Here is a 144,179-nt window from a genome sequence, read left to right as displayed (position 1 = left end):
TTCATCCATCTCTCCAGCACAGACTGATGCACAGAAAAATCAAATTCTCATTTGCTTGCTGAGGGAGGGAGAAAGAGAGAGAGAGAGAGAGAGAGAGAGAGAGAGAGAGAGAAAGGAGGGGTACCTGGGCAGACTGACCTCCTGGTGAACCCGCAGCCGCTCTCTGTTTAGTCATTCATCTGCAGTGGAGACAGCGAGCAGGCCTGATTGGAAACCGCTGGGCTGACATTTTTCTAGGCTTGCAGATGGAGGAGTGTGTGTGTGAGTGAGTGTGCTTGTGTGTGCCTGATTTGCTCTGCCCGTTGCGACGTGCCATGCGGCTCTTTATACTCAGCAGACAGCAGAAGGCCAATGTAACGGAGATGGCATCTCATTTTGGAGTTTCAGATCCACAGTGCATATCCTTTAAGGTATCCCATCATACAATGCTTAATGATGAAAATGTGGCTATCTAGCCTGAACCTTATAAGTACCTTATAACCAATCTAATTATGTGATATTAGAATATCTCAAAGTGCTTGACCTTGACTGGTTTCACCATTTAATTTCATCTGATGCCATCCTAAGTCAGGAAATGCTAAATTAGAGCACAAAAGAGAAATTACAAACACAGGCCCAACGGACTTTTTCATTTTGTGTGTGTTTGCTTCTTTGTGAAAGAGGCTGTGTGTAGCCTTAAGAAGTATACATCCAACTAGAACTCTGTGAACAGAGGTTTATTTATATATATTTTTCCCCTTTCTTCATTTCATTTTAAATAATTTTGAAGCTGTTGGTTTTTAAACATGATTGTACAATGTACCTATTTTCCTCTTCAAATTGGTTCAGCTAGAACAGCAGAGGTACAAAGTACTTGTGATTTCTATTGTGTTTATATTTCCAACAGTGATTTAATTGCCCACTGCAGCACCTTTCTTTCACTACATCCCACCTCGCCTGAGTGCATTGTATAAGGACTATACACTATATTCTGCTTTACTTCTCTTTGTCTCCTGTTCCAAATTAACACTCGTATGCACTTTATTTCATTTTGATGCAAATCTGTGGATACATTTGCATCTTCTGTCTCTTTGCAGACATTTTTCTCTGTTTTATTAGCTATGTTCATTTGATGATTGATCTTTGTCATCCACTTGATCCACTTATGACAGCTACTTGAAGAGTGTGTGGCTTAGAACTTTTTTTTCAGTCTTTTCCATCTCTTTCAGAAAGCCATATGTGAAATCTCCCAAAGTGTTCGAGCACACTGTTCCACAGTAAGATGGCTGGACAACAGTTAAAAGCATTCCCATGAAAGTTTATAGTTTGTCCATTATTTAGCTGGGTTTGCAATTGAGAAAACCATTTTCCAAAATTGAGGCACAGCTTCACATATCAAGTCCAATTTACTCTCTAATCTATTCCTATAATACTAAGCTGCAAGCTTTATTTGTAATAAAATGCAGAATATATATAAAGTAATATCATACTATAATATAATAATATCAGAATCATATATGTATTGATAGATTATTTTTTTTTTATTAATACCAATAATTATTCATTTACAGGTGCATGTGATTTACTGATCCATTCAACATTAACAGGATGTGTTTTTTTGTTTTTGTTTTGTTTGTTTGTTTGTTTGTTTTGTACTAAAGACAGATAATGATATAAAACTATGACTTTGTCTGTGACATTATTTGACCAATTAGCCAGTGTGATATTTATTTATTTATTTATTTATTTATTTATTTATTTATTTATTTTAAAGTTTGGTCTGTGAACCAAAAAAAATATATGTATAATGTATAAATAATTACTCTTGATTCAAATACAAGTGGATTTACACTAGTAAAAATTTCTAAATCTTTAAAAATTGTTTCTTCATCATGGTCAGAAATTCACATAAATATTTAATTTAGAATTTTGCTGCATCTCTAACTGATATAATACAGAATTCTCATGACTGAAATGATCCATCATTATGGCTGTAGGCAAACAACATACAGTACAGAAACCGGGGAACAAAAGGATTAAATCATGAGCTAATATGATTGGAATTTTTGGTAAATAGTAACAGTAAAACAAATAAATAAATAAAAACATATTTTTGTACATTTCCTAAAAAAATTGTTCTGTTTTATAGATCTGTGTGGTCTCAGTGTAGGGTTCAGGGAAAACCAGGGGATTACCGGGTTTTTAATTTTGTCCCATTATCAAAATTATAAATAAGATCAAATTAGTAAATATTTTACTATAGATGAGCAACACACACACACATGCACACACATACATTGATTTTAAACTGTTTCGAAGCAGTTGAGTTGATGTTAAACTTTAGTCAAAATGAACACTTTAGTTTCTCCTTTTCAGTATAAATTTATTTATGTGAAAAAAACATTAGATTCAAATATTATTATATTATATTCACTAACATTTTTTTTGCAGTGTTTTAAATGCAGCACTGCAGTTTTGCTGGAAGTTTTACCTTAGGGCTGGGAAATATGACAATATAATATGGATATTATGATAAATGATGCTATTCTACAGACTGATTGTATTTGATTCAATGTTAAAGCATTATTCTTTTAAGTATTATTTTTACAGATGAAAATGTATTTGTATACACATTTGTACACATTGTGCCATTTTTAAATAACATTTTAAAATTGTTATTTATTTATTTGTTTGTTTGTTTGTTTACTTATTTATATTTTAATGCGCCACTACAACATTGTTGCCAGTTTGAAAGCAAACCTATATATTTTGTGTTATAGAAATGCCTTTAAGTATCGTGCTATGATATCACCCACTGTCATTTTGTCCAGCTCTACTCATGATGTAGAATATTCTGCAGGAGGCAAAATATGAAGGAATTAAGAGCAATATCCCAACATGTATCCCAAAAACTAAATAAAACATTTACGCCAGTGGGAAGGCCAGTGAGAAAAGAAGGAACAGAACAGAGGCGGAAAAACAAAGCTTGATAAGATTTACAGAGTGGGTGCAAATGAAGACCAGTAAGGCTACACAGTAAAGAGCAAGGGTCTCTGAGAGGAGAGGGGGAGAGTGGAGAGTAACGAGAGAAGGAGCGTAGGTGTCAATAACAGTGGCCTATCTGTGCCTGCAAGGCGCTGTTTGAACTTTTGAACCTGAGTCACGTTGAGCGCTGGACAACGAGACTAACCTTGTCTCTCTACTCTTTTCTTTCCGTTCATTAAGACCAGGGTACAAGAACAGAGACAGCAATTGCAGGAGAGAGACATACAGAGGAAGCGAGGGGGTGAAACAAGAGGGCAACAGCAGAATAAACACAAGATCATTTGCCTCCTTTCATGTGCTTGAGCAAATGAATGGTACCTTTGTATTATGATTATTGGATCTAAACACAAATATACTCATCTGAATACTAATCTCTTCCCTATCTCTATCTTTTTAGCTTCTCTGATAGAACAAATTAAGTGTTAATTAAGAGAAGAGCACAGAAACAAAACAAAAAATATAAATAAATAAACATTGAGGAAGCTGTGAATTCATTACTCAGCATTTTATAATTGGCCCTTTTCTGTCAAGATTATTGTTTATAAGCCTTTGTCTTTGTGGCCTGAGTGATTCTTAATGATTACTCATAATTTCCTCTGAGTATGAAGCACCCCCCCCCCACACACACACACACACCCACACACACACACACCCACACACAATGCATGTGTACAAGCTTAATTAAGCCCTCTAATTAATTCAGAATTATTCATGAAATTATATGCAAATATGCCTAGTCCATTAGCCAACTGGAAGATCTTTAAAATATTAATATGATGAATGAAAAATTGAGACAAAAACACATCATTCACAATGACTTATTTAATCTCCAATATATAAGAAAGCATGAAACATGAGCTGTTTATTTTTTTCATACGTGATCATGACATTTTACTTGTTTTTTTCTCTCTTTTTCTTTCTTTATTCTTTGTACTGTATATGTTTCTACACTGAATGTTGCTTTGGGAAAATATTCAATAAGAAGATGCACATTTTTACACTTTTTTTGACAGCTACCTTTTTGCACAAACTGTTCCCACTGGTTCAAGACGCTTTTCTTTTGTACTATAGTAATGCAATCAAATGCTCAGTGTCTCAATGTTTTTTAACTTGTTTGACTGTCCAAATGATACATTCATGGATCTTGACTCCAGTGTAACCTAATGAAGCACACATCTGTTCGGGCACTATGCAGTGAAACACTAGCAAATTTTCCCCTTCAATTTTCATTCCTTCTGGCCAAAAAAAAAAAAAAAGAAAAAGAAAAAGAAAAATGCAGTAAGAACATCAGTGCCAAACTTCTGTGTGAAATCTGTACATTCTCTTCTTTACAAAGAGACCCTCTCCTCCTCCTCCTCCTCCTCCTCTGTACAGACACCCTATAGCATACTTTTGTAGACATTATGGCTCACTACATGTAGAAATCTCTTTCATTTGTAGAGTAGTTGGGATTCTCTCTGAATTGGCTTTCAATAAACATCACAGCATTTTATCATAAACCCACTGAAGCTATTTTCTCCTTAAAACTTAAGCTAAGAAACATCCTTCAGAAAAACACCTGATTCAGCTCTTAAACACTTGAATATCACCCCCCCTTTCTCTGTCCCCCTCTCTTGCTCTCTCTCTCTCTGTGTTTGTGTCATGGGTCTGTGTGTAAAATCAGGTATAATTCAAGGCTACTCATATTACTTCAAAATTGTTTTAGTGTTATTTCATATATGTGAATATTTATTTTATATATATTATTACACATGTGAGTAATGTGCATCACTCCTTTCTTCTTTGAAAGCTTTGTAGTGAGTTGCATTCTAGTCTTCCTAAAAATATTTACAATTTTGTTCCCCTGTCAGTTGGCCAACATACAGTTCTGCAGCATGTATTTCTGTTGTCTCATTTAACTGATGAATCCTCTGTGTGAATGTCTTTTGATAAGACGTGTGCTGTCACAGGAAAATAATGAATGATTGAATGTCAAGAGTAGGGCTGTTACCCTCTGAAGTTTATTTATTTCTAATAAAAGCGTTTTATTTCTCTTTTACTACAGCAATTTGCCGTACACATTTTTATTTAGAGATATGTTTAATGTTGTGGCATGTTCAGGAAATAAGTTAATCACTTTTATCATCAGTGGTGTCATCAATGATCTCACCTCACCTCTTTTTTTGTCTTTCTCTCACTCTGTGAAAAAATACAGCAGCTTGACCTGTTAACATGAAACATTAAAGCCCAAATCCAGAAGACTTTCATGGGTCTGACATTGTTTCTCCAGTGACACTTTCAGAAAAGGGATGAATAAATCTACATCAACTTAAAACTTACAGAAATCTTCAATGTCAACTATACACTTTTGTGTATGTGAAGAGTCTGCCATAAAAGTATCTTTGTAAGTTATTACTATAGAAATAATATTGTATTTTAAAAAGCCCACTTACTGTAAACCTTGAAAAAGCTGCTATAAGAGGAAATGAATCAACACCTTCTGAGCAGTCAGAGTCAACAGCGTTGATTTATTAGCATTCAATATAATGGCATTAAAATGTGATAATGGAAATGTTTTTTTTTTTTTTTTTAAACAAATATAATATGTTGCATCTTCTTTATTATGTCTGCAGTATTCTGTCTTTCTCCCTCTCCCTTACACACTGAATTAATCTGTGAGCAGCTGTTCTAAGAAAAAAAAAACATTTTCTGCCAATCCAAGATACACTGCAATTTTAATATAATAATATAATAAGCAGTCAGTAAATGCAGAAATGAATGATTTTCATACTTTCTTAATGGAGCATGTTGTTTGTGCCGCTCTGAAATGTCTTGTATGTCTTTCCAACAGTAGGCTACGACGTCTGGAAAATAGACGAACCGCACATTTATCAAGCACGAAGCACAAATAAGACTTTATATGGATAGATTTACTGATTAATAGATTCGACAATAAAAAACAGCACCCCGGTCACCCACGGGAGCTCGTAAGTGTCGTAACACAACATATTTTAACAGACCTTACATCTTTTTTCCCCCCACACTCTGTGCACTCCAACTAATGGCCCTCTTGCGCGAGCTAGCGACTCCAATTACAAATGTGCATGCTGGACAATGTCCAGCCAAAGGCAAATAAATAAAAGCTGAACGTTGGTGTTGGGTGAGTATGCTGCTAGAAACCGAGCAGGCCTGTGCTCTGAGGTACAGATGTCCGGTTTGTCTCCTGCCTGTCTTTTTATCAGGAAGAAATAGTGCAGGTTGTCCTAATGGTCTGCCTGAGTAGATTTTTGTCTGTATTGAGCAGCAAATCAGTGTGTCATGTCCAGACTGAATGTACCTCCTGAGTAGGATGAGCTGCCAATATTTACACTTGTACCTTATGTCTGTGTTTTGGATGTCTATCTTTGTGAGAGGGGTTAATCTGGTCATCAAGAAGCTGAGTGCTCAACAGCCATAACCTGAGCAAATTAAGCAATATGATTAGAGTAACACCTGTTAATATGGACAAGCATTAACAAGGATGAGACAGCAGTGGTAATGTGGAATGTATTCAGGTGTGAACGCACTGTTAGACATTCAGACGGAGGAATTATAAATGAAGTAGAAATTCATATTATAATGCAAAGGATGGGTTACTTCTATTTGTTTTTTTAATGGAGTTTTAATTAAAATATTAATTTGTAGCAATATTTAAAGTATTTTTTCTGCATCCTCACATTCAGCAGTTACACAGATTGTTGCAACAAAGATTTGTTGCATATGAAAAATACGTTTTAATTGAGCTGAACAGAAAAGCATCTCAGAATGCACAACATGGTCAAAATCTTTGAGATCACTTTATTCTCCATTCTAATGTTTCATGTGAACCTTAATGAAATCCTTTGATGTGTGTCTATATTTTTTATATATGTTTTGTTTATAACTGAATGCATTGCAACTTATTATTATTAGTAGTATTATTAGTATTATTAGTATTATTAGTATTATTATTATTGTAACTGACTGTAATTTCTTACATGTGTGTGTAATTATTATATTATTTTTACTGTACAATGTTATTTATTAAGAAAATGTTACAATTGCACAAAGATTGAACAAAGGTTGCTTAACAGTTTAGATTGTGAGCTTAAAAAAGTTCAGACCTACAGGTCAAAACAAAGAAAACTGAAACTAGCTTTAAATGATGGGAATTTGGGGGGTTGAGGGCCTATGACACTTGAGCCAATATCCGCTTAAATTTAGACCTAAATTGCTCATGTTCATAAGTCAAACCTACCATTTGTTGAGTGAGTGTGAACTGAAACTTCTAGCGTGTCAGTTTTCTAGTCATAACAGCCAGTGTTAAGAGAAAGCTGTAATGCACCTCTGACAGACCTGTGTTCGTGCATGTGTGTGTCTGTGTGTGAGAGAGAGAGACAGAGAATATATATTTGTGAATCCATGCTTCTGTATCTCCTGTGTATTGCACTAGCGATAGAGGTGGCACACAAACACACACAGACACACACACACATACACACACACACACACACACACACACACACACACACACACACACACACACACACACACACACACACACACACAGAGACTAGGGGTGGGTTTGGCCCCAGATTGCCCTATAATCCCTCATCACCTTAAAGGCAGCACTCTGAAGTCTATTAACACAATCCCGGGACAATGAGTGAGGCAGGACACATGTTTCCATCCTTTTCTCTCCTTCTCTTTTTGTTTTGCTGTCTTAACTTCTATTCATATTTTGACTGTTTAATTTTATTTCCTTTCTCTCTTTTTCTTGTTAATTTGCTTATCATATTATTGGCAGGTCCGCAAAAAAAGTGCAGAGTGATGCCATGCAAGCTACGTCGAATGTAATGCAATATTATAAACTAGAAATAAAATGAATAATATAAAACAAAACATTACAAATACAAAATATGGCAGTATTATTTTATGTTTAAAAAAGGTTTTAAATTACTGATTTTATTTCTAGCTTTATTCATGCTATTGTTTTCCTGCAGGCTCATTTATTTATTTATTTATTTATTTATTTAATTTATTTATCTGATTAGAATTTTTTTTTTTAAACATTGTTTAGGCAAAATGGTTATTCTTTGCAGAATTGAAGAATACACACTTTTTGGTCATTATGGTATGATTTGTTTGTTCATCTAAACAAAATATCAAATCAAAGAAATTCTCAGAATAGAATAATGACATATTTTGTCATCTGATTTGAAACGTGTTACATTTCCATTCTTTCTCCAAATGAGAGGAAAGTGAACGTGTCGACAGAAAGGCAATGTGGAGCTCAGGGAAGAGAGTGTGAGAGGGAAACGAGCGAGAGCCATAGGAATTCCCCTAGCCAAACCTGTCTCTCACTCTCCACTCACTGTGACCTCTGTGCTTATGGTGTCATGGCAACAAGGTCAGCCATGCAGACAGGTCACACCAGCCAGAGGTCAGACAGGTCAGGTCATAACCCTGGTCAAGAGTTCAGCAGCAGGACTAGTTCTCCAGTGCTCTTACTTGATGCTGTTAACTGCATGGAAATTACATTTGAAAGCTATGCAGTATGACCTGATTAAACTACAGAGACTTGCATCATTTACTAAAGTCTCGGTGGACAGTGGATGGTGCCCAAATAACGAAAATAAGTCAGATATAAAAATACTGACAAAAATCATTGAATCACAACAAACAATAATTACGTCAGGATTCTTACTGTAATTCTTTTTTTTTTTTTTAATTTCAGTGAATAAAATTCACTCCGGTTTCCTCCCCCGGTCCAAAGACATGCATGGTAGGTTGATTGGCATCTCTGGAAAATTGTCTGTAGTGCGTGAGTGCGTGAGTGAATGAGAGTGTGTGTGTGCCCTGCGATGGGTTGGCACTCCGTCCAGGGTGTATCCTGCCTTGATGCCCGATGACGCCTGGTCCCCGTGACCCGAGGTAGTTCGGATAAGCGGTAGAAAATGAGTGAGTGAGTGAATATAATTCAAAACAATTCATTTCTTTCCTTTTTTTTTTTTAAATAAAACCCTTCTCCATTATGCTATTAATGCAATGCCTTTATTAATGAATTAAATATTTTCAAAACAATGTTCTTATTTTTCAATTTTATTTTTTGTAAAAAAAAAATTATTAGCATGGTTTTTAAATAAATTACAAATATTGCAAATAATTAGATGTTATTGCATGACATATGTAACTATTAATTTAGAAATAATAAAATAAATATTATTACTAATATGGCAGTAATCTAGTAAAATTATTATTTGTGCAGATAAAATTGAGTGTCAATACAAAATTGTTTGATAAGTTATAACATCTATTAAATCATTATAATTTAATCTTCATCAATTATTTAGATTTGTTAGTAAGCCTTTAAAAAAATAATAATAAAATGCTTTATCTTTGAATTTACAAAATTATTTGGTAGTGTAGATATTTGACCCAGTATTGTACAATTGGAAGACAGAAAGTAGACATTTAGCAGAAAATGCATGAAATAGGGCAAATCATCTGTCATAAAAAGCAGAAAAAGGAAATAATCTGAAAGTGTAGATCTTTAAACACAGTTTGTACATTAAGTACAACATTTTTTGAGCTTTTATTATTCTTATTCTTATTCTTATTATTATTATTCTTCTTCTTCTTCTTCTTCTTCTTCTTCTTATTATTCTTATTCTTATTATTATTATTATTATTATTATTATTATTATTATTATTATTATTATTATTATTATTATTATACCATCTTTTACAGTTTAGATTCAATTTAAAAAATACACAGGATACAATAAAGAATTTAATCATAATGTCACACAATATTTGTCTCATATTGTATGTGCATTCAAGCCACTGTATAAACTGTATATTTGCTATTTCTAGTTATACTTCTTGTAGATGCTCTTGCTGGCTATTATGCATTCCATGTACAGTAATTCACCATTCACCATTTTTTTCCCCAACATGGGAGAGGATTATGGTTTTCAAAAGCACTAACTGAGCAGTGATACAGTGAAAGGATATGATGACCACTAAACTGACTACATTAAATGATTATAGATGACACTGTGGATTGATGGCTTGATTTCGAGAAGTGACGTGTTAAATCTTTAAAAAGAAAAACTAGTGATCAGAAAATGGACAATACTATTGGGCTTTTGAGAAGGCGATTAATCCTGAATAATGTCTGTGTTTGTATCTGGCTTCACTCTTATCAAAATGTAATAGAACTTTTCTGACCATTAGTTTTGTGTGATTTAATATTTAAAAAAATGGCAACCAGAGCAGGAAAGTCAGAAGGTATGCATATCAATTATATATTACAATTAATTGATGATACTATGCGAATTTGATCTCTGTGCATGTAATTTTATTATAGATTTCTTTTGTATCATTTTATATCTGATCAGTTTATGTGTTCTTGCTATATTATAATGTTTGATCTTCTGACCATTTCCATACTCTCCCACAATCACAGATAAATTCCATCTCTGAACTGCTGCTGTTTCACTGTGAATAACCATATTGTGAGCATCTTGAGAAGGTATAAGTCTTGAGAAGGTATAAATCTTATGGATCAAAAAGTTGCTTATCAATGCATATTATACTTAAAGGGTTCATGTAGAATATAATTTATTTGATCTTATTGAAATTTGCTATATTTATCAGCAGCTACATTTGTAAATTCTGTTGCAAACTTCAGTTATACTGGATTGACAAAAGCACCCATGGCTTACCTTGTGATATTAGTGATGATGGAGAGCTGTGCAATGGCTTCTTTTTACCGTTCTCTGGACAACTTGCTCTGCGGCCAGCTGTATTTCCCACTCCGCTCCAGCTTTTCACATAGATCATACTCACAAACCAGATTACTAGCAGTGCAATTTTAGTGTCTGTAAATAGATGTTATAACTATCTTACCTGAATAGTATGATATCATTAACAACCACTTTGTATAACAATACAAAAATGTAGGACCACGCATTTTCAACGTCTCTGTTGAAGCATATTACCAGTCTAAAGAACAAACTGATTTATTATATGATATATAATTAAAGCCCCATTTCTTTGTGTATGTTTATTGCGTGACATGACAGTTCTGGTTCATACAATGAATTTTATCATAACTATAATAATGAGCAAAACAAAAGTGAGTCTGATTTGTCGTTAGTTATGAACTTGAATTATAAACCCAATTTGCTGCAAGGTCTAACCTCACCTTACCTTTCACGCTTAGTGTGTTTCTAAACAGCAGTCCACCAATGTCACCACTTGGGGGAAACAATACACCTTGGCTTAATAACCTGTACATGCAGCCAGACTGTCACACAGTCCAAAACATAAACCCCAGAATCCTACATTCACTGTTAACAAATCAACACAGCAATCTCTCTTTCACATCCACCAGTGGCTAACGAACCAATTGGTTGTCCTCTTCAAGCCCATTGTGCACTTGGCATGTCTGTAGTTTACCTTTGACATGTGTGATGTGTGGGAGGGAGTGTGTGAAGGTACCCCCTACCATACAGCCCCATTTATACATTTGGCACGCTTTTTTTTAAAGCCATCTCTTTTCTCCAGCGGACTTTTTGTCATCCCAATACACTGCCTCCAGTTTTAACCTCCATTTGTTTCTGAGGAAATGCGTCTGTGTGAGGAGAAGAGCTTCCAAGTCCTTTGCAATCCTTCATACCTCATATATGGGTAAATTTCCCGATACACACCAGGGATCTCTGTGTGTAATCCCTTATCGTAATCTTACATAAGCGATATCATACAGTATATATGAACACACACCTGCAGCGTGATAAGTGGCATGTGTGTGCTTGTATACTGAGGCATGTTGTCTAAATCCCAGCGTGAGTGTGATGGTCAGGTCAGTGATGGTGGGGTGCAGGTGAATTGGAGTTCACATTAGCATACGGCGCCGTGCGCTACAGGCCTCGCCTCCGAGCCACAATGGCGGCTCCATCTGTTCCCGTCGCCTGTTACAAATCTGGTGTCACTCGGCTGGGTGGAGCCGATGCTACTGCACCATTATTATGGCTGATAAAATGGCCGTCGCTTCTTTGGATTGACAGCACAAAGCACACACATGCTGGTTATAAGGTGTGCTGTACCTTTACACTGATGTCCTAGCTGTCATTAATCATAATAGCCTCACTGCACTGAAAAAGTGTATCTGTATATATAATCTGAGTACTGGATTAGTGATGTGCAGGATGAAATTTTGTGAACCCATGAACTGCGTTTTCTCTCCATCACCAACTTTTCATCTTCTCATAAATGAGTCGATATGTCACCACATTCTCAATGGTGCGATAAAATAATTTCATTCTTTGGATGATTAGTTTTGTGTTTTTTTCTGCTCTTTGTTATAGCAGAGTTGGGTAATTTGATTTAAAATCTATTTATTGAACAAAATGTTGAGAGCTAAGCATTCAGATTTTATTTAAAACAATAGTTTTTGTGAAAATATTGTTTAGTGCACTTAAATAATAGATGTTTAGTAGCAATAATATTTGTTTTATTATGTACAATATTGCATGTTATGTTATTACATTTCATATTATGTACATTTGTTTCCAAAAGTTAACAATAACATGCAAATAATCAGTCTTATTAATATTTAAGATGGGTCTTTAGTAAGTACTTAGATTTTGCAGAATGGATGATTGCATGTGATGCTACGAGTGTCCCTTTTTGCAGAATGATTTTTTTTTTAAGTATGATGTGTCAGTTACAATTTTGAATGAATTTTTTGAATGAACTGATGAACTGAACTTGAACTGGCCAGGTCACCATTCGACAATCAAAGCCAGGTCAACAGCACTCACATTCATGCATGCAAGCACACTACCTCTTTACCATCGCAATCTCTGTGCAACTCTTTACCATGCCCCCTGGATCATACTTTAGAAAAAAAGGTAGATTTTTAACCTTGTAGCAGTGCTTATCATTGTATGGGATTGTTGGATTGGGTGTAGCAGAACAGAACTGATCCCATGATGGAGTCATTATCGTGTTTTGTTGTCAGATTCATATTCTATTTAAGGTTTCTCTGTTCATTTCTAACTTGAGGGATTTTTCCTCCTCGACCCCTTCTGTGTCTCCTTGTGTATAGGCTGTAATGAGACACCTTGGGTTGGGGGTTAAACACAGTGGATCAGTCATTTGCTGAGGGTGGTGAACAACAAATGAACTCTGAACTTTGTTTGCCCTTTGTGGAAGAGAGTGTGTTTGATTGGGGGCGGTAGGCATCCTAATGATGCTATCTTTCCTGCATGCTTTTTTTTTGTGAATTGGATTGAATTTACTTGGAGGAGGGAAATGAGAAAGAGATGGGAGGGAGAGAGGAAGAGAGAGAAAAAAGCTGGAATAAGGATATGTTGCAAGACTCGGACGTCAGGTGGCAGTATAAGGATAGTTTGGGTGTTGGCCACCACTGCGGAAAACAAACCTGTGTATCTGTGTGTTTGTTGGAGGTGGGGCTGGGGTGGGGTGCTACATCTCCGCCTTTGCAACAGACGTCAACGCAAATGTGATAAGCACTGTGATTGGCTAACAACCCACCTCGCGGGCTATCACTTCAACAACGCTGAGTCTGATGGTCCAATGGCAACTTGAGGAATCTGAACTCCTTTTGAACTAGCACAGAAATTCACATGCGTGTGCACATGCATCAATACACCCACCCTTGTTTCCTCCATGTCACCTTCCTTTAACGTGCATCACGCACGTACAAACTCATTCAAACAAGCAGCGTATACAGGTTAAACAGTTGAGCACAAAGCACCTTTGTTACCTTGGGCCCTGCTCAAACAGATTGTTGGAGGTGGAGGTGTTGAGTTTGGTGACTATTCGCTGGCATGTTTTGATGTTGCATCAGCCAGTGTGTTCAAACTGCACTCAAGTTGAGCTCTGACCTCTTTAACAGTCGTAGCAGTTTTAATGAGATTGAAAACATTTGGAGTGTCATTTTACAAAAGAAGATTCTATTTTCTTTTAGGATAGTTTAATTTTCTACACTACATTATTTTTCTGAGAGCCAACACTCTTTGGGCTACTCCACCTATTATTCTTGGTAACTTTTGTACTTTTAATTATGTATCATTCATATGGAATATTGTAAATACTGTACCTTAATGGTACAACATTGGAGTAGTTACCTTTTATAGTAAAGCTAAATAAAAGATACATACTAAACCTATGAAAGTGTACTCTTGAGGAAAACACCTCAGTGACAAGGGATGGTAAAGTTTAATGTGCTTTTTTAACTGCTATGTGGTGATTCATTGAAAGAGGAAAATTTAATATTTAGGACAAAATAAATCTTATTATGTTGTGAATTCCCAGTGTCATGTTTTGATTAGCACGATTGAGGATGATGAAGCATAATAGATGATATCGCGCTTTCCCTCTAAAGCTGTCTCTTACTGCCTTGTTTTTACCTCATTTTAACTAGCCATGAACACAGTTCATCAGTCACATGAAAATCAAAAGTTTATTATACATGGCTTGTGGGAAATGTTTTAAAACAAGATGTTTAGGGAAATTAGTGGTTTTATGATTCTGGCCAGGTGCCAAGCAGGGCTGTGAGCCATGTAAAGGAAGTGGAAGTGAAAACAATAGATTTCAGAGGCAGGTGTTATAATGTGTGAGATAGAAACGGTGGACACACCTATCCTGAAGGCCTGTGAGTGCCCACCTGGACCTTGGGACATCCATATGCAGTTTCTGTTAAAGGTGTATCAGTATCCTGAAGGGCAGAGGTCGATGGTCAAAAAGCTCAAAGCAGAGTTCCCATATCAAGATGACACAAGATGCTGTCAGATATAGTAGAATGATGGTTGGGAATATAGCCTAAAGTTGTTGAAGACATGGATACTGTAAAGCTTGAAACCAGCTAGCTTAAGATACATGTTAGTCTTAGACTAGAGAAGACAAAATGCAGTTTGTACACCAGTCTTCCTCTACAAGAGAGTTACAGTGTAAACCGGATCCAGCTAATAAACATGACCTAAAGCTTGGTCAGGAAGATTACAAGCCATTTTCCTTTCTTTTTCACAAAACAATAACTTACATGCCTATAAGAACTATCCTGTGCTCTGAGGGTGCCAAGTTTGAGTGAAAGTCTTCTGTTAGAATAGATGGCTAAACAGCAGACAACCATCATCATGCCAATGTGTCACTCTCCTCCTAAGTGGAATGCCTTGTCCGTCACGCTGACTTCAATCTCTCCTGCAGAGCCGAGAAATGAATGAGCTGGCTGTTTTAGCCCTGCACACATTGTTCACTTATTCACACTCTCGTACTTTTGTGTCACACCTTGTTTTTGCGGTGGACGTATTCGCTTTTAATCTGTCTCTTGGGTTTCAAGATTAAATTCCATCTTCGTATCCACTGTCACCTGCCGTGTTGTTCTGTTTGTGTGTGTCATTCTGTCAGTATTTGGCTGCACTATAATGGGACCTAAAAAAAAATCAAAAATAAATTATTAATTGTGCTCATTAAAATTGCATTTGTTCAAATAATTAAAGATTAAATGGTCATAAATGATAAGGGGTAATATAAAGATGAATGATAGGATAGATCACATACTGCACATACCGTTATTATATAATATTGTACAAGGATTAGTCATTTGATATCAGCGCTAAGAAATTATATTGCTGTATATCCATAGAGTCAGCTTCATTATAAATATAAATATAAATATAAAGATTTAATTAAAGAAACAATAAAATAACCTTTCCCTGCTCGGTTAAACAAATCAGCTCATGCTTCATCTTGTTTATTTATGTAACTTCTACAGTGACAGCTTTCCTAGTGCTGAAGACACAGTCTGCCAGCTTTGCATGTCAGAAGCCTAGCTCATGTTCTAGATACATTTACTTAGATTAGCCTCTAATAAAGCTTAATTGCGGGTTCGGATCTCAGCAGAACTCTAGTAATGCGCTCTTCGCTGACATGCGATCCCTGAGCCATGAGAGCAGAATGGGCATGTGAATGATAAGTGCAGGGGTCACTGGTGCAGTGCAAGCTTCCATCGAGTTTTCAGCATGTAAAATGTCTAACATTTTTGAAGCCCAGTCATGTTGATGTCATGTTCATGACTCTTTTGATTGTCAGCCACTTTTGATATCAGAATATCTGTAGGTATTTAATGGCTTCTAGTTTGTTTTTCTGTGTAAACTCAGTGTACAGTCATTCATGTCACTCTAAAAATGTAAATACTATCTGACTTGAGGTATGGAATATGCTGCTTCAAGAAGTATCCAAGGAAAGGAGAGATGGTGTTTCTTATTTCTTGAGCCACTAGAGAGAGCTCTATCAAAAAGTAATCTCTCTCTCTCTCTCTCTCTCTCTCTCTCTCTCTCTCTCTCTCTCTCTCTCTCTCTTCTGTGTGTGTGTACACGTGTGTGTGTACACGTGTGTGTGTACAACTGTGTGTGCTCTACAAAGAGAGGGTGTGGGAAAGTTACCTGAAACACTCGGTGGATCAGTCATGTCACAAATAGATCCAGGTGTGTGTCTCTGTATATACATGTGTGAATGGACAGGGCCAGTTTGACAGCTTGAGGGCTTTAGTCTCAGGAGAAAGGAGAGCTGACTTCACTTCAGGTACTGAAGAAACCAAATCTTCTCCACTTTAGATGGCTAGGACTTAGATTCTAGAAAGATACACATACAGAGTGAACAAGGATTCCTCATAGACCTACCATCTGGCATACCACATGGCTTGCAATTTGTAAAATTTAAACAAATTACATGCAGTGACTTTTAATATGATCTGATAAATTGAGACCTCGTTTGAACCATCAGCTTTATTTAAATTGGAACAAGGTTGAATCCTTTCTAGCTTGTCCATCTATTTATGTTGAATCAAACAGTTATACAAAATGGTGCAAATTGTGAGATTTTGAATATGAATAAACCACATTGCTATGATCTCAATGACTTAAAGTAAGATATATATGGAGTTATGTATTTTTAATATGCATGCAGCTTATAATCACCCACACTTTTGGTTAGAGATATGCTGCGTAAAGTAGGAAACACATAAAACATGTTTGTGTCTGGGTATTATTTATAGATGTGTGTGTAGAAAGGGAGAAAAGCAGATCTTGTAATATATAAAGTCAGGGATCCACAATATAACAAAGACCTGTTATACTGAAAAAAGGATAAGGTGAAATATCTGTGCTGTGAAGCCATACACAAGGGGACAAAAGGACCTTCAAAATGGTTGAGGGTGCTTTTACCACAGCTGGACTCTAGGGGCAGCAGATCATCAAATTCCTGATTTCAGAAGTCAGCTAAACCAGCAGAGAAATGATTTCTGAATCTGCAGATGAAATAAGACAGAAATGTAACTGTGTTCCAGAAAAACAGTAGAGTATTATAAACATGAGGTCTAATACATGGATTTCTTGACCTGAGTTGACCAAGATCAAATCAGCTGCTTTCCAGTTTTTGTTTTGTTGACATTTGTGAGGTCCGTGAAAGGATTTGAGCTCCAACTGCAACTGACAGCAGCTTGTGGGAGCTATTTTCCCCTGTCAGAGTCAACACTGATTCCTATGTGTTTTTCTCCTTGCTAAAAAAAAACTACACAAGCAGAAATGGTAGAATAAATGCATGTGAGGAATGAGTTGAAAAAAAAATAAAATGAAATCAAGAAGATTAGTGTTCCTAATTAAGCTACATTTTCACATTTTAGTCTTAGTGCACTTATAAACATCCCATTTTCCTCTGATATATTTATTTATTTTATTTGTTTATTTTTAGAACTTTTTTTAATTTTTGCCTTTTTTTGTTGGCAAGACATGTTACATGTTGTGAACTTGTGCTAGTCAATATCCATCAAAGCTTTCAGTTCAGGGTTTTCAGCATGCTCATTTACATCTCCAGGCTGTATTTTTTTTAACCCACTCAGCCATGTTGTAAACAGCATTAATTATGCAATTAAAATTAATCGTTGGAATAAACAAGCCTTCTGTCTTGAGCGTGAGCACGATAAAAAGCCCCAGTCGCTGTCTTCAGCTGCGATTTCAATGACACCATTCAGAGTTTTGGCCACTGGGAGCACATTGCATGTTTTTAAAACAAACATGCTCGTTTCTGAGAGGTGAAGTTTTGCTTCCAGTCTATAAACCTCAATCCCAGACATTTATGAACGTATGTAGAAATGAGTGGGGAATGTAGGGAGGGAAGGAATGAAGCAAGGAATGAAGTGGGAGAGAAAGAGAAGCTTAGCTGTTATGATGAATACTTTGCTTTATCATTGGGTTTCGTCTTTGTTTTTTTTAATTTGCCTGTTGGCATTTTATGTAAGTGATCGAGAACATGTTGAAATGAAGAAAGCATGTAAAAACTGAAACAAGGACAATGACATTCTTTCATAGGCCTCCCACTGCAAAGCCAGGTTTGAAGTTTGGTTTATATTTGGCTCAGTGTGATTTAAGAGGCTTCTATCACAGCCGAGACACTCCTTTTTAGATTTACTTTCATGTTCGCTGACATTCATGTATACAGAGCAGATACACACTCTTCTCTTTCCCAGCTCAACTGAATTTAATCCATGTGTCTTATTTAAATAGAAAATTAACCTCTTGCTAGATGTAATTAACTGCAGTGGCTTCTAAACTTGAGTATTTGTTGTAAACAACACCAGACTCATTATGTTTGGGTTGGTAGGTAGTTCTTTTTATTATGACCTTGCTGTAGATTTTAACACTTAATGCAGCCCAAATTTATGCATAGACAATCCTTGCCATTGTGCTAACTGTTTACCTGGGAACGGTCAAATCTCTGTCCTCTTCTTTGTTGGTGCACTTGCTTTTGTTCTCATTTGCGGCTATGCACCTGTGTGTGTGTGTGTGTGTGTGTGTGTGTGTGTGTGTGTGTGTGTGTGTGTGTGTGTGTGTGTGTGAAAGAGTGAGTGAGTGTGGTTGTGTCCATGTGCAAATGTGGATGCTTCCTTTACTTGGAGTATGTACACACCTGTGTGCAATGCACTTAAAATTTGTGTGTGTTGATTTTTCTAAGATTGTGTGTGTTTTGCATGTTTGCTCAGTAGGATCCACACAGAGGATGGAGAGAGAGAAAGAGGAAAGCAAATAAGGGAGTGACATTGAGTGGAGAGCAAAGGGGTTATTCAAACTCCTCCATTCTACCCAGTTCCAGAGCTCTGAGTCATCAGGCTACACACACACACCTTTCCTATTCTGGTCAAGATAGAGTATCACATGCTCCACACATGCATTTCAAGTGTCATTTCTTACATTTTTAACAGGACTTGGGCACATAGTGACCCACAAACTGATTTAATTGTTGTTGTTCATGTGAATAGTACTAGAAAACAAAACCAGGATTACATGCACTAAACTTTGTATGTTCTGCAAACAACATGTGCAAGCACAATTGTAATGTTCCGTTAAGATAAATCAATAAACTCTGATTTCCATGGCACTGAGATACAGGCCAAACACAAAACTTCAAATTTGTGTGTCAAATGTATTTTTGCATGGATATAATAGATGTGCTTACATGTTCACCTTATGTGTGTTTATTTACTTAAGTGCTGCAAAAGCACATTAAACACAAAGGAAAATTCCTTTAATCAATTAAAAGCATCCATGAATATGTCAGTAGGTCGCTTACTGGAGCACTGCTCATTAACCCTTCTGCAGGCCATTTATCAGACAAAATGCCTTTACTGTGGTCTGAAGTGCTTGAGGTTCTTGTAGAAGACCAGTGGGGGGCAGTGCAGTAAACAAGTCTGGCATCTGATTTAACACTTTCATTGACTTCAAGGAGTGAACCAGGAAACAGGAATATTGTTGTTTTAGTCTTACAGGACAAGTTTCTACATCTTTCATTTATTAGAATAAAAAAAAATCATATTATAAACACAACTGTTAATGTGTCAAAGTATGCTTAATAAATTTTCATTTCCATTTAGAGCATTTAGCAGACACCCTTATCCAGAGCAACTTACAAAAGTGCTTCAGTTTTCATCAGTGAATTCATCCATACTGGATCACCAGGCATTAAAATACTGTCTTGTTTTATTGGATTAAATTATTGGATTAAGTCAAAATGGTTCCAAAACGGTTTTATCTAACTATTTTATATATTAAGTGAGAACGCTTATTTGACAGGGCTTTATCAGACTATTATTATTATAAGACGTCATATATGTGTGAGAGAAGCACTTGACCACAGAGTTTAAAGAAAGAGTAAGGTCAGAAAAATGAAGCTGGTTAATCCAGGCTTAATCCTCAACCTTAAACAATCAAGCCTCAGTGCACTACTGTTAAGTCACATTATCTTAAGTGCATTACAACAAAACAAAGCTTAAAGGATTAACTCACTCATTTACACTGATAAGGTATCATTCAGAGCATCACTTTCACTGCCAAACAAAATCTAAGATCTATTTTGCTTGTTCATCTCCTTTTTATTTACAGCAATTGAGAATGTATCTGTGTGATATAACTTCATCTTTATTATTCTTGAGTGCTTTCATCATTTAAGCTCCGGGAACCATGTTCTGCCTTGTCATTCAGTGTTAAGGACATCATTCAACTTTCTAGAGGGTCCCCCCCCCAAATTAGAGTGATTTTTTCAGTGGTCTAAAGTAATGACTGTCATTAATTAAGAGCTTTAGGTTCAGCTCCTTTTAATCTTAAATAGGGACGTGTGCCAGGGGACAGAAGGGCACGCTGAATTCTAATAGTGTTTTTGGGTCTTTGAGCAGCAGCCTGGCCGAAGTGAGATAAGTGTGTGTGTGTGTGTGTGCGTGTGTGTGTGTGTGTGTGTGTGTGTGTGTGTGTGTGTGTGTGTGTGTGTGTGTGTGTGAGTGTGTGTGTGTGTCTGTTTCTGTATGTCTTACTGCTTATTCTGCATGCCTATTCTTATTGGTAAAGCTGGGCAGTACAAATATCTAATTATGACTGGATGTTAGATAAATATAACGATTGGCCTGCTTACCTCTGAAATCTAACTGGATAATGGCCTTGTATTCTTTATGAAAACAAAACCTTTCAGACAATTTAAGCTGTTCCCGTTCACTTTCTGAAAGCCCCGAATGCTTACAAATGGATGTGTTTATAGCATTAAGTATGCGTGAGCCACAGGTGTACTTGCAGAATAATATGTCAGGCATAAAGTTACTTCCATAATACCCATTTACAGTAAAGTATTAATAGCCTTCTAAGTGTTTATTCTGTATTTTTGTAGCTCTGGGGCCACAAACCCATATGCAAAATCCTTCCTCCTCCATTTTCCTTGCTTTTCCTTTTCTATCTCTAAAACAAACATTTTAAACAAACAGCATGAGAGATATTATCAGCATTTTCTGCCCATTATTCAACTGTTATCTCACTCCTTATTGACTGTGATATTAATTGTGGCTTTTCTGCATAAATAACTGTCCACAAATTACCAAAGTTGACAATCATCTCAGGCTGAACAGTAAATTAAAAAATAAAGCAAAGATTATTGCAGGTCACAGAAAAGGACCTGTGCGCAAAAAATAAAAATGCTTCTCCCAACTTCACTCCATGTGTACAAAGTTCTCTGTGACTCTGTGTAGAATAAGTGGTTCAGAAAGTGAATAAATGGATGGCGTTTTAAAATATCGGTTAGCCATTTTTATTATGATGCAACATTTAGATTTTTTTTATAGGAGAGCTTTTGAAATAGCTAAAAGAGAGATTTAATCATGCCCCTTTATACATTAAAGCTAATTAAATATGTAGAAAATTAGTTTGAGTGTATTTAAAGAAGCTGCATGTAAACACTGGCTTTTTAATTTACATTTAATTTACATTTTAGAAATTGCAATTTTATTTTGTTATGCTTACATGTGCTTGCTTCTTAATTTTTACCTCCTAAAGCCATAAATAAATCAGTCATAACCTGGGACAGGTCTATAGAATAGTAAACCACCATAAAGAATTTTATTATCCTGCTGAACAGCATGGGAGATCTAGCATTAAAGCCTAGATACAGCAGCCAGGTTGATGATTTAGGATCACTTCAGTAAACCTAATAGCTATGAATGAAATGGAGGTAAAACTTGCCTTGGCCCAAATGTTTATAGCAATATGCAGTAAATCTGTCATTTGGCTTGGAGAACATCCAGGCCCTTGGCTATGTTTAGAGTACAATGTGTTAGAGCAATGAGCATTCTTATTATATCAGGACCTCAAGAGCACAATCAGATCAAATAAAATCAGAGATCAAAAGGTGGCTATTTGTAAGGATTTTTTGTTAGAACAGTTTCAGCAAAATGATAACATTTGGTATTAATACTGGATGAAGTTTGCAGTATGCATTGCATGTAGTGTGATGAAGTGTGCTTAATGACCTCAAGGGGCAGTGTGGGACAGCCAGAACACATAGTAACAGCACTTTAGGGACTGCGTAGGCACTTAGAACTGACCGCAGATCAGATTCGCCTTTTCCACTTAAGCTTTTCGTTGCCAAAGTCCCTGGCCTAAGGCTGTTTTGCTATCTGTGGTTAGTGGGCATGACTGTGACTTGAACATCTTCCAACCTGGCAATATACATGTCAGCCTGGTGAAAAGTTATGGCCCCAAAGTTCCACTAAAACTCTTGAGGAAGATAAAAGCAGACCAAGAATCTGAGACAGCGAGTTATATTTAGCTTTGGGACCAGAATAGGTCTTTCCCATGATATTTTTTTATTTTTTTTATTTTTTTGAGAAACTCCATCTCTTCCCCCCTCCTCTCTTGCTTTCTTTTCACCATTGAGGCAGTCCATCCCTCTGGTAGATAAATCCGGGTCACCTTTCTTGGGGAATTAAAAAGTGACTACTGTGTGTAAAGCTGGAGTGAGGATGAGTATGCTCCAATGCTAATGATTAATGATGCGGCTCATGCGCATGCTAAGCTGGGAATCTTGCATCCTCCCTGGGGTATGATCCCACTGAAAGCTCTCAGAAAAAAAAAATCGTAAATGAAAACATCAAGGCTTTTCCACATTTCAGCAAGGCATGCTCATGTAACCATCCTGAGGGATGTTACGGATTTGAAAAAGAGAGACAAAATGAAAAGGACAGAAGAAAAGGCAGTGAAAGAGAAAACCTTAGTCAAATGTATCCAAGCTATGGACAGATGTTGGGTGGTCCAGCAGGATATCCTCAGAGCTTTGTTAGATGTTCTAAAGATGATGAGGTGTTATATTTGATCAAAAGCAGCTGAGCAGGTATGAAATATTACCCACTTGGATTTAAGATAGAGTAAACATACGTCTACTCTTGAATATGTGTGGAAACATTACAAATATTTCTCTTATGTGAATAGAAATAATCTTCAAGCTGAATTTGAATTAAGCACATTTTCAGGCTGAATTTGAATTAAGCACATTTTGCTTGTTACAGATATGCATAATTAAAACTTTTGTAGAAATGCTTTTACTTTTACAGGCTTTGTGGATTCTTGGTCTCTCAAGCTTTCCACTAGGGGCATAAGTATGCTGCCAAGTATGTTGTAGGGTTTTGTAATCGAAAACAGAAATATGCTCTGAGAAGTAAGAAAAAAAAAAAAGAAAAATAGAATAACACATTTTGTGGTAGTGCAAATACCTAAAATATATGTGTACTTGATCATTGATTGTACATAATTGATCATAAAGGTTCATTATTCTGGCATAAAGCATGTTGCTTCTGACAAGGGTGAATTAGCAGTTCTGACTGAGATAGCAGTGATTCCTGCTGTACAATTCTGTTAACTCAAACACCAAGGCTTACACTTTCACTGACTGACAGGCCTGTAATTAGATGCATATCTTTATTTGTAAAATACCGTTTGTTTAAGTGTTTAATGAGCGCACTCGGCAACTGCAAATCAGATAAATAATAGGTTTGAACACCTTGAAACTCTTGAAGGATTTATGAAAGTAAGTGACTGATGGATTATAAAGATAACTAATGTGAAATAAATTAGGGCTCAACATTTTTTGCTCTGTCTGCAGGGGGGAAATGAGAGATAACACGCTTATCTTTACATCTACACCTTTTCATGTAGAAACCTGTAGTATCTACAAGTGATCCAAGTCAATCTGTGGAAAGTTAAACTGGCTTTTGAGTGGTAGTAAATACAACACAATGCGGTGGACGATAGTGATTGTAGATCTATTCGGATAGGTTTTTTTAGGGCTGTGTGGTTTGGCATGACTCATTCAGGGAGGTCAACAAGCACTTGTAACCACTCATTAAGACACATGATGAAAGCAAAAGACTGATTCTGAAGTAAAATAGAAAAACACTAACAAACGAGACGCCCTCGATAAATACAGGGATTGGGTTTGGCGAAAAGTCAACAGCAACCTGTAGGCATGACCGGGGAGGCACAAAGCCGGCCAAAGGCCTGTTTATAGGAGGGTTGCTTGCAGAACTCGCTGGGGCAAGTTGTCAAAGCCGTATGTGTTTTTCACGTTATGAGTGACAAGCTTGCACCCATTTTTTGCATGTCCATTGTGTGTAGGTCAGATGTAAAAGGTTTAACATTCAGAGCTGGTGTTGACTGAAGGATTAATTAGTGCCGGGGTGGCAATGCCAGACGGTTTTATTTAAAATATTATGCTAAAATTCTGAATAAATTTCTTTCTAAGTAGAATCTGTTCTGTCTGCATATAAAGCCCATGGTATTGCTTATATTTGAGTATTGTGTTTAGCTAAAATATTTGAAGATAATAAGGTTTGTTAGTATACGTTTTTGTATACATAGTATACATTTTCTTGAGAAGATGTAAGTGTAGCTAATGACTACCACTCTCCTTAAACAACCTCGACTACAAACGAGTCGTTCTGTCATTCTGATGAGTTATTAAATGCTGAATGTGCTCTTGCTTCAGGCTAGTTTAGAGTGTAATGATGCAGTGTAGCATAAAACAAGCATGTAATATGTTATTTGTCATGTTATGTAGCATTCTATGGTATAGCATTGCAGTAGCCTTAGCATTTTGGCAGTATTTAGGATTTTGTATCATAGTCAGGTATACATCCATCCATATTCTGCCACTCCAATGTCCAACATGCTTACACTGTTGTCCAATGAGAACTACTAGCTAATCAAGGGCAGGAAACAGGATATGTTGGAGAACAAATGGAAAGAAATTTATATAATGTGTCACAGAACAATATACATTTTGTTCTCAGTAACAGTGGTAGTTGGGTTGAAATAAGTAAATACTGAAATATTCAATATTTAGTAAATGCTTTTTTGGTATTTAATAAAAACTTAAATCCACTGAAGGAGAAGATGACTAAAGCTAGATTTTTAAAAGTATACACACCTGGTGAAACTCCACAAAATACAATACAGTGCAGTAAACACAGTACAGTGAGATAAACATGCAATCATAGCTAATAACTAAAATGCTGTACAAAGACTTTCTTCCACAAAATTTCAATATTCAAGACCAAACTGTTCTTCCCTATTCTTTGTGCCTCAGCTCGCTCTTCACTCTGTTTCAGTGCTTCTTTCATGAACTGGATCAAACATACAGTACAGTGCTTGTTATTGTTGTGTAATGAAAATCTATTGTCACCGGGTTTACTTGTGCTCTCCAGTGTAACTCTGAACTCACGAAGAGTGCAACAAAATACTGGCCTTGAGATTAAAGTTAAAAACTTTTTTAACTCTATCAAAAATATCTCAAAAAATAAACTAAAAGTAGTATTTGTGCTTTTCTTGCTCTGTTTCCTCCCAAAGAGTTTTATCCTGATGATCTTCTTAGTCCATGACCTAGTGCACCAGCATTGACATTTTCACTGATAGAGACTTCAAAAGCACTTCATTAGCTCTGGATACGGACATCTGCCATATGGCCTAAATAAAAATCTAGTTTTTATTATCTGTTAATTATTGATTTACTACTACTTGTGTATTTGTAATGTAATGTTTGGCCCCAGAAGTGTGATTTAAAGCACTTACTGTGAAATCATTGACCATTTCACAGAAAAAAGTGTATCTGTAAATCTAGCAGATATACTACCTGAATTTTTTATAGCTGAATATGAAAAAACTGAGTGTGTATTTCTTCTCCAGCACACGCATGCCCCAATCATAGGTGACCCAGTTTCTCTGACATCTCCATGCACATCTACTATATTTTACAATGCAGTGAGAAATACGACACATGGATGGCATACCTACTAAAAAGTGTGGTTCTTAAAAAGTCTCACTGTGTAAAATGTTTGTACCTTATTTCTTTTACATATGAGGATTAATGAGTCTAGCATGCAAAACAGCTGTGCCATGCAAATGCAGCCCATGTTCTGGGCAGGAGAGTTGGTGCGAGCATTAGTCTCTCAAAATGAATGAATACAGAAATGTTTAATGAGAAACTGAAAATATGATGGACAAGAGTGAAAAATACAGCATGTGATTGAGTTCTAAATATTTTTAGCGAAACTGCCAATGGTGTGTAGGACTGACTGTGTAAAAGTAACACCAGACTGTGTACATAAGACTGTGGGTTTTGGTTGTTAATGCAAGGAGTAGAAAAGTGAAAATTTTTTTAATGCATTAAATTTTGCATGAGCTGAAGTGTGCATCATTGTATTTGATTATTAAAGATACAGTGTGTATTATACATAGATAAGCACTCTGTATGATCACTCAAAGCTCATGCTAGGTACCTATACAGAGAGCCAGAAGGGGGATGGGAGATTTGTGTTGCTGTTACACTTACTGTCCATTAGGGGACAGTGCAGTGTGCTAAGTTCCTTTAGCCAAGGCCATGAACTGGCAATGAATCCTCTGCCATATCAGATTACAATAACAGCTCCATGAAAGCAAAGCACAAATATGACTCCTGATGGAGAGTTTGACACACACAAACACACATATATACACATCACACACAGTTATAACAATACTAGCACTCAAGACAGCCCATCTGTTGCCTTTAACTGGTGGAGTAAAATAATAGATCTTAAACTTGGGAACTGTAAAACACCAGACCCCATAATTTATCAAAACGACTGCAGCACCCAAATGCAAAAGTCTGGATAACCCAGCATCTGTGTGTAACAGCACTTACAGATTCAGCATGGCTCAAAAACAGAGTCCCGACATATGAATTACCAAGATTAATTAACGAGATAAAACAATCACTCAGGCGTAATTTGGCAGACAACGTGATGTCATGTAGAGCTAGAGTTTAATAATGCATCATAATAATTCACGACCCCGGCATCGCAGCCAGGGCCGTGACAGGAAGTGGTGTGATTTAGCTTGGCGTCATCAGTCAAGAGGCTGCTGCAAGCTTCATGTTTTTCCCGCAGTGGGTTTGGAAACGGAAGGAAACCCTCTTCCGTTATTTTTTTCTCCTTTAGGTCTGTGTTTAATGTAGGCCTTTTAGCTTAGCTTTATGTGCTGGCTGGACAGAGGAACTCTCTGTGGGGTGTGAAATGGGCTTTTGCTATAATAGCAATCTTTTTTTCGTGGAGCTTTAGTTACATTTTGTGGCGATTGCTGAGAGTTGGGAGCAATACGACCCACTCAGACACAATCTCATTTGTAAAGGGTTCTACATTTACAGGCTGTAATAATTGCATGTCTAGTGTGGGTGAGTCTAAAGACATGCCTCCATCTGTTTTCCCAGTAGGAGTAAATATAGTAAATATCAAATAATATGGTTGATATCTGCTGTAAGTATAATTTGTGATTATTTTGCATTGTGTCACTATCTAATGTGATAAAGAGCTACACAGGATATGACTAAATCTGTCAGACTCTCTGGCTCTAGTGTTTGAGATGGCTTGCTTCACAATTCTAAATGAGAGAGGATTGTTTAATAATATTGTCATTGCTCTCCTGGTGAAGGCATGACTGGCAGAGCACTTATTATCTGCTCCAATTCTCAATGTAATCTGTAATCAGCACTGTAATTAAAACAATTTCTCTGACATTTCAGCAGGATTTTTTGTGGGAGGAAAACAAATCACTGAAATTCTCTTGGTAAAAAGTGGGCCAATATCTATGTACTTGTAACAAAGATGAAATATTTGTAATTGTTTCTTTAAAAAAATTACTCTATTTATTCTGTGTGCAGAGTTTCACATGTTCTCCTTGTGTCCATGTAGGTTTCCTCCGGATCCTTGGGTTTCCTTCCAGCAACCAGCATTGTGATGGAGTGTGTGAGTATGTCTACATAGTGAATTGTGATTGACTAGTGTACCATTCACAGGTAGAAGTCCCAGCTCATACCAGGAGAAGTCCCAACTCATACCCAGTTTACCAGGAGTGGTTCTGAATTTAGTTTGAATTAATTAAAGAATAAACAACACACAACAATTATATTCACAACTGTATTAAGGTCAGAATGACCTGAAAGGACTATCATTAAATAATAAACTTGAAATGAAATGATAAGCTCTTCTACATTTTACCAGCAACATCATTAGATTCTCTTGGATCCAAATATGATCTAAGACCTTCTCTAAACCCTATCTGAAAGGTGTTGAACTCTGATGTTTGTAGAGTTATGATCATATCACAATGTGGTCATGATATTGTAGGCGACATTATTATAAAGCGAGGTTGTCATTATAACAGCCCATTTAATCAGCCTGTGGGATTTTGATTGCAGTTTTGATTGAATTTCATTGTCCTTCTAACAGGCTCCCTGTAAAGACATATAGACCCATGGCTGCTAAATATTTAAAGACTGTTCCAAAGTGTCCATCAATCTGTATGTACTGGAATGGTTTAAATATACTCTGCATGTACTCACTACGGCAACCAAACATGGCATGTAGCTTCACAGTTGTTTGTCAAAGCTTGTAATTTGTCAGTATATCTGGGCTCAAGATCAACTTTTCAAATACCAATCGGATACTATTGCTTCTTTGGTTTAGTAGTATAATAATTATTATTAAAATGTAAGTTCATGGACATTGAATTGTAAAGTTTTTGTAATCATTTGGTGCTACTGTCGTTGTTGCAATTAAATAGCTACACACTACGCAAGGTTTCTCTTATTTATTTTCGCTGCTTGTAGTCATAGAGACTGTACAACAGCCCAGAAGCCATTGTACCAATGGGAGAGATGGGCTAATGACTGTAGTGCATTCATTTGTTTACTGTAACCTAAGCCTTTTTTAAGTGAACTGAATGTAAGGGTTAATAAAAAAAAATTCAATTGTGATATAATATGTTTGGCAACTTACCAGTATTTGGTCTTTATTTCTAAAGAGGGATGTAAGCCTCTGATCAAATTTTCAAAAGGGTAACAGGTGTCATCCACAAAATTTGAATAAAAATGGTTATCAATTTATTTATTTGTAGGTTTTTGTTAAAGCCATTTATGTAGCATGAATTTGGACACAGGAAACTTCCACAAGCACTTCCTCTTTTAGAGAATGTGAACAATTTCCCACATGCTTCATGAACAATTGCAATCAAAGTCTGAAGGAGACGTTCGTCTAAAAATAAAATGTGAACAGTTTTCCTCTTGGTGTAAATGAAGCTCATGAACAAGCGTTTATTTCCTGTCCAAAATTTTTTTTGAACCTATTATGCTAGCAAGAAATAGAAGCTTTTGGGGCAAACTGCAAATCGAAATAACACTCTATCCATAACTTGGTTTGGAAGACATATTTTTACTAAATAATATTAACCACAAAATATATGAAGAGAAGAGGAAGTGGATATCAGCTGCAGAGCAGACGTGACTATTAGCTGCTAGTGGCTAGTGTTGCACATGCAGACAATGTGCACAAAAATACCCACATGTAAATATGCTCTACTAAAATGACAAGCATACATGCAAACAGTAGACAGTCTGCGGGTGAAATGGTGGTAGGGGTGGAAACATGCTACAGACCTCGAAAGTACATTAGTGAACATTAACATTTACCATCTGTCACACAACAAACATTATATATCAAACTCCTCTTCCTGCCTAGATCTACACTATATGCTAAGTGTGAAAGAAGGTGAAACCAGCTTCATGATGGGGGCTGCTTCTATTTTTTTTAGCCATGTAGCATACTTTTGTACATTGTTACAAACATTAGTGTGTCATGCAGTGTTAGAAACCTGATAAGCAAGTCTTTTTAAGATTACAGTTGGTGATTTATGTTAGAAATAGTTTGGCTATAGTACTGTAAGAATAGAACTATAGTAGCTGTAAGTCTCCCTTACTTATTATCAACTTTAAGGTTCATAAAGTAAAAGTAACTAAAAAGGCACACTTTACTCATAAAATATTCCTTGGTTGAATAACTACATTTGTTTTAAAGGGAATATTTGTGAATTCCATTTTTTGCCTGAATTGTTTTTTTAATTAGCCTGTCAGTATATTTGACAAGAATTTAGCAATGTATTCTTAAACAAATTAGGTACTTTAGTGAGGATTTGTGCCATTGACAAACAAATGACAATGAAAAACAAAATGGAACAAAAAGCTTTGTGCTTATATCTATAGAACAAAACAGTTTGAACTATACAGTGAAGATTTAAAGGTTACTTAATGAGCCCACAGGGGAATGAAAGTAAGTAACTACAGTAAGTTGCTTTCTTTACTTATTTACACTGAGGGGTTTGGTAGGAACTAGAAATAGATACTAGTACTGAACACTGCCTGGTTGATGATAAAAGGTTACTTTGGTCTTTCTTTACTCTTAATGAGCGACAGAGAGAGAGAGAGTAGAGCAAGAGAGATGAATTGCAGAGTCAGAGAGAGATAGATTGCAGAAGATGAAGAAATGTAAACGAAGAGAAAGAATGACAAAGTACTTCTCGTGTCTGGCTCTCACAGGCTGGAGGTTAAAGATCATCGTTAAAATGACTGCTGAGAGGGAGGGAGAAAGACAAAAATGAGGGATAGAAGCAAGAAGATAAGGAGTGAGAAGAAGAGAGCACTGAACGAGAAGGAACCATGTCCTCCTCTGGAAAGGAGGAGATAGAATGAGGACGGCCGTTCTGGATTTAAAGACTGTCATGTATGCGGCTTGTATGAGCTTGATACAGAGGCAAAAATCATTCTACAAAACAGTCCCAGATGAGTAGTTGCAAAATAGCTCTCTCTCTCTCTCTCTCTCTCTCTCTCTCTCTCTCGTTCTCTCTCTCTCTCTCTCTCTCTCTCTCTCTCACTCTCTCTCTCTCTCTCTCTCTCTCTCGCTCTCACTCTCTCACTCTCTCTCTCTCTTTTTCTGAGTGGAGCAGAGGCACTGAAAAGAGGAATGACTTTACTGACCCAGTTGAGCTAAAATTAGTGTGATGTAAAACAGCCCTGACTCTTATCAAAAAAATACGATTGGTGACTGTGAATAAAAAGTGCAAAAGTGTGTGTGTGTGTCTGTGTGTGTGTCTGTGTGTGTGTGTGTATGTGTGTGTGTGTATAAATTGCATGAATAGTGTTTGCAGAGCATTTCTGTGCACACACAAGCACCAACATTTACATGAGATCACATAAAAAGATGGACACAGCTGCACATACTAAACAAGAGGAAGTGGAAACACACTACATGATGAAAACAGACAGATACCAACAATGCGTTAATGTACATTATCATATACAATCTGCCACATACCAAACATTCACTCATGCAAAACACTCACCTGCCATGCAAAACTGACTCATTTGACAAGTATGGAAGTGTAAGTAAAAATGCTTTGCTTGAGTATTGCATATAGATTAGCATTCATGTGTGACCTCTATGGTTAAGGTCTATATCTTTAAAGCCTTTATTTATGTAGTTTATGTAATGTCAATATGGTCCACTCATGAACTGATGAGTGAGTGTCTGTTTACAGTGTGCATTATGATTGACAATACCTAACTCATCTGAAATCAATACTATTCTCCTCTCCATTTAAATCAAAGACTGGATAGTCATTTGTCCAAATCTGTGCTGACTTGAAAATTAGTAAGACCTAAACTTATCTCTTTTTAATTAACTCTCCTTGCATTTCTTGGAATCTATCTCTCTTGCAGGGGGCACGGTGGCTTAGTGGTTAGCACGTTCGCCTCACACCTCCAGGTTTGGGGGTTTGATTCCCGCCTCCACCTTGTGTGTGTGGAGTTTGCATGTTCTTCCCGTGCCTCGGGGGTTTCCTCCGGGTACTCCGGTTTCCTCCTCCGGTCCAAAGACATGCATGGTACTGTAGGTTGATTGGCATCTCTGGAAAAATTGTCCGTAGTGTGTGATTGCGTGAGTGAATGAGCGTGTGTGTGTGTGCCCTGTGATGGGTTGGCACTCCGTCCAGGGTGTATCCTGCCTTGATACCCGATGATGCCTGAGATAGGCACAGGCTCCCTGTGACCCGAGGTAGTTCGGATAAGCGGTAGGAAATGTGTGAGTGAGAGTGAGTATCTCTCTTGCAAGTTCCATCAATGCTTACTGGGATGCAGAGCCAGATGGTCAAACATAAAAATGCATTTCATACTTTCTTTTTGGTTTAGTTTTTAAAGAATGGGTTTAAAATTAAATGTGGTTTCCTGGATAATCCGTGACCACTAAAGATACTAAGGTTTGCAGTGCTAATCAGAGATTTTTAACCAACTCAAAAACCAAACTGTGCCATGTTACCATCTGAACCCTCTCTTCTCAGTGCCAATTCCCAGGCAGCTGTGCAAGTGTAAGCTGTCCAAAGGGTCAACGTGCCTGACGGCTGCCTGATTTCATCTTAGCAGAAACCTTTATTTGGTTTTGACAGTTTTACATTGTAGATGATATTTCTTTTGTTGGTGACTAAAAAGGATGATATTCATCTTTTAGTAAAGCTTTGACATTTTCAGATGGATTCTGTGGAGCTACAGGCTAAGCCTTGATTAGCACTCGTTCTTCTTCTTCTCATGTTTCTCATGACTAACTGGTGGGTAATGGGTGAAAAAGGTAGAGGGAGATGTAATGGATCATAATTCATAAGTCAAAACGATTGGAATGATTAATGTAAAAATGGGGGCAATGACTGTGCCATTAATGTGTCACTTGCTCACTGTACAAACACTCTCTGATGAGACATTTCCATTTGCATTGGAAGATATGTCCATATCGCTGACTTTAATGCTGCATAACTTTTATTTTATTGTGCTTTATTATCTGCCTATATATTTTACTCATATTCATATTACTAAAACTCCAAACATTATCCTAGCTGTTATTGGGGATATTCTCACAGTGATAATATCCTAATATGTTAGCCAGGTAGTAAAAGGTGCTAGATTTACAGTCCAGGGCCTGACCAACTCATAAATGTAGCACATTAACACTCGTATAATAAAGCATACTCCAGTAACTGCTCAGTGCTGTGTGCTTTGGAGTCTGGGAGAGTTGTGTGTAATGATGGATAGTGTCCCATAAAACAGTTGGAGACCTCCCTTTAGGTTGAGTTAGTAACACACATGGACACGTGCGCACATACACACACGCGCACACACGCACGTATGCGTGCACTCACATACAGATTTAAGCACACATAATATTGAAGACTGTGTGCTGTGTGACCCACAAGATTTTCTTGCTAGACTGGATCATAGTATCATTAATATAAACAATTTGAACACTTAACAGGCACTGGTGTCTTTCACACAAATGATCCTTTTCTCTTGTTCTCACTTACAACCACATGCACAGACACTTTCTTTGTCCTGTCCTGTTTCATCATGTGTTCAGCTGGGAGCATGTCATATCAGCGGATGACTGTAAAGCTGTAATGATAGAAGCTTGTGCTCCCTCTGCTGCTGTTACATCCCCTCAGGTTGCCTGCAAATTGACATCAGCTGGCAAGGAGCCAAACGACACAAGAAAGAAGTGGTGCGTCAGGCTGAACTCATTCAAATTACAACCTAAATGCCACTGAAATGTGGTGGCTCAGTAATAGAGCTTTAAAGGAACGGTTCAGGGCAAATCAAATTTACACAAATTCTCCCCTTCCCTCAAACGCCGTCCATCATCCAAGACATGCTTGCTGTCCAAAATTTCTTCAGCTTCTTTGGTTTTGCACTGAAGCGACAAGGTTTTTGCATGCAATTTGCATTGTTCTTTCATTAGTTGTTGGCAATGTTAGTCTCATAACCAACGTTAGACTGCAGAGCAACATAGAGGAGCAAATGTGGTAGCCAAACATGTCTTGGCTGATTGAGAACATTTGAGTGGAAAATTTCTTTTCGTTTCTTTTTTTCCTAAACCATTAAGTTTATCATAAACTAAATGACTTCTTGTCTGCATTAATGCCCTAATACAACACAGTGAAATGGCCAGTGAATGAATTAACACAATAGACCTGACACTAGAGTAACTAGTCAGTTGAAACTAGTTTTCAAAAGAAAATTGTCAACTAATTGTCTTGTATTTGTGGGTAGGAGTAGGCTGGGCCTGTGTACACATGAAACTATAATCTACAGGGCCTGACAGTCTAGGCACTCTAGGCATTAGGTAGTGTGTTAGTTACATTTTTCAAAATGTGTAGTTCAAGGGACAAAAAATCTTGAATGTTAAAAATGAGCTTTAGTCATAATTTTTCCTTTTTCAAAATGTATGTTCTACAATGTTGAATGGTTATATAGTATGAAAGTATATAACCATAATGAAAATAAATATTGAAGTGGGTATACAACATGAACAATATGTGTATGTACATTTTACTGACACAAATCGGACCCAAAGTGGAGAGTATACATTTTATTTTATTCAGAGGCCATTTTTTGAGAAGTGTTCTCACACTCCTGGCTCCCTGCCAGAGGGTCTTAGCAGAGCCAGTGGGATCAGTGTGAAGAGTGCATGAGAGCTTGCCTAGTCTCATCACTCACACTGTGGCAGCTGGACGAGCTTGTAGTGGAGTGCCAAGCTGGTGCGCATGCTCCACATCAGCCATCGCTCCCTTTCTGAACTCTCTATGACCCTTCCATTAGGGCCACACTCACTCCATCATTCCCTGCCAGGACGGGGGCCGCCTGGCCTTCACATCGTGGTGCAATCCGGTGGAAAAGTTCAGTTGCACATCGCTCCACATGTCTTCTGATGATTACCATTTCCCCTGTTTTCAGTTAGCTTCAAAAACAGAGGAGAGGGGTATGATAAAACCCAACATTTCTCATACTTTTTGGCTTCAGAGGAAAACTGTGGCGGGTGCTGAGCTGTTGACAGTCAATGACAGGTTAACTGAGAAGTAGTTGACACAGCTAACATTCTGAAGTATTTAACAAACAGCCTTTTTATTTTACCTCTGCATGTGTGAGATTTCAGCTTTTGTGCAGTTCAACAAATAATTGAGAAATGTCTTAAATGTTTAAATGTCTGAAATTTTATACATGCTGTTTTATAAATTACAGTATGTTTGGGTAAGTTATGTTTATATCTTTTAGAAGTGTAAGTTTGTGTGTGTGTGTGTGTGTGTGTGTGTGTGTGTGTGTGTGTGTGTGTGTGTGTGTGTGTGTGTGTGTGTGTGTGAGTGTGTGTGTGATAGTTTCATTCTGGACTTGGGCTAGATAAACTACAAGTCCAGACACTGAGAAAACAATTGTAATGCAATCAGCTCTGCCCTTCTGGCTACATTAATGGAGTCTGGTCGTTGGGGATTGGGGTGTCTAATGAGCAGGAGTTGATTGAAACCTGTTGATTTCTACACACACACAAACACACAGTAACACGTACACTTTTGGTGCAGCACATGTTTGAATTCTCTTCAAGGTTCCACGCAAGCATTTAAACCTATAAATAGCCACTGACTATTTGCCAAGTAGTTTCTTTGATTTGCTTTGATTCAGGTAACCCCAGTTCTGCCCTTAGGGCCACCACCCGCACATAAACACTCATCAGCGATAGCTGACAGCATCTGAGGCGTCGCTCCAAGGAGCTGCCACTCAGCACAAGAGAGATAACACTCTAACCTGATGGTGATTTGATGAGCAATGACTGACACATGAGAGCACAACAAAGACACAGAGAAAATAAAAGGAATAAAACTCTCCTTGAGCACTCCATCCTTACCTATAGGTGTAGATTACTTCAGCATTTGGCTGGTGTGGCACTTTACAAGGACAAGCGCTGACACAGTGAGGAAGTATTAAACAGTAGCTAATGCCTTCTCTCCCTCGCCTTAGGGTAAAGTTTTGTAAATGAGCCCTCACTCTGCACTTGTTTTCTTCTGCACATTTGTAGGTGATGCAGGGAGCAGACAGATGAAAGAAGAGGAAAAGGAATCTCTTTAGACAATCACATGACTGTAGCAGTCAGAGTCAAGGGTAATGATTGTCTTTGTGGAAGCCATATTAAACAGGCTTCACTTCACTGGCTTTGAGTTTCAGCAGCTCTGGTTAAAACTCTACAGTGAACATGAAGTAGCAATTTTGCACTGCTACCTCAGTCAAAAACATTTCTTTTTGATTACTGTACACAATAGAAATCCTTTTCATTAATGCTTATTTTATTTATAAATCTCTTGATTATCCTTAGCCCTTCATTCACATTTTTGCTGGCTCTACTAAAACTGCACAGTTGCTGACAATACAAACATCTTAAAGTAACATTTATAACCTACCACGTGTCTATAACCTCAGCTATCAGCTACCTATCAGTGAGTAAATTGCTTTGCCTTTGATAAATTCTGATTAAACAAGGATTATGAGCTTTTAACATTTATGAGTAAACAAGATTATCATGCTTTTTGTGGCTGCTCTTTAACATTTGCTGTAACATTCTGATAAAACGTGGAGATGAACGGTTGGCAAATTGACTTCTATCTACACAAAGATAGCCAAGAGCTCAGCATGTGATAACGCCATTGATCCAGGCCATTCTATTGATAGTAATGTTTGCTTGCTGAGACAATTGTAGAAATTTAAATGGATAGCTTGCCAAATGAATTGGCATTCCTCTAGCCTCTATTCTATACAGAAGGTAAATGGGAAATCTTATAGAAATCTTATAATGACTCTTACTCACCTCTACCTCACTTCAAGTCCAATTAAAGTAAAGAGTAAAATCAGAGCAGTTTTTTTTTTTGCATCTTTTGCATCTTTTTCATCATTTTTTTACTTACGTTTGGCAGGTTGTATGATTTAATAGCATGCAAAAGAGTTTTGCATACTAAATATCTCCACTTCCCTTCTGAAGAGTTTTGTTATTTACTGGTACTCTGTGTCCAAACAGTGGGAAAATCGAAACACTGCTAGAATTTTTCTGTCAACCATCAGTATTTAGTATTTCATGCTAGAGGTTTGTTGCTTGTCTGATAAGGGAAAAGGTTTCCGTGGTTACCCGGGGATGGACTCTGGGAAACCTAGGGCCAAAGGTGAAGCTGATAACCTTTTGACCTCTGAAGTTCTCTGCTTTGCACCTCTGAGGCAGTCTCAAAACTGTCATAACAGTAGGAAAAGCATAAAGTATTTCTGTGTGTGTGTGTGTGTGTGTGTGTGAGAGAGAGAGAGAGAGAGAGAGAGAGAGAGAGAGAGAGAGAGAGAGAGAGAGAGAGAGAGAGAGAGAGAGAGAGAGAGAGAGAGAGAGAGAGAGAGAGAGAGAGAAGAAGATATGACTATGATATGATATCTAGGTGACGAGGGAGCAGGAGTGGCACAGGAGAGATAATGGAAAGACAAGCCAAACTCTTGGCACTTTAGAGGCATCTATGATAAGATACGAGAGCAAATACTCCTTCAAGCCAAACTCAATATCTCATACAGACAGCAACATAGACAGGACGTAGTCAAATAAAAATTCTATTTTGCCTTTGTTTGTTCCACATATAAAAAAATGTTTGTATTGCACACATTAATGCAATCAGAGCACTAAATGCAGTTCATTAGACTGATTAGATTTAGCTGCTTTGAAAGCTAATGGACATGATGCAAGTTAGTGGACATTTCTACTTACTAAATTACTGAAATTGACATTCCCTTGCGTCATCAACTCTCTGGATGATTGAAATTAAAGCTGTAAAATCAGTGAATTATAGTTTGGGTACATTTTTATATTGTTTTTCTTACACATAATACATACTGTATACTTCATATAGCTTGAAATGTCTGGAGTTGTGAAATTCAGGTTGTTACCTCTAGGGGGCAAAAGGTACTGTCCAAGGTTTGGCTTAAGAGGGGGGAAAAATGGTAGTGCTTTTTCTCCATTGTGTTCTGTGTGTGTGCGTGTGAGAGAGACAGAGAGAGAGACAGACAGACAGAGAGAGAGAGAGAGAGAGAGAGAGAGAGAGAGAGAGAGAGAGAGAGAGAGAGAGACTAAAATGTGAGCTTTGCAATATTTATCTTTTCATTACAGTGCCACATCTGATCATAATATGTATAATATGTAATACACAGTACATGTACATGTAATACACCGTACAGTTCAGTTCAAATGAAAGTATGCACTGTAGTTTGCACATTTTGACTTGTCCAAATATTATCCGTAAGTCAAATGCTATAACACAAAACATGCATCCAGTCAGATACATTATGGTACACATTTATGTGATTGCCTTTGGCAAAAGAAAGACATAAAGAAGGTAACTGTCAAAATTGGTGAACAAAAAAATCACAAACTTTGTGATTGCAGTGCTGTCCAATGATAGTTTTACATAATATAATGCATATATTGCACTAAAATTACACACATGTGCCCTTTATTTATGATAATAATACTGTTCTGACATATTTTCTATATTTTTGTAATGTGTTCTATGTACTGTGTAATGTGTTGTTTGGTATGTGTTTTATTTTTATTGTAATTCTATTTTTATTCTATTTTTGTGACACAGACAGTCAAAAAAACACTTCATTGCATTACATACTGTGCATGGTTGTGTGTGCGACCAATAAAATTTGAATTTGAATTTACTATTAGATTGGCAACAAACTTCACAATGTAGGTTTCTTTGATAATGGCAAAAAAGATTTCTAATTTTCCGTTTGCTCTTTTAAATAAAAACTGGGTATTGGTTGATGTATAATAAATCAATACCTGCTTATTTTGATTATTATTGTCATGTGCAAACTTCTGGCCTTACTTTTTAGTCCCAGATATGTTAAACATTTTAACTAATGATTCAACTATTATTTCTGTCTTGCTTGTGTACCAGAATGTGTATCTAGATGTGGTGTTGTTAAAACCTTGAGTAATGGTTAACACTCATCGTGAACCTAACTCATCCTGCTAAAGATGTCTGCTTCCTCCAGAGCCCTTGTTGAATTTTTTTTATCCACAAAATGCTTTTGACTCTTCTGGGGCTTTGATGAGACCTGTGCTAAGCCTGACTCATTGAATCTAGTCTCCTGTTCAATTCAATCGTCCCCAGGCAGGGCAGTTAGCTGTGACATGCTCTCTCTGTCCAGTGGCTAAGCCATTAAAACACCATGCCTCTGGTGTCTGCAGAAGAGAACGGAATTGAGATCACATGTAATGGGCCTGTTCAGTCGCGATGCCTCTCTCATTAGAATTCCCTGTCTGTAGCTTCTTTCTTTTCCCTCTCTCTTTCTTTTCACTTGGCAATCTTAAAAGAAAATTAAGACTTAAGTGGTTGCCTGTCAATTAGCACTCCCTGTGCGACAGAGCAGCAAGAATTCGATTGCGAAGAGATGCAAGACATTACAAGTCAGCCACTCTGGCTCTTTTATTCATTCTCTCTCTCTCTCTCTCTCTCTCTCTCTCTCTCTCTTCTGTTCTTTCCATGTGGCTGCCTTTTATTTTGCATCTTTCTTGCTGTAATATTTCTTTATCTTTATTCTTTCTGTATTTTCACATATCTCTCTTGTTTTTTCTCACCACCTCTCTCTGTTTATCGGATTTGTATTTTGCGTGATAGGCAAGTTCTGCCAATCCAATCAGAGACTAGTGTCTTATCTCTCAGACTGCCTTAAATGAGCAAATGCACCCACTTTTTAGCTTGTTTAAGAGTGATCTACAGTTCTCTAGTGTTTTGCCCTCTTGAAACAGTTTGCACTGACAGAATACAGACATATCTGATACAGAGGCAGTCAACAAAAGGGCTGGTGCTGGCCCCATTTTGCAGCCAGTTGGATTACTTGCACTCGCAGCATTAACAGAATGGTTGAATCAGTGTTTGTTGTGAAAAGATATTTCAAATTATAATTCTGTCATTTTAGCTCTCAAGTCATCTAACAGTGAGGGGTGGGACAGAATCAACAGAAAGACATCTGATTGAACTGCTGTCGTTCAGTATTTTCCTGCTCTGAGTGAAATTGCTTTGTGTTGAGCCGTCAATGTAGGCTTGGTGGTGGCTGGATTGTAGGCTTGGACGCAGGATGATGAGATCTGACTCCAAATCAGCTGTGGCAGTGAGACTGAAGCACTGAGTAACTGTGACGTTTTAAAGGCTGTCTGGACCACACTGCTTGACTGTGGTCCCTTTCTCAACCTTTCTTCCTCGCTCTCTCTCTCTCTCTCTCTCTCTCTCTCTCTCTCTCTCTCTCTCTCTCTCTCTCACATCAGTTTCAGTTCAGCAGTCTGAGCTGTGGAGTGCTGTCACTGAATGTGACGACATGTGGGATAGAGGCCATGTAACAGACTTGGAAGAGGGAAGTGCTGAGCCAAGATGGTGGAGTGATAAGTACTCGACACAGCCAACTGAGGATAAGCTGGAGCCAAAATGGCTGACTACTTCTGTTACAGTGAAGAAGATGTTATACAGTGAAGAAGACGGATATTATTTGGAGACGTATTAGATAAAGGTGTGGTATAGAAAAAGATTATTTGGGACATTAACGTGGTATATTGTGTTTATCTGTTTAAAAAACAGAGCTTGTATCTGTTTAGTCATATTTCTGTTTATCCGAAAACATCTCGGATTGGTCATGATTGATTTTCTATAACATCATGGCTCTAATAACTTGTGCCAAGTTTATATTAATGTGAGTAACTTATTAAAAGTTATAATCTGTATATTCACTCGCTGACAGGAACATGTCATTTGGTGTGGAAAATCCTGAGCATCAGCCAAGCTTTACCTTCCACTTATAACTTTTATAACACTGTTTGAGAGTGATACTAACTGCTGTAAAAAAAAAAAAAAAAATGCGAGTAGATCAACAATAAAAAAACAATAAAATGTATAAATCAGGAGACTAACCCAGGCTTGAGGCCTCACAAACTATGTTTATGTTTGAGAATGCCTTATTGCAAAAAAATACATATGTATTGAGGTATTATAAGGTAAATAATTTAAATAAGGCTGTACAATTTGTAAGCAAAGTATTTATAAACACTGATACTGTATTTCTAAAAATGTATTCTGTACCTCTTGAAATAATCTACAAGTTCAAAGAGGTTTGTGAACAGGGATACAGGTAATGTGTCTCATATCTATGTAACTAATCTCTATTCATAATGTGAAAGCATATGAAATACATAATGGGAGAGAAAGATGAAGAGATGTAGATTAAAAAAAGGAAACAGAGGAGACAGGGTGAAGGGACTTTGAAAAGGCTCTCTTTCTCCACATTACAGGGGTTTCCATGGCAACAATACAGCAGGGCCTGACCTGCAAAGTAAGTGTGTGTGTGTGTGTGTGTGTGCGTGTGTGTGTGAGAGAGAGAGAGAGAGAGAGAGAGAGAGAGAGAGAGAGAGAGAGAGAGAGAGAGAGAGAAGGACAAAGGGAGAAAAAAGAAACAAGGTTAAAATATTCACCTTCAGATAACGTATGGATTTTACTATACACTAAGCCCACTCATCCCTTAAGCGTCTAAATTCAGATTTTCAACTTACTCTACAGAGCCCAGCAGATACATTTTGCGGTTAAGGCCAAGCAGGCATTGTTTCAGTTCAGAATCAATTCTTGAAATGGGGGAGGGATGATCAGAGCTAGCCACACGAAGAAGGATGTGAATCTGAATCAAAACCTGTAACTGACTCCATCAATCCACCTTTGAGATGATGTGTTATTGAGAACCATGGAGTACTGACCTATATGCAGTTGCCATCTAGGGTCTGCTAGAAAATGTAAAGGTTTTTCCTTCTCTTGTAGACATTGGATAAATTTTATTAATTGTCTCTGGCATCAAGCCTGGGATGTTGTATTTGAACCACTGACCAGTAATCAGCAATGATATTGCTGAGCATGATTGTGCTGTGTGTTTCTTTTTTTTTTTTTTTTTTTTTGTAGAGTTCACTCATTGCTTTAGAGGACACAGTTAATGAAGCATTGACCAATATGGATGGATGGTCTGGCTATTGAGTCCCATTACAAATGAATGGGATGCCTTAGTGAGACACAGCTTGATGATCTTCAGGACTGACCATGCGTCTCCAATACAGGAACTAGTGCATGGAGGAAAATGTATTCATGCATATGACACCTAGGCAAGTGGGGAGCTCTGAGTCTGACATCAAACTCTGAGCAAAGCCAGATCAATTTAAAATGCTCACTCTCTCTCATGCGATCACAAAAAGATATTTGCAGCAAAGGAAATTAAAAATGGCTTGTAACTGGAGAGAAACATTTTATATTTGCACGATTTTCCATTACTAGAAGCAGACAATTTGTCCTGTATACAGAGATGTTTGTATGATTTCATGCTGTGCAACATCTTGCAATCAGCTTTGTGCTCATTTTGATGGCAAGTCCTGTAGATATTTTGTATGTACATAATTTTCTATACACACCAAAATAATCAACCCTTTTGGCAGGCAGGTTTCTCTGGGAGTATGTTTCATATAATTGGATGCAATCTTGAGGTTCTTAGCATTGATCCAGCCCAAAACAATCATCCAACACGCATCACACAATTAGCATGCAAATTAAGGGCCATTCGTTGCCACGCCGACGCCAGTCCACTCTTGTTTACTGAGGTGTCAATCCAGTGGACTGGCCATGCAGCCAGTGAGATTGATATTGGAATAGAAAGTGTATGAGAGACAAATCGAGCAATCTTTGTTCTTTGCTTTTTTGTTTTTGTTATTCAAAAGACTGGTGCTCAATTCAGCCCAAATGTGCTTAGTTGCTGTTAATAGCAGAGGATTGTTCATTATGGAGTGGAAACACACATAACTGAGAGTTTGGCCTATATACAGTCAGGTTCAGAATTATTGGCACCTAGGCAAAGATGAGTAAAAAATGGTTATGAAAAAAGGTTTAACATAATTTCAAACTGAAAATATAAGATATCTGTAACATTTAATTGAAATGTAACTGAAAATTGAAAAAAATAATAAAATAAAATATACTTCTCCTGCTCCTTCTCCTCTAACTGTACATGGGAACAAAATACACTTGTGTCCTCTTCCCGGCAGGTTCATTATAGTGCTGCTATTTTTTATATGTATCTGTTGCATTATTTATGAAGGTCAACACACTTGTCTCATTTCATTTGTGTGTTCTTTTTTCCGCATGTTGATGAATGAATAAGGGAATTTGGCCTCTGTCATCTCATGTTGAGCCCACTAAAACAGGAAGCCAAAGATAACAAATTTAAATGAATTTGTGAAATGAAATGAATGTTAAAGGAAAAAACATAGTTCTATGAACATTTGTTCATAGGTAGTTTTAGGGGTGCAAATAGATTGTTGAATATACATTTAATGGCAGATCCTACAATTCAAAGATCATGATTGTCATGATCATGGAACCAGTTTGTGCTTTTTGGCAATATATACTTGTGGCAATACAACTTGTGCTTTATACATATATATATATATATATATATATATATATATATATATATATATATATATATATATATATATATATATATATATAAAAAATTGTTAAGTTTGCCAAGAAAACATTCACCACACCATTAAACCATTACCATGAAATGTTGACACAAGGCGGGTTGGGACTATGAATTCATGCTGTTGACAGCAAATTCTGATCCTACCATCAGATAGAACTGGAATATGATATGGGCTTCTGCTATTGTAGCCCATCCACCTGATGGTTTGTTGTATTCTGAGTTATTAGATGTTTAAGATTTAACAAATCTGAAACCACTTAATATTTTTGTTGTCTTTCACAACATTTTGTGCAAACTCTAGGTTCTGTTGTGTGGGACAATTCATCAGTTTCTAAAATTCTTAAACCAGCTTGTCTGACAACAATAACAATCGCCTGGTCAATGTGATTAGATAATATTTTCCCATTCTGATGTTTAATGTGAACATAAAATTAACTCCTGACCACATTTTGCATGATGAGCTGAGAGGAGTTATTATCTAATACACTGATTGGTTGTATTCTTTACTTAGATTTATTTCACTATAGTTACGTTCACATTCCCAAGAGTGCCAGTAATTCTAGAGCTTACTGAATATGTACTTTATGTAAGAAAAGGCCTTATATGTATCCTATATATCATATGAGGCCTTAGCAGAGGCATGTAAACTTTAACTTTTACAAACAATTAAATATTTTTGGCATCACTCTAAAACCTAAATCCAGTCTGACACATATAAGTGTGGCTCAAGCAATTGGTCCCTGAAGAGTGCTGTCATGAGATAAGGTCCCGCCTCCACTCTGCTGTCACAGTAATGGTTGCTGGTGCAGTTACTGTTGGCAGGGCGAGCAGCAAGGGAACAAGCAAGTGAGAGCGACAAATACTGTCAGCAGCGAAAATGAACTGTCACCTCAGATTTTTCAGCACTGCACCGCTGCTGTATTGCCACCCTGAACCTGCACGACCCAGCCCTGATTGAGTTCCGCTGTCTCGTTCTTTCACACATGTGTACACACACATACACACACACACTCTCTCTCTCTCTCTCTCTCTCTCTCTCTCTCTCTCTCTCTCTCTCTCTCTCTCTCTCTCTCTCTCCAACCAGCATATTCTTCAAACAGTCTCATAGTCAGTGTTTCAGTATGCATCACTTTATGCTTAACAGGGAGGGGAGTTTTTTATTCTGAGTATGTGGTTATGCTAGGATACATTTTAGTATGGTGACATTATAATATAATATAATATAATATAATATAATATAATATAATATAATATAATATAATATAATATAATATAATATAATATGTTTCTTTCTGTGCAAGAATTTATTACAATGTTTTGCAGTAATCTTTGAAAGCCAATCGTTATTTTTTATACAGGATATTACTGGAAAACTTCAAAAGAATGGGCATATCGCAATGCCCGGAAAATCTCACACAGTGATTACAGTTTACTCAACTGGACTTGCTATCTAGGTATGATCATAAGGAATCTTCACTAGCAGCATTTCTTTTCAAAGCTAACAACAGTACTGACACATAAACACTAAAACATTTCTAGCTTTTCAGTCTTTGACGAGCTATACTAATGACTATGACTAAAACAGGGTTTAACATATATAAAATCCCTTTATAACTCATTATTAAAGAGAATACTGTGTGTGTGTGTGTGTGTGTGTGTGTGTGCGCGCACGTGTGTGTGTGTGTGTGTGTGTGTGTGTGTGTGTGTGTTAAAACATTTTGTTCTTAATCATACATTTGGAACATTAATTCTACATATTTAGCTGCTTATTTGTGTTTAATTTTTAGTCACAGACCAACAGTGATTTATTATTATGTGAAATTAGATGCTACCGTGTTAGTGGCATTGCTTTTAGAGTTAAGCTATACATCTTCATAACATTTACATTTAGTTTGTAGCAGGATTGTGCTGTTCACCTTCTTTTATCCACTATAAAATGTAGCCTTTCTTCTGAAGCCTGACATTGCTATGTATATTTATTCCATTACCATTTTGTAGGGTCCTCTTAGCCTAATCTGTTTCCACTCTAATTTCAAAGACAATTTAACACATTAAAAACAATGCATACAACAAATACAAAATGGTTAACCTCGGTTTACGCCATTATGAGTGGCAAATTGGTTACTTAACACAATTATTTTTTGTTTTTTACACTGTAATTTAATTTTATGTTTGTGATGTGCTAATTTGCCACAGACTTCCTGTAGGGTCATTTGAAAGCAGAAAATATATACCTTTTCCACTTAGTGAATTTTCTTCTTGAATAAAGCCTGTGCTGCTGGTTAGCTTTCCTCACATTGAGTGATTCAGGCGGGTTTTCCACACTCAAATCAGAGTTGTAAGCTGTCTTCACTAGCTTTGAATACAAGTTGTTATGTATTTTAATATATTGATACAAATAAAATAGTGGGGGGCACGGTGGCTTAGTGGTTAGCACGTTCGCCTCACACCTCCAGGGTTGGGGGTTCGATCCCCGCCTCCGCCTTGTGTGTGTGGAGTTAGCATTTTCTCCCCAAGCCTTGGGGGTTTCCTCCGGGTACTCTGGTTTCCTCCCACGGTCCAAAGACATGCATGGTAGGTTGATTGGCATCTCTGGAAAATTGTCCGTAGTGTGTGATTGCATGAGTGAATGAGAGTGTGTGTGTGCCCTGTGATGGGTTGGCACTCCGTCCAGGGTGTATCCTGCCTTGATGCCCAATGACACCTGAGATAGGCACAGGCTCCCCGTGACCCGAGAAGTTTGGATAAGCGGTAGAAAATGAATGAATGAATGAATGAATGAATAAAATAGGTAATTAGGAGATTAAATTAAGCGTACATAGTTCTCTCTCACATCTGTTGTTGCATGCCTCTCTTCATGGTTTCCTAAAAAGTTGCAGTGTACAAGCCCTGGCCACTGCATTGTCTTTTAAAGTGTTGGTCAACACTAGGCCCAGGAAGTAAACCCAAAGTGTGTGTTTGATAAAGGCCTGTGTGACAACTGTGCCCAGCATGGAGTCTATTGTGTTTAAAACGTCCTCTCTTTCTCCACTCAACTCTTTGTGCTGTCTCAGCTGTTTTCTAGCTACTGTACTGTGTGTGTGTGTGTGTGTGTGTGCGTGCGTGCGTGCGTGTGTGTGTGTGTGTGTGTGTGTGTGTGACATCAAAGGTACCCACTTTCTCTGCTTACTCTTCTGTGTACTTGTGTACATGTGAGTATTTGAATGTGGGGGTGATGAATGTGTGATCATTTGCATAATTCTTACACTGCTTTATGTTTAAACGTGTAATTGTGTGTGAGTAGTATGTGCATATATGTTTTTATGCATATATTTCCATGTGTTGAAACTAGATTTGCCTGCACGTGTTTCCCTGTATATGAGTGTCCAGTATTGTGCGTATACTGTGTAGATGTGAAGTTTACTACATCGCTGTATTTCTCTGCCTCTGGGATACTCTTCACGACTACGCTCCTCATATTTGTGTTGTGTCTCAGTGGAACAATCACATCCTTCCAGTGCTGCCTCATAAACTCCTAAACGGTTATGGGGCCAAGCAAACCCTGCCCTGTGTTGGCTAGGTGCTTATAAAGCTATTATTCCTTGAGTTATAAGAGCAGTCACTGAAAGAAGACCACAGACTTGATTGAAATCTCTTTCACAAGAGCAGACACAAAAAGTATGGAAATAAATCTGAGCAGAGTGTAGTCCAAAATGTCCAGTGTCTAACGAAAAAATTAGGATTAGGATCTGATCTGATTGTTTTGCGATTAGGATCTGAATTATTGCTGTTTTTCATTTATGTGGCTTTTTGAACTGTACATCAACACAGTAATTGTGTCTCAATTATCAGTCCTTTAGCAAAGTTGTGTTTAAATGTTTTGGTAGACCAAAATGAACTGACAATCAGCACAGAAAGTTTGCTAATGCTGACTTTACTGATACTACTAAACGCCAATGAAGCATAAATAATCAAGCATTTTTATGGTACAACTGATTAGCATTTAGTGATGCCCAGAAAACTCAGTCATTGCAACATGTCGACTACCATAAGCACACACTAACGTCCTGCGTTTATAGGGCACTGTATCTTTTGTGCTAACTGAACGGCTAGTCTAATTTGTCTTAATGGATTTGTATTTTGGATTGTTTTCTTTCAAAAGATTAATATGAAGCAACTGCATTTTGCAAGATTTTCATTAAATATAAATTTGCACAGGATCTCTAGTATCATACAGACATTTTTTCCAAATAACTGGATTTTCATGAATACCACATTTCTTGTGTGAATTCTCGTGCAAACAAATTACAAATAAATTTGTTCATATCCAGCTTGATAGATGAGAACCCATTTCTGTATTTAATATACAGCAGAATTTAAAATGAAGAGTGGATCCATGTGGAGATTTTTTTAAAGCTGCCACTCAAACACCCTAAAGGGTCTATAGTATAACTCTTCTCATCAGAAAGTCTGTACAGTTGCATCCTGTCTCCCTTCCATTTTAACAGGCTGAACATTCTGATCCTTGTCCCCACCCTTTCCTGTGTTTCCCTTTACATTATGAACATGCTTAAGGATCACATTAGGCTTTTTGGGTTAAACAGGATAAGTGTTACAGAAACACAGGATATCGTACTGTATGTGATGTATGAAATGATTAATAGGGGTTTAGTTGCTACTAGACTTCCTTTTCAGCCTGTGCACAGGCACAAACTTCACAGCCCTTTACAGATTCCCTTCCAAAATTTAATGAAATTAAGAAAATATGCTGATGAGCCTACTGTACCTGAAAAAGGCATAGGGCCACATGGGAGCTATACATTAATGTAGACAATTGCTAATGTTCATCACTGATGAAAAGTGCAGCCATTAGGTATTGCTTAATGAAATATGGAAGGTGTTTTGAAAGACCACAACATGTGGGCTCTTAAGAGTATACGGGTACTTTCACTGCCATAGCCATTTTTCAAATGATACTCAAGCCATGATGATATGTGGAACAACATGGTTTCCATGATGTTATACAAGATTTGAATCATCATTTAATGATTTAAGTGTTTGCCCATGTTTGAATGCTTGTGCATGTAATTACAAGGTTTGTGTTTATAATGTGTGGAGGTAATTCTTCTACAGTGCAGAACACAGTGCAGTCACCGACCAAAAGAACACAGCTTAGGCTGTGACATCCTATTTAGGTTTCCAAGGCAACATTACTGAAGAATCGGACAGCCAAAAAAGGCCCCACCTGGACCTGCTGTTGCTTCCCAGCACCTCTGGGGGGATGAGAGGAGCGAGTGAACGAGTCAAGAAGGGAGAAGAAGTAGGGGGGAAGGGCAGAGATAAAACGAGAGGCAGAGCAGAGACAGAAGCCAAGAGCACATGCCAAGAAGCCCCGGAGACGGGGTTTCGTGCTTTGCCGCCAGATGTTGTGTCGTTTGGCCTTGTGTCGCCCAGCAAAGAGATCCAAGCTGACGAACCATTTTTCACTGTCATGCTGCGAACAGTGAGCAAAAGCGCACAGGGAAATTAAGACACTCCGCAACACTCCATTGCAGTGTAGGAAGAACAAGAGATGAGAAAAAAACATTAGAGACAGAGATGGAGAGATTCTGTGTGCATCATGCCCAGATTTGGAATAAAAAAGGAGGGTGGAGATGCCACCTGGTCTCTGACAATTCTGTCAGATCACATCAGTAGACCACAAGCTTATGTTCAAGACCTGGTGGCCCAGACAATATGAAGAAAGTTATGGAAAAACGGGATGGAAGGAAGCAGGTGCTAGCTGAGTACATATTGATGTGCTGTTCTCACAACACAGCTGAAATAGCAAAAATATTCCCTTCTGCACAGATTGTTGTTTCTTAACACTTGTCCCTGGAAATTAGTTTCTATGACTTAACAATCTGAGATATTTACATGACTTGCATAAGATGTAGATAGCATTCAAGGGATATGACCTTGAAATATCATTTATAAGAAGTAGCACTACATCATATATCCCATGTAAGACAATAAAATCGATATTAATATAGCTTCTAACAAATATAATAATAAATTTGTTTTTACAATATGTGATTCTAGCAGTCTTTGATGATTATTCCTTTCTGAGATGATCCCAATTATATAACAGAATTCTGTAACAGACTGTGATAATCTGATCTTCATGTCATATTAAGCAATTAAGATGTTCTGCCAAACTGGGTAAAAGGATTATTACCTTTCAACTACAAATAAAAATACTCATATGTTGTCATAATAGTAAATAAACTCTTTGAATAGAGTGTTTGTATGCTAATTAGCTAGCTACACACCTGGAAACGAATTAGTCCTCTAATTTTTTCCATATCCTGCAAACTCATTGTATTCATATGCCATCCTCCTATTCATGGATTTTAGACAAGTCTCAATGCAGAGGTCTTTGCACACACTGAGATTTGAAATGGAAATTTGACAGAATATTTTCACCAGATATCTTTGGTCTCTGTGGCAGTATATTTGTACACAATATACTTTCAAAGTCCACTGGTCAAGACCAAAGATTATCTGTTATGGCCTACAGCTGTGCCTGTGACAGCAAATTCACCCCAAAATCGTAAAGTGTAAATGTGGTTTTAGATAATAATAAAAAATCATCATTGCACCTCTAATTCAGTGTCCAATTAAATCATTTGATTTATAAATGGTGTGCACTTTAATACCACTCAGACCACCATGGTAGAGAATCCAGCAATCATAAACTTTGCCTACTAAAACCACATGGAATTTGCATGCAGAATTATCCAGAAGAGAAAAACTGTGAAAACTAAATTTTCTAGGTCCAATTCTTCCAGCCACCTAGAGAGGAAGCACTAGGGGAGATACACTCCTGCTAGCTAGTTAACTGGAAATAATGATAATCTTGTATATTTAATGTTATATTTATATTTGCACATATATCCCTAAGAAATAAACGAAAATATATCAATGCCAGATATTGCCACAATATTGTGAATATTTTATAACAACATTGATAACACAGCAATTTTCTAATTCTAAAAGCCACATTCACAGCATTTAGCAGACACCCTTATCCAGAGCAGCTTACATTTTTATCTCATTTTATGCAACTGAGGGCTAAGGGCCTTGCTCAGGGGCCCAACAGTGACAGCCTGGTGGACGTGGGTATCAAACTCACAACCTTCCGATTTCTAGTCCAACAACTTAACCACTAGGCTACCCCATCCCATGTACTTTGTATATTGTAAATGATACATTGTCCATTGGGGGGCACGGTGGCTTAGTGGTTAGCACGTTCGCCTCACACCTCCAGGGTCGGGGTTCGATTCCCGCCTCCACCTTGTGTGTGTGGAGTTTGCATGTTCTCCCCGTGCCTCAGGGGTTTCCTCCGGGTACTCCGGTTTCCTCCCAAAGTCCAAAGACATGCATGGTAGGTTGATTGGCATCTCTGGAAAATTGTCCCTAGTGTGTGATTGTGTGAGTGAATGAGTGTGTGTGCCCTGCGATGGGTTGGCACTCCATTCAGGGTGTATCCTGCCTTGATGCCCAATGACGCCTGAGATAGGCACAGGCTCCCCGTGACCCGAGGTAGTTCGGATAAGCGGTCTTTTTCTTTTTCTGTGTCTTGAAGATAATAAGACAAAAATGCAGTGTATTATTGTGTGTGTGCATTGTGCCCTAGGATAGACTGGCATTTCCTTAAGGGTGTATTGCTGCTTTGTGCTCAGTGTTCCCGGGACAGCCTTCATATTCCCTATGTCCCTGACAAGGATAAGCAGTTACTGAAGATGAATAAATGATGAATGCTTCTTGTCATGTTGCAGAGAAACAGCAAAGCCCTCTACCTTGTTGGAGGACTTAAAGGAACATATTTTTTGTTACAAAAACATATTGTATATTGTTATATTTATATTGTTACAAAACTTTGCATGTGTATGTTGCCCTGCGATGGTCTGGAATCTTATTCCTATTATATTCCCTCTTCACATCCAATGCTGGTAAGATCCACTACAATGCTTTAGATCCACTGTAACACTGATCAAGGATAAAGTGGTTTCTTTGATGAAGGTCTAACAATAATTTTGTATTTTTAATTTTCTGACCTCACTGTAGGCCTAGTACTTATAGACTTCAATTTTTCCAGTTGTTCTCCTCTATCAGGAACATTTTGACATGTTGTACTACATCGGCTAACAGCTTATTTTGTGTGGGCTCATTTCCAGAGACTTAAAACAAGACAAACAAGACAAAAACTTTCTGAGACATAGAAACTCTATATTTCTATGTAAAATAGGACAATTGCTATTAATGTTTTTAATTGTCTAAAATTGCAAAACACTGTGTACATTCCCAGCCACAAATGTCCATTTTCTACTAATTTTCCATGTGTGATTCTTTTAACCAGAGTTTCAAAAGCTTCTGATAAATTCAGCAATAAGGAAAAGCCTTTAAATGCTTTACTTCTGTCTTTTTGATCACATATCCTAAATAAGAATGAATCAGACACACATGCCATATTTTGGCACATATACATCATTTGCACTTTGCCCAGTACTGTACAGTCCTTCCAGCTGTGTTGTATTCATTGGTTTAGAAAAGGAGGTGGTCTCCAATGTCTGCCTGTCCCATCAATAACCCCAATCTGACAAAAGAATTGTCCAGAGGGGGAAGCAGAGGACAGTCCCTCTGGCCTGAGGCGTCTGCACTGACACACACACAGCAGGCCTGTTCACTGTGTCAAGTCACAAAGTCCCCAGGCCTGGACAACTGTACCAAACCCAAAGCCTTAATTGCTGAATCACCTCAATGAAAACCCAGGAGAATTATCATTTTTATTTTTCAATAGTTAGGATGCCTGACCACAGAAAGAACATTAGATAATAATGGAGAGAAGACGTATACCTGGAATAATTTGTGTTACCATTACATTTAAAATGTGACACAAACATAATCCAAATGTTCTTATTAATTATTGATGACCTATGATAACAGCAATAATCTGAATTCCTAAAGAAATACATTTATAACTGTGACTTGACTGTTACCCCCACCCCCCACTAAATCCTGAACAAGCCTGACAATAGCTTATAGCAATTTAGCTAAATATAGAGAAAAGTAAGAGATAATTAAATGAGCTTTACTTTTTCTTACTGCTGGAGAAGCCAAGAGTGTACATAAAGATGGAATTGAAGAATCTCAAATCTCTAAACACCTTCTCAAGGTGCCTGTGACATAACCACAGCCATATACAAATTACCCAACTTTATAATCAAGGGATGATTGTGCATTGGTGAATGTATGCTGCTAACAAGGTGCTACTGTACAGCAAGACCCACCTTTAGGACAATGTGATTCTAGAGAGCATTAAATTGGATAATCACAAACATTTGCACACATATTAATGACTAAAACAATGCCAATGAAACCTTCTCAGTTCTAAAATAATTTTAAGCTATAGTATCATGTTGAAATCTATGGGACTAATGAACAGGTGCATAGACCTGTGAATTTTTTCTTGAATTTCCATATTGAATTTCCTCTGAGATCAATAAAGTACCTATCTATCATCTCGAAGGCACTATTTTTAAATTCGAACTATGACCCTTCACTCTTCAGTCTCTTTTTCCCTGTCTTTGCCTCTCTCTTGCACTCTCTCTTTCTCAAATCCCTCTGTACAGATGGAGTTGAGTGGCAGGTCTGTTTCATCTACTATTGGCATACGTGCCTTTTATTCATACCAGGCAACATCTGGAAACCAGCCTACAGTCGAATACATACACTTGCATTCACTTGCTAAAAATAATTGATTACATAGTCAGCTGGGTGAAGTCACATTTAACAACAGAAATTACATTGCCTATACATTTATTACACAGGACCCTTTGATCAGTGCATCATTAATGATCTGGTTTGTTTGTAAGATGTCGGTTTTCATGATTAATCCATCATTCTTTGGATACTATAAACAAAGTATCACATCACAACGGCTTCCGTTTCCCACTTAAAAAATGCCTTATTAGTATACTGTGAGAGCTAACATAGATTTATTTTTGTTGTGTGTGTGTGTGTCTGTGTGTGTGTGTGTGTGTGTGTGTGTGTGTGCGTTGTGTGTGTTTGTGTAGTTTTGTTTGGTTTGGTTCACTAAAAAACTATTATGTTATTCTGGTATCCATTGTCTAGGCATTCACTGTGAAAACTAAACATTGTGCAATTTACTAAGGTCTTTGGTCATTAGCTGATATCAGCAGTCTTAGAATGCATAATGTGATGTGCTCATGGATGCCATGGACTACAGTTCATTTTCTACAATTCAATGCGTAACCACTGCTGTGACCCTAAACTCTGAAGAGCTTTGCAGCTGATTGCCTTGAATTTTTAAGTTGGTTAACTATTCATCTTTTAATTTACAACTTTAAATCTTAGATTGAAACTTCTCACAGAGATTCCTGCATTGCCCACGAAAATATGAAATTGTAATGAGATTGTAAACCATACTGTAAACACAATAAATACAAAAGACTATAATAATAATAATAATAATTATTATTATTCATTCATTCATTCATCTTCTACCGCTTATCCGAACTACCTCGGGTCACGGAATTATTATTATTATTATTATTATTATTATTATTATTATTATCATTATTATTATTATCATTATTATTATTATTATCAAAATAATGATAATTATGCCAAACAACACATTTTCTGTCAGCATGAAATGTAAAAAATTGGAATAAATAAAATTGTTCTCAAAGTGCCAGAGTAACAATAATAAATTCTGCAGCAATTAACAATAAAATTGTTAAAACAATACTCAAAAGTGGGGGGCATGGTGGCTTAGTGGTTAGCACATTTGCCTCACACCTCCAGGGTTGGGGGTTTGATTCCCGCCTCCGCCTTGTGTGTGTGGAGTTTGCATGTTCTCCCCGTGCCTCAGGGGTTTCCTCCAGGTACTTCGGTTTCCTCCTCCGGTCCAAAGACAAGCATGGTAGGTTGATTGGCATCTCTGGAAAATTGTCCGTAGTTTGTGATTGCGTGACCCAAGATAGTTCGGATAAGCGGTCGAAAATGAATGAATGAATGAATACTCAAAAGTCATAAAACCTTACATTTTTGGCACATGTTGTAGGGATGTTTACATTTTGCTAAAAATTATAGTGACAATGACAGTTGTTATGTTGTGCAGGTGTATCAACGGAGCATAGCACTGCATTGTGCAGAAGCATAACTGTAATTCCTACACATGTGTTTAGTAAAGCTCTTACTGTTATGTATACTCTATACTGTAGGTCTGTGTATTAAGATTTTGTTTTCTTTTTTCTATTGGTTTTGTGTTTTTTGTTTTGTTGTGTTTTCCTACAGGAGAGATTATGTGAAAAGGAGATGTTAATAATCATGCATACAAAAATATGCCTACAAAAGTATCATGCCACTGGAAATATGTACACCATAATAACTGTCATTCCTACACATGTCTTTAGCACTGGCATGTCAAAAAGATGCACTACTGTGGCACTACTGTCAATCATTATGCAGTCTGATCTAATCAGATAATGATCTAATAAGACTTTTTGTAGCTTTTATAATAATAATTTTTGTATTTTATAAAGAGTTAGGTTGAACACAGTCGTATTTTTATTCACTGAAATTTTTAATAGTGAAAGTATACATCTATGTAATAAGTTTTATCCTGATCTTGTAGCTGTAAGTGTAAGTGTAAGCTGGTGTAATGTAAACCAGTATGGGAAAGTTCCTGCTGTTATGTGTACTATAGGAATAGATTTGGTTTTCTTTTCTTTCTTTGTTGGTTTTGGGTTTTTTGTTTTGTGGTGTTTCCTTGAGGAGAGTTTATGTGAAAATGAGACGTTAATAAGGTTTAATTAATTAATGTGCATTTTTCTTCTACTGTATAGACATGAGCTGTAAGAATCTGCATTAGATGTCAGAATGATATCAATTTTTTTAGATATTTACTTTAAATATTTTTGGTGAGTTGTATTTATATGTGAGTATATTTATTTGGTCAGCATGCAGTTTATCTTGTATGCTGTTGTAAACCTTTATGGTCTGGATTGTCTCTAGAACTGAATTTATTCTAGGCAATTAGCAATTATGTTCCATAGGCCAACTGAATATTAAGGAGTCATTTGGGTGTTCGTAATAGGTACGATTCCTATACAGCTCCCTATAAGGGGTTTCCTGCTGTTACTAACCATGCTCAGATTCTTTGCCTTGAGGATCTCTGAGTGGGATGGATAGAAAGTAATGAAAGTGCATAAGATAAGGGGATGGTCTTGAATGACCATCTTGATTGATGTAGTATGCAAATAAATATAATATTGTAAAATAACCAGGGTTAACATTTATGCAGCAAATTATATAAAAATCTGAATTTGGTCAGGAGTTTTTTAAATTCAGGAGGAAATTTTGTATACTAAGTATACAAATAAATATAAATAAGACATAGAATGAGAGAAAATAAGGGAAGCAACATCTGCCCTCTGGAAATGAGTTTCACCAATATAGAGATGACTTTTAATGTGTTAGTACTGTGTGATCTGTGCTACTTAACAGTTCAATAATTCCATAATCATATTTTTGTTAGGATTTTTTTCTATTACTCGTGCCATAAAGAATGAAGGAATGTTTTGGCAGATAACCTTTTGCTCTGAATTCACCCAAGAATGTGAGAAAAAGCAGGAGTAGGTAAAGTTGTAGATAAAAGTGATAAAATCAGAAGAGATTTAGTCATTAACTATACATTTTAACATTACATAAAATACATGAATTAAATATTATAGTAACCCTGTGACATCGGATTACTTGTTTAAACAAGTAATGGTAAATAACAACTATATGTAGTTCTATATTTTCAATCAAGTTGAAAATTCGTTTGTCACCGTTTGGAAATGCTTGTGTCACTTGTTTTCAGTATGTGTGTGTGCGTGAGCGCGCTGATGTTTGTATCTGTGCTCCTGATCGGGGTTAACAGGAGTTCAGCGAGGTTTTTTAGTAACACGCTCGGCTGAATGGACCCCAATTCCTCCAGAGTGAGCGCTCTATTTTCACTTTAGATGAATTGTGACTAAAACTCTCTCTCTCTCTCTCTCTCTCTCTCTCTCTCTCTCTCTCTCTCTCTCTCTCTCCCAACAACAACAATAATTTAAATAATAATAATTTAAATAATAATAATAATAATATTCATTATAATATTATTGTTATTGTTGTTATTATTATCATGATTATTATTATTATTAGTAGTAGTAGTAGTAGTAGTAGTATTTAATATTTTATTTTATAATAAAAATAATAAGTAGAAGAATATGCATTATTTTTATTAATAGTAGTAGTAGTAGTAGTAGTAGTAGTAGTAGTAGTAGTATTTTATATAATAATAATAATAATAATAATAATAATAATAATAATAATAATAATAAGAAGAAGAAGAAGAAGAAGAAGAAGAAGAAGGAGAATATGCAATATTATTGTTGTTATTATTATTATTATTATTATTATTATTATTATTTACTATTTTATTTTATAAAAATAATAAGAAGAATATGCAATATTTTTATTATTATTACTATTATTAGTAGTATTTACTATTTTATATAATAATAATAATAATAATAATAATAAGAAGAAGAAGAAGAAGAAGAAGAAGAAGAAGAAGAAGAAGATGCATTATTATTATTATTATTATTATTATTATTATTATTATTATTATTATTATTATTATTATTGAACATAAATATTTTTACTTCAAATTTCTCTAAACCAATGTTTTTTTGACAGGAACCACTTTATTTTTTTTATTCGTTCTGTACAAAAATGTTCAACTTTCAAAAGAATTTGTCTGATTTTGTAGATTAACTTCTGATTTGCAGCTAAAATGTATTATACTTATATAGTTACTTTAACCACAACAAACTATTCTATTACGATTTTAAAATATTACCTATTGAGGGTATTTTCGCACTTGCAGCCTAAACAAAACAAATGCGTATTGTTATTAGACTTCTATAATGTGCAGTTTTCTGAAATTTTCTGTGTGTGTGTGTGTGTGTGTGTGTGTGTGTGTGTGTGTGTGTGTGTGTGTGTGTGTGTGTGTGTATGTGTGTGAAATATACTGCACGGTATTCATAGGTTATTACATAAAGATTACCAATACGATATCTAAAATATATTTAAGATTTATCATAGGTTTAATGACTGGGAATTATGCGGGAGATTTGGCATTAACTGACATATCCCTTGACTTATTCAGGTTTACCTGAGTATGATTTATGGGAGGAAAATACTAAAAGCAAAAAATAAATTCCATGTTTGTGTCATAGTGTTTGCTTGAGTGCAAATGAATTCTTAACACATTGATATTTGCAAAACGACTAAAAGAAAAAGGAACTCAAAGGGCACGCAGAGGGCAACAGAGAAAGATAACAAAGGTGAGTGGCCTCCGAGGGTGAGCAGGACGAAGTGAAGGCCTGGAGTGGCGCTCAGGGCGCGAGCTGATGGCAGAAACCTATGTTTGACCCCTGCGAGATGGAAGCTGTGAAGCTCCTGACATGATGACCCACTGCTCACGAGAATTCATTTGGGCCTGAACTCTTCGTGAACCAAAACCGGGGGAGAGCTGGCAGGCCTCAGCTGTTTGAGGAAAAGCTCGGGGCAAACTGATCCGCCTGTGTAAATATTGAGGCAGTCCGTCAGAAAACTCGGGGATGAAATCGAACTGTCAAGCGCGCGTAAACTTTGGGGGAAGAGGGGAGGCCACAAGAGTGAGAAGGGAAAGAATTTGGCAAACTCGTTTCCTTCAAGGATTGTGGAAAAAAATGATCCAAAAACGTTTCTGACCCCTCTGTGCTCTTTCTGCAGCACCTCTTGTCAGCACCCTCTGAACTCGTTGCACGAATCTTTCACCTGCCACGCACCACATGTGTTTCGGATGTGACGTGATACAACAGGCGGTGAAGCTTGAATTTGATGTCTAATTTTAAGGATCTCTCAAGAGTCTAAATGGGTGGGTGGGTGTTTGTACTCACTGCATGAGATCCTTTTAAGCTGAATTCACTAGAAAACTAGACTTGTGCTTTTATATCAATTAACTAAATATAGCTACGATCATATATCAAACAATTAAACTCAATAATTGGACAAATGTGTTGTCCATATGAATGTCTCTCTGCACTGTTTAAAAATAAAAGGCTATATTTCATATAGATCACTAAATAAATATACATCAATAGACCTTTTCATTAATTATAGCCATTTACTATATTGGGCTTAATTTAGCAGATTTATCATCAAGGATCTTAGATTTATATTCGGATCTGTTTTTACTATAACAGGCATATTGATGCTATATATCTATAGATAGCCTGTTTCTCAAAACTTGAATTACGTATTTCATTAAAAGTTACATAACAACATATATTAACACAACAGTTGTTATATTGGTGCGTCTTGTCTCCGTGGTTTTGTTTTAGATACTAAACACAATATGCACCAACACGATTAAATCAAGCGCTCCTAATCAGATTAATTTTATTCGCCAAATCAGATGTGTCAAATACGCGGACATTGGATCATTTAAATGATGTGATTTTTTTGCACTTCTCGAATAAATTACGTGAAAATATTCTTTATTGGTTGACAGTATGAGATGACGTTTGTTAATGCACTGAGCTTTTCTCCCCGTACTATGAAATAAATGCGTATCTGGGAAGGGGGCGGGGTTAGTATAGAATGTTCCTTTAATGGCTATGTACGAATGGACTTTTCACCCCAACCTCTGTCAACACTTTATTCACTTGGCCAATGTGAATTGTCAATAAGACGTGACGTCACACAATATCTATAGTTGTTTGGTGACCATATGTTGTTTGTTTGTTTGTTTGTTTGTTTGTTTGTTTGTTTGTTTGTTTAAAGGTTGGTGTAGCTATCGTATCGTAGAAACGAGTACAAATAAGTATCAGGCACTTTGTGTGTCGTGAGAGGAGCCTATGAGGCTGAAGCTGAACTGCTTAACATTTCTAATGGCGAATGTGCTTTTTGTTTGTTTGTTTGTTTGTTTGTATGTATGTTTTAAATACATTATGTATTAAAACTGTTAGAACGGAAGAAATACAATTAAATTAGCTGAGCTGAAAAACTGCATCTATCTAAGAGTTCACCTGAATTTAACGGTGACCCCTGGGTAAACTCGGGTCCGTTTGCTTTGGCCTCTTTGTGCTTCAGTGCAGACTCGGGATGTTGACCGCGGGGAACAGCAATGTGATCAAAGCTAGTTTTTAGGGGGTACAGGACAAACGCCCCGAACAGCGTGACTGAAATCCACACCAACTGCGCAAGCAGATGGCCAGAAAAGACCTTCCTCGTAGAGGATAATGCCGAGTTAGCCTGTGATTTAGGCCACTTATGCTGTGTGCACTCACATTCTACTCTTTTTGCAATTGTTTTCCAAAGAAATCTACGATTTTACATAGTAAAAGATATATGGTATTAGATATATGGTAGTTTGGCACATATAGACCTGTATGTCTTTGGCGTTTCTCTCAGCAAGACAACAATGTTTGATAGTACAAAAATGTTAATAAGGTTTCTAATTTGTTTACAGGCAAAAAAAAAATATTTTAATCAACATTCCGAAATTAAATACATACATTTTGTTATAAGTAAAATAACAATAATTAGCAAAATATTTATTAGTAAAATAATAAATTAATTAAAAAAATAATAATTAGTAAAATATTTATTAGTAAATAATAAGGTTTTGGTGGACCATTTTAAAGTATGAGACATGAGAACGTCCGGTTTCTGTCAATGTTTTAATTAATTAATTAACCTTTCTTTTAAAGATACAGTCAAATAATGAATCTATCGTCAACTATGCTGGTCTATACATACAAAAATAAAAAATAAAAAAAAACTTTTTGCAGCAGCTAGTACCACTAAAAGAGAGTGTATTCGTGTCGGTTTACTTGTTTAGAGCTCCCAGAGGCGCGCAGAGGTAAAAAGGTCAGCGCGACCCCGCAGAACAACAGTGACTGGTTCTCACTTTATCACTGTCTCGGTAAAGTGGTTTGCGCACGCGCGCGCGCGTGTGGGTCTGTGTATGAATAAATGATGTTAAATCGTTATAGGTTTATTTAAAGGAGACTTTCTTAATGCACATTATGTATCTCCCCTTCTACAGTACCCAATGTTTTTACGATTAGCTTTCGATTTACTGCGGCCCATGAACAAGATATAGCTGTTAACGAAAATGAATGGATAAATGAATGAACAATGCATGTTAGAGCTGATAGATACAGAGCTTAATAATTGTTGAGCCCAGAAATTCAGTAAAAAATACTTTTATTATTAATTATTATTATTTGAGGTAGACACATATTTGAAATAAAACTTTACTTTAAACATACAGACAAACTAATAAAACTCAGCCAGTCTGTTGTAGATTCAAAATCTGAAGGTTTTGGATAACGAATAATACGTAATAACCCTGTATTTATCCTAAACAACTGCACTCTACAAGTCTCAAAAACTTTTTCCGTGGCATGACATTGAAATAAGGCCACCAAATGCATCCTACATATCGCATGTTACAAAAATCCTGAATAGTTAAATATATAGCACTTTGTGTTCTGGTAAAAATAAAATTATGCACCAAAAGAAAAATAACATCATTCATTCAAGTCGATGGGATTACAGTAATAGCAATACGAGGTGCATCAGTGGCGTGAAGGCCTACCCTGTAACCGCAAAGTGCAAACGGTTCGATTAAACCTTAGGACATACCCTACGTACAACAAACAATTGACTAAAGTATATCTACATCCAAAAAAACAAGCATACAAAGTACAAAGTTACTTTTTACCCTTATAGACTCCCTGTAATTGAAAGGTCCATTGTCCATTTAGAGATTTGTAAACATTCTAAAAGTGCATTACCGACTTTTGGATTACAGCCGGAATTAGCGTACCCTGAATTAGCCTAAAAATGAAATGGGCGTTAAACAGTTTGTCTAAATTTATTCCACGTATGTTGCTGTAGAACAAACTGTTAGCTCCCCTTACGGTCAAAGGAAAGGTAAAATGTATAGCCCTGTATCCCATTTCAATATGAAGGTCTGTTTGACACCATTTGGAATGTTTAACGAAATATGGTTTTATATTATAAAAGTCTGAAGTTCATATTAGGACCTTAAGTTCCGCGTACTTCGTTAGGTCTCTGGACTTGGGGACGTGCCTGGAGATGTTGTCGTAGAATTATCCGAGATTTCGTCAAAGTCCTTAGATGTAGTGGAGGATGTAGGAGCGAGACCTTCCTTTTCACGCTTCTTCTGCTTCATTCGTCGGTTCTGGAACCAAATCTTCACCTGTGTCTCGTTGAGTTCAAGCGTGGCAGCGATTTCTACCCGGCGAGCTCGTGTCAGATATTTGCTGAAGTGAAACTCTTTCTCGAGTTCTGTAAGTTGTTTTGTGGTGAAGTTTGTTCGGATTGTGTTTTGTGGACCCAGGCCGTACTCTGTCGCTTTTGCTGTGTGAAAGGTATAAAAAAAGAGTAAAAATAATGAAATAGTGCACATTAAATTCCACATTGCCAATAATAAAATGTTCTAACCAAGTATCGTAAAACGCACAATGTTATTCTTTTACGTAAATATTTATATCTCACTTGTCAGCAAATGCATAGCAGTTTACATCCATTCTGATGGTACAGTTCGGTATTCCCAAAAGGTACTCTGCTTGTACAATAAGTCCCTGTGCATGAGGGGTAGTGTTGTAGATATGACAGAGAGCCTTAGATAAAAAAGTTAACTTAAATAGGCCTATGAAAACTAACCTAGATGGCTAAGTCAGTCTAAGGGATACAAATCTGGGCCCTTTTAAGAAGTATAAAAGCATATTTGTTCGACATATTACAAGAAAAGCGAACAGAAAAAGGAGTGAAACGCAAGTCTGGTCTTACACTCCTAGACAGACTGGGTCATATACCTACTGTGGATCAAATATGAAGAAATAAAAGTAGTTAAAAAAAAAAGCTGTAATGTAACGAGGATAAAACTCGTTACATTATTTATTTATTTAAATTATTCATTTATATGGCTGTTACACAAGTTCAGTTGTATTGGGAAAAAAAGTAAAAAGAACCGACCAGTTTTAGGAGGGTTCCTTTTCACTTTCATCCAGTCGAATGTCTTCCCTGGCATTTGATCCGAGCATGTCTCCTTCTGCTGGCAGGATGATAGGTCGCCGTATGTACCCTGGCCGTATAGGAGTTGGTGGTCCTGGCCTTCGCAGCCATTCATGTGTAGATATGGCGCCGCCGGAACTGCTCCCTGTGTGCTACAATACGAACCGGCTAAGGACCCGTAATTAGGACCGACACTTGGAGCAACAAAGCCAGAAGATTGATAATACATTCCATCCTGTTCGTTCATGAAATACTGCTGATGGCCATAGTCCGGTGTGGCGGATGCTTGCGCTCCATAGCCAGTGCCATTGTAATTTGAAAGGCCCATGCCACCGGTTTGATTTTGATGCTGGTGATGCGCATAGCCTCCACTTTGGTGCTGATGTTGTGCCGTGGCCGCCGGCGCACTGCCCCCTACGTAAAGTCGTCCATCAGCGTTATAGCTGTCACTGGACTGAAAGGGGCCCGAGTAAGCCTGATCCAAATGATGGTATCCAGACTTTGTGGGGTAAGTACTCGTTCCCCGGTTGCAAATTGTGTACTCCAAAAATGAGTTCATTTTGGAATTGTCCATGCGCATCTGATAGCGAAGTGGAGAAAGACGCTAGGTAGAAATTGCACGTGCTACAACCTCGCAGCAGTATGTCATGAGGGAAAAAAAGAAAATGATTACCTCCAGAGTATTTGCTCCTGCTTCCCTATAACACATCTATACCTCAGCTGCTGGTCACGTGAGCCGTCACGGCGCCAATGGTGTGGGGACCTACAGAAGTTTGTCAGCGCACGGTGACCATCCATCACGCGCTTGACATTTGCATGACAAAGCCACTTCAATCAAACTGGCCCATCAATCTGATAACAGCACGAATATGTCAAACCCCGCGTGAAAGGCTCTCCCGAAAGAGAGAAAGAGAAACGAAGAAAGGGACAAATGTCCTTTTGAGATTTTAACCCGTCTTCCTCTCTTTCCTCATAGGCCTTCATACCACTCAAAATATACTTTTTGACCAGGCTATTTAAGATGTTATTGTGTTTGTTTTAAGGAATTATTTTCCTATCTTTAACGTGGAAAGCTAAATTTCAGCCTCTTACGTCCCCGGACCTCACAAAAGGTTTATGCAAAGTTCAGTATCTCTACTCAGATTTGAAATCCGTTTAACATTCTGTTTGGAAGTGACGCCATCTTTTCAGTCTGGTCCTGGGTCGACTTTGGGGAGTTTAACTGAATCATAGGACGGATTTGTTACTAAAACTAGGTTAGGCGGACAGCAAGCCTTGGGCTGAGTACGGACCAGGAGGAAAAGTGCATGCACCTAGTCCCAGCACAAGCAAATATAAAAAAGTAGCAAATCTGTACTTTTGCATCTATACAGATGACTGAGGCTGGGAAACACAAACCACAATTTATTTTACGTGCTGGTCCATATTTTACACTAAATATGTCATCTTTATTTACCCTTGAGTCAGTTACACCTCGTTGATGTAGTTCACACTTGACAAGCGTTGGTGGCTGAAGAAAAAGCTACAGCTAATCATTAATGGGTGACAACAGTTTAGCAAAGCCCCTCTTCATAAAACCCACGCACAAAGGAGGTGGTAGAAGGATCTGGAATATTGGGTGTTCATTCACTGGTACATGGAAAGACAAGAGCAAGTAACAATATGACGCCCACAGTAATTTGTTACTTGTCAGTATGTTTACTATGGTGTCGCATTTCTCGAGAAAGGATAGTCAAGCGGGCAAAAGTTCAGAGCCTGTTAGCTAACTATTTCAAATGTGTCCTTGAATGTTTCAGTCACCTTCCCTCAGTTTTACACATAGTTACAGGTATCCCACAGTTCCGTTTTGTCTCAGCAAATAAATAAAGGGCTAATATAAGATTTTACATTATACATTGCTCTTTCTTATTCTGGTGTTGCTATTCAATGCAGTAGTGATTCTAAGCATAAGTACGAACAGCAAACGGCAGACTGATTTTGTTATTTTTATTAGCCTATAGTAAGGTTCGTGCTCTTTATAGTTCTTTATGAAACTGCCAGCATTTTTAATGACCAGACAAGCTCTGATCATCTTATAGAGAGGAAATAAATAAATAAATACATACATACATACATTTTATTTGATTTTATATTTTACTGAACATTTGGGGATTATTTTTATTTAAAAAAATAACAATATGCCTTTTCTTATAAAATACATATTTGTGTATATTTTTCTAATCCTTTGGTTTGCGCTATAGTTTTGTTCCAGTGACTAGCCAGGAATATAATAATTAATAATCCATTTTGGGTAGATTTCTGACCATAGCTGATGGCATACAGAATTTATCTTAAAAACGTCTTTTAAAATCAACAGATCTTGCCTTATTTATAACGTTATATGAACTATGCCTTTATAGTCCTTCGAAAATACTTAAAATAACATATTCGTAAGAGGGGATAAATTAGGTTCTAAAACAGATATCCTTCACTTAGCCGGCTGTGGATATCCTTTTCCCCAGAAACTAGGACTTAGTTGGCTTGTATCTTTCAAACGTAAACGATGAAAGTGGGTGAGTCTTATTAGCTGTACTACTTCTCTTTATAGCACATGGTAGCCAATGAAATGTTACTAAATTAACTAAGGGATGAGTTCGTTTGACTTTTGGTTAAACATGGAATCGTTGACCTTTTATAAACATCATTACAGCGCAGTTTCAGCGCAGAACCATGTTAGTGCAGAAGTATTTAATCAGATGCGCTGTATGTGTGCTTCTTCAGTCCCCCGCCCCACCCCCTAAGCCACGCCTCTGATTTGTGCTTTACTATTGGATGCTAGAGCTGACTTTTCCTAATTATAATATAAACAAAACATTTCATACCTTTTTTTTCATTCGGAGTATAGATTTGTCAATTTGGTTGGGTTGCGGAGTATTTTATCAACAGCATTTATTTTATGATTAATTAAATAATGGCCCAGTACTGAGCTTTAAGGAATGAGTATACAATAAAATAAAAGTAACAAAAAGCCAGTTTAGCAAATAGCCTTTTGATTTTCCCTAACGAAATTAATTTTGGTGAGTTAACTGTATCTGCAGGCTAGCTACATTTTGTTGGCTACATATTAATCCACCTAGTGGTGTAAACTAGAAGAAACAAGCGACCTAGGTCTGTTAAAACAAGATCATTTTGTTCACTTAGTGGCACATTAAGAGAAAGGATTTCAAAGTAAAGAGGTAAGAATATCACCTGCGAGCAACAATATTACCTGTGAATTCGACAGGTTGGCATTGTTAGTAGAAACATCTCTTTGGCCTGAACTACTTTTCCATGAAAGCCTTTGAGTAAACAATTATACTAATAACAATCATTCCAAATTTTGTATCCTAGCAAGCCAAAGCATGATTTAGGTAGTACAAACAATTTGGGAGTCCTATCATGGCCACTCTCTCACTCCAGCTTTTTTGTTATATTGCTGACACATGGTGCAGTAATGATCCATTACATAACAGGTTTGTACAAGCCACATTTAATATCATACACAATTAGATTAGAATTTACAATAAGGTGATATTTCACAGTAGTTGTAGCCCATTGTTGAGATGTTTCAACAATGTTTCTAAAACAGGCAAGGCAAATTATATTTCTTCACCAAAACATTGTAAAGGTGCAGCAAAATTACTTACAAAGGAACAGGTCAGTAGAAATGTTTTCAATATGCATTTGAAAAAGGTAAAAGTTTGTGCATATCTGATATGCAGATCATGAATAATTTAAGCCTTGTTTTATGGGATTCAAAACTTAGACCAGAAGTAGGCATTTACCTATATATATATATATATATATATATATATATATATATATATATATATATATATATATATATATATATATATATATTTTTTTTTTTTTTTTTTTTAATAAAATTCTGCAGTGCATATAAGTAAAGAATATCCATGCATAATATTATAATAAAATGTTGCCACCATTATGGCAGTGCCTTCTACAACCAATAATTATACACCATACATTATTTAGAACTTTCTCCCAGATCAGTGCAGATGAGTATCTAAAAGCTGCTTCACTGTGTTTTTGCAGTGTTTTAGGCAGTGTTAGTTAACCAGACACTACTGAGCTGAATTCCCTATTAGGATTATACACTCACTGAGCACTTTTTATTAACACTATAGGAATAGAGGGTAGGGCCTCCCTTTTCTCTCAAAACAGTCTTATTTCTTGGATGAAAGCATAGATTTCACAAAATGCAGAACTGTTTAAGATTCTCGTCCATTTTGACATGATTGCATCACACAATTCCTGCAGATTTATTGGTTGACTTTCATGCTGTGAATCTCCTGTTCTGCCACATTTCAAAGGTCATCTAAGGGCTCCAGATCTGGTGGATCAGGCTGGAATTAGATGATGGGGAAAAATTAGCTCTACATGGCCAGCAACACTTCTCAGGCAGGCTGCAGCAAGCAATGATTGATTAGCATTAACACATTCAAAGTGTGCAAAGAAAACATTCCCCACATTATTACACCACCTCCACCAGTCTGGATTGTTGACATAATGCAGGTTGGGTCCATGGATTCATGCTGTTGGCTCCAAATTCTGGTCCTACCATTGGTGTGCCTAACTGCATCTCCAGCTTTCAATCTATGACTGACAGAATTGGAAACTGATTTGGTCTTCTGCTGTTGTAGACCATACACCTCAAGGTTTGACATGCTCTTCATTTTGAGATGCTTTATTGTTCAATTCAATCCTAGCCTTCCTGTAAGCTTGAAATGATCTGGCCATTCTCTGTTGACCTCTCTCAACAACAAGGTGTTCCTGTATGCAGAGCCACTTACTGATTCATTGTCTTTATTGTGCCATTTTTAGTTGTTGTTGTTGTTCCTGACACAACACTCTAATTTTGTTTATTCCAGCTTGAGTGGCATGGTTGGTTTCCAACATAGAACCCAGGCAACACCTATGAGAGAACGAGATCCTGCTGCTGGACCAACAGGGACACTTCATTCACCATTTTGAGTTAACTCAGTTTATAGTAACTCAGCAGTTATAGAAATCTGTCACCAACAATCAGGCCACAGGCAAAATCAAAGGATCACCCCAACCCCCAACCCCAACCCCTTCTGATGGAATGGAAACATGTTTGGGTGAGTAGATAATTGTCTGAATGAGTAAGTGTACAGAGTAAGTATATATCTACTTTTCAGATGTATTGCTTGTCAATGCCTTTTAGTGGTTTAGTGACTTTACAGGAAGATCAGTAAAGGGAGATAGTACAGCAATCAGGTTTACTGAAATAAAATTTCTGAATTGGTAAAAAGCTAACTTTAACTTAAATATGATTAACTTTTTAAGTGTTTCAAAAGTCATTTTAGCATCATTATGCCTTCTACAAACAATAATTATGCGACAAGTAAAAAATTATCCTGCCATGATAAAAAAAAGGAATTTGTTTCATTAACATGAAAGCTTGGTTGCTTATGCTATTCCAAGTTACAGGTAGTCTTATTTGATAATCTGTAATTAATTTAAAAAATATTATTCCTACAAAACACACAATCTAATTTATTTAGTGCTACCAGCTTCTTTGCTTTGTTTATGTCACTCTTATACACTTTTGTTAATAGACTTTGGTATTTAAAAATTTGGTATTTTAATGTAATAATTTATCAAACATGTTGGAAATTTAGTGTGAACCACCTTGTTTACTAAGGCATAAGCCAGGACATAAGCCGGTTACTTTTTGAATTTAGAAACTTATATGTAAGATATATTAAAGAGATATAAATTTCTCAAAAAATTTTGCAGCTTTAATCTATATTGTGTGTTTGTACCTAGGAATTCTTCATATAAATATATATGAAATGTATATATAAATTTATATATATAAATGTCCAAATCATAATTCCAGGAATTCTGGTGACCAATAAAAGGGTCTCCAGGCGGTTAGCTATTTGCTTATAATATTTGGCTCATAAAGCATCCGTCAGTGTAAAGCATGATTTTGATTTCAAGTAATAAGCATGATGCAAGTTCTAGTAAAACACACAATTCCTAGTATTTTGTCAGCTCAGATCCCTTTTTGTGATCTGATAAAATAAAAATGGCTAAAAATATATATAAAAAAACTTCCTCTATACTCTTATTCCTACACATTCCTTTGCTTGGACAGAGAGAATTGCTTCAGTGCTTAGTTAAGTACTCAAAAACTTCAAAATCCTCCAGGATGATCCTAAACCATATTCCTTTTTTAAAGAGCATCCACTCATCTCCTACAGATGGGACAAAAACATGAAAGACATGCTTGTAAGCACTGGATCAAAAGATCAGGTTAAATGAACATGTGGCACTCTTGCATGTAAATGTACTGTGCAAATCCACAGTCACTAAAACCAAATTCCCTGAATGATTATTTTAAATATCCATAACTCCTCATTCATCACAGCAGGAGTTGTTTATTGTTTCTACTGTAAGAAATGTAATCGGCTATACATTAGAGAAATCAAGAGGAGACCTTCACACCAGCAAAATAAAGGATTTCTACTTTCCAGTGGCAACACACTTCAACAGCAATGGATATACCATTAACAACATCTGTGTGAATTGCCACAAGCAATGAAATGAGGAAATGTTCACAGATCACATGGTAAATGCAGAAAGGATTATCGATCCCTTTACAATAGTTTTAAAAAGTCTTTAAGAGATATTCTACATCATACATAATGTTTCAATTTACTGTAATTCATCCAACTTTCTCTAAGCCACCATGTCAGCAAAGGCCCTTTATCAAAACATGAACCAAAACCTTGACTAATGTCTTTTTAGCCTTTCATGGCAAAACATGAAAATAAGGCTAATATCAACTGAGCCTTGCAACATGCTATACCAAAACACTTTTCTAGGTTCTACATCACATTTGCTTTGGTTTTGCTAAATATCTCTATATCATATATATAGAATATATATATATATCAAAATATATATCAATAAATATCAAATATATCATAAATATCTCTCACTTGTTTTAAAATAAGACTAGCTTTATATATTTTAAGAATATTTTCATAAGAGGATTTAACACACAGAAAAAGTCCTAATAAAATATAAACAAAGAGATTACCTAAGTCTCAGCAATGTCTTTTGTAATTATTACTGCTGGAAATGAAGCAGTCTTGACCTCAGCGTACCTATACACCAGTACAGATTTCTGTCTCCATATACAAATGAGATGCAAACACTATGTGGAGGTTTTGTCGTTTCAGGTGGGTGAGCAGCAAAGTGGTGGTGGGTCATGCATGACTGAATCTGGAGTGCTTTAGCCAGATATGGACAGCAACATTTCCATACAATCAGAGCTTTCTAAGGCAGCCAAAATCAGCATGAAATACTTCCTGTGTTTTCTGCCATATTTGGTCAAAAAAATCCCTAGGTTTTCAGCACTATTACTTAGTGAACTGTCACAAAAAGTTTACATTGTACATCAATTCAGTTTCAGGACAGGTGTCAAGCCCTTAGACCAAATACACCTACATAAAGAATGTGTTTGGTTTTGCTTTTTAAACAGATTAGAACTAAGGTTTATAAGGAAGATCATAGAAACCGTGTGGCAATTGCCCATGTTTTTAATGTCCTTAATTACTTTGTTACTATTGCATGGTGGTTTTATTATGATATTACAGACTTTATAAAATATTATAAATAAAGATTAATATGCTCTATAAAAGGTGCTCTAAAATAGGCGCTTGTATCATAGACCTCATTTGCTTACATGTGATGGTTTGTATGTAAAAGTTATTAGGTAGCTACAAATGAATCAAGAATCTGGTGTTGTGAAAAAGTAACTGAAATCCTTCCAAAGACTTTAAAATAGTACAGACTTTAAGCTATAATAGTAGACTGATCATAGCACTCTCTCTCACTCATTTTCTACCGCTTATCCAAACTACCTCGGGTCACGGGGATCCTGTGCCTATCTCAGGCGTCATTGGGCATCAAGGCAGGATACACCCTGGATGGAGTGCCAACCCATCGCAGGGCACACACACACTCTCATTCACTCACGCAATCACACACTACGGACAATTTTCCAGAGATGCCAATCAACCTACCATGCATGTCCTTGGACTGGGAAGGAAACCGGAGTACCCGGAGGAAACCTCGAGGCACGGGGAGAACATGCAAACTCAACACACAAAAGGCGAAGGCGGGAATCGAACCCCCAACCTGGAGGTGTTAGGCAAACATGCTAAGCACTAAACCACCGTGCCCCCAATTTATTCATGTATTTAATAACTGCCAGCACTGTATTAGAATAGCTTACAGTATAGCTAAACTAACACTATGATAATTATATTGTGATAACACAGTAAAACATTAAAACAGTATCATAACTTTTATTTATAATAAAAAAGAAAGAAAAAAGGTATGTGCTAAGCTAAGTGCAACAAGTTTCATATAGAGGGCACTCTAGATAATGCTATGGTACTTTTAGCATAGCTATTTTTTTCCATAGTTAACTAATAAAAGTTTACTTTATTTTTTATTCTTCCCTATAGTATTCTCACTGCTGCTGTTAGTTTTCTATTTAATAGTTCCTTATAGTGCTTTTTTTATTTTGTTTTGTATTGTTTAATTTCATTGTTAAATTTTAACACGATATTTTTGGGATATTAACTGATAATCATTCATATTATGTTTGTGTGGACTGAAAGGATTGTTTTATTCAAACATAAATAAATAATAGATTCATTTGTAAGGATTTTGTGTTATACCTAATAAACTGTAGAGAATAGTTTCTCTGTAATACACCATTGTTTCTCTGTAATACACTAGAGTAGTTTCTCTGTAATACACTGTTCAATACATAGTGCTAAAAATAATTCAGTTTTGCATTTTTTATGCTAATGTACAATTTGTTTAATGATATATTGGAGTGTGAATGGTGTAAATATGAATTGAAGGCACTTTTTGGCAGGTCAATACTGTACTTGGTATTAGTTTTTAATTAACATATCATAAAATAATCAAAATGAGAATAATAAAGAAAGATTTTATCACTACAAACATGCAAATATCCTGAAATCTATAGAAGAACAGCTTTACCAGTAGAACTCACTCTAAGATGTATTTTTTAAGGATGCATAAAATGGATCCTGGATATTTTTACATACTGGGTTTCAATACTGCCTGGGTTTCAAGCTTTTAGGGGATCACGTGATAGAGTGTATGCCATTAATAATGATTTTACCATATACAGGTGCTGTTTTACAGGAAAGTGGAATTAGATAGTCTATCTCAGATTAGATTATCCTTTTTTTAAGTGGGTGGAAAATTGCTTTAACCCTATTGGCATAACTACCGTTCTAAAAGTCTCAATGGCCAGACAGATAAGTGTGCATAAGCAAAAAAAAACATGCAGTATTATTTTACCTGGTCTATTCTTTGAAAGTACATTTATGTTTATAATAGGCATGGCTACAATCCAATCCCTTCACCTGCAAAGGTATTGCAAAGACATGTCACCCAGCCACAGGATTACATTCAGAAGTGAAGGAACTAAGTATCTTTTCTATTAGCTTCCTAATAGTTAGCTAAATAATACAGTGAAATACCAAAATTTGGCATATTGGACTTATTGTGAGTATGATAATATGTGATATTATATGTGATATCAGTTTCACCATTAGGGAATACATTGCAAAGACCGATGTGGCTATAAGTGTCTTTTCAACAGCTTTGGACTTAAAAGCATTCTAGTCTTTTCTTTGTTGGTGGGTGGAGGCAGAGCCCTGGTGTTGCAAAGCTACTTTTCTTTATTAACTCTTTAATTATATTAAAACTTCACAAGATAAATTCAGGAAAATGTATTTTGTTATTTTGTTGATTAAAATGTTTGAGCATTTGTATTGCTGTTTATACTTTTAAAATAGGAGATGATGTTGTATATTTCCAGTATAATTTTGAATATTTTGTAATGAGTATATATTTTTGCACCTCTATATCCCATAATGTGGAAATCTTCTTTCCACCTACCTCTGCTTAGCTTAGACTCTTTCCAGAAGTGGAAGCACTGTGAACACCTGTACACTTGGAAATAAATAAACAAATTTAAAGAGATTATGGCAAAGTGAGACAGAAAATGCCTGCCACTCACAGACCTGTGGAAATTGGCAGAGCACCAAAAAATGTTGACATAACTATTAAGGTCATGGCCCTATAACTCAGCCATCATGTACGTTAGATAAATATGCTCTGTAAACATCTATCTATCTATCTATCTATCTATCTATCTATCTATCTATCTATCTATCTATCTATCTATCTATCTATCTATCTATCTATCTATCTATCTGCATGTCTCTCTGTCCGTCTGTCTGTTTGTCTGTCTGTCTGTCTGTCTGTCTGTCTGTCTGTCTGTCTGTCTGTCTAGAAGTCTGCCAGACTTTCTGTAGGTGTAAATGTGCCAGACTTTCTGTAGGTATATCTGTCTGTGTCTGCCTTTGGTCATGCAGAAATACATTTGCCTGCCAGTTTCATTTTCTTTATCAAACCATTTGAAACACAAGAAATGTTTGTCTCTCTTATTCTCTTACTATCTCTGATTTACTATCTACTGGTATATCTGACAACAATTTGTTCCTTCATTTGTTTTAGTTATGTTAGACACAAGTACAGGATCTACATTGGTGGTTTATACACATAGAGACACACAATCATACGCTCACTCACTCTAGCTTTCCAAATGTTCATTGTCGAGTAACCATATTGCTGGTATCCTGAGCTGAATCTTTTTCAGATTATGCCTAAACACACTCATAAACATGCACTATTTATTTTCATATGGTGTGGACCTGCTAAGGAAACTTATAAAGATTTTTTTATTTAGTATGCGTGTAATGTAAGGATACAGTAAAACAAATAGACTTGATAAAATAAAGCAATTATTATTATTATTATTATTATTATTATTATTATTATTATTATTATTATTATTATTATTATTATTGCTGTGTCAATCCATCTTACTCTTTGTGTAACGATATGTTGAATTGGGACAAGTCCAACTATTACATAAGGTGTCTAGTATTGATTATAATGCCAGAAAGAATCATTATGATTTGACAAGACCTTCGTTTGTGTTAAAATGTTCACTTAAAATCCTGACACACAACTGAGGATTGACCAGTTCAGCCGCTTTCTATCTGTGTGAACGAAAGCATTCAATAATGGCCGCCCCTTTATTGTTCATATCCTTCATTGTGCTCACAACGCCATTTTGAGCAGCTCAGCTTAGAGAATACAGCCAGAATACACCATCTCTCAGCAAAACTAGAGAGTCTCGAATCTGAATAAACTGACAAATAAATAAATAAATAATAAATCAATCAATCAATAAATACAAAATATATAGACACTGCCTTGGATCAGTTAACAATATAACTCTCTGTTTACTACTACTACTACTACTACTATTATTATTATTATTATTATTATTATTATTATTATTATTATTATTATTATTATCGCTGTTGTTTATTACTTATATTGTATACTTATTATATATATCAGAAATCATTAAGAGAATTGATCATATTGTCCTGATGATTTCTGAAATTATTAAAATCTGAGCATTGCAAAAATGTATGATTCTAGTCTAAGATGGACCCTTGAAAATCATTCACACTTATGACACTTATAAATGTTTTATTTTCACCTATGAAAATAATGTACAATAAATAATTTGTAATTTACTATTAAAGAATCTCAATAAATAAACTAGTTCTAAAATTCATCAGCAGGCACAACGCCCGTCTCCGGAAAAAAAAATCTAAAAGCAGTTCAGCTAACAATATGTTTGACTTTCCTGAGAATTCATCGATTGATTTTCACTGAAAAAAGTCCCCGCATATTTATCCATAATTCAGGATGAAGAAAAAACAACATAAAAAAGAGAAAATACCTGAAACTGGACATTAGCAATCCCGGTGTGGATTCGTTTAAGCAACATCGTAATACTATAATGATTTATTAGCCTCCGTCTCGCAGTTATGTGTGTGAATATAACCTAAAATATTTTTCTCTTCTCTTTCGAAAATGGTGTGGTTAAAAGCATTCATAATAGGCTAATGTGATGGCATACATTTCGATTGTTGTTTTCAAGTCTGTCAAAACTGTAAATGTTGTAAATCTATAGTACAAAGAGTACTTGTAAACAAGTCAAAATCCTCCTCGGAGAAGTCTACAGGGCTATCCAGTGAACTCTGTAGACTGGGCGATAAAGCGTCCGAAATTTGTAGACAGGAGTCGGCGGAAAAGAAATTCAGATCCGCTAGTGAGTTGGCGTCCTGCGGTTGTGTGAAGGCGTTCTCTGGCAATTCCTCGCGCGACTCCGCCATTGTACCGGGGTTATCGGCTGTGGGTGTCGAGTACGGGGGTGAGTGAACCGCTGTGTCAGGACCATCTGCCGAATCGGTCTGTATAGGCTGGCTTTCCTCGGGCGTGGGCTGGTTATTGTCAGCAGAATTGCTGTAGCAGGAAGCCGGAAGGCATGGCTCGCTCTCGGATGCGCTAGCCGAACTAGAACTGGATGCTGTCGGACCAGACGGCTCCGGTGGTGGGTTAGGGAAAGGCGATGTTGCATCTGAGCCTTCGAGTGGCTCGAAACCGAGCCTTTCTGACTCACCTTCTTGTCCTTCTCGGTGGTGCGTGGTTTGTCGCTTGTGCTTCATCCGCCGATTTTGGAACCACACTTTGACCTGGCGCTCGGTTAAATCCAAGAGGGCTGCAATTTCGACCCTTCTGGGGCGACAAAGATATTTGTTGAAGTGGAACTCCTTCTCCAGTTCGAGTAGCTGTGTATTGGTGTAGGCTGTCCTCAGACGCCGAGAACCGCTGCCATTGTCCAAGCCGACTTGCACTTCTGAGAAGAGAGAAGTGAAAACATTCAGTATTCATAATATAGAAGCATTCTCTAAATAAGTGCACTTGCCTGTGTTTAAATTTTTCTGGCAGCAATGACCGAAATTCGGTCATGACCAGTAGAAATGCCAATGTGCATAAGTTGTGCAAGCAATGTCCTTATTTTTGTTCCACTTTCGTGTTACATATTAATACATATAATCAAAATGGCTACCACAAACCATGAGACATGGTTATGAATAAATTTCTTAAAGACTGGGTTTGCATCTGCGTTTCTACAGGCCGCTTTATAAACACGAGGTTTCCCATTTTTTACGCCAAGAAATGGGGGAGGGGTGCAAGTAATAATGTCAGTATATTATAAACAATATAGAATACGTTACAACAACGCAGCTTAAATAAAGATATAGAAACGACTATGTAATTCGTATGGATTTGCCCGTAGCTAAAATATTAGCAGTGATTAGCAATAATAAAATAATTTTCAGAAATTTGATTAATCTGTCTCAAGCAAGTGAGCATGCTAAACTGTGCCGTTAAATCTAGCGCATGCACTTAACGATGCTTTAATATGCTTTGAACATTTTCAGCAATAGAAATGTCTGTAGAATTTTATATCTTTAAACCGACCCCTTTCAATAATTCATGTTTATCAAACAGGATGGTTATCCAATCGTTCTATTTAGGTTCAACAAACAGCCCTACTTTAATATAATAGTAAGAAGAAGAAGAAGAAGAAGAAGAAGAAGAAGAAGAAGAAGAAGAAGAAGAAGAAGAAGAAGAAGAAGAAAGAAAAGAAAAGAAAAGAAAAGAAAAGAAAAGAAAAGAAAAGAAAAGAAAAAAGAAAAAAATGCAGACAGCACTGACCTGTGGGGGACTCGAGTCCTGCGGTGCTGAAACCAGAGGATGCTGGAGAGGGAGAGGCAGCTGTATTGGGTGCTATGGGTGCTGCTCCAGGCTTGGGGCATTTCTTCGACGATTTCTTTTCCTTCATCCATGGGAACTCGTGAGCAAGTGGGCCACCGGCCGTGGCTGGAGCCGGGCCCTGCTTCTGCTGCGATAGTGGCGTGGTTTGCGTCCGGAGCTGGAGGCCATTAGAGGCGGTTCGCTTATGGCTCCTCGGTCGCGCCTGGTTGCCTGTGCAAGGGCTCAGGCTGGGGATAGTGTGCTCGAAAGGAGGTGGAATTACTGTCGAGTCCTTGATTGATGAAGTTTGAAATGACTCCAGGACAGCGGGGAAAGACGTCAGGCACTCAGCAAGGGAAGGCTGGCTGTTGATGAACCCAATCTCCCTCTCAAATTCAAAATTCATCGCTTTGCCTAAGCAAAATGGGCGGCCAGCGACATAAAAAATGCGCAAAAATAACATCCAAAAGGCGCGGTTTTATTTTGCGCTCCCACCACGACTGTTTTTGCGGGCTTTAATAATTGGTGATATTACTAGCGTATGGGGACCAGGGTCTACTAAACTGAGGACTATGGGCGAATTTGCAGCCAATTCCTGGTCACATGACTAGTCTCATCCAATGGAAATACGGGGCCTGGTGGCAAAAGAAAGCATTTTCTATATTGATCAAATATCCAAGATCATGGAATTCCCGCGTTAGTATTGTATATGATTAAAAATGCACACGTTTGACATGTGTTTAGGTGTGGGTGGTTAAGTAATGTCTTCATTTCGACAATAGCAATATGAATGAAGAGCTTTGGGTGATCTAAGCCCGAGGCCTTAAGTGCCCGTTAAAAGCACATCCACAATATGGCTAACTGCGTATTTTAGCAAGGGTCATTAATCTTAAAAGTTTTGACAAGAGTAACAGACAAGAAATGTAACTATATGTAGTCAATATATATGTGTGTGTGCGTGTGTGTATGTATATATACTGTTTCTCGTGTGTATTCTAAACAAACAGGGATATGTCTGTTTCGGAGAGATTTTAGAGCTTGAACATCATTACACAGAGCTTCGCGAATGAGATTGGTGTAGCCTATGTGACTGACTAATTTACAGTTTTCCTTCTACTATGAGACTTCTAAAACTGGGGACCTTTGCGCATGTAAGTTTTCAGCTTCGGCTAAAATACATTTAAAACACACATGAATTTATTTTGATGGTATTGCAAGATTGCATGGATTTTATTTTATGACAGGATTACAATACTTATGAAAACCCCCTTTGCATATGTAATATCTAACTATTGAAAATTACGACATGGCTACTAATAGGTTGCTTAGAAAATGTAAATTATTTGTCTTTAAAAAACAACAACAACACGTTTTTAATTGTAATAGAAAACGTTTGTATTTCCAGACTGGACATTGCATCTTTCAACCATTTTGTTAATAATAATAATAATAATAATAATAATAATAATAATAATAATAATAATAATAATAATAATAATAATAATAATGTTAAAACAAAAAAATAGAAAAGGAGAATAACACATGGGCTAGATATATTCTGTAGTAAAGACCAAGTGGTGATCAATCTTTTCGCCGGCAAAGCGCTTGACAGGAACCACCCTCAAGAATTCGCCTCTTCCCTCCACGGCTACAACAAAGAAAACGCCTCTATTCCCGCGTATACTTTAGCATTTTCTGTCTAAATTAATTCAGCTCAATTTAATTCATCTATTTATGTACAGCTTACGTATAGAATTCAAAATACGTATAAAATAAAACTCAAGGACGTTAAAGGGCTCGACTGCATGACTAGAGGTCTGAAAATACGTCGAAGTGTATGCTGTTGTATGTCTTTCGCTGTTATCACTGTTGGGAAGAAGCTGAGGAAAACATAAAATGTGTGTGGGTGTATGGGTATTAAAGGGGTATACAAAGCACGCTGTGGTTAGTGAATATAAAGAGCGGGTCAGTTCAAGAGGTCCAACACCAGAATGGAATTTACAGGAGATTATATCGACGTGTCTTTTATTTTTTAAAACAAAAAAGGGATCTAATTTGGGAATACCATTGCATATGTGCTTTTTTCCCCAAAGGGTAATTTGGTCTGTGGTTTTAAAGGTTGCCATTTCAGTGTCTATCTATCTATCTATCTATCTATCTATCTATCTATCTATCTATCTATCTATCTATCTATCTATCTATCTATCTGTCTGTCTGTCTGTCTGTCTGTCTGTCTGTCTGCATTGTTTGGTCGTATTTAGCTGGATGTTTTTGTTTTCATCTAACTACATTTAATCAAGAGATTTTAACTGTTGAACCGTTAACTTTTAAAGCTTTTAATGTTTAACTTTTAACTTTTATAAACCGTCGATAGCCACTGAAAGTTATTTAATACAGGGACATAAAGAGCAGTGTGTATGCTTTATTGCAAGGTATACATTTATTCGACCAGCCTATAGGCTAGACAGTTTGGTGCGATTGTTATATTTATCTCATTTTAATTTTAGTGAATCCATTTTAGACTGACCTTATTGTCATGCATAGCAACTTTTCTTGTTTTAATATTGATCAAGTAAAAACAATGTTTCACCATGTGTAAATTCTGACTTAATTTAATTCTGACTCTGTTCAATAAACAAAATTATTAAATTCAGTTTTCATACTCTTTTGTTCAGCTCTTGACTTTTATGTACTTTGTGATTCACATAGAAACTTGTTTCTTTTAAACTCATAAAATAAACCGAGTCTAAGGACTGGGTTGACCTTTGCTCACGTGACAAGACACTGATTACTTTTTAGAAGCCACGATGAGACAGACACACCTTTGTGTGTGTGTGTGTGTGTGTGTGTGTGTGTGTGTGTGTGTGTGAGAGAGAGAGAGAGAGAGAGAGAGAGAGAGAGTTTGTGAGTGTGTGTGTGCGTGCGTGTGCGTGTGCGTGTGCGTGTGCGTGTGTATGTGTGTGTGCCTGCGTGTCTGCCTGTCTGTCTGTGTATGTGTGTGTTTGTAAGTAGTTTCAGAGGGGATGGGGCACAAATCACTATACTAAAGAAGTGCAGGACTAGAATGAAAATGATTAACATAATATTTTATTAAAGAATTGTTCAACAGCCAACTCTTAACAAGAAAATCAATGTAACTACAAAGAACAAATGAAGGTTTCTTCTTAAAAAAAGGAAAAAAAAAGTTTCGCTATACTGTCTAATTTTCGACTATGCTGGAACGGTTTGATTCCCTTGCCTCGCACCCTGCACACGTCAAGTCGTTTTTGTACAAGGGTAACGTAAACCTAGGTGTCTCTAAAAATACAATAACCAAAATTAGTTACAATGACAAGAACACAATGTCTTTTTCTTATAACAGGTAAATACTAAAAAAGTACACTTTCTCGATATAAATACATGAGGGATAAATAATTAAAAAAAAAGAAAGTATTTAAACTGGCTATAACAAATAAATATATATTTATGAATGTTCGTTTGAACACATACCGAAAGACGCTGATTGAAGGTCTTTCGCTTCAAAATAAGATTTACTTTTTCCTTATCCATCAAAATGTAAACTCTAAGTGCAACAATGATGTCCAGCCGAGGAAGCATTAGGCGTAAACCGAAACGTCTACACCATTGCTTGGGATCTCGGACATGCATTTTGTTCATTTATACCCTGTTTCCACGTAAAGTCAAGACATGAGAAAATGTCTGCCTTTCTCATTAGTGAAGCTAATGTAAGCAAACTCAGTGGAGAGAGAGAGAGAGAGAGAGAGAGAGAGAGAGAGAGAGAGAGAGAGAGAGAGAGAGAGAGAGAGAGAGCAAGGAATTGACGAGAAGGAGGGAGGGGCACAGCCATTTGAGAAAGGTAGAGACGACTATGTATTGACTAAATTCTCAAATGGCCTATCTTTACCCTGTATCAATTTGGTAAGTATTGCCCAATTATAGTCGGTTTACGGCAGGATGCTCTATGCAGCATAGTGCGAAAACAGCATTTAACTTATCAGTCCAAAAAAGTGTACAATGAAGTGTTGTTATACGTAAATTTATTACGTACACGCATTTTAGGCTAATGGTTTTAGGAAGTTGAATTAGAAAAAAATGACAGTTTAGCGAATCTGTTAAACGCAAAGAGGTATGTGGATAAAAGGGAAGTGAACAAAAACAATCCAGTGGTTTCCTAACGCCGGTTTCAAGAGTTTGCTATGCTCCACCCTCAAGCATTTTTTACAGTGAAGAACTCGGCAATAGACTGACAAAATACACACATGCCAACGATGGTGTAAAAGGGAGTCACACATGGTCATACAGAAAAATAATCTATTAAATCGCATACACTATCCACACTTACCCACTACTCATAATTTGTTAAAGTAGGGCTTTCAGAGCTACGCATACATAACTGATTGTAAGATGTCTTCTGAACAAATCAATGTGCTCACAGGTGAACGGAAGGACATCAACACCAACTGCTGTGATTGAAACGGCAAGAAACCACTGGATCATCTTTTTCAACCCCATTGCATCGTCCCCTGGGTTCGCGTTTACTCGTTTGTTTGTTTTCTTCTTCATTGTAAATTGTTTTGTTTTTTGTTTTCCCCCCAAACCTGTTACAGATGCGTCAACTTGGGTGCTTCTTGAATTCTACCCTGAGAAGGATGGTGCGCTGACAGATCTGTATATGTCGGGTGTGTATCGCACGGTCCGTGGTGCTGGTTAGCCGACATCTGTGTGGCACCGTTGTAGTCCATGCTGGCAGACTGGTGGTGTGGCAGGTGATTGAGGCTGTACATAGAGGGCCCAGTGGCCGGCATGGCATCCACATAGTTCCCTCCTACGTACACGGGGCTACCCTGCATGTTAGGGGTCCCATAGTTACCACTGTTACCTTGTAACCCATGTGGGTCATAATCTGGTCCTGTGTTGCCATACTTCTGTTGCGAGGGACAACCTTTCATTGAATTTTGATAGGATGATGTCATGGCATATGCGTTTTGATGAGACTTGTTGAAAGATGGCGGCGACGGCGCGTCATAGCTGCCCATTGAGTGCATGGAGTTCATAAAACCGGCTGAGGACTGCATTGGCAGAGGTGGACTTCCGGTTGGGGATGGCCCCCCTGAAGAAGAGCCCATGCCTTTCGACTTTTGATCCTTCTTGTACTTCATGCGTCGGTTTTGAAACCAGATCTTGATCTGCCTTTCGCTAAGGTTGAGAAGATTTGCCATCTCTACGCGTCGAGGCCGACAAAGGTACCGATTGAAATGGAACTCCTTCTCAAGTTCCACAAGCTGTGCGCTCGTGTAGGCTGTGCGCGCTCTCTTAGAAGCCGCGGAACCCGGAGGGCTTTTCTCGCCGCCACTGCTCTCCGCTGGGTTGGGAATGAAATAAAACATAATTACTACAAGCGGCAATTGAATGCATCGTTCCCCTTAATAAAACAGGGCACGAAAAAATTTACCCCTTGATACTGGTTGTCAACACTTCATAACTGGCATTTATTAATAGATGCGTGTCCTAACACTGACCGGGTATATGTAAATTGTATTATGACCAAAAGCCCACGGCCAGTCGTACCGTGCGGTAAGCTAGATCATATTTGGTGATTGTTGTAAAGGGCGCTAGCTTGCCTTAAAGATATTTCAATAACATTCGCATGTACTGGTCCAAAATACATTTTCTGTAATCTGTACACTACGGGGCCCGAGAAACAACCCTAATAATTATCCATATTTTAACATTAATATTAACATTATTATTTCCGACTATATAATTATTTTCACATTTATATAGCAGAACAGTTCCGTAATTATTTCTATTTTATTGCCTCTTCTCAGTCCTTAACCCCTCCCCCATGATAATGCTACTTTAACATAACACCTATATGCTGGTCAACATCTGTCCCAGGCGAGAAGAGCAGGTGGGGTTGGAAAGAGAGTAATCATTAAACTGTAAGGAGCGGTTGGCACACACACCATTAGCTGAGCTTGCACTGGGGGAGCTGTTTTTTTGCTTGGTGTTCTGACGTGACTCTTTCATCCAGGGGAATATCTGCTTGGTGATGGTTGGGTTCTGGGCTAGTGTGGATGACTTGGTGGATGATTTGGTGGTACCTCCGCCGCCAGTCCCACCACTGCCGCTACCACCCGGCTGCTGGGGTGCACTAGATCCAGTTGGGTTCACAGGATTTTGAGGAGGAGAAACCTGGGGAGGTTGGTGGTGTTCAGATGGTAGACTGGGACGCATACAGCTGCCATTGAGCTCTTTCGTCTTGGCGTGCTGTGACTGTGTGGGCGCGCTAGTGCCTAGCGACTGCAGTGAGCAGGCAGACCTCTGGTAATCGCCATCGAGGTGTGCCGAGCTCGGGAAAGCCGCTGGCTGGGCCTCATAACTGAAGCCATTTGCCCCCTGATACGAATAACCTCCGAATAGTGTCGAGTTGTCGTAGTAGGTGGTTTTCTGCATTTCCAAAATTCGCGTTACCGGCTACCAGGGTCCTGACGACCTTCTGGAAGAACATTGGCACCCGATGTCACGTGACGGTCTTTTTCCAACGGCCTCTTGGAAGCTGACCTGAAAGGTTATAAGAGGCACATAATAAGAGGGGCGCAAGGTAAATCCATCTTACCGTGCTGAAAAGCGCCGTGACATGAATAGAGCGTTCTCACAATGCGGCTTGCAGATGCTACTTGGAGCAACGTTGGACTGCAATTTTCCCGTGTTTTACTTTTACACACTCTTATCAATAAGAAAACAAATGTTCAGATTTTTGGAATTATTCCTTTTGTTTTTGTTTTCTCGAACAATTTTCTGAACAAACAGTTAAATGACTTAAACTTTATCTAATAAAATATATTTTAATGTGAAATATTTCATAGATGAGTGTGAAAACATTTTCAATAAATAAAAAATGTTATATTGCTGCTAATAAAATGTATATATTTTTTGTTTTCATAAATAAAGTTCGCATAAACATTACTCTACAATTTATTTCTAAATGTCTGCAGATATATTTTGTTTTTGACTAGTTAATAAAATTATCATTTAATTTGCTATTTTGTTTATTATTAAAAATGTTTTTAGTTACTCTTTTTAATTACTCATTTAAGTAATCACAAATGTAATATACTACTACTACTACTACTACTACTACTACTAATAATAATAATAATAATAATAATAATAATAATAATAATAATAATAATAATAATAATAATAATAATAATGCAGTTGACCTGGTACTTAATTTTGTTTTGTTTTGTTTTGTTTTGTTTTGTTTTGTTTTGTTTTGTTTTGTTTTGTTTTGTTTTGTTTTGTTTTGTTTTGTTTTAAGGTAAGCCAAGGTTTAACAAAACAAAAGTGTTTCTTCTTTCTAGAAAAGCATACATTCTCTTAAAAGATCTGGGCTCTACAAAATGTTTAGCGGGCTATACAAATCAATGAATATGTCTCATGCATAGAGGCCTTTTCCAGAGGGCTTTCTCGAGTTACACACAAATGTATTTGGTCAACATTAAAACCCTGAAAAACCAGCATTGTGAAGGAGTGGAGTCCTAAAACGTGGCGTGGAAAGACATCCCCGGAAGCCCTCTCTAAATATGATTCATGATCCTGGCTGAACCAAAATAGACTAATCTAATCCCGGAAATGGTCAAAAGACCTCCTCTCCTGGTTTTGGGTGGTTGAAAGGACAAAGCGAGTTACAAGCCTCTGATATTCATTTAAAGTTACTGGTTAATAATCATAAAATATGGGAAAAATCTGACTCTTCTGTTGTCCAGTAATTTACATATTTTATGATAACACCAATACATGTAATGTCAGCGTCTCATTGCTTAAAATGTAAACAAATCCATTAATATCATTAACAACACTCACTTAGTTTTATAGTCAATTATTGACTGTCAGTATTATAAATGACATGACTTCTGTAACGTTTTCAAAAGACTAAACTATAGTGTGTGGTTGCTCTAAATTTATAGCAATCATAAATCCTTATTTTATATTAGCTAATTGTGGAAGATAGCTATCGGTATTTTATACTGTTATTTTATACAGAACACGAATTGTTAAAATTTAGTGCACTTTGAAATAATATTGGAAATATGTATTAAAGACGTTCTCTATCATTTGTAGAGTATCCTATTATTAAGCTATTTAATTGAATACAATACTTTTTTTAATTGAAAAAAAAAACTTAGCAGGACAATGGGGCTTATTGAAAACAAAAAACCATAAGAACATGCAGCTGTGGCTGTCTGTGAAACGAATTAAAGTAACCAAAGTGTAATTGCGTACATTTTTAATGTTGAAATGTTATATATAAGACGAGGCAAATTTTGTATGTGTCTGTTTATATAACTGAGAAACTGAACTACAGCTTTTGGACATCAACTCTCAACACGTCACAAATGTTGCTCATTCATCTTCAATGAGGACGGACGGAATCCATGGAATTGTTCAGGGAAGAGAGAGACAGGGAGAGGGAGGGGGGAAAAGTACCGGGCCTGTAGATATCAAATCATATCGTAGTCCCATTTAATGGAACACGTAATGTCCTGGCCGTCTTGTTACGGTAACACAATAACCAACTTTTCTCTAGATTCAACCTTAACACGATTATGGAGTCAAGAGAGGATGTGGTTGGAAGAAAGGGGCTAACCCGTGAAACGTCAACAAAACAACAGGGGAGAACATCGCTTGGGCGCCCCTTAGCTATCGGACACGGAAATTTCTATACATAGTAAATCGAAATAATACAATAACAGAACGATATTTCTTTGTATGTAAACGAGGAAGAGTATAATACAGAGCCTAAATATAATTTACTCAGGGCATCTACTAGTGCAGAAAGGGGTCGGGACAAGCGATTTCTATACCAAATAAAACAACAGCACATTGCCATTCGAGACCGCTGAGAAAATCTCAGAAATTGGCGATACTTTTCCATTGTCGCTTATCTATACAACGTTTAATCGCACATAGCATATTTCTTCCATAATGCATTGAAATCAAACACGTACATTTGCACCAAATGCAATGGGTCATTTTGCAATCGGGAGTGATTCGGTTATACTGGACAAAATGTGAGAGTGGAAATATGAATATGTTATGCTATGAAACGATCTAGAGGGGTAAAAAAAAGAGGACCCGCTGCCTGGAAGCTTAAAGCGTTGTGAACTCTTCTTGAACCGCGTTTGCAGTCGTATGGTCATAAATCACTAGGACACACATACCGCCATTCACAAACTGATAGCCTATTTCAAACCATCTTACCTTAGCCTCTGACGAGCGACGTTCGAGCAGGCACCATGTTTTTTCACATTCGGTCAGTCTGCAATCAAAGAAAAAAATGCCGAAAGCTCGTCCTCGTTTAGATATTTCAGCCACTGAGCGAGTGTCATACGGCGGGTATGGCGAGCACGGCTGGCCCGCGCCACAGTGCGGGCGCTCCTGGTTTAATCCCTTCGCTGGTTTAAGGGGGAAGACGGTTTAAGCATGAAAGATCTGAGGTATGCGAGGAAAACGGCAAATGGACAGGCAGCGCTGCTCCTGGCCGCCCTGTCGACTGGTACGCCCTGCTCGCTGATAACAATGGCCTCAGATTTCGCTTCCTTTACCCTCTCTCCTCTCAGTCACCGTGCAATCCCGAACATCATAATCCGAAAGGGGCTCTCGACTCCCCGTCGCCACATTTTCCCTTTGACTTTCGGGTGCTGGCATTTGTAAGTGTTATTTTCGCCCTTTACTCCCCATTTGGTGGGTTATTGTATTGTCATCACAGGCCTCTACGGCTGTTTGAAAATAACGGGGGTGGCTTTGAATGTGCCAGGCGCGAGCGTTAATCCCCATCAAACAGCGTCACCACTGAAAAATTATGCTAATTGCAGGCGAGTAGGACAGGAGGACCTACAAGCGGAAATCCACCTCTTTTCATCCCACTTCTCACTAGTTGTAGTGTCAGACTATGCTCATGTGTTGTTAGGTAATATAAAAAAGACATGAGAAAAAGTAATTTGTTCCCCTTACTAAATCCATCGGTGCAATGATAAATGACAAGAAGAAGTTTTTTTTAGTGTTGGTCTTATGTTAGATTTAGACAGAAACTGAATACTGACTGCGTTGTACTATATATTATCCAACACAATCTACTTGTGCAACTTATGCGCAAAATATGAACACAGGTTGGGAGGGGTTCGGAGAACAAGAAAACAGACAACAGGCAGACTTGTAAGCGAGGGAGGAGTGTGAAAACAAAGCATCAATATAGATGCTAGATTTTTTTTCCAACAAACGAGCCATGGTCACATAATTTTAACTCGGATAAGGAGCACACGTTAAAAAACGCACCAGTCCTCCTTGACTCCTTTTTTATACCATAAGCAACATTCTTTTAGTCAATCAACAGGGAGAAATGGCAAAAATAAAAAGGCAAAAATAGCGACAAGTCGGAGAGCAAAATGGAAAACAGTGTAGTTTAAAATCTCTCTCTCTCTCTCTCTCTCTCTCTCTCTCTCTCTCTCTCTCTCTCTCTCTCTCTCTCTATTTTTTTTTGTATTATTCCGGACACCCCCATGGCTAAGATTTATGACTTCTACCACTCGCCGACAGCTGTAAACAGTCAATTGTTAAAAGGTGATTTGCAAATAGGTACTTCAATAGAGAACATCAGCAACGATGTGGGAGGAAGGCAGGAGGCAAAAATGTAGGTGTCTGCAACTCTTTTCGTTAACGGCATTGTTCCCAACTTTGCAACTACCACTAAATGTGTGACAGGGATTCACTCAGAAGATTAGTAATTAACTAATACGTGGGCTGAAGATACGAAAGAAAACGTTGTTTTCTAATAATACTATTATCTAAATAAGAAACGTAATATATTGCAATAATCCTGAGTATTATGTGTATTTTTCAGGCTAGCCGTTTTTCCTAGTTTTGCTATATATATATATATATATATATATATATATATATATATATATATATATATATATATATATATATATCGTAGTGTCTAATTGCATAACAAAAAAAAAATTATAATCAACGTCTTAGCTAAACAAGCCGAAAAAGCATATTCCAAAATTTACGAAAATCTTAAGCCACTTTTTTCAGTTTATATTTTAAATGCATTTCTTGTACAATTAAATATTATTCACATCTGAAACAACTGAAGTTTAGATAACGAAATACTTCAGTAAACTTGTAAATCTTCATTTATATATATATATATAGACTATGGTATTGTAAATTGCATAGTGATTGGAAGCCCTACGTAACGGAAAAATAATTACTGAAATTTGTTTGATATTGTTGTCTTTGTATGTTTATTTACACATTAAAACCAGGCCAAGAATGTTATTATAGCGTGGAGTGACTGTGGCAAGTCTTGATTATTCACCTTTTGCTGCACGACTATTTACTTTTTAAATAGTCAAAGTCTAAAGAGATATAACTCTATAATTGCAGTTTTAAGTGTTTATTGTAGATTTTTTCAAAACCTTTTGAGTATCAATGTAATGCAATAAGCAATATACACTAACATTCCATACCAGAAAAGTAAATGTCTTTGGCCATATGGTCATTGCAACAGCACTAAGGACATGCACACAAAGGATTTACATTGATTAATCGTTCTATACAGATCATAAAGATTGAGGAGATTTATTAACAACTTCATTATGAATGCCTCCATTTAATATCGTAGACAGCTTTAGTGTATATTGTAAAGGTCGTATACAATATTTAAATAACAAACCTCTTTTTGCCTTTATTGGAATTTAAAATTTAGATGAAAAACACAAAAAAATTAAAAACGATCATAATTCTTGTTTACTTCGCAGTCAGCATTATTTCAAATCGGTATTTGTTATGTGTTATAAAATTCAAATCGATAATTCTCATAATATACTATCAATGCAATGGCTCGAGAATAAGAGGGAATGTGTTTCGTCAAGCATGTAATCTGAAAGATATGAATTACGGTCACATGTTTCAGTTAAAAAATGGATCACTTACCGAGATAACGTCTTTTACGTCTAGATTTTATGCAAGGATACAGCTTCCAGATAACTCGCAGGTACTAAAGGTAGACACAAAAACACAAAAGATGCAATCAAAACGTTCGCAATTTGTTTTAAAAAACCGTACTTACACAGATATTTGAAGCAATGTGAGATCAATTTGACCACGTTTACCCTACTGTTAAGTTCAAATTATGTGTAGGTACATTTTGAGGAGATCGCAGACTAAACATACAATCCTTGCAACAGCAAAGAAACCGATTTTTAATATTTATAACTGCATTATTATTTATGTTATTAATTTCGTTTCAAAGCTTGCCCATAATCATGGAAACAAATGTCTAGAAACAGAATTAGATGTACAAAAGAAGCAGTATTAATATAAGGAGAATGCATTTACTACAAATTACATATGCATATTTGCTTAAAAAATCTAAACCAAATATGCTGGATCATTACAAAACGTCAACAACAGCAGCAATAGAAATATTAATACTACTAATACTACTATGATAAGTACCAATAATAATAATAATAATAATAATAATAATAATAATAATAATAATAATAATAATAATAATAATGCAACTAAACAAAATATATTTACTAAACATCAAGCGTTTATCGGCGACCATAAAACATGAGTCCCACCATTCTGGTCAAAAATCCTCCCTTTAAACAGTTTCTAATCCAAACGACAGCCTTAGAGAATCGAAAATGGATAGACATTAGGCAAGGGCCTAAGTAGAAATGGAATGAAATGGCCTTGCTTGTCTGCATAGTAGCGCTTATTAAAAGTGGAATAAAAACGTTGGACGCTCCCGTTCGCCGGCTCCTGACAGCTACCCCAAACACATAAATCAAAACGAGGATTCCCCGACCTCCCCGACTCTGCGGCCTATAGCGCTATAAAGTTATTTATTGCATCCCCGCACTCACGCACGCCGTTGGCTCGCGTCCATCCCCGGCGCCCTTTCAAACACTAAACGGGCAGTTTTGGGTGGTTTTTGTCCCCGCTAACACGCCAACAACTCGCAGTCTTGCTGGACTAACCTAAAGTTACCTAGAAAGTGAAGGGTGATCCTTCCCCCGCAAGCACGAACGCTGCTGCGCTCAGAACAAAGGGAGGAGGCAGCTTCCAGCCAGAAGAGCTGATGAGCCAATTTTTAGAGGGGGAATTGGCCAGGAAAGAAGCAAGACATCAACGATATTTTACTCAAAACAGAACCACACTTAAATCTACAGAGTGAAAGCCTCCAGAAGGTTTCGATTATTGTGAAAGGTATCGAAAAAACGGACGGTAACAACTGCTGGGCTTGCCTCGGTTCATTCCTGCAGGCTTTGCAACAAAGGACTCCTGCATAATTTATCAAAATGCATATTAAGTGGATGCCCGGGCTTTTGGGAGCTGAGGTCTCTTTACCAGACAGAGATTTTTCAATAAAACCAATGCTTTGCTCAAATCCCATATTACAGGCATAGCACACTCTCAGAGCAGCTAACATAGTAAACATTTCCACGTCCAACTTTATTGGCAATCTCTCTCTCTCTCTCTCTCTCTCTCTCTCTCTCTCTCTCTCTCTCTCTCTCTCTCTCTCTCTCTCTCTCTCTTTCTCATTGATATGATATCATGTTAGCTTACCCAGTCTTGCCTACAATGCACTTAAATATAGAGCAAATCTGAAAAAATATATATAAGCTATACACTCTAGAGTTCATTTGCCTAATTCGTTTAACCAAATGTGACAACTTTGGTTTAAGAGGAAAATGCTCGTTATATATCTTCTTTTTTTTTGGATTCTGACGAATGGCATGTAGCTTTCAACAGTCCAAACTTGTAATCGTCCAATCTTAAACCTTAATGGAGGTTTCGGCAAGTGCTGGGTGAGTGAATGAGCAGTGGGCTTGGTTTCTGACACCCACGTATATAGCCTCTATATAGTATACATGCTCGAATTATAATTAACTCTCATTCGAGCACTGACCTCCCCAAAAGGCTCAGTTCGATACCCCCTGGAACTTCAAGAAACGTAAGATATAACCATGAGTATTCGTTACATCTGAAACGGGGATTAAAATACCTGTGTTAGTCTATATAGCATACTTTATTGCAAAAGAAAACTCACGTTCTCGAATTACATAAACGACATTTTTATGTTCCAAGTATATATGTTATATGTTTATCTTACGAATATAATTAGTATAGAGATGGCCTATGATAACCTCGTTTTCAAGTGATTTACTTAGTTTGCGCTACCACTAAAATCCATGGCTTTTGTGGATGAAGTTAATTTTTAAAGACCCACTTGGCTTAGCATGGGTAATATTTAACTTGGTCTCAATAGAAAAGCACAAAGAGGACGATTGGAGGAATCTGGGTCAACGGAGTCTCATGGCCTCTGGGCTTGAAAAGTGCCAGTTCCACGAAATATGACAAACGAGGGGAGGCCTCGACTTCATGTGTTAGTTGTCGTATTGACAACTCGCCTTTCTACAATACAATCTTGGAATATACTTTTTTTTATTTATTTATAACGATATACATACTGTATTATCGTTATGTATTTGAATAAAAATGCAAATCATAGGTTTTGAAATAAAAGTTTGTGCGTTTATTGTGTTGCCAATGCCAAGTACAAATATATGACAGTAAAGAACATGACAGATATTTCACTCTAGATGGCCTAACATTTACTCTGATTCTGATGCTCTGTCAGTGATTTATGAAAAAATCAATTAAATCATATGTACATACATTTTTGTGGTTAGTGCTGAACACCTTATTTACAAAACCTAAACCGTAGGATCTCGCTAACTACTGTGATTAACACAACAATGCATGGTAATTGGATATCTCAAAATGTTTAGCATGTTCCCCTTTATTAACAGACATAAAGATTAGAAAATCAATCAAAATTTAAGATGAATGTATGTATACGAGGTATACGACTTTGAACTGTAAGAAATTTGGTGTTTTTACCCAATTAACATGATTAGTACTATATAAATTACTAACTAATCTAAAATTGCGTGCATACAATTCCTTGAATTTAGCTATACGAAGGAGCAACATGTGGCCGGAAATTCGAGAGATACTGCCGTATTTTTTTTTCTAGAAATAATGGCACGACATTATGGACAACTGTAAAAGCATGAACACAGCCTAAAAATCCTATTAATAAACATCTAACGTAAAGACACTCCAAAAAGCATAAAGTTTTGTTTGTTCATAAAGCCTACTTTCACATACCTAAGGTGTGGGATAACTAAAAGGAGACCTTAAGTTTCAATACAGGCATCCACCTAGAGGCCACATTTAAATTATTAGCGCCAGTTTACTTAACTTTTAGGGGCTTCAGTAATTTCACACGTAATCCTAATTTAAAAAGAGAATATTTCGTTATAATAAGTTGTGCATTTTGGGATCCTTTTACCATGAATAAGGGGTGGGGGACTTCAATCTAAACTGGGAGCTGCTTGAGTAAGCAATTCTTTCTTCGAATCATAAATCACTAAAGCATGCCTCTTCTTCGAAACTTTTATAAGGTAGTGTGAAGCCTAGAGAAACGTAATAGAAAGGCTAGTTACAAGACTTTTAGAGCACGGAAAGGCAACCTTAAGCCCTGCTCAGTTACCTATTTGAAGGCATCTCTCGTCAGCTGTTTGAAAACAAAAGGTTTTCGAGCCTGGGCACACCCAGGGATGGCTCCAGCCTGAGACACACAGCGGATAATTAATGACTTGTCGGCAGAGGAGCTCAGGACACTAGGAAGAATTCAGGCATGTGGTGTCAGTTGGAGCTTGTAAACCTTACCTGACTTCCAGCATTCCTTCAGTCTCTTCAACGAAAATGGCCCTGGCTTTGGAATATTTGTTCAAGACTCCCAAGGAACAGATGAACAAGTCACGGAATGTATTTTCCGCAACAGTTTTTGAGGGATTAGAACTGCGCGAACGAAAGCTTAGACTTTTGGTATGCTAGAAGTCATACGTATTATTTTAATATAAATGTTTAAAGCGTACATAAATTCGGCAGTTAGTATAGGGAAAAATCGCTCGTCTCTTGTCATAGACGTTGCCAGAACGCGAAAGATACTTAGACGTCCATAGATGAATGGTCGTTAGTGCACCGTTTTTACTATCTGCAAAATCCGGACTCCCAATTTGGCGTGTGTCTCGTCAGAGTCAGCAGTAACCAGCAGGCGAAAGATTCCACCTATACCGTCTAGCTACCTTTCAGCTTCTCGCTGCCTGCGCGTAGCAGCGTGGATTGACACGGTGAACTAGTGAACCAGTGGACTGACAGAACACACAGGGTGGAGAAGACATCCTCTGCCCAATAGGGAACTTTACGGCTCCTGGGCCAACACATGGGACATATGGTCATTGCAACCTGGGGGCTTCAGCAAGGCGAGCACAATTAGCCTCTTTCTGATAGCTGGTATACTTTCCGACATTCTGATGGAAACCGAGTTCAAACTGCAAGTTAAAGAATTGACTTTTTAAATATGTTCATATTTGGCAAACAGTATGCTTCTTTACTGTGATTTTTTTTACATTTAGCATTTTTACAAATTTTTACCAAATAATATGTTAAAAAGTCGGAAGGTAAGCAAATGCACTTGGCCTTGTTCTATGAATGCGTTGTGTGCTGGGTTGTACTATAGCCAGAGATAAGAGAAAATACACCCACGCTTAAAATCTCTCTCTCTACATCTGCATGTCGCTCTCTCTCTCTCTCTCTCTCTCTCTCTCTCTCTCTCTCTCTCTCTCTCTCTCTCTCTCTCTCTCTCTCTCTCTCTCTCTCTCTCTCTCTCACACACACACACACACACACGCGCGCGCGCGCGCGAATAATTGTACGTGAGATTGGAGACAAAGGGGAAAGCTCACCTATCTCCTTTTTAAAAGCGTGATTATAGCAAGCGTGCTATTTTGACGCCACATAAAAACTGTTCATTCCTAGTGTTTAGTGTTTTCTTAGCTGTCTGACCCCTATCTGGAACGCTTACCGAAAGCCCTCCACATAGGATTTGGATATCTGTTCTTTATTTCTTTACTTCATGTCATTTGCTATGCATTTTAATTGCTATTCTGCGCAGACCTACATGAATTGCCGATGGATTGTTTTATATTGATTAATTTTCAAACGTTTTCAGGAAACATCTGAAAAAGCTCAAATGAATTAAACTTGAAAAGTTTTTATAGTATTGGTTTAACATACTGTTAACAATATGCACGCTCCTTCCAAGCAACAAAAACTCCTATATAAGCGAGCCTATGACCATTACCACTATGCTAAATAAATGCCTGATATATAAACAGAATTAAAATAAAATCTTATTTGTTTCAGTGGACTTGTCTATTTTATTTGCAAAGGATACATCTGTGTATGTGTGTTTGTAAATATTTTTCTTTACATTCATTTTAAAGAAATATGTGGAAAACTTTCAAAATGTAAATAGATACTGAAGTATCTTTGGCGTCTATTCAGTAATATATTTGGGGACTGTTGTTCTTTTATTTTAGACACCTAGCTGGCAACAATTATCTTATAGGCACCTAAAAACAATTATTATATATCGTATTATGGCTCTATTTTTACATCGCAGTTATCACAACCCACAAAATTGCTTTTGGTTTGATAAATTCTAAACTATGAAAAAAAAATTCTGATCCCCAATACTTTGTATATATGCATATACACTTATAATCACAGAGTAGCCAAATGCTTTCGTCTAGGTTTAGGTTTTAACAGTCACAATTCCTATGGCCTTGTTAACCTAATGCTTTTATAAACATTTGAAAAATACAACATCAATGATTCTTTTTTCTTTTACAGTAACAGTTTTTTAAAACAATAGCACATTTAAAAAATATTTAATCATTAAAAATATTGCTGCTACTTATTAAACGTTATTTTCAATCTTTAACCACTCTACTGTTGTTTAGGACATATCAGATACGAGGCATGTGCTTGTAGAGCTCTTGAAAGATGTCCAAAGGGCCCCCATAAGTGTTCTCCAAAATGAGCTTGGAAATTATTTTTGACACATCACCCGGCAACAAGAAATGCTTCCGGTATTATATATTTGAAAGTGTTTACCCCATCAACTGCACTGATTGATATTTTGTATCAGACACATACTCTTCTAATTTTACGAAAACTTCTACAAAAAGGTTTCTACGGTCAACATGAAATGGAGAAACAAACACAGGTTGAAGCACAGGTTCAGGTAAAAGTAATAGAAATGAATGAATAAATGCTTCACTGCTTTTATTATTATAATAATAATTATAGTAGTAGTAGTAGTAGTAGTAGTAATAGTAGTAGTAGTAGTAATAATAATAATAATAATAATAATAATAATAATAATAATAATAATAATAATAATAATAACAATGTTTGCTAATGTATGGTGTACTACAATGGACGTCCTATCCACAAAATCTCCGGATTCACCCTGATCAGTATAGGGTAATTGCTGAAGACAAATGAATAAATGGATTATTATTAAATTTGTTGTTGGACTATTGGTAAGCTAGCAACAGAATATATTTATCATATGTGCAGTATGTTTTACAAGCAAACAAAGTCTGGATTTTACCCATTATTAGGTCATTAATTTTATAGATAATATGAATGATTTTGTTGCAAACCCTGCGCTTCAGTTTCACACGTGAATCGTACAAATATTTCCCTTTTTAACTAAAACGAATACGCGATACATAAGAGATGTTATGGGTAGAGCAAACAAACGTTCTTATTTGTATAGGCTAGCTACTGATCTATTTCTTTCAGCATGATAATCATTGTGGAACACACTATGCTTTTATCTTCTGCTTACTCACACAACGGTTTCTAAAGCACGTCCTAATGTCCTTTTTGCATAGACTAACTGTGGATAAGCGTCCTTATTTTATATATATGGGTGATCTTAAGCTCATCAAGTTCTGTGTCCTGCTTGTTGTTTTTTCCCCTCAATCCGTTACAGGTCACCTGCACTACGTTTCTATCCAAGTACAGTTTTTAATGGTCTTGTGAAAGCCGAGTGAAGACCAAGTGAAGACCCCTGGCTATAAATTTGCAGTCGGTCGCGAGGGCTTTTATGAGTTTTACATATCTACGAGGTGGATCCCGCACTGCCAAATTTAAACACATCTTCCCTTAATTGGTAAGCTCATATGCAATAACTCAAGACCTAGGGCTACTTAACTTTCATATTAACCCTGATCCATTGCCGTATTTCGCCCACAATAATCACCTTAGCATACAGAGAGGTACGGACAAGGCTAGAAGTGCCGTTTGAAAGCAAAAAAGCTAGAGAGCTAAACGTGAATACTTGAATTTTGTTATCACTTCCTCGTTTCACCGCTCGCCCATCATATACCAAGATAGATGATTTATTGCGAAGACGGCCATAAACAACGCAACTCTCTCACAAATACACAATGGCAGCCCCGCTGCCGCTGACACACACCTCACTATAAATCAAGCAAAGTAGCTGGCTGAAAATATGGGAGAGAGAGAGCGAGAGAGAGAGAAAGAGAGAGAGAGAGAGAGAGAGAGAGAGAGAGAAAGAGAGAAAGAGAAAGAGAGAGAGAGAGAGAGAGAGAGAGAGAGCGACATGCAGATGCAGAGAGAGGGTTATACTAACAGTAAGCCTAAGAAGAACAAGAAGACACAAATAAAAATATATACAAAACAGGCTACTTTGAAATTTATTGTGTACAGTGATCTTGTTGTCAGTAAAATTCGACCGATGGAATGGGCTTTGAGACATGCAGGATGAAGTAATGAACAGGATGAGTATTTCTGGATTATATTTACCACAATACCAAAAATCAAATAAATGCAGGGAGATGGGCAATTCTGGAAGAATGGCGGCGGTGGTATTCGCGAGGTTCTCCGATTTATGCTATACTCACAAGCTCCAGACGGTGAGATGATCCCCGTCCAAATTTGTTTTATTGCAGCCTCCGTGAGGGTCTCTGCCTTGGTTTTTTTTCGCTCTGCTATAGGGCTTGTTTTTAAAAGGGCAGTTGAATTTCACGTCAGACACTAGGAGACCATGTCTGCGATATTCCTGAGGAATACATATCTATTCTGCAACCACTGCATTAATTATTTAATGAATCACGTGACCAGGAGGGGGGATGGGGTACCTCGGCTTGCACGCTTGCGGGACCACTATGACCCAACACTCCACAGATATACTCTAAGTTGCTTTTGTTTCTATAATAAAAATATATAGACACATTTCTTATGTTTTAAAGATTAGACGGTAAGTAAATGTGATATACTAAAATATCAGATCCTGTAATTGTAATCGTCTTTCGTCTTCGACTCGTACGTATATCACGATGCATTTGTAGATTGTTCTTACTTTTAGGGTTTTATTTTTTTATATTGTTTTACGATTTGTCATTATAATGTGTGCATTTTTGGTTGTCTTTAAACTTGCAAAAATACAATGTCCTCCTTTTTTTGACAAAATATATCTATAGGGAAAATTTATTCTGCACCTACATTAAAATGATAAAATATATGGAAACTTAGATTTGTCTCCCGAAAAAAGTATTTATGATAACAAGCCCTCTGACAAATGACTGCTGGAATTACAACTGATATCACATTCACAGTTTTCTTCACTACGACCATGCCAGAAAATGTAAGACAGCAATCAAGTATTATGTGATAATCGAAATAGAAACCAGTTTAGAATACAAAACCATGTGTTAATTTGTAATTTGCAAAGAAATATTTAGTATCCAAATTTATCTTAAAGTCTGGCTATAACATTTATGCGAATTAAAGTCAGGTAACATGCATCAAAGAGGCGCATCTTCCAGCGCTAGTAAACAATAGCAGTGATTCTCCTTAGAGCTATACCGAAACAATAGACTTGAGGCTTAGTCATTCGAAGACTCTTGAAGGTCAAACAATGTGCATCGAAAAATCTACCATCATACCACTTACACTTTTCCTTTCACAACAACAGCAGTCAAAACAGCTCGAAGCATGGATAAAAGAAATTCAAAGTGCGGAACATGCGGCATGTTAGAGGGAAAAGTTAGCTCACAGTCTCACAGTCAATTAGCTAATACAATTTGATAATAAATGCAAATCAAACACGATTGTGTCCTGTGTAACTAAAACTGTGGTGCAAAACCGGTTTGAGCGTTTGTTAAAATATTTTAGTAAACAGCTTAAGATGTGCGAATGCAAAAAAAAAGTTTGATAACACGACTGTTAATTAAATATTGTACATCCTGCCTCAATTAATCCAAATAACTAACTTAATACTCAATACACTGGCATCGAAAAGTGTACGATTTTGGGATTGTTTGGTGTTTTTTTAGAACACTGGTTCTTTATATGTAGCTTAGAAAATGTAAAAATCAACACAATCTTTAAAAAGGGAAACGAAATAGATTTTTCTGCAGTAGTTTTGTATAACACGAATGAGGAAATATATCTTGAGTTAATTAGAATCCAAATGACTTGACTATCCAAACAGAAGCAGAAATGATAAAAAATCACTTTAATTTACGACTAGGTACATGCCAATAACCCATATTAAACAAACAAACAAACAAGCAAACAAAAAACAAACAAACAAAACCACCACCTAGAAGAAGAAGCTGATATATATATATATATATATATATATATATATATATATATATATATATATATATATATATATATATATATAGTATCCAAATTCAAATTTATATATATATAGTATCCAAATTTATATATACATAATACATTATGTGCTTCGTGCATATACTTTTTTTTTTTTTTTTTTTAAATTGGGTAATATGTCAATAAAGGTTACTTTTATATAGAACACAATGATTTACGGCGCAGAGCAACCCTTCTTTTATTGTGTACCGTAAATCTGACAACCTCAGTGAAACGCCTTTCTGTGCGCAGCAATCGTAGTTTCAACATTTATTTCAGTTAAACGGGTTAAAATGTTTATTTTATGCAAAAAAAAGTAACGAACCACTTCATTATAAATATAATACAATTTTCCAGTGTAATTCTTAATAATAATAATAATAATAATAATAATAATAATAATAATAATAATAATAATAATAATAATAATAATAATAATTTGCACTCAGGTTTGGTTAGTAGACTATACAATCTTATAATAATTTTATAACTATTAGATATATTAATATCTATGTTTTCAGAGACTTTGGATTAAATGTAAAGGTTCCTCGAAACCCAGAATATTCCTCTTCAGTGAGCACACTCATTACTCTTGGTTGTCTGTGGCCATAATGGTATCTCTATCACAGCAACCACTGAGTTAGTTAAATATTAATATCGAAAGAAGAGCACCCAGTTGGTAAGATAGGAGGTTAAAGGAAAGTAATTGACAATTGAGCTGTAACTATTAAAAAAAACATATTTTCGAAATAGTTTTGTAAGCTATGTTTATAGTGGATGAATGTTACAGTAATATTGCTGCTATCTGGGATTACAAAAGCAGGTAAAAGGATACCCATTTTGCTTTAATTGTTAACAATGGCTATTTGCCTTTCATTATGTGTTCAAACGCACGCACGCACGCACACACACAGACAAACACACACACACGCACGCATACATACACACACACACACAAATGAAATATAGAGAGAGAGAGAGAGAGAGAGAGAGAGAGAGAGAGAGAGAGAGAGTCTGTATAGGACACAAAGCTGGCGCGAGCGGGCTATATATCTCTATGACTACACAGTGCTGACCTCCGCTCTGCGGCTTTTTAGAATAATAATTCAGCAATGCGCGAAGGCTATTTGTTTCGCAATTAGTGGCGTGAGTTAAAGCAGGCACCACACCACCACAACAATGTTACAGGGCCAAGTGGCTGAATTTTCCAACAAATTTTGGAAGGTTTTACGCATGGGAGTATCTACCAATATCAGAAGAACCAAGGTGAGGGGGTATAGTGATAGAACACGAAGAGCCGTACTATTTTTATATATTTTTTAAGGCAAGTTTGATGTCTCTCACACAACAAAATAAATAAACAAAAATACAGAAATGCACATTTTCACTCACGACCTGGGGAAACAGTTGGGAGATGTTGAGAGGAGTGTGCAGAAAAGCATTATATATGGTGAACGTAGTCTAAGGGTTTTTAAACCCGAAACACGAAAGGCACGTAGAAGAAAAGGTCTTGGAAAGGCCGCGACTTCTGTTGTTTTAAGGGCCCCGTTGGTTTACACGACTGTCTGAGGAAAGAGATAGCATATTGCCCTCAGGTTACAGTGCCCCGACCGCGCTGTTATGACAAACTCGCCCCGGGCCTTTGCTGGCCATGGAACACAGAGCGTAGTCCAGCCTGTGCCGGGTCAAGGGTTTCAAAGGGTCAGTCTGTGTCTTCGCAAGAGACCTAATCGGTCAGAAAAACAGTGTCCCCTGTTTGAACCTATAGCAGCCATTCTGCCCAAGAATTGATTTTTTTACCTCATACCGATACGAATTCCTATATTTTTACAATTTGTTTCATTTGACCACACTTCAGTCCGCGTAGGTCCACAGGGGGTGTAAACGCCCTGAGCCAGAACTGCCGACCTTTTTCAAGATACGGTAGCGATTGATTCGCAGGGGTTAAATGACGGTGAGTGTGTTATTAGATGCAGTCGTGCTCATCTAAGCACACAACGACAAGCAAAAGCATTGAAGCAATTTGCTACATGCCGTTTGTTTTAGGCAAATTGTTTCTGCTTTCGAAACATTCTCCTCCGTCCTTTTAATTCTTTTCTGGCCAATAGAGCATTGAACAATCCATTCTAGAAGCCGGCCGTTTTTGCACCTGTGTGCCACCCAAGCGCTTTGAAAGAGCAGAACTGCAACGTAGTGCAAAAAAGCAATATGACTTGCAAAAGAAATAAACAGCCATAAACAAGACCTTATGCCAACAAGCAATGAATAACCAACAAACCAACTTATTTGGAAACAAAGAAAGCAGTATGAAAGCAAATCGAAATGTCCAATATATGCCAATTGTTTACCTCACATGCATATTGAAGTTCTTGAATATCAACCCACACTCTTCCTCCACCCCCAACTTCCACCTCCTCTCTTTTATTTCTTTCAATAAATCTCTTCTTTTTACACTTTTAGAGACAGTGCTATTAAGACAGTTTGTTTTCTCATTAGAGAGGTGTCATGACAAAAACATTTGACCACCAACATTTCCAACATTTAAAACACTAAAACGCAACGTAACCACAAAGTTACAACGTACGCTTGCCACAAGTGACGTTTTTTATGTTTTTTTATCAAAGTCACCAGGAACGACACTGCAACATTTGTGTCGGTGCTATCCGACTGTGAGGACATTGACATATAAGCCAATAAAACTTACAAACAAAACAAAGCTCTTTACCTTAATTACTGACATCTCTTTTCCGGTGAAGATTTCCACTTGTGCAATCACTTCTTCAAGAATCCTGTTCATGGGACATTTTTTGCCCAAAAAAGTTTTCTTGTGGCATGACTTGGTAAATAGGTTGTGGAGAAAGGAGGGGGTGTCTTCAAGTGTCCTCCAACATCTTACTGCCCTCCTAGCAGAAGGTCTGTGCAGTTGTGCTGCTGAATAACAATAGAGAGAGGACTTGTTTAAAGAGAAGCTGTGATTAATGATTTTTTTGCATAATTCTCACATTTTTCTTCTAGCATCTGTCTACAAATAATAGCGATGAACTTTTGAAACCCTTAAAAGAAATCTGCTCACCCTATTCAAAACTCCGTCGTCGAGGCCCTTTCTCTAAAATATGGCAGACTCTCGCACGAGAATAGAATTCCAAGGTGACATTATATTAGATACCACACACGAATATATTTATTTCTAAGCAGGATTTTCTATGGGGAGAAGTGTGAAAAGTGTTCACACACTACTCAGTTTGTGCTAAATTTTATCATTATATTTAGATATAAATCTTAAATTGTAATGTACACTTTATATATGTCGCTCACTTTAGGTGACGTTATTTTTTTATGAGTTTAGACTCTATATACATTTAGTTTAATATACAGTGTTTTTTAGCCAAAGTCAAAAATAATATTAATAACATTATGTTGATACGTAAATAACCTGCACATACTGTGCATGTTGAATATACGTTTGGCTTTTCATTGGATTAACATTGGAGAAGACTGTGGTGTATGGCTTTAGTGATTTAAAGAGAGCATTTTGCAAATAAATGGTGAAAAACAGAGAAATGGCTAAAGCTGGATATGTGGCGAAAAGACATGCTGTCAACATGGAAGTAATAGAAAATTTTCTGGATGGCACGGAATGCTAGCAGGCCAATTTAAGACCACACTTTGTTCAACACAGGCAAACGGAATGCTATTTTCGCCGGCTCTATATTTTCGATACCTCCTATAAGAATAGAAAATGAAAATTAATACTAAGGCTGTGCCATCCTAAAGAAGCCATTTGTCTTCTTGATTATCTATTTGGTTGTCAGCGTTTGAGCTATGGCACTGGCCCGCTCCTTTGCAATAAAAACACAGCCTGTTGTGGCAAAACACCCAGCACCTCTGTGCAAAAATTATGCTCATTAAATCCTTAAAAACGCACGAACGGAATAACACTTTTCAGTGGTCCTGTTCAGCTTCAAGGAGCAGTGGGGTGTGCAACATTAAATTAAAGAGAAAACTGAAGGGACGTGTTTTGTGATTTAGAACTAGATAACAATTCCTAATGTACTAGGATTACTCGGAGAAAGACGATACAAATTAGACAGTAATTTTTAGGACAGAAAACTATCAATTGTTTCACAGACACTGGATGTAATTGACCCACATTCAATGAAAAATGTTTTTGAATTATCAGTTTATATTACGATTAATGAGAATCACCGATTTCATTTAGCACAAACTCCACAAGAGTACAGGACACGAGAAGAAATACAGTGATTATTATCTTTTATTTATTAAATTTCTATAGCTATTTACAAATAACAAATGTGTACAGTGAAAGGCCTAAGAAGGAGGAGACAGAACTGTGAAAGGAAAATACATCATCACCAGGAAGACTGATCTTTGGAATGTCAAAAATATTTTCATACACGATAAAATATCGACACATTTGAAAGAAGAAAGAAAGAAAGAAAGAAAGAAAGAAAGAAAGAAAGAAAGAAAGAAAGAAAAAGAAAAATGACATACGTGCTTATGTTTATTTGACGTAGAATAAAAACAGAAACTTAAAGACGAGGTAATAGGAAAAACGAAAATAGAGTATTTTCATTCATCTATGCAATATACGCATTTCTCTACACAGCCCTGGCGACAAGAATATTTAAATTACATTGCAACGTACAAATAAATGCTAATATTTTTTTGCAGAAAATAGCATTCTGATCAAATGACTTCAAATTTATCACTTCATAAAACTAGACAACAAAAAACGTTAAAAATATCAAATGAGGTAATTCAAATATTTTTAGCAGTGCTCATTTTAAATAGTTTTGCATTGTATTGTTTTGGTTATCTATATGCCCGGTTTGATTCAACTGTTATTACTTTCATCTGAATATGAATAAAATCTAAATCAGATATTTTCCTACACACCTTACCCTGTTCTCAATTTGAAATGCGCTAAATATTTAAACACACAGATGTGACCAGAAAGGTTATCGTATATCCAAATAAGGACATTTAGACCTCACACAATCTTAATCAGCCACACTGGCAAAACAAAATATTAAATGTGAGAGTAACGTTAGAGATAAACCGGAGCTTCATATTAAGAGAGCAATGTTCGGTTACTTTTGTAGGCTACAAGCCAGCAAAGAAAGGGGGTTTAGAAAATGGCTCTTGACAAAACAAGGAGACTCATTTATTAGGCACAATTCTAGACGTCGAGGTAATGGGCAGGCCTACGGTTCATCCTTTGTGCCACAGAGTAAACATGACAAATGGGACTGAGTTTGGCATGATTAAAGATGAAGCAGGGATCCATCTTCACCAAATCTGAAAACTGTCTGCTGCCTTCTGTTGTTATAGAAGGGTCGAGAGACCAGGAACCAAGGGCACAGGATTGAACTGAACTGGGAGTCAGCACAAATGTGGAAGTGTTTGAGTTCGTTTCTTCACACCATTTGTGTTTAAAATATTTTTCACTGTGCACCCTATCATTACCCCACCTCGTATAATATCCATATCGTTTATAAGCGATGAGGTTGAGCATTTCTAGAGCCTCACTGATAAAATTCAGGTCTTAAAATGTGCGTATTACAAATTATCAAAAGCAAACTATAGAGTCTGTGGAGGTCCGCTAGCACGGTTCTGATTACTGCATAAGGGGCCACCATTTAAAGTCGAGTTGCCCGAACTGCTGGAGCGGATCTTCGTGTTGGGCAGCTTATGGTCTTTCTTCCACTTCATACGCCGATTTTGAAACCAGATCTTAATCTGTCGTTCGGAGAGGCAAAGGGTGTGGGCAATTTCCACCCTGCGCCTTCGTGTAAGATAGCGGTTGTAGTGGAACTCTTTCTCCAGCTCAAGAACTTGCTGTCGCGTGTAAGCTGTGCGTGAGCGCTTGGGTTCTCCCCCCGAATAGTTCGGGCTCACTGCAGGAAAACAGAGCGACACGTTAAGAGAAGTCACACAATATTTTACTTAAGACACGCAACTAATTTACATGCATAACATACATAAGTATAAAACGTTTGCACTGGACACTTTTGCAAACTGAATGCGTAATTCTCTCTGAGCTTTATGATATTTACAAATGTAAAATGCAAAAACAATAGCAATGTTTGCACAGAAAAAGAAATATAAAGAAGTAAGCTGTAGCCACAACATATTAAATATCATTTTTCCATGTTGAAAAACGTATGAGAATCCACGTCAACAGTTTGTTTTAACGACAACACTGCATTAGTGTCTTAACATATTTGGAAGTACACTGAGGGGTTATTTGCCCTTATTATAGTACACTTCATTAAAGGTTTGGAAAAACTAAATTACTATAGAATAATAGTACAGGCCTAAACTGGTTTGTTTATTTTGCCATTGGTGTCTTAATAAATGTCAGTATCTTATCTGTCATGAAGTTTTTCCCGAACAATATTGAGGTGACAGAAAAAAATATGCTGTTTTACATCAAGCCACTTAAAATCAAATTACCAAAACATAAACCGTAACTTATGGGTTACTAGAGGAGTCATAAAACCTTCCCGGGATGAAATTAGAACGAGCAGGTCGCACAGACTTTAAAGGTACTTTGAGAAGAAGTGCAATAAAAATTTATGGGGGGTGTAATTATATTGCCCTGCAAACAGCCGATCGTAAATCTTGACCAAGGGCTACTTCACATGGAGACCAATAGATTTAACACCTGACATTAAGAGTTCTAAAGTGTGTGAAATGTTTGCGCACGGCGACGCACAAGCACAAGAAGTTTAGTCGCACTTACCGATATTTACGTGAACTTTTTTCATCCAGGGGTATACCACGGGATCCTTTCGAGAAGTGGCCGAAGGAGTGCTTTGGTTAATGGGGGTCTGACCGCAAGCAGGCGGAGGGCTCGGAGTTACCGAGTCGCAATGACGGCTTGGATCTGGGAGAGGGGTCGAGAGAGCAGCAGAGTTTAGTACGTGACCCCGAGGAGACATGACCACAGCGGGCTGCCCTGGACCCTGGCACGACGAGTAGGGTGGATCGCCGCAGCCCGACCGCTGATGGTAGATCGACTCGTGCTGGAACGATGGCTCTTGCCTTTGGGTGCTATAGTAGTCCGGAGAGTGACTGGGTAGGTAGTCGCTTTGGGAGTACTCCTCGCACGGTGGAAACTTGGGGTCCACATAGTTGGAGTTGATCAAATAGGAACTCATGGCCATTAATTTCTTTGAATTGCACACAAAATATACTAAAATTTATATCTATCCCTTTACTCGTTTTCCTGTTTCGTAAAACCCTCCTACTTTCTGTCAAGTGAACAAAGTTAAGGATCCACGTGACAGCAGTAGCCAATGGCGTGCATCCTTCCAATTCCCGGATTAGGAAGCGAGAAAAAGCAGTTTAGATTGTGTTCAATATCGACGCACAGTTTGGGACAGTATAAATACGTTTCATATTTTAATGCCTTGGTTTTAGATTAACAAAACACGCATTAGCGTAAGCTGCCATGCCGAAAAAGCCACCCTGGACTTAAGCACAGACCGCCGAGACTAAACGACTCCCTCTCTCTTTCGTCTTGAGTACCTCAATTTAATGAAAACGTACATACTCCTCTCAAAAATGTGGTTCAGATGTTCCGAACTTGAATACCCTCGCAATACTCATGAAAAGCGAAACCAACTGAAAGGACAAACCGCTCCCTCTGACGAACCTCTTAAATGCACTTGCTAATAATGGTGATAGAATGGAGGTGGCGTGATCTGCGTGTCAGAGATAAATCTGGGCTTGTTTAGGATCGATAGAAAATTCATCAACTAATTCAGGTTACAAAGCCTCCTAAATCAAAACTAAGGTTTTTTGCATTTAAGCACAATCTGCAGTCACTCCCCATACAAGGAGCGTGTGTATTCTGCATTTTGATTTACGCCCCAAGCATAATTGACCATTAACCGTTAAAATTGCTTGTACATTGCCGTTGCCTCGATCCTAGAAACATGCTGACTTGATCATCACTTGTATTTAACTCTACAAAACTGTTAGTTGTTTCAGTTTGTTCTTTAAAGCTATGTACAACAAAAGCTAAAATGTTAATTGTAGATATACATGTTTTTTATTATAAAAAACTGAGCTCTATATTATATCTGCATTTTCCATTGATGTTGCATTGCGGTCTGTATATCAACTACATACTCCCCTAGATACGAATTTGTGACTGTGTGTCTGTTCACACAAATCCGGATCTACAGGGTATATATAGATGACAGGTGTCCTCTTGACAGATATCGAATGGAGTTATTCACCTTGACAGCTCATCCTCCATGTCAAGGTATTACACCTGAAAGAATCTGCCTTTATTGTAACATTAATGTACTAAAGAAGTGGATTGGCAATTTCTTTTCCCATTGCTAAAAAAATAAACAAGTCTTTTACGCCACTGATACAGTTAATAAAAACTCTCTGATTCTCTCTCAAAGTCTCTGATGATTTATACATACTAAAAAATAAATACAGGGACATCACTGCAAATTAGCAGTGTATGTGTGCGCGTATATATATATATAAATCTCGTTTCTCTCTCTCTCTCTCTCTCTCTCTCTCTCTCTCTCTCTCTCTCTCTATATCTATATATATATATATATATATATATATATATATATATATATATATATATATATATATATATATATATATTATATATATATATATATATATATATATATATATATATATATATATATATATATATATATATATAGTAACACAACCTAGCTGTACTATGATTGTGAAAAGCAATCGTAACATAACTGAAAATTTTAAAGAAAGCGTTTCAATTGTAGGCCAGCAGCACTGTTAATCCACTGTTAATTAAAAGTGAATAATTTCAAACCAAGCAAACAGTATATTTCGCTATGAAAAGGTAAATGTCTGTCTTATCAAAACATTCATATGCCACGCCACGCCACGCCACGCCACCCACCCACACACACACACACACACTCACATACACAAACCAAAAAATGTGAATTATATATATATATATATATACATATACACACACACACACACACACACATATATATATTCACATTTTTTGGTTTGTGTATGTAATATAATATATAATATACATATACACACACACACACACACACACACATATATATATATATATATATATATATATATATATATATATATATATATATATATATATATATATATATATATATATGGGGGAGGTACGGTGCCGAAGTACAGTACATAGCGGAATAAATGACAGTTTTAGAAATTTGCTAGATATAAATTATATATATGCCTAGATACATTTCGCCTATATATAACCAAATGTATAACTTAACCTAATCAAATTTCGTTCTTAATAACATTTAATTTTTTTTTACAATAATTGTGTTACAGATATTCAGCGATATTTTATTACAATTATTACACCAATTATGACACTTTGTTTGTCAGCAAAGTTGCATCACACGCTATGTTCTAAATTATCGCGCTTGTGTGATTCAACGTTGCCGTAAAAGAGACAAATAAATGAACTATATTTTATTTGGGAAATTTCTTAAGATTTAGTAAAAATCTTTAAAAATCGAAATATTCGTTAATTTATTAAAACAAATGGTGAAAGTTTGTCTCGTTGCAATTGTATGTTTGTAAAAGAAAATGTACCTATATATATGTTTATCTACAGCATTTTTGGGATATTTATGGTTGGCCATTAAAAAAGCCTACTTCTCTTGGACAGTTCTTTTCCTATAATTTGATTCTAATCATTTTATTTTCAGTTTATTTTTATTGTACTTTTAAAATGGTGATGCCAACCTCTGGGCTATTATTAGCTACTAATATTTGATCTGTGTGAATATAATGAGGATATTTTTGCTGTACGAAAGCACCAATTTTTGGCCATATTTAAAAAAAATACTATATTACTGACTTTAAGATACCCATATAAGAAAGAAAAGGAGAAAGTTCGTCCTTTATGTCCACTTCAACCCTTTCACCTCCCGAAGTCCCCGACCTCGCCTTCACCCCATCTCTCTCTAAAAGGCATTGGGACCTCGAGCCATCTGCCTCATTACAGGGTTAATGCGTACACCCACGGGCGTTCGAAACACAAGATCAGTGACTTCAGCCAAGGTATAAATATTCACAATATAAACCCACACACTTAACCACGCGACTTTGCAGAACTCGAAATCAAAGTCATAACTCCGTTATGAAGGGGGGGGGGGGGTCACGCTCACCACACTGGACTAAAGCACGTGGTCCTCTCAGGCAAAACACCTGCAGAAGAGAGCACGGCGATATGTAAATGCTTGCCCAAATACTTTACTTACTTTTTTGCCTTTGCGCGTCGTTTCTCGTTTCTCTGAGTTCGCTCTCCATAATATAGTCCTGACGCCTTCTTCATATGCCGGACACAAACGGGATGGGACCCCGTCGCTATTCCGAAGCCTTTCTTTCTGTCACGACCGTACCGCGAGCCCCACCGCCACCCCCGCCCTTCTTTCCTTTTTTTTCTAACGCCACAGGTTTAGCCCGTGACCTCGCCGTGATACCTTCGTGCAACACCCACTCATTTCCGCGATCCGATCAAGAAAATCTAAACAACACAATACCTTAACCACAAAAAAGACAAATAAAACGATCTATTAATTTCTTACACAAAACTATATCTTTTCCTGGTGTCTCTTTAACATTTCTTGGCGAGAAGAGGGGGGTTTCCCCGCACAATGCAGCCTGCTGCCTCCCAGAAGTGCTAAAAATAAAATGCATGTTCGACTTGCTCCGTCGTGAGTATTAGACTACAATATCATTGGACGCTTTAAGGCATTTTGTTGTGGACTCTCAGGTTTTCGTATTAATCTCGCACTTTGGCAGTCTTTGTTAAACAGCGAGGCGTGTCACAAGTCCCAGTACATTTTAATATTTGTTAGACGCGCTGACCTGCGGTTCACCCCTTCTCTGGGTCTCTCCCACTCGCTAGTTCTATAGTAATGCATGCACAGTTTGCGTGCTCATACTGAATTGTGCTCAGGTCAGAACTTTGAAGAAAAATGACTTGGGTGGGTGTTGGGGGTCTCATTCTGAACGCCTTTTGAAATTTACAAATTAGCTCGACCGCAGAACCATTTTATTTACATTTTCTAAAAACCAAAGAAAGTCCCAGTCTGAAAACAAAGCAGTCTGGATTGTGCATTAAAACACATATTAAGAACATTGTACATCCTAAAGCATTAGGCAGTAACGAAATAAGATATTTTACTCATAACACATAAGTAAACCATATGTAGTAATTAGAAATAGAATATTTTAAAATAGTGGGTCGACTAACCTTGTAAACATTAAAGATTTCAGCCCAGATAAAGCAAAAGCTCTGAGAATGCCAAAAAAGATCGTAAATCGTTTTAAAAGAAGGCATAAACTAAGAAAAATCACAATGCGCGCTACATCTCTGCCAGGCAACGGCAAATGCTACGGTGGAATGGAAATTAATTCGATGAACTCTGCGTGAACTCTAAATGAGACGCCTATTCTAATAAAATTATTCACCATTTATGCACTGTATTTTTCAAAATACTAAACCGATTACAAATGTAATCCTTGGCTAGTTTAGTTTGTCCGAAGATTTATATGAATAACGGCATTATGTATTTAATAAATTAGGCATTTTCTTTGTGCAGATTTTATTTTGTCCGTCAATACATGAAAATAGCTCAGTTGTTTACTAAATGCCGTAAATGTTGTTTAGTATACATAAACACAGCACTCTCTAATACTCTACTGTATTTTATAATTTAGCTAAACTACTATAAATATTAAAATATTCGGCTGATTCAAAGGTGTCGTGTTTCAGTTTGAAATCGATGCTTTCATTCAAATTTGTAACTGTGCTGGAATTATATTTTTTATCTTGATTTGATTCCAGATTAATACACAATATTATATTATAATATAATGTAATGTTTCTCCACTTGTTTAAGTCTATTCACTTATAATTCTTTAAATATGTGCAAATGACGACTGTTAAGAAACGTCTACGAAGTGGCCCTCTACAACTGTGTAAGACATATAGTTCCAAAGTAGTTAAAGTAGTTAAATTAGCATATTGTAATCGTAATCAAACCTACTCATACTCAAATAATTTTATTTCTCATCATCGTCGTCGTCGTCGACGTCGTCGTCGTATTCAGCAGAATAATAATAATAATAATAATAATAATAATAATAATAATAATAATAATAATAATAATAATAATAATAATAATAATAGTAGTAGTAGTAGTAGTAGTAGTAGTAGTAGTATTCCCATCAAATTGGGCTTCTTTATTTTGTTTTGTCCCTTCTCACCTATGGCACTCTAATTGTAATTTTTCCCATTTTTGCACATGAAACAAAGCTTTAGCCCCTTTGACAGAACCACAGTTATTTTCCACCATTTCCTCCCTTTCTCTCACTTTGCCATTGACATTTAGCAATTGGTCTAGCAGTCGGCAACCCACAGTCGAATCTCACACCACATAAACTTTTGACCCCTAAACTTTTTGACCCCGCTTGGTCTCTCGCCTTTCTAAAACCACTGGATTCAGATTCAATTGCTCTGAGTAATTACAAATATTTTTTAAAAAATTGGATCACGTATATATAAATGAATTTTGTTTGGTGTACTTCCTGTTGTTCAACAAAGAGGTTCATTAACCATAAATACTTAAATTAAAAAATGTAGCCTCTATTTAAAAAACAAACAAAAAAACTGGAACACTCTACTGAAATTGTTCATTTCTATTAATAAATATCCCAGACGCCAAAGTTGAGACAAAATATAGAAATGAATTTTGTTTAAAAATTATATAGGACGAGATGTTAAGTCGACTGCAGAAGCCGGAGCCTTCCACTATTGTGAAGTTGGCCTAAAGCGGGCTCTGCTGGCGACTTTAGAGCGTTGCATTAAATAAATTCCCTAGAATCTATACAACAGATATGTGCACTATTTTCTTCAAATGTATTAAAAATATTTTGCAATATATTTCACATGTTTTAAGACTATTTCATTCATAATTTTTGCAGAGTTTTCGTTCATGTACTGTAGGAAACAGCTGGGTCTCTTTTAAGATTTTTTTGTCACAATATAATTTTTTCAACACCTTATCATAAAAATGATGCACTGAAGGAGTAAAAACTAAAATAAATTAAAAAAAAATTCCAGACAACTTTTCATCTTTTTTTGAGTGTAAACATAGTGTAATTGCGTGTGATGGACTAGCATTGTTTTACGCTTGTGTCCTACCAGTACTTCTTGTCTGGTGACCTCTGGATGATCCCGTCTCATGAATTATGGATGAGAAATGCTTCTTGATTGTCTCTGTCCATATCCAAAACAGATTAGGAATGTAAAATTGCAATTTAAATGTTCAATTTTTTTAGGTTGGTGCCATCAGCAACATCAAAACCAACACAAGCGCACAAGATCCGGCAAGAATAAGATTCAATTATATTACTGGACCTATGTCCCAGCAAATTATATAAAATACCTCGTGAAATGTTTAAAGCTGTGTGTGTGTGTTGTTTGTTTGTTTGTTTGTTCAGAATTATGAATACATAATTACTGCGTTCAAACAACGCCGACTGATGAAACTGTTCTATTTGTACTTTAAGGAAAAAAATGATTTTTGTGTTGTTTCTGTACTCAACCAAAAATTAAATATGACATGTTCTCCCTAAAAGACTATTGTTTAATTACAATAAACTTGTATCAAATGAGAAAACAGTTAAGCCTGCTTTTCGCAGCTTCGTATTAGAAAAATTGTTAATTGCATGAATTTATTTAAAATAATGCTTAAATTAGCTACATTTAATGAGCAAGGACAGCACTTTACATAGTATATAGTCTTCTATATCTTTAACTAAAAGGACATTAAATTAAAGAGAAACTCTCCACTTAGGCTTTCTCTTTATGATCTTATTGGACATTCTTTGTCATACACGTGCAACGTACTAAAAACCTGAATAGGTAAAACATGATGAAGTATAGTAAATGTAGTTTTATTGGGTTCTGTCACTGTTTGATATATGTAAAATAGTCAAATATTTAAAAAAAACGATGAATAGTATTTTTTATTTATTTAATATTGGACTTTTTTTGTTTCATCAACAAAATGTGCATATTTTTGGATATCTTAAACAAAGCAATAGTGCAATACAGAAAACATTTTCCATTTCGTCTGTGAATTCACAGGCTTTTTTTATTACTTGTCCGCTTTTAGCACGTAACCACATCTATGTATTGTCTTTGATGATGAATAAAATTGCCTTAAATGTAGTTTAATAATGGGAGTCGAAAGATTGAAGCTGAACTTGTGAATAGTTATCGTATACACTTAACAGAATTATGAAAAAACACGCTGCATTTTCAAATGTACTTGTTGTTTGTTTGCTGCTTGCTTGTTCTATTATTTATTAATATTCCTATAGAGACCAGTAAACTTAGTTCTTTAGTTCTTTAAACCATCTGTATGCATAGTAACATATATAGAATTTATATTCCTCCCTTGAAGGTCCGCTGCCAGTGCAAGTGTTTTATTCACACATTTCCTTTTTTAAAAAAATGCATGGGCGGGGAAGAAACAAAGATTTACTTGTAGAATTGGGGGAGGTATATTGTAATGTTGCTTGTGTGTATGCGTGTGTGTGTGTGTGTGTGTGTGTGTGTGTGTGTGTATGCGTGTGTGCGTGTGTGCGTGTGTGCGCGTCGTGTGTGTGCGTTGTGTGTGTGTGTGTGTGTGTGTGTGTGTGTGTGTGTGTGTGTGTGTGTGTTTGAGAGAGAGAGAGAGAGAGAGAGAGAGAGAGAGAGAGAGAGAGAGTGCATGTACATTCTTTATATTTTGAACCTTATTTGGGAAGTGCTGTAGAATATGAAACCATGCCATTTAAGTTATTATTAATTAAAATTAATTAAAGCACGAAACAAGAAAGAAGGGCATATATTGCATTTTTTTTTTCAAATGTTGAAAATCAATACCAAATTTTTTTATACTATATTCACAATAAAATCTAGTGTAGTGATCTGTGATAACTAAAAGTGGCATTATAACTAATAACACGTGAGCACGATGAGCACGTCATACAACCATAAGCAATGGTCATGGTTTGGCAATGTTTTAAATGTCAGTGTGAATATTTTTCATTTCGGTATTGCAAAACATACAGGCGATCCCACATGACACCAAAAAGTTCGATTATTTTAGAAACCTAGAAAATTCGTATAATTTTTTGCTTAGTCAGTAGATTAAATTCTATCTGGACAACGATACAATGCTTTTCATACAAGCAATAAAGGCTACTCCTACTACTTTTAAATTGATATGAGTTCCAAAAACGCACTTTTCCTCAGTATCAAGGAGTGAAAGCATTACATTCGGTTTTCTAATCTGTTATTCCCTTTCCTAAAGTCATCTACCAATCTAGGGTTAAATGACTTACTTGGAGTTTCCACAGTCCACTAGCCTCATATCCGCCTCCAAATGAGTAGAACTGGCGAGACAGCGTATGGACCATGCACGGGCAGAGCAGTGGCATACGTTATTTTCCTACTGACCCTTTAGAATCCATTCCTAGCAGTTAAACCGTCACTTGCTTTCTAGAATGTGAAATATATAGTACATTGTCAACTCCCCAAAACCATAAAACTAACTTTATGGACCCCACGTGACTTTTGAGAGCCAGTAAGGGGTATCTGTCTGTGGCCTGTGCGATTTTTACGATCTAACTTCAAGATAAAACGCTCATCCATTTGACATGTAAATGTCATACTCACTTTTGGTATAGTTTGCTCATTGGCAAAAACCTGAATCCCAAAAGGCAGCCGGCCAGGCGATATGAGGCAGCTGGTCACTTTTAGGACAATCTACTCGGCTCTCAAAAGTCGTCTTAGACGTAGCAAAACGGTTTGGCTGTGGTAAGTTTACAAGTTCGCTGCTTGTTTACTGAGAGGCAGGGCTACTGTGTAATGGCGGATTGCATATCACGAATAAAAAATAAATTTTAACTGTCAGAAAGATAAGTGTGACATTACACACGTGATATGAAAGAACATCTATATAACTGTGCTAGGATTTGGTTTTAACTTTGTCTTTGGTTTAACGTAAACTTTGTGTTTCTCCTTCACTTCAAAGTTTTATGTTAATAGGTAGCTTTTTTGGTGTGGCGAGTGTCAGTTTAAAGTTGTAATAGGTCTTGTGTTCTACTGGAATTTAGCATTCTGTTTGTCTGAGCTTGGAGCTTATTAACGAGTTTTTTGTTCTGTTTTGTTTTTTTGTTTGTTTGTTTGTTTTTTTACAATTGAAACTATTCAAAAAAGCTTCCCATGAATTATATTGTAAAAGGAAAACGTTAGAGACTCAGCTTAGATAATGGTGAATGAGAAACATATGCAATGGTTTCTCTCCATATGATGGGTCTGAATAATATGAGAACTTTATTTTTTACTCCAAGATAAGCTACAAACAAATACAAAAAGCTAATTGGCAAAATTCGTACAGGCAGTTCGACATGGCTTTTTTTCCCACACACATTTGCCATTCACTCTGCCTACTACAAATAGCCAAATGATCACAATAAAAGTGTTCAATATGTACATCATTTTAGGAACATGAACATGATCCAGGAATATACAATTACATAATTTGAATATTATACACACGTAGGACGGATACAGGACTCTAGGACTATTTACAAATTTCCATTTTTTTAAAAAATAATTGAAGAATTTGAGCACATGACAAAAGTCTAATGAGTTTATCTAGACAATGACTTCAAACATATATGACCATGGAACACAGAAGCCTTACTTCTGCTAAAATGAATGCAGTCACTACTAGAGCTAGCTAACTAGAGCATCACTTCATATTTGGGCAGAAGCATCGCTGTAAACTCAATGGCATACAAGTTACAGGTAGTAAATAAGTTATAACATTTAGTTAACATGCTATCTCTCAAAGCATTATACATAGCACTTGACAAACAATATTCATAGCAAGAACAACGAGCGGCATTTTTTTTTCTTATTTTTTAGTTCATTTTCTCACCGGAAATAATAAACAAATTATTCAACGTACAGCATGTGAACACGATATTTTTTTTTTATTTTAGCAGTACCACAGTAAAATTTTAAGTTGACTTAAATACCCCCAAAACATGCCGAAAGGTGCCGCTTTTACAGTACTCAGTAATAGTCTATTGAAATTTTCCTCATCTATACTCCCCTCGCGATTTCATTGCAGCACTTACAGCATTATTTGCGTTAGCACTATGGCTGGAAAGCGCTACCTGCGGTAGCCAAACTCATGCTCTTCAATTTATTGTCCTTTTTCCATTTCATCCGCCGGTTTTGGAACCAGATCTTAATTTGCCGTTCTGAGAGGCATAGAGCGTGGGCTATCTCTATCCTTCTCCTCCGGGTGAGATACCTATTAAAATGGAACTCTTTTTCCAGCTCTAGCGTCTGATAACGGGTATAGGCAGTTCGGGCCCTTTTTCCATCTGGTCCAGTCATATCTGCATGGCAAGATTGGAAAGAAAAACATTAGCGAGTGTGGCGCAATACAGCATTAGAACAGCAGATCGCCAAAAGTGTTTTGCAATTTGGAAATTTACATGCAAATGCTCTGACGGACTCACGATTTATGACTGAATGAGTACTCCAATCGCCAAATGGTACAGTGCACATATGTGCGTAAACAACACTGATCTTAATGTTTTACAAAAATCAACGTTTAGTAAAATATATAATATATTCGGCTTCTAAGGAAGCGTAATCTTTATATTTCCAACAGACGTTTCCCACCAGTTTTGTAACTTTTTTGTTGGTTGGTTTTCCCCACCAAATTAATCACGTTCCCTTGCGCCATAAAACAAAACTTTTTAAAGAAACAACAACTTCTAAGCATTTATGACTTGCTGTCCTCTCTTCCACCTCTTTCCCTTTCTCTGCTACAGCTTGCGAGGCTCCACACTTGAAAGATTTATGACACTTTCGCGAAAATAAGTAAAGATTAATTCCGCCCCCACTGTTAAAATGCAAAAAACTTCTAAGGACAAATTAGACTACACTCACTCACCCACTCACTCACGCAAACAGTAAATAAGCGTAAATATAATACGCAAGTACCATGGCTAATATGTAGTTTCCGCATCCAAGGGAATATTTGTGGCGCTTGGCCATCGGTAGTCGCCGAGCTGGTGGAGGTTGCCGTGGTCTCTTGCTTCTGCAGCGTCCGCGGAGCTTGGTTGGCCGCTCTGTGGGAGCCTTCTTCGGTTTCAGATGAAGCACTGGCCTCGTCGATTTCTGTAAAATGTGTACTGTTGGTGAGATTACTACTCGCAGCGGAAGAGCTTTGGTCTGAAGGGGGTGAAGAGCCTTTGGGTCCTAGGCTCTCGCTGTTAGTGCAGGGCAGCGACTCCGGGGATGCGAGCGAGCAGCTTGACGGCTGCCGGAATCGCGTCTCAGGGGCTGGAGATTGGAAGCCCCGGGAATTGTCCCCAACCGCCCCAAAGTGGCCAGTGCTGGCTGAACGGTTGACGGTTAGGTCCATCCCATTGTAGTTGTAGCCGTAAGAGCCCGAATGCATGGTGCCTGAGTCCCTGTACGAGGCGTTCATAGCGTTGCTGCTAGTTCCATAATTTAGTAACTGATAGTCAGGGCCATTTGGGTAGCGCCCTGAGAACGAGTTTACAAAGTAAGAGCTCATTTAGGTTGTTTTAGCGAGCTTGATTTGTAGATCTTGGTCGTTATAACGCTGTGCTTCACGATTTATGATGTATTAATGAATTATAGCAATGCACTGTACTTTGCTATGTATGCGGCCAAATATGGGGGTGGGGGTGCGTTTGGGAATCACGTGCTTTTGTTGACCAGTCGTAAATTCTCACTGATGACTTCAAGAGGTAATTCATGCTCTATGGTTACAAATGATGACGAGACGGGGAGTTGTAGCCTCGAGCGTTCGTGTGCCTCCCATTGCAAGGATATGCTGCATGTGAGCAGACAGCGTCACCTACTGGATATGTAATTTACAACACAGTGAACTCTTTTCTGGGCTATGCACCTATTTTTTATTCTTTTATTCTTTTCAGTGAGAACGAAACTTCTCTTGTACTCACAAGAATGATTAGTACTAAAATGTTGCTAAATCTTAATGCAATTACTTAAAAACAAACAAAAAATGTGCATAAATAAATATGATGATTATTATTATTATTAATTATAATAAATAATAATAATAATTATAATAATAATAATACTAATTATTATTATTATTATTAACAATAATAATAATAATAATAATAAATTGTACTTCTATGTACGTGGGTATGCATGTACATAGATTTTGATTCGCTAATTTGGTATTTTGGTGGAATTTTAGGTTCTTTAGAAAATGGAAGAGTAAGTTCTCAGTAAGCCATTAGGAATGTAGGTTTGTGATAGATGACCTGAACTGATATATGGTTTGTTGACACAAAGGCACAAGTTATTTCATGTATGTGCATCATGATGTGCAGTTCACCATTGTCAAGCTACATGTAATACCGGAAAACTGTGGTAAAAATAGGCTATTCTTGGTTATCTTTACTGAAGCTTTAGCTTTTAATCTTGAACAATAATAATTTAATAAGGTCTAGAATAAGATGTCAAAGATATTTGAAGATATTTGAAGATATTTGAAACAGATATTTTGAAGAGAAGAATATATGTAATACGTAATAAAATATGTAACGTGTAAGAAATATCTTTGTTGCTTATTTTATTTTTTGCCTATAATCGGTCTGGACTTGATGCGCTTTACAAATTACATTGTCTCGCGGTAGAAGATTATTCTGGCTACCGAGAAGGTCAGTCTACTAAACGTTTGACCCTCTCTGGGTGAGTGAACGTTTCGGACAGGTCAGTTTTCTCCTTCGGCCATCAGTTAAAAATCACCGAACCCTTTCCTTTCACTTTGTTTAGGGTTTTCTTTTTGAAAAGAACTCTTGGGTTGCATAACTTTCAGTGTGGTAAAGGGAAACTGGGTTTTTGGATTGACAGGATATTTAAGTGTACCTGTTCCCTATCGCTGTTGAAGCCTAAGCAAACCACATTTCAATATTTCCTTCCTAACTAGCGTCCAATTTAACGTTTTCTAGACACACAGGTATTTTCTGACGATGAAATAAGCGCCTCCTTGTTGTGCTCTCCAATATTGCCAGGATTATTTGTCACCGTAACAAACACAGTGGCACACTGATTCATTTTATAGAAATCATAGTTCATATGCTCTGAGGCTCAAAAATAATTGTTTTTACTTCTAAAACAATTGTCAACAAACAGGGTCAGGGAGAATGTTTTCTCGCTTTATTTAGTAGTTTCTTCTGACAAATTGTACAATAATTGGAATCCACATATGACAAGACTATAAGACTATAAACTTGAACCCTCCTTGCTGGTTTAAAAAAAAGAAAGTTTTAGACCTATCTTTTTCAGTCAGTAAACACCTCAGACATATAATCACCCCAACTAAAATAATAATTTCGTACAATGAGATTTTATTTTATTTTTTAACAGCTTAAATATGAGTACGAATATAACATTTAAAATATATGAGTTAAACATATCCGTTTTAGATGAAATAACAAATCCTATGTCATAATTTGTACATAAAAAGACATTAATTAGTGACATAACATAAGAGATTAAAAAAAAATACATATGTGTAAGTGGAATGCTACAACGAATTTACCAATACAACTTCACCGAAGCAAATTTATGTACATGGAGAGTTTTTCCTTTTAATGATTTATTGAGGTGTCTGCTGCTCAATTCCATAATTTTAATCTGTCCTCTTCTCGTCTTGCTCCTCGTCATTGGTTTGTGATGCGTTGATTAATTTGTTCTCCTTTTTCCACTTCATCCGTCGGTTTTGGAACCAAATCTTGATCTGGCGTTCCGTCAGGCATAGAGCGTGCGCAATCTCAATACGGCGCCTGCGGGTAAGATACCTGTTAAAATGAAATTCTTTCTCCAACTCCAGGGTCTGGTAACGGGTGTATGTCTGACGACCCCTCCGACCAGGGTTACTGAAGGTCCCTGTCCATGAAATGGAAAGAGGAAGGGGGAGTGATCGTAGCACATTAACGCCAAAAGCGTGCATTTTATAATGATTATAATGACAAATGTGAACTAGAAACACAGCTTGAGGACAGGAACATGACTTGCAAATTTTATGCCTCAAGACAATTGTTAAGAGTTCCCAAATCTATCCACTGCTTTACTTCTAACACTGCGTATTAGCAGATATTCTTGACTTCATGTAAGAAAACTAATAACTAAAATTCTATTTTTTTTAAAGGGCAGCAAATAAAAAACGAGACTATTGTATCTCTTTAAGAGTTACTCTGCACGATTCAAGTCAAGGGATTTTGCCACGTTTCTTTGCAAATGCTTGCATTTAAAATCAGTTGTAATTCACCACTACAGGTATATTGTTGTGACAGTAATTTTCTTATTAATTTCCTATATTTGGAGTTATGCTTGCATAAAAAGGAATTTCTATTTATAGTTTTCTGAATTTTACGGTAAAGCAGCGAGCCCATCAAATTGTCACTGCAAGACATTTTAACCTAAAGACAGGCTGCTAATGTAAAATTATACACAAACTATAATATTGTGTAACAGTTTTATGATATTAATATATCATGTCTTCTGTACGATTTCAGTCTTACACTGTAGACACGAATATATGCTGGAGTGAGGAGACTGTGTTTACACTGTATGTGCTTCCGGATTTGCACAGTGGGTCGAGAGGCGTTCATTTGCTTTGTAGTCTATAATATCGGTGGCAAATAATGAAAAACAAAAGGAAACATGGCAACATGTACGTACCACTGCACGAGTTCATTCTTTGCATCCATGGGTACACTGGCACCGGCGGCTTCTGATCGTCGACCTCGGTGTAAATACTTTTCCCAGACGAATCTGTGCAGTCTGTTTTCCGGTGCTCCTGACTGTGAACAAGAGAATGTTCTTCTATGCTAGAGAGGGCACAGGCGTTGTCTTTTTCCCTGCAATAGCTTGCTGTGGCGTAATCGCAGGAACCGATGGTGGTCGCCCTGCCGTAGGCACCGTTTGTCTGCTGGTAAAAGGAAGAGTGGTATGCCTTCTCCGGGACACTGCTAGCTCCATAAGCAGCACCGGGATAGTGTCGTAAAGGGTCTGTATATCCGGAGGAGTATAAGGGTATCTGTCCCAAGAATGACTCCTGTCCTCCGGGCAGAGTCACTGGGAAAGTGGAGTTTACAAAATAGGAACTCATTGGGAGGGCACGGTTCTTTTCCTTGGTTTATGATTTGTTGTGTTTTATAGTCCAAGCGGTTTAGCTATTAGTAGTTTATCGGAGATTGGGTTTTAGGCGAGGGGGGGTTTGCTGGGTGGCTATGTGCCAGTGCGGGACAGAGGAATACCATACCATCTGACCAGCCACTGACCAATCACAGGCGACCGTGCCTGCAAATTAGCACTCATTTTTAAGGGGGGCGGCGGGGGACGGGGGGGGGACGGACGTGTTGTAGTGGGGACAGCATTTTCCCATCCTTTCTCTCTTCCTTTTCTTTCATTGACATTGCTTAAAACGAATAACGGGGTTTTAAACACTAATTTGAATACGTTGACATATTACACACCTCTGTTTTGACTGAGGTGTATATACTGACGTACGCGTAGGAAATAGGAGGTGCCAACAAATAATCCAAGCAGAGGCTTTTCAATAAATTATATTTTCTCCATTACGTTGAGTGATTGTGCGATTTAATGTTTTCAACAGAATTTTATATTGATTTGTCGTGGTATTTTCAGAGATGCGATGTTACTCGCCTATTTTAAAAAATAATAGAAAATAGACATTCAGGCATTATAATATCCATTACTTCAAAATCATTTGCAAATGATAAAAAAATAACACAAAAAGTTATATAAAATCAGCGAGCATATAATAAATATGCATTATATTCTCGAAATCCGAAATATTTGCAACAGGCTGTGGATTTGGATTTATATATTTATATTTGAATGGACTTACTGCAGCCCAGAATATAGCTTGTGCAAATGTTGCCCAATTTGCGATTGTTGTACTGTGTTGTTTTTCATGCGCTCTATTTCCTATTTTTCGACGTTATATGTGCTGTGATATCTGTCTATTATTTTAGTTGGGGCGCATCTGTCTGTTTTAAAAATGGCACCCCAATTCATATTTAAATAAAGTTTTTCCTGTTGAAAAACAAAACTTAAGGCTTGGAATCTTTAGAAAATAAGTCCGTTTTTTTCTAATTATTTCTGTTGTTCACCACACTGCTTTTCCACCCGAGCGTGCGTGTGTTTGTCATTAACCAAGAGTACAGTTATACTGACTGGACTCCTGTCGTTATACAACCACTGAACCATTTGGGGCCCAAAAAGTGGATATTTTTAAAAGTGGCTGGGGGTTGTGTGTGCGTTTTACTTTCATTTCAGTTTCCCTATAGTATGGTGAGGATGCTGCGCTTCCTTTCGCATTGCTTAGTTTTCTGTGAGCGGAAAGCATCTATTGTGTATCCACTTGCATGAGAAATCAAGAGGAAACAGTGCTTGTTCAAAGTCTGTTTATTATTAATGAGTGATAGCTTCTAGTGTTGATTTTGTTATTGATGAATTCCTAACCACCACGACTGGCAACGCGATAGTTTTGATTCTATTTAAAAGTCAATTTTAAAGTATTTCTAAAATTTTATGTTTTATCGACAGATATTTAATGCGGACAGGGGAGCAAAATAATCCGCCAACAACTCTTCATAAAAGAACATAATTCAAAGCAGAAGTTGTGGAGGATCACCGCAGAGGAAGAAAATCACTTCAAATATATGACTTTGTCAAGTTTGCTGTAACCTCATCTAAACTTTCCTGAGTTTGTGGTATATTGTGAGTATGCCTGGGTCTGCGTCGAATTTTCTGAGATCATTTTTATAGCGTAAATTATTATTGTATTCTAAAATAGCAGTTTACCTGCCTTGTGCTTTTCTAAAATTCATTTATTATAACTTTTTAATCATAAATCCTTTTAATGAATGAATTATTGTTTCTTATTAAATTGGACAATAAATATGTAGATGTAAAATAATTTTGTTGTTTCAAATGTCATATATTTGATGTCGATGCTAAATGAAATCAATGAAAAATGTAAACAATTTGATCTATTTAATTTTGTTCAAGTAAATTTATAGAATATGTCGGAGCACGAATCTCTGTGTAGTGTAATTTAAATTACTTTGCTTTTATTACTTACATTAATAATCAATTTGTTTAATTCATACATAATAACATAAATTATTTGAGAACATATAGTGAGTGTATATCTTATGCTACATTTTGTATGATGTAGAGTTTTATTGGGTATATTTTGTTAGAATATTAGTAAAAAGAAATTGGGTTAAAGAAAAGTGTTTTGTAATTAAAATAAGAAATTAAAAATAATTAAAAGAAAACTTTACCCAGTTACCCATTACGAATTTCTGCGGTGTGCTTCCCAGCAATTGACATTCTACACCACATAAAATAAGTAGATTTAAAATGTGTCTTATAAAAACCAAATAATTTTTAGTATCATATCATTTAGACACATTTAACTATAGTCTACTTCCAAATTGTTTGTCTGTAGTAGAAAATTAGTCTTTGCATTGTCACCTGATAAGGTTAGCACTATATATTTCATTTTGGTTTAAATATTATTTGCACATGAATCCAAACATATATTCAAACAATTAATTATTTGGAATGATGCATAATTGTTTGAATGTATTTACTATTGTATGTAATAGTGTATTGTGATTGTACATATGCTATTGTTTGGCTCAATAAAATCATTAAAAGTCTAAACAAATACAGCAAGTGCTGTGGTCAGTTTTTGATGTGCATAAAACAATGTCTGGGCTTCGGAAACGGTTAAATGTTTGGCAGTGTTTACCGTCCAAGTCCACCAAATCATGCATGTACAGTTCTACCACGCTGTTTTTGTTGCAGGATTCAAGCGCTCTCTATGTACCCCTCCTCCTTCTCAATCCATGCCGCTAGTCCTTTCTCTCTGTTTTCGGCTGCTGGGCTCAGTAAAGCTCTTTCTTATAGGGAAAATAACCAGAACCGATAACTGTGTGTGTGTGTGTGTGTGTGTGTGTGTGTGTGTGTGTGTGTGTGTGTGTGTGTGTGTGTGCCTGTGTGTGTGTGTGTGTGTGTGTGTGTGTGTGTGTGTGTGTGTGTGTGTGTGTGTGTGTGTGTGTGTGTGTGTGTGCCTGTGTGTGTGTGTGTGTGTGTGTGTGTGTGTGTGTGTGTGAGAGAGAGAGAGAGAGAGAGAGAGAGAGAGAGAGAGAGTGAGAGAGAGAGAGAGAGAGAGAGAGAGAGAGAGAGAGAGAGAGAGAGAGAGAGAGAGAGAGAGAGAGAGAGAGAGAGAGCCTGAGATCAGTCAGCACAGATCAGTCAGTTTGGCTAGTTCGGGCCGGACAGTGGATATGAAGGAATATCCAACCCCGAGGCTTAGCTTTTCTGAGTGGTGAATGTAGTACCTTCAAAGAGCGGCAACAACAGCCTCGAGAATTTACAGCCTCTGCATTCTTTTACGTGTCACTGCCATCGGGCTGAGCAGCCAGCCCCTTCCAGAATTTTCTGTTATCTATGGTTTAGTTTGATTTATTGATTTTATTTCAAAGACTATCATGGCATTAAAGTATGAACGTAGAAAAGAAGCAAAGAAATGTTCACATTAAGCATTTATAATATAATGAAACAAACTAAAATATTAGACGTGTTAGAAAGAGAGAGATAGAGGTAAAAAGACAGACGTTTAGAAAAATCACGACATTGCTAAAATGTGAGGTCACTAGTAAACAAAGACAAACACAAACAAAGGTAGTGCGGCAAATGCATATTGCCATAAAACTCTCTCATCTCTCTCTCCCTCTATCTGTCTGTCTTTCACAGCCCACACACACACACACACACACACACACACACACACACACAACACACAACTCTGTCCAATACAGTACGTGTGAGTGACGACGTGAGAAGACACAATGTCATTACGCAAAGTTGAACACTAGATGGCACCAAATAGCCAGAAATCAGATTTCTTTGAGTAGATGGCTTCATAACCTCAACATCAAACAGATGACCACAATGTCCTCCCCTTTATATTCTTTAGGTCAAACTAGAGACATGATGAGCTTCGTTATAAAGCGGAACAGAACATGCCCTTGTGGTTTCTAAAATATCTATAGTCCGAATAATTGTATGCAACCTGAATAATATATAGGCTTTATGATTCTTGATACATCGCTTACAGATTACAAATTTAAGATAATACAAATAGAAAATGTAAATATTGTCATAGATTACTCATTGTATATATAATAATTCGAACAAAACCGTCTTTCGATACGATATGCCAACTGAGAAGGATACCCAGAAATTACCAGAAAACAAAGGGCGCAGGCCAGCTGTGGTGGAATAGCATTTTTTGTGGCAAGACATATGATAAGAATGGTCTAAAGAAATTGATGCCAAAATAATCTTTGAAAGGTCAGAATATTTGGTCTGGATAAATTTATGGTCGAAAAAACATAGAATTAAAAAGAGACTGTGAATGCACATAATGTGTGTTTGTGTGTGTGTGTGTGTGTGTGTGTGTGTGTGTGTGTGTGTGTGTGTGTGTGTGTGCGAGAGGGTGTGCGCGTGTGTGATTGTGTGATTGTGTGTGTGTGTGTGTGTGTGTGTGTGTGTGTGTGTGTGTGTGTGTGTGTGTGTGTGTGTGTGTGTGTGTTTACCTGTCGTTTTCTCTGTAAATTTAGATTACAGTCATTTATTCATTTTCTGTCCGCGCCTTTAGTGTGAAGAAATGCGGCATTGCGTCGTGCCACTTGATTAAAGGCATTCCACCTAATCAGCGGTCCACAAAGTACAGCTAGGCTCTGATTGGCAACCAAGCCGGTCCATCAAACACATCTTACAGCATCACTGACCTCTGTTTCCACAGTACAATTATTGCATCCACAAACTAATTTCAAGCATGTCTAATATTATCATCACACATCTAGTGAAAATTCTCGAATGTCACTTAAAGCATGGCTGAAATAGCTTTAAAAAGCATGCGCTCCATGCAGCTTCACGGAAAAAGACAAAAAACTTTGAAAAGATGCTTACAATCAAGCTATGCGGTAACCATAGCATATATTTAAAATATTTATTGTAATCTCAAGCTGGATGAACGCAATTCGATTTTACCATTGCCTCCAAAAAAACATAATTTGTGACAGCAGACCTTACCTTTGTTGATAAATCGTTAGACCGCGCTAGGACAGTAAGGAGAATCCTTCGCCGTTGGTCGCTTGGGAAGTACTGTTGCCCTTCCCGGATCCACCATTAGTGCAAAAATTACAATAACGCCGTTGCTTCAATCCTTTTTGGTCACATTAGTCAACGGCATTCGGATCCACGTATAAAAAAATGCATGAGAAACTACTGCGTGTCCAGATCTCAGTCAGTTTCTTCATCGTAGAGGTAATCCCAGGCATAACCGACCACATTAGCATAGCGAGCGCAAAAGAGGCTGGTCTCCCTGTCCTGTTACCCGGAGACAGAACAGCTAGCGTAAACTATATGTATATCTTCGATATTTTTGCCGAAGTATAGACAGAAAGAGGACAGTTAAAGAACATGGCGAAGGTTCATAAGGCGCAGCGGCCAAAAGAATGCTGCAATATAACCACTTGGGAAATCATAAAAAGTTCACGTTCACGGTTACCCATCCACATGACCATCCTCGGCCAATCCCAGGATCCAGGCACTCATAAAGTTCTATCACAAAGTTGTAAATTTTCATAAAACAACAAGGAATTTATTGCATTTCTCCTCAGTGCCTCAGATGCCGTCGCCATCTTTTTCTTTCACAAAAGCTTAGGAAATAGTGCAGGAAAGCTAATATTTGTTTCGCATCCAATGCTTCACGCTGATTAGATATTTTTTATAATCGTCTTATTAATTTGAAGTTCTTTGCCTTCATTTACATTAACAAAACAAGATCGGTGGTTTATGTGCTTATTATCGATAAATAGAAGATAGTGGGCGAAGGCCGTTTTTAACTTGTAACATCAAAAAACAATTATAGACAACAATAGGTTTATTTAAATATAACGTATTTATCAGAAATCTGGTACCTACCTTTGAGTGCAATAGCCAGTGACTATTTTCTAAGATTAATATTTACTGTCTACATGTTGTAATTAAATTTTGCGAGACAAGTATATATGAGTAGACAAAATAGCTGAACAAAAAACATAAAAAGGCACAATCACATGTATGGCGCTAAACAACCTTGTATTATAAAAGATTTATTAGATATCGACTGAGACAGCAAGATAACGTTATATTCATTTTTTGCGTAAATAATTGGATTACATAGTATTCATATTTTAATCTTAATAGTAATATTTTTGCAAATTTATATTAGATTAAATCTTATGTTAAATATAATTCTAAACTTTTTTAATCATGATGCAACCAACTATTCTTAAGTGCAAGCGGAATAGAAATTATTTTACGTCAATTCACAATTAGAGCAATTAAATCAATAGACAGTGTATGGTAACCAGGTTATAAGAAAGCGAGCTTCTGACTAATTTTTTTTCTGTTATAACCTCGGAAGAAAAAGAAAAAAAGGCTAATTTGGGGGACACCCAGCACCGTAATGACACCAAAAACTATTGACGTGTTCCCTTTCCGTTTACTTCTTTTTGTTCTTTTTATGGCGTTTTCCGGCCTGTTTATTGATGCCCTAAACACATTAGTTTACAACCCCTAATGTAACTGCACTCTTTTGGTCTTTCAAAGTAAGGAACCAGTCACGTCCTGACCTGATGTAACGGAAGTCTCAAAGGCATTCAAAAGCAAATGGTAAGAATACACAAAGAAAACACATTGTATTCTATCCTATTTACTAAAATACTAAAATTAAAAAATCTACAAGATTAGAGGTAATTCTGAAGCCTTATAGTCTAAATGTCGCAAAATGCTCACCCGTAGAATAAAAACTAAGACATTATCTTTACTGCGGCAATAATTATTCATAATTATGAAATTATAATGCTTTTATTACACTTAAAATGCTTAAGCCATTCATAAAAAGTTGAAATCAAGTGTGTATATGTTCATACATACATATATACATTTAACAACTTATTAACTAAAAAGCCAATGACTTTGTGGTGTTTTCCCTATTGAAATTGAATACAACATTGACTTGTTATATTTAACTATTTAGAGTCAAGAGTATATATATATATATACATACATACATATATATATATATATATATATATATATATATATATATATATATATATATATATATATATATATATATATATATATATATATATAATTTAACTAAAAAATCAATGACATATTAATTTATTTTTATTATGTGTGGTGTTGCCCTTGTCGAATAGAAGACAATATTGACTTGAAAGAGAACCATACTTTAAAAGCACAAGACAAATTCCAATGGTTTTGGCATTATTTTTTATTGACTCATTTACTTTCTGCATGTCTTTAACCCTACAAATAAGACACACACGAAAATACACATGACGAAATTTTGGCCTCTTAAAATCATTTAAATGTTATTTTTTGGCAAAACTTCTATTCTTAATAGTAAAACTTATCACATAAGTATTTGACTTAAAGCAAAACGCTTAGAAAATGAACGAATAGGTTATTTAGTTCTTATATATGTGTATAAAATATATAACGTGACATCCGCCGCCCTTGCTCTTATTCTCTGTCTCCCTCTTCTCTTCTTCTTAATCATGTCCTGCTGTTTGAAACCTACGCCGCAATGTCTTGTGTTTTTTGTTCCATTTCATACAGCGGTTAGGAACCAAATTTTTATCCATCAGGCAAAAGGTGCGCGCCATCAACTTTCCACTCGCCGTCGCTACGTCAGGTAGCGGTTTGGAACTCCTTCTCGAGCTCTAGAATCTGATAGCGCGTGTATGACCGGCGACCCCCTGTTCTGTTTGCATTTGTATAGAACAAGTGTCAGTACATTATTAAACTTAAAAAGTAAAAAAATAAATTATAATTAGAAATTAATTAAAGAAAATAACTTAAAAAAATAAATAGGAAATAAAAAGAAATAAAATATGAATATAACAAATTTATTAAATATGGTATAGGTAGAGTATTTTTTATTTTACTTTCTGTTCTTCTTCCAGCTCTTATTCTTAATCCTCCTCTTCAAAGAGATTTCAGAGAGAAACATTCATACATAAATAATACATGCATAAATACATGCATGCATGCATACATACATACATACATACATACATACATACATACATACATACATACAACATGCACATAGACATACGTACATATTATCTTGAATGAAATTATTATATGTAATTAAAAAGTAAATATTAAATGCGGAATTGTGACTCATGTGACGCATGTGCTGGCTTACAAACAATCAACAACAAAAAAGTTATCTCTTTTAATTTATTCTCTATGCAGAGACAGTTGAGCGTTCACTTGTATTCGCGTTTTGGTAAGAAGCATATTTAGGAACATGAGACAGGAACAGTCATCTCCATAGTGTGGTTCTGTGTTCTGACGATATGAGCCAGACGGCGTTCTCCCGTTTCCGTTTTAAGCAAATGGAGTCTGTTTTACGTTTGCATGCTTTTGAACTTTTTTTATTGCTGTCCTTAGTCAGTGTGGTATTTATTTCCGTGTCTGTGTTTTCCGTTTCACTTTTTGCGTGATAAGCCCACTAGCATGGTGTAAACAAAGTAAAATCAGTGAGAACAAGAAAGAAAAGAAGGAAGAAATAAAGATATTGTAAAACAAGTGACCCATGAAAATAAGGGTTACTTATAAGCAAAATGTACTGCAATAGTCTAATAGTTTAGTCTGCATATCTCTCCGGCACACTTTCATAGAAAAAGTGTGTTGTACTTCTTTGTTCTACGTTGTACTAGTGCTTTTCAGATTCAGAATCACACACAGGGTGTGTGTGTGTGTGTGCGTGTGTGTGTAGATAGATAGATAGATAGATAGAGAGAGAGAGAGAGAGAGAGAGAGAGAGAGAGAGAGAGAGAGAGAGAGAGAGAGAGGGGGATTATATAAAACCATTATTTTTGTCAACATCACTAGAAATCTATGACCATCACTACAATATAAATCATCGGTAGGTCGCCGTGGGTTTCTCTATCATTTCTTCATATTTGATCACATAGATTGGTTTCCATAGTAAAAGAAGATAATGCGTTAAATTCGGTCATACTTTAAAGTGAAACTTGATTATTAAGTAAAATAGTTGCTCCAGCTACAAAAGACGAAGAACATCGTCAAATGTTAAATACTGTTCAAGTGTTGAGTTAACATCATTCATATGATTACAAAAAATATTTTGAAAACAAGTAATATGCTTAGCTCCTAAATATCATGGAACCAGTATGTTGAAAATAAGAGATTGTCTGAACTATTTACACCGTGTGTTTTGGCCGGTACTAACAAGTAAATAAGTGATTAAGTTATGACATATGACTGGTCCACCAACTTACACTGTGACAAATCTTTGTGCTGATGAAATGTGCCTTAGTTTAAAAATAGTTAATGCAAAAACACGTCAAAACACAAAACAGATTTCTACTAGGCACTCTGTCTGGATCTGAGAAAAAATAAGAGATGTTGGAAAAAGGATTATTTAGAAAAAATGTCAAACAAGCAAATACCAAACAGTTCGTAATAAAGGATGTTGCCTTGTCTAAGACACGCACCACTCAAAGTTATGAAATCAATGTCTCTATTTATCATATCGACTTCTGCTTCATTTGGTTTAAATATCAAATTTACTAGGTCCTCCCAACTCCATGAAGTCAGTGGAAACACGTATCATTCAATGAACATGACAGTAATTTAGAGTTGCATTTAAATACCGCCTAGTCATTTAAACCATCTCCAAACTAAATCATACTTCTGGCAGTCATAAATTCGGATTTTTGGCGTTAATATATCTCTTTCTACAGTTCTTCTTCTGCGAACTCTAAAAGCACGGATAGGTTACACTTCGAAAATTTGAAGTTTATTTGTATCAACTATAAGTAATTCCAAACTTATTTTTTTAGCAAAATACATATTTGACACCTAAAAAAACACCTAATCGCGCTCCTTCATTCTCATCGCATAAATATGAGCCATGTCCTTTAAAATAAGAGGTTCCCACAGACCTGTATTTCTCATCCACGGTAATAGCCTGAGATTGTCCTCGTGTTGATGGCAACTGGAAGTATCAGCACACATGACTCTCTGCCTCGGGTTAAAACTGTCCAAACTTCTGTCTGGAGGTTATTCGGTAAGGAGTTCCTACCCTGGCTCTGGGTGGAAAGGCTATCACTGTTATTGTCCAAGCCTGGCAGAGGGGCTGAGGACAAGGAGGTGAGACCGAAAACGGTGCAGTGTTCGTACCATACGCGCTGGTCCACTGTAAAGTAGAAGCCAAAGTGCACGACGTTTGCTCGGGAAAGGCACCCTTTAGAAAGTCTAAACTCGTAGCTTGGTATTGAGGAAAAAACTGTTAGTATAATACACGGTTTGGGTTTTAGAGTATCTATAACGAGCTATATTTAGATTTTGTAGAATTACAGTCTAGAAAAGATTTACAACAAAATCACTCCCATTCAAAATTACCACGTGACAATCGGCACGTGAGGGTGAGTCTTCCAATTGGCGATGGGCTTCTTATTCTGTCTTATTATCGTGTGGGGAAAAATATACGCTTGCTCTCTACCGACATTAAACTGTGCAAAATTATTCAGATGAAGACAAGAATTTGTAGACAACCACAGTCGATAGGAAGGCAGAGCAGAAAATAAAATCAATTAACTATTGATTAGCCTGCATTTCCGGTTATGTCTGCAATCACGTAATTGATTGTCCAAGTCTGGATTTATATAATATTCGGTCTGGATGTACAGATTTTGAAAGATGTGTCGCTTGAAACACACCAGCCAAATAATAACGTTAAAATATTGTTGTTTTTAGTCACTGTGAATTCGCCCTATTCACCTGAATTCGCCAGCTAGTTCCCAAAAGTCATCACTGAGATCTATGGAATAAATGGAATAATGCACCTACAATTCATAGTGTAGCTCCTGCTTCCTATAACCGGTTCATTTCCGGTTTCTTAGCGAACACATCACTTTATTCTCTAAACTCTAGAAGTGTGTGTGTGTGGGGGGGTGTTGTGTGTTGTGTGTGTGTGCGTGCATGCGTTTGCGTGTGTGTGTGACCGAGAGAGTGAGAGAGATAGAGACTCTATGTGCAGCTCACCTGCACTAAATCAGTTTATATTCGCAGTTTTATACAGAATACACTAATTGGGAATCAGATACTCGTAATCGCATTGTGTTGGTAGCATAAAGCATTTGGCTACAATATTTAATATCCCTTTAAATAATAAGGAGACGCCTGAATCAATGTCACTACGTCATCCCACTCAAAAATTACACAACTACAAAAAGTTCCTGATTTAAAAATCGGAAAAAGCTGTTAAAAACCTAACAATGCTCAGTTAAAAACTGAATATTTGTATAAGATGTTGATCTGCATTATGTAACCTACGTTAAATGTACGCCAGATTAAAATTTTAGGAATAAATATCAGAATGTGGCTCAGAATCTAATTACATTGTTTTTTAATTAAGAAAACATAAAGACTAGTGGACGTAAGAGAGTGGTTAATATTGTCTTCACATCTTAAAATCAAATGAAGCAAAGAACACCGGTCACATCATCGATTCTCGCCTGTAAACTTTATTGTGCCCACTTTATTTGTCTTTTTCAAGGTTTAGTCCATAGAACAAAGTGAAGAACAATGAAAGCATATTGCCAAGTTTCCATGAACAAATGCACAAATACAGTACAAAAATCTGTCTCACAGTAAACAATGGGTCACATTACATCCTTTTTATTTCCTTTTCATTCATTTCTTCCACTGTGCGCATGCTTAACCCAGGAAAGGAAGATAACAAAATCTCATCAATTTGAAAGAAACTTAGTAAGTGTAAAAAGATATGCTACGGCATAAATAGGCAGTTTCATGTTGTTGGATGTCATTAGTCGATACGTCAGCATAACATATAAGTGACAAGAGTTAAAAGTGCACCATTAACTTAAGAACTATACAGCTGCCGAGATTAGGTTAATGTCAAAAATCTAACAACAGAAACCAAGTTTTCACAATATTTATTCCACGAAGTAGGAAGGCTAATTTACACACTATAATAGGCCTACTCTCTGAACATTAGGAAAAGGTAAAAATGCTTCATGTCTTTCGTCACAATAAAGTTTGATGATCAAGCAGATTTAGAGTTCTTTCAATCCATGACCGCTCATCAATTATTTGACCAACTTTAACGATCTACTAATCGCAGACTGATATCTATTAAACAAACTTTCTTTTCTTTCAAAATTGTTTGTCCTTACCCCCACGATGTCCTTTTTAAGTGTATGTATGTATGTATGTATGTACACGCACACATTTATATCTGCTCCGTGTTGTGTGTATATATATATATATATATATATATATATGTGTGTGTGTGTGTGTGTGTGTGTGTGTGTGTGTGTGTGTGCGTGTGTGTGTGTAAGTGTGTGTATGTATGTCTACACAGTGTGTGTGTTTGTGTGTGTGTGTGTGTGTGCTCGCGCGCGTGCGCTCCTGATTGCTGTCTTTTGTTGACATCCGTCCTATATTTGTTTCGATTTCTCGCAGTCTTCTTTTGCTGACTGTGCTCCAGTCGCTTGTTCCTTATCCCGCTTTTCCTTTTCAATTGCCTCCTGTTCAGACTTACTACTAGGAAATTTGTCCTTGTTGTTTTCTTTTTTCCATTTCATACGTCTGTTTTGAAACCAGATCTTGACCTGTCGTTCAGTCAGTCCTAAGGCATGCGACACCTCAATGCGCCTTTTGCGTGTCAGGTACGGGTTGAAGAGGAACTCTTTCTCCAGCTCAAGTGTCTGGTAGCGGCTGTAGGTCTGGCGACCTCGTCTGCGTCCGGCAGCTACTGGGAAAACAAGGTCAAACTCGTCAGATATATTTCAGATGATTTAGTAAAACTTGTAGTTTGTAATACAATGGAATTTGGAATTAAGCGAATGAATTGATTAATTTTAACCAATAACAATGTACACTTTTTTTCTAATTTTGCACAGAATAAAGACAAGCATCTCAAAATTTGTTTCAGGTATTATAGAATTATACCAAAACAAGCATTACACACCTTACGTCTTGTTACATGTGCTACGCCATAAACGACAGAAGCTGTGTGAAACGACCACCCTGTATCGAAATAAGGCCCGGCATAACTGGAAGTCGTAAAATGCTGCAGTAAAACATTGACTAAGGTGAGAAGTGAAAGATCAGCTGTGGACTCGAGTCTCACACATGGGGACAGAATGAAAAGAATGGTGCTTCTTTGGCTCTTGCTGTCTCATTATTGCTCTGCTTTTTCCCTCACTCCTCTTCCTATAGTAGGGTCATTAAACTGTAAAGTGATTCACAAGTTTTCGACACCATAAAACAATAAAACCCGTAATGGTCCCGCTCTCGCGCGCACACAGAAAATGTGTCTCTCAGACTAACTAAATTGCCCTGAGATATTTTCGAGCGGGTATGCTTATTCTCTCTCCCAGCAGAAGAGGATACAAGAATACAAAAGCTAAGAGTGCCTTGAGTGGTTTGTCTGGAGAGACTCACCTTGTGGTCGCATCCACGGAAACAGCTGCGTAGGAGAAGGACTCTGCTCCGTGTTGTCAGTCTCGTCGCCGATGCCTCCCGAGGCGAGTTTGCAATCGCTATATTGGACCAAGTCGGTGTCCTGGGCACTGAAAAGTGTTTGCCTTTGGAGAGCATCGTAGCCATAAAAGTTACCAGGTTCGCCATGGCAGGTTACGGCACACGGACTTTGCTGGTAAGGTGCAGCCGAGAGCGTGGACGCGCCGTGGTGGTAAAACTCCTGGATCTGTGGGGCATGCTGGAAAGTTGCTCCTGTGCTTGGACCGTACACGACGGTGGGTCTAGTTCCAAGGTCCTGCGCAAAACCGCACTCGTAATAATTAGGGCGTAATGTGTCACCACTTTTATATTTGGAGAAGAGGGAGTTGACAAAATAGGAGCTCATTTTTTGCTGCGGTCGATGTTGTTTTTGACTAAGGGGTAGTTTTATATTGAATTGTATTAGTACGTGAGCCTGGTACAGACTAGCCACACCCGATTATTCTGAAGCAAAAATAAATAAAGACCACAATAATCGTCCATCAGCGGGAGAAGGTGTGTTTGTATACCTTTATAACAGCCTCTTTAAAGCCACGGATATTCAGCTTCCACGACTACACGACGCTTAAGAGATCCAACATCACAATTCTGGTGCAGGAAGCCAGTTCCCAAACAGTTTTCTGTCATTTACGCCTCTGTAAATGATATGTTTCATATTTTGTCGCGTCCTTTCAGGATAATTTGCATCTGTTATCAAATCCTCATTCTATTCCGGCTGCTAGCGTCCCTACACAGCCACCGCTTCGCGCGCTTCTGGTACGAAGGGAGACAGAGAATGAAAATGAGAGTAAAGGAGAAAGGGAGAGGGTACGGCGGGGAGCGAGAGAGCAGAAAAGTGGGGGGGGGGGGGTATGGCAGAGGAGGGGAGAATATGCCCATTAATATATTCAAGCGGGTAAGTTAATGAGAAATCTGCTGTTTTGCATCACTTCAAATGCATATCTTTCACCCCTCCTCTTGACATCTAAAAACTTCTTTTGGAAGGTGCATTTTGTATGTTGACCAGAGATTAAAAGGCTAAAATCATTGCTATCTGAATGCCTAGCAAGTTATTGTTCGCTTTCATGAAAATTTCAGGATATTTTTAGTAGCAAGGAAAAAAGGCACTTTAATTCGTATCAGTTTTAACAAGTAGCCTACAGTAAACGTTGAACAAATTCACAAAGCGTCTTGTCGAAAGCTTTGGATGATATTAAAATCAAAGACGTAGTCGGTTGAAACCTCATAATATTTATATAACATATATTTAAAACACGTTAAAACCGCGAAAAAAATAAAGTGAAGTGCACGACAGGAGTAATGTCTCTGTAAATGGTTGAACAAACTATACAATGCAATAAACACCTCGCCGGTTTATTGTTTACATCATGCGTCAAAAAAGCTGTTAGTTTTTATGAGATTCCACGACCAAGGCTGTAAATGCTTCACATGGTTCAATTTCAAGTGAGTAGAAATGTTGAAATATTTTACTGTTATATTTGTATTACTTTCCATACGGTAATACGCGGTGTAGCCTTAGACAATCTTAATTGAACTCACAGAGCTGTATTGGAATTAATTAGGGCTGTGCGTAGAAAAATATACATGTACATACGCCACATAATTATTACACTTTCAGAGTTTATTAATATAAAATTAATACTTCTCGTTTCTAATTAATAATTTAGCCATTTCTTTCAGAAATAAAACTTTTTGTTAAGCAGCTTACTAACTCTTACTAACTGGAGATTTATATATATATATATATGTGTGTGTGTGTGTGTGTGTGTGTGTGTATATATATATATATATATATATATATATATATATACATATATATAAATGATCATAATATTTAATATATTCACAAATGATCATAATATTTAATATATTCACAAATATTACTAGCTAAGGGTAAAAATTATTGAAATTATTTTTATTTAATTTATAATTTTTTTCTTTTTTTGAACGGTGATTATATCATTCCATTTGACCAAAATACTACTGATAAACATAAACGAATAAGCGACGAAGGGCAAGTGGCAAGAGTCTCAGTTTTATATAAGGGGTATATATAAATAATAAAATAAAATTATATAAAATATGTGTGTGTGTGTATATATATATATATATATATATATATATATATATATATATATATATATATATATATATATATATATATATACATACATATATGGTAATAATACTTTCGATTTGTGTTTCCCTGATGTGGTCCAGTGTTATCAGTCATAAAGATCAATAAACAATACTACAAACTGTGCCATTTTTGTATTACCTTCTATACTTTCTCTATCTTTCTCTCTCTCTCTCCACACACACACATACAGATGGAATTAAAGGAATTACAGTGCGAGACAAGAGACATACAATCTTTAAATGTGACATATATCACACACACATGCACATATATATATATATATATATATATATATATATCATACTTGAACAGTCCAACAGACCAGTGTACAGTGTCCAGTACCAGAACCTTACTTATGTTCTTATATATACTTATATATACCTTATGTTTTCTTCCTCTGTGGCTGTGGCATAGAGCACTGCTGTGGCCCTAATTTTTAAACTGTCTCTTCGTGGCCTCAGAAATAGATCAGACGTTTTTGGTAGAGCAACATTGCCATCAAGTGGACAATATATGTTATGCCAAGCGGAAATAAAGTTTGCTGAGGTGGAAGTGTGAGATAAAAAGTTACTATAAACCGCTATATAAACACCTTGCATAAACCAGAACAGTTTAACGGGAGAAGTGTATATTCAGTGTTGTAATCAGAATGAGCAATATTTTTTCATTTACCATAATAAGGAAAGTTTTCCTTGAGATTTTCCCCAGTGCTGTTCTAACGTTTAATATATGAATGAAAAGCAAGATTTATATAAATAACACTTACAAAAAAATTAATGCATTTTATTAATCTAATTAAATAATTTAATTAAGATGCATGGTGTACCTTGTTTATAATAACTTATCTTGTTTATAATCATTAAAACGTAAACATAAAAGTATTTATTCATGAATCAGTAGAATAAATATAATAATTTGTTTGTTTATTTGTTTGTTTGCTTGCTCGTTTAGTCTCGAAAATGAGTATGAAACCAGTGCGCCATGAAAATCATATGTTGAAATTACTTTTACATTAGTAGAATTAAATAACTAATAGATCCATCCCTAGTTGTCATTGTGTCAGTTATTATGAGTATCATAACCAACTATAGTTATTCTTTGTAATATTCGCCACTTTTGTTTAAATGTATATTTAACGGTTTTCTTTACTGAATAAATTCTAAAATGAAAAACGAGCAAGTGAAAACATTCCTAATGTACAATTGATAAAATGATAAAATTCCTAATGTACATCTTGATAAAACTAAACCATATATATATATATATATATATATATATATATATATATATATATATATATATATATATATATATATATATATATATATATATATATTGTGTGTGTGTGTGTGTCTGTGTGTGTGCGCGCGCGTGCGTGTGTGTGGTGTGTGTGTATCATACTATATAAAAAATGTAATTGTATTTTGCTAATTAGAACAAAAAAAGGTTTGTTGTTGTCATTTCGACTTAACGTTAAAATATATTTTGTTTTTACATATGCTTCTTAATAATAAATATAATCAAAGTGCATACTGTATAACATTGTATTTCACAAATTGTTATTCAATTTTAGTTACTTAGGAAGTAGACATTTATCTTGAATTAATATAATATTTCTAAATACGCATATCTATAGCATAGTTTCAGCTGTCTTCTTTTCTACTTTTGCTAACGCTTTCCGGACATCAGAGTGAGCGGGAGCAGAAGCATTTTGAGAGAGCAAAATTTTACTTTAGCTACCATTTATTGTATCAGTTCCCACTATAACATAATCGGATGTGAGTCCACAAAATGGAATGCTCAGGCTTGGTCACAAAGGTTGTAAACAAATTAAGGTTGCCAATCCTAGACGTCTCGCCAGATTCTTTTGTGCCTTTTATGGCCCCCACTATAAGGCGGTTGTGGTGCGCTTCGGAAATGGAACAAAGGGCGGTCGCTAAACGTGCTATATTGCGGCTTCTCATCTGGAAGTGCTCCCTCTGCTCTAGCCCCCTTCTCTGCAAGGAATCTGGAGCCCTAGACAACAAACGCTGCCAGCAATAAAACGACAAACGCAAGAAAAGGGTCAAAATAAAATAAATTAACGGGTTTCAAAGACCTTGTGCAGTCGAATTGCTATGTCCAGTCATTATTAGAGTATGAAACATTTTTGCCATTTTCCCGCGCAGTGTTTGCTTTACAGCAATTTAGTTCTTAACCTTCAGAAATGTACACGCTATAAAGTTTTATTGCAGTCATATTATTTTATTGCAGCACACTGAATTGAATTTTCTTTTTCCTGTTTTATGACGTCCACTTGCCGTTCCCTTCTTCAACCTGCGAGTTTTCATCCTACTAGAAGTTTGTTTCTTTCAATATTACACCAGATCCTCAGGATTTATCTGTAACGATGACATTCGGTTGTTACACCGTATGACCAAAATAAATTAAGAATGCTTTCTGATAATTAATGTTTACAGATTTTTACCTAAATGCATCTGTCCTACAAAAAATATGGTGAAAATCACTTATCATTTAGCTCTGATGAGAAAATAAATGTTTAAAAACGAGGACAAGGCTAAGCACTGCATGTAATCTATATAAATAAAAAGAACATCGCTTCTTTTATTTTATTCAGCAATTATACCGTACCATACCAGTAGTTACGCTAAATAGTAGCTGATTAAATATCTGAATGATACTAAGAGAGACATACTTCTTCTTTAATAGGTTGTGTCCACCACAGGATTAACAGTGGTTTAGTTTGACATCGTTCTTGAGATGGCTAAACCTAAAAATAAGGAAAAAGACATATTCGAACAATATTTTCCATTAATGTTCAGTTATCCATACGACTTAATGTTGCTACTTTTAAGTGAAACAAATATGCTCCGACTCACTATTGTGTTAATGTGATACTAAAAACGTTAAAACGCCGGAGAATAAGCAGTATTTAAACTACGAATGTCCTTTAATATGTACTTAAAGCAACAGTTACTTTACATTTACACTAAACATTGTTTTAGCCTTCATAAACAGATAAACGTAGACCACGTTTTCCACTGGTGCATAAGGAGTACAAATACTAGTTTAAAAGCGTAAGAATAAGAATTTCACTTGTTATTTAGTAAAAAAAAAAATACACACATGAGTACATTATCTATTTTTATTCAGTAGGAACGGTTTATGTCAACATTGAATGTGGAGTATTGGTTTCATCCCGTGTAAAAAATATACATCAGTTATATACGCCAATGACAAGGACTCAGACAGTGATCCGTGTAAACTTGTAATATGGGTCGTTTCTGTCTGTCAGTTTGTGACAGCATTTGAGAAAAACTGTAGAAATTCCACACCTCAAAGCAAGCTGCAGACAGACGCCCACGCGACTACAGAAAGATCCATTAGGCAACTATTTCTCCAAAGGAAAGCAATGTAATGTTGAACAAATGTATGCATTACAACATAATACTTTTGTGTTAACACAAAATTCAGATATTTATAGACAACAATATGTAAACAGTGTCTCAAAAAAGAAAGAACTTTTGATTATTTAAGTAAGCTATAAGATCTCATCTTTTTACACAATGAAAAAACATTACACTGAAAAGAAACGCAATAACATTTGGAATAAATTATAACTATCATTCTAATAGTACACCAGGAAGAGTTTATAACTGTACTACCTAATTTAAAAAAAAATCAAGTAAAAGGCAACTAAAAACTTTACAAGGCATGCGCTAATGCATGTAAACTTTTATAACCACCGATAGTATACAACCAATTTGTTTGTTACAGACAAGCTAGCTACATACATATACACACATCCAGCAGAAATAGTTTTTAAGTTCCTCCTTCACCTGATAACTGGGGCAACAATTAAGCTAAAAGGTAGTGACATAGTATACCAGAAAGGTTTAATTGTTCCAATATCTTGCTTTTACTTTATGATAATATTCCAAAAGCGTCATGAATTATAAACTCTGTAACACAATTTAATCTTTAATTTTTTAGAAGATGTTTCTATGTTTAATCCAAACCAATAGCAAGTTGAATTAGGATTCTATATAATTAAACTTATTAATGGAGACATATTCCAAAATAAAGCTAAAATGTTCCTACAGTATCAAGATGTTTACTTAATACTAAACAAATTTCAAAGATCAACCCGGCAATTTATTAAGGAATGCGAATATTTTGTCATGGAACAATTTAAATAATTTTCCCTAATCAAACAAAGATGAAGACGAATTTTCAGGGGTTTTTTTATAGTTGTAACCACGCTTATTGCCATTGAATAAAATAAAAAACGCCTACAAAATGTCTACAAAGTAAAAATTCATTCAATTCAAGCATATAAGTACCTGTACTTATATTTCTGTTTATAAAATAACTGTGAAAGAAATTCAGAACAGCGGACATGTTTATGTAGTTTTATAGTTTGTAATCAGTGTTCTTGTTCTCAAATAGCTTTCGAAAAAGAATAATCAGGATGTATTTATCTGCATTCCCAGAATATAAAAGTGTGTAACATAGTCTGCAAACATCTTGTATTATTGTCCAGAGGTCATCACAATTGTGATAAAAGGGGTAAGGGCTGGGCACGTACAGTTGTCCAATTATTCCTTGGACTGGTCCTTATTCATTTTCTTCATTTTCATCCTTCGATTTTGGAACCAAATTTTAACTTGCCTCTCCGTCAAGTTCAGCAAGCGCGCTACCTCGTGTCGCCGGTCCCGGGTAAGATACATGTTGAAGAGAAATTCCTTCTCAAGCTCTAGGGTTTGATACTTAGTGTACGGACAACGCTTTTTCCGAGACGAGCGAGCGTGTAACCAGTTGGCTGATGGATCGTCTGCAAAACAAAACACAGTCAGTATTTCAAGTAAAAATTGTTTGCTAGTGACAGGAATGCGAAAAGTCAACATAATCCTAATAAAACTTAGGCTTCAAAGTTTGTCACAAACGGACACATAATGGCAAAATTAGCTAATTTATCATAAACACATATTATAACAACCTGTCTTAGCATACATGCTCCTGATTACAGTCTTGCTAAGAACTTCTGAAATGAAAAATTAGAATGAGAATTGATTAACCCATACCCTCGGACCTGTGCATATCGTTTTACGAATATAGGCCTCTTCTAATATATTACAGAAAAAACAATTAATCAAGAACGTCCATTATGTCCATTAAGCTCTATGAAACAATTTATGATTTTAATGTGATTTCTATTGCTTTGATCATTCCTAATACATTTAACTCTCTTAGTAAAGTACATTGTGCTGTTCGTATCCTCGAATCTCTTTTCGTCGCCTGAACTAGTCAACCCTGGACACATAGCTTTGGCCTAGTGACTGAGTGTCACGAGCAAAGCCGGATAAAATTTACATACATATACAATGAGATTAGTGATTAAGTATATTAACGAAGACTTCACTTAGAGGTTCTCTGTTTTATCTTACCAAAGAATTCTGACAATTTGTATTTTGATTACGAAAATGGGTTTTAATCTTAAAAACAATGTTATACTTGTCTATGATTGCATCATATTTCTGTAAGACAGAAGATAATATAACAGATAAACTATATTCCAGGGAACAAAATACACAGGTATGTGAGCTCTTTTCGTAAATTATTAAATTTGTGGTAAAATAAGAGCAGCAAAAAATTGGAACATATAATTCTCAAATTGCTTGCTTTTTCTGCAGTTTATTCTGGAGCACCGCCCAGAGCAAGACAATGGAGAGTTGTTTTGCACCGGGTTTATGTTGATCGAGCCTACTTGACGAATTAAAATTAATGTTATTTCCAGTAAGTGCACTTACATTTGTCTATCAAATGGGCATTCAAATATTATTTGTTGGGGGGTGTAATTTCTCTTTAATACACAGTTTTCTTATTAATGCCGACTTGCTCTTTTGTTAGATGACCAACATTTGAGAAATAACAAACTTAACCGCAAATAACAAGCCCTTTCTCTCTTTCTCCGTTTCATACAAAGACACGCACACGTCACGGTATAAAAATTATCAATATGGACGTTTTATCAATATGGACACATTTCCTGACATTTCTTTATACGTAGTTTACAAACAACACAAAATCAGACAAAAAATATGCCCTCTGTGATAGCAAGGGTTTATATATTTGGAAAACTATGTGTAGGGTAGCTGGCATACAAATATACTGTATCTCGAACTTTGTTCTCAACATAGGTGGGAAGGCTGAACCTCTTGGTTGCTTTGTTAGCCTTTTATGACTGCATTAAAAGCTTTACAGACTGTTCACTTCCTCGTTTTATAACTTACTTTGATCCGGTCCCTCTTTGTCTTCACTACCGTCACAAATATCCTTGCTGTCTTCTAATCCAGAGCCGTGGCCGAGATTTATCTCCCGAGCTGAGGAGGATTCCAAAACATACTCATGTTGTACTCCAATCTTCGGAGGTTCCTCGAGGTGTCCCAGGGGTGGCTCCATCTTGACTTGGCTCTGACCGTCCAGTGGCTCGGATCTCGGTGCACAGTCGAGCCATGTGCGAAGGTATCTTGTGTCCGTTGAAGGCACGGGCTGAGCTGGGATATAAGGATGGTAGACCGCCGGTAAGCTATTGGGCGTGTGAGGACTAAAAGGACTCCACGATGAACTAAACACAGGAGGCTTGGGCTGAAAGCTACACGAAGGGAATTCATGAGGTTCCCCGGGTCCTGGTTGCCTAGTGTTGGAATACTGTACATTGGAGAATCGAGCTGCGTTTGGATCTTCCCCCTCATGACTTATGATGGAATCGACATAGTAGTTGCTTAGAGGTCCAGAAATGGACATTCTCGGACATTATATTATATGCGGTTAAATGAAGGGAAACCATGCACCATAGAACTGGGCTTTCCCCTATCCAAGATGCTCTCTGTATTCGGTCTCCAACAAAGTGGAGTCGAGCTGTTCTGCTGTGTGCTACGAGCGAAATGATTGGTCAGTCTTTTTCGCGAGGCTGATAAAGAGTCAATGGGGCGTAAATCAATCCTCCAAAGGTCTGCGGGAAGCTTTCCCCCTCTTGCACTATTCATATTTTCCCCACTAAATAAACTGGCTTGTGTATGTAATATGGAATAGGGAGTGTGTCTATATATTCTACTATATGTGCAACCTGTCGGTGGAATATCCGTTAAAATTCTTGAAGCTTTTGACACCACAGTTAGAAATGCACTCAAAGCAATCGGATAGTAACAACAAACTGAACTAATAAACGCATTTTTTATTAAAATTCCTGCATTTATGAAGAAATAAATCTTAGAAAAGAATATATAAGCTGAATTAAAAACATTTACTCTCATATACCGTAAGAAAGTGTTTGTCATGTGTTTCCGATCTTCTGAAAGATTTTTCAGTGCTAATATGCTCCTTAATATTAGAATGAATTTGACTGGGGCATATAGAAGACAATAAAATATTTTACTAGAAAAATTAAAAATTTTTAGAGTTGTTTTAACAGTGTACATCTACAAACCTTTTAAATTTATGAAACAACTTAAACTTTAGATGGTTTAATACTGCAATAAAATACTACATGAAGTACTTTAAATTTTTATAGACCTGATATAGTGCCTTTTGGGATACCGTGTACGAGCCCATAGTATTCCACATCCACTCACTCGAGAAAATATACCCAGAATGTAGATTCGTTTTGATTCATCAAGAAGCATGTGAGATATTTTAAGATAGAAAACAACCTATGGAATGCCC

General features: G+C 36.7%; 8 protein-coding genes and 2 long non-coding RNA genes across 22 annotated transcripts; 2 read left to right on the top strand and 8 right to left on the bottom strand.

The window, feature by feature from the left end:
• The first annotated feature begins 27,451 nt into the window (after nucleotides 1-27,451).
• LOC132860680 (uncharacterized) lies at nucleotides 27,452-31,009 on the top strand. The gene is made up of 4 exons (XR_009649874.1): nucleotides 27,452-27,706; nucleotides 28,142-28,316; nucleotides 28,679-28,749; nucleotides 30,820-31,009. It is a non-coding gene; the product is annotated as an uncharacterized LOC132860680 (long non-coding RNA).
• A 30,041-nt stretch (nucleotides 31,010-61,050) lies between these two features.
• On the bottom strand, nucleotides 61,051-64,834 carry hoxb1a (homeobox B1a). The gene is made up of 2 exons (XM_060892367.1): nucleotides 62,821-64,834; nucleotides 61,051-62,202 (listed from the first exon to the last, which is right to left on the bottom strand). Exons 1-2 carry the CDS (start codon nucleotides 63,437-63,439, stop codon nucleotides 61,886-61,888), a joined length of 936 nt encoding a protein of 311 aa, XP_060748350.1. The 5' UTR covers nucleotides 63,440-64,834; the 3' UTR covers nucleotides 61,051-61,885.
• Nucleotides 64,835-67,077: 2,243 nt separating this feature from the next.
• On the bottom strand, nucleotides 67,078-77,569 carry hoxb2a (homeobox B2a). 2 transcript variants are annotated; one of them, XR_009649870.1, is made up of 3 exons: nucleotides 76,642-77,569; nucleotides 74,816-75,775; nucleotides 67,078-67,247 (listed from the first exon to the last, which is right to left on the bottom strand). XR_009649870.1 is itself a non-coding variant. In XM_060891937.1 (2 exons), exons 1-2 carry the CDS (start codon nucleotides 77,141-77,143, stop codon nucleotides 75,021-75,023), a joined length of 1,257 nt encoding a protein of 418 aa, XP_060747920.1. In that variant the 5' UTR covers nucleotides 77,144-77,569; the 3' UTR covers nucleotides 74,562-75,020. The 2 variants fall into 2 exon arrangements, 1 of the variants encoding a protein (XP_060747920.1); XM_060891937.1 differs by lacking the exon at nucleotides 67,078-67,247 and having other exon boundaries at nucleotides 74,562-75,775.
• Nucleotides 77,570-79,749: 2,180 nt separating this feature from the next.
• Nucleotides 79,750-114,291, bottom strand: hoxb3a (homeobox B3a). 11 transcript variants are annotated; one of them, XM_060891940.1, is made up of 5 exons: nucleotides 114,185-114,291; nucleotides 101,111-101,316; nucleotides 88,690-88,753; nucleotides 82,647-83,244; nucleotides 79,750-82,042 (listed from the first exon to the last, which is right to left on the bottom strand). In XM_060891940.1, the coding sequence occupies exons 4-5, from the start codon at nucleotides 83,134-83,136 to the stop codon at nucleotides 81,282-81,284; spliced, it is 1,251 nt and encodes a 416-aa protein (XP_060747923.1). In that variant the 5' UTR covers nucleotides 83,137-83,244; nucleotides 88,690-88,753; nucleotides 101,111-101,316; nucleotides 114,185-114,291; the 3' UTR covers nucleotides 79,750-81,281. The 11 variants fall into 11 exon arrangements, with proteins under 11 accessions (XP_060747923.1, XP_060747922.1, XP_060747921.1 ...); XM_060891939.1 differs by lacking the exon at nucleotides 114,185-114,291 and adding an exon at nucleotides 113,851-114,000; XM_060891938.1 differs by lacking the exon at nucleotides 114,185-114,291 and adding an exon at nucleotides 108,708-108,867.
• hoxb4a (homeobox B4a) lies at nucleotides 102,641-106,683 on the bottom strand. The gene is made up of 2 exons (XM_060891949.1): nucleotides 105,152-106,683; nucleotides 102,641-104,303 (listed from the first exon to the last, which is right to left on the bottom strand). Exons 1-2 carry the CDS (start codon nucleotides 105,573-105,575, stop codon nucleotides 103,987-103,989), a joined length of 741 nt encoding a protein of 246 aa, XP_060747932.1. The 5' UTR covers nucleotides 105,576-106,683; the 3' UTR covers nucleotides 102,641-103,986.
• A 527-nt stretch (nucleotides 114,292-114,818) lies between the features above and the next one.
• Nucleotides 114,819-117,315, bottom strand: LOC132861291 (homeobox protein Hox-B5a). The gene is made up of 2 exons (XM_060892743.1): nucleotides 116,537-117,315; nucleotides 114,819-115,923 (listed from the first exon to the last, which is right to left on the bottom strand). The coding sequence occupies exons 1-2, from the start codon at nucleotides 117,114-117,116 to the stop codon at nucleotides 115,676-115,678; spliced, it is 828 nt and encodes a 275-aa protein (XP_060748726.1). The 5' UTR covers nucleotides 117,117-117,315; the 3' UTR covers nucleotides 114,819-115,675.
• Nucleotides 117,316-118,734: 1,419 nt separating this feature from the next.
• LOC132860679 (homeobox protein Hox-B6a) lies at nucleotides 118,735-120,937 on the bottom strand. The gene is made up of 2 exons (XM_060891952.1): nucleotides 120,284-120,937; nucleotides 118,735-119,488 (listed from the first exon to the last, which is right to left on the bottom strand). The coding sequence occupies exons 1-2, from the start codon at nucleotides 120,711-120,713 to the stop codon at nucleotides 119,232-119,234; spliced, it is 687 nt and encodes a 228-aa protein (XP_060747935.1). The 5' UTR covers nucleotides 120,714-120,937; the 3' UTR covers nucleotides 118,735-119,231.
• Nucleotides 120,938-132,285: 11,348 nt separating this feature from the next.
• LOC132860678 (homeobox protein Hox-B8a) lies at nucleotides 132,286-135,071 on the bottom strand. Of its 2 annotated transcripts, none has more exons than XM_060891950.1 (2): nucleotides 134,237-135,071; nucleotides 132,286-133,544 (listed from the first exon to the last, which is right to left on the bottom strand). In XM_060891950.1, exons 1-2 carry the CDS (start codon nucleotides 134,658-134,660, stop codon nucleotides 133,228-133,230), a joined length of 741 nt encoding a protein of 246 aa, XP_060747933.1. In that variant the 5' UTR covers nucleotides 134,661-135,071; the 3' UTR covers nucleotides 132,286-133,227. The 2 variants fall into 2 exon arrangements, with proteins under 2 accessions (XP_060747933.1, XP_060747934.1); XM_060891951.1 differs by having other exon boundaries at nucleotides 132,286-133,541.
• A 4,547-nt stretch (nucleotides 135,072-139,618) lies between these two features.
• Nucleotides 139,619-143,383, bottom strand: hoxb9a (homeobox B9a). Its single transcript, XM_060893219.1, has 2 exons — nucleotides 142,748-143,383; nucleotides 139,619-141,288 (listed from the first exon to the last, which is right to left on the bottom strand). Exons 1-2 carry the CDS (start codon nucleotides 143,259-143,261, stop codon nucleotides 141,053-141,055), a joined length of 750 nt encoding a protein of 249 aa, XP_060749202.1. The 5' UTR covers nucleotides 143,262-143,383; the 3' UTR covers nucleotides 139,619-141,052.
• Nucleotides 141,962-142,826, top strand: LOC132861678 (uncharacterized). The gene is made up of 3 exons (XR_009649952.1): nucleotides 141,962-142,049; nucleotides 142,148-142,250; nucleotides 142,811-142,826. It is a non-coding gene; the product is annotated as an uncharacterized LOC132861678 (long non-coding RNA).
• Nucleotides 143,384-144,179: the final 796 nt, after the last annotated feature.

This window comes from Tachysurus vachellii, chromosome 18 (genome assembly GCF_030014155.1).
Source record: "Tachysurus vachellii isolate PV-2020 chromosome 18, HZAU_Pvac_v1, whole genome shotgun sequence".
Lineage (NCBI taxonomy): Eukaryota > Metazoa > Chordata > Actinopteri > Siluriformes > Bagridae > Tachysurus > Tachysurus vachellii.
The sequence above is the reverse complement of the archived record's forward strand: the minus strand, read 5'-3'. Positions and strand labels throughout refer to the sequence as shown.

Bases quoted from the DNA above. Each gene is read 5' to 3' on its own strand.
- hoxb9a (XM_060893219.1), bottom strand. From the start codon at position 143,261: ATGTCCATTTCTGGACCTCTAAGCAACTACTATGTCGATTCCATCATA. The intron at 141,289-142,747 runs GTAAGTTATAAA...TTTGTTTTGCAG, and splicing joins CAAAGAGGGACCGGATCAAA to ACGATCCATCAGCCAACTGG.
- hoxb4a (XM_060891949.1), bottom strand. From the start codon at position 105,575: ATGGCCATGAGTTCCTATTTGATCAACTCCAACTATGTGGACCCCAAG. The intron at 104,304-105,151 runs GTAAGTGCGACT...GTTTTCCTGCAG, and splicing joins AAAAGTTCACGTAAATATCG to TGAGCCCGAACTATTCGGGG.
- LOC132860679 (XM_060891952.1), bottom strand. From the start codon at position 120,713: ATGAGTTCCTATTTTGTAAACTCCACTTTCCCAGTGACTCTGCCCGGA. The intron at 119,489-120,283 runs GTACGTACATGT...TTTCATGGACAG, and splicing joins AAGAATGAACTCGTGCAGTG to GGACCTTCAGTAACCCTGGT.
- hoxb3a (XM_060891940.1), bottom strand. From the start codon at position 83,136: ATGCAGAAAACCACCTACTACGACAACTCGACACTATTCGGAGGTTAT. The intron at 82,043-82,646 runs GTGTGTGTGCCA...TTCCCAACCCAG, and splicing joins CAGTGCAAGCTCAGCTAATG to CGGAGAGCAGTGGCGGCGAG.
- hoxb2a (XM_060891937.1), bottom strand. From the start codon at position 77,143: ATGTTATTTTTGCGCATTTTTTATGTCGCTGGCCGCCCATTTTGCTTA. The intron at 75,776-76,641 runs GTCAGTGCTGTC...CTCTCTTCTCAG, and splicing joins AGGACTCGAGTCCCCCACAG to AAGTGCAAGTCGGCTTGGAC.
- LOC132860678 (XM_060891950.1), bottom strand. From the start codon at position 134,660: ATGAGCTCCTATTTTGTCAACTCCCTCTTCTCCAAATATAAAAGTGGT. The intron at 133,545-134,236 runs GTGAGTCTCTCC...TTGTTTTCCCAG, and splicing joins TCCGTGGATGCGACCACAAG to TAGCTGCCGGACGCAGACGA.
- LOC132861291 (XM_060892743.1), bottom strand. From the start codon at position 117,116: ATGAGCTCTTACTTTGTAAACTCGTTCTCAGGGCGCTACCCAAATGGC. The intron at 115,924-116,536 runs GTACTTGCGTAT...CTTGCCATGCAG, and splicing joins GAAACTACATATTAGCCATG to ATATGACTGGACCAGATGGA.
- hoxb1a (XM_060892367.1), bottom strand. From the start codon at position 63,439: ATGCGCATGGACAATTCCAAAATGAACTCATTTTTGGAGTACACAATT. The intron at 62,203-62,820 runs GTCGGTTCTTTT...CCTTTCACACAG, and splicing joins AAGGAACCCTCCTAAAACTG to CAAAAGCGACAGAGTACGGC.